The following is a 121896-nucleotide window of genomic DNA, read 5'->3' as shown; positions in this document are numbered from 1 at the left end:
GCCCGCGTGCCTAGAGCCCATGCTCCACAACAAGAGAAGACACCGCAATGAGAAGTCCGTGAACCGCAACGAAGAGTAGCTCCCGCTCACCGCAACTAGAGAAAAACCCCCATGCAGCAACGAAGACCCAACGCAGCCAAAAATAAATAAAAATAAAACAAATAAATTAAAAACAAGAAAAAAAACCTCATTGAACAGAAGCCTATTCTCTTAGGTCGGCTTCTTCCAGAAGTAGAATCTGAGTCAAGGGTTCAGGTGCAAGAGATTTATTAAGGAAACGCTCCCAGGAGACACCAGTGAGTGGGAGAAGGACAGGGAAAGGAAGGAGCCAGGCAAGAGTAAGATTTCATGCAAAGCCCCAGCCTTGGCCTGATCAGGAGGAGAGCTCTGGAACTTGAATCATGCCTCAGAGCATGTCCTTCCTGGAGACAAGGAAGCTGGACTTTCAGACTCCCAAACCAGTTGGTCACCAGCCTTAGGTCAAAGGGTGGTGTAGGAGATGGGGTGGCCATGGAGGCAATAAAACCCCCAGACACTGCTGGCTCTCCATTTGGGCCGAACTGGCTCCAGGACCAGATCACAGATGCCAGCCTTTGCCTGCAAAGCACTTAGCTGGGGGCTGGGCACACAGAGCTGGCAAGAGACCTGAGGGGTTCTGGGTGATGCACCAACAGTATCAGCCACAGGGCTACCCCCCATATGCTTGCTCTCACCACCAGGCAACACTTATGGGTCTTTCATCAAGTTCTGCTGCAAGAGGAAATGAATAATTTCTTTTGAAAGTCCTGGGGTCAGCTTTTCATCCTCCAGAGACGCACTTCCTTCTCTGGTTGGGTAAAAGTGGGCGTCCCTGGAATGTTTCTGTAAGATGGAGCAGCCGTCCCGGTTGAAGATGACCCGCGCCATTTGAAAACTGCGGAGGGTGTACTTTTGGTTCTCCTTTCCCTTCAGTTCATTGATTTTCTGAGACAGGCACTGGTAGACAGATGTGGAGAGTGAATTTCCAGAGGCTGGCTGTGGATGGCCAAATACTTCATAGAATCTATCCAGAGATTTCCGAAGTCCAGCCTCCTCTGCCTTGGTCTCTGGTGGGCCCTTCACAGAAGGGTCAAGCCAGGAGTTCTCAGAGGTCCAGGAATCATTTTGTTCAGTATTTAGGTTACTAGTGTCTGCAAGACAAAACACATTCCAATACTCAAACACATATTTTAAAATATCAGAAAGCAAGGCAAGAGCAGATGATGTTTCTTTTCAATTTAACACACTCACTATTCCTGGGTAACTGGCAATGGACAGAATCAGCTGATTTCAGAATCTGTTCCCACTATCCTGGGATTATGCCTCTTGTTTGCTCAAAGCAAGATACTTGCATGTATCAGGGGTTCTTAACCTGGGAGTCCTTATATAGAAATTCAGGGTGGCTGTGAACTAGTATGGGGGAAAAAAAATCTTATCATTTTCATTAACCTCTACCTGAAATTAGGAATTTCTGTCCATGATGAATGTAGGCAACAAACTTATTAGCAGCAGTACCTGTGACCCTGTTACCAACAGATCACAGTTATTTTCATTTCATATTAGAGCTTGTTGAAGATGTTTTAAAATACCATTTATGCTTATCATTATGCTATGGAACTGTGTCCCTCCAAAATTCATATGTTGAAGGCCTAATCCTTAATGTGACTATAATTGGATATGGGGCTTTTAGGAGGTTATTAAGGTTAAATGAGGTCATAAGGGTATGGCCCTAATCAGATAGGACTGAAGACCTTATAAGAAGAAGAAGAGACCCCTCTCTCTCCCTATTGCCTCCCACCCGCCTCCGGATGTGCAAAAACCAAGGAAAGGCCGTGTGAGCATGTGAGGACACAATGAAAAAGTGATCTTCTGTAAGCCAGAAAGAGAGTCCTAACCACAACCTGACCATGGTGGCACCCTGATCTCAGACTTTCAGCCTCTGGAACTGTGAGAAAATACATTTCTGTTGTGTGAGCCACCCAGTTTACAGTACTTTGTTAGGGCAGCCCGAGCAGCCTAAGACACACTACTCTGAAATCACCATAGTTAATAGTTCTGACACTAGATCTTATTATGTAAGTCTTAATAAAAAAGCATTACATATTCTTTACAATATCATATCTTTGTTCTTTAAATATTTTAATAACTACATTTCAATATATTTTCCTTAGTAATCCTATATGTTTTACTTCATGCATTTAAAAACATTATTCTGAGAAGGGGTCAAGAGGCTTCACCAGATGCCAAAGGGATCCATGGCACAAACACAGCAGTGACTCCAATGTGGACGATTCTGGGCATTTATGCAGTTCAGACATTTTCTTTTCTACCCCCTACAATAATCCTATAGACTCTTTACCTCTAAATTAAAATTACCACCTTTGCGCTTTTTAAAGGAGGGGTAACAAACTAAGTGATTTAATAATAGACAAGAAGAAACCGGAACTGAAGACAAACCCTAGTTCCTGTAACTTTCTGTAACAGAAAGGTAACTTTCTGTACCTCTCTGGGCACCCTAATTCTTAACATAGGAATCTCTTAGGTCTTTTGAAACAGAATGTTCCTATCGATATGTTCTAGAAAAGACTTCATACAAAAAATTAATTTGCAAGTTGCAGAATTCCTTATACAACTACCAGGTTTATCCTTTAAAATTTCATACTTTAAATCAAAATATATTTTCCTTTTTTCACTCTGATATAAGCTTTATTAAATTACTAACTTTAATTTCACACACACCCTACCCTTGTTAATTCAACAAGTAGTTATAATAAAAAATATTTGTACTTGCTAATGATGAAGAATGTTGAATGATGCAGTGGGTGAAGTTTTAGAAAAGGAGGCAGGATTTGGGGTTTTGACTCTAGTTTTACTACCAGGTAGATAAGACACCTTTCTGAGCTTCGGCTTTCTCATCTACAAAACAAGAGTTTTACTAAACCACCTCTCGCCTAGAACTTCTACGGTAATACAGGGAATGGAGAAGTATAATCCAAAGCATTAGAGTATCCAAAAAGAATGTGGACACACGTTTTGTGAGACACACGCAGGGCCACACGTGGACAAGCATTCATTGACTCAACACACATTTACAGAAAGGTGATGATATAAATGTAACTCATTACAAGTTGCTACAAGATAAACAGAGGATGCTGAAGACCATGTTCTTCACCTGAGATAGTTAGACCTTAACTAGGAAGAGGAGACATACTTCTAGCATCAAACAACTGGAAAATACTCACAGGATATACATAAATACACAAAGATGTGATGACATTGACTGGGGACAGTGTGGATGCAAAGACAAATGCAGTGTAAGGGAAGGATCAGCACGTAGCAGAACTAGTGAGGGGTGCCTCTTTGGAGAAGGCTACGTGCAGTCTTATTAGGAAGGGACCAGAATCAGAGACTGTGGAAACAGGAGGAGGGTTAATGAACAAGGCCATGTGGCAAGAAGAAGCAGAAACTAAACTACTCCATGGCTGGTTGTCATTATCCCCCTCTACCAGCTGGCTGTAATTTCAGCAGCCTGAGACCCAGCCTGGAGGCAGAAGGAGAGAGAATTCACAGAGTGGCCAGACAGGCTCCTGGGACAGACAACAGCGACCGTGCTTTTTAAAGAATTCAGTGGCAGGGATGGTGCTTCCATTATACTGGATTTCAGCAAGCTTAGTTTATGTCCCAGGCCCCTCAAGCCTAAAAAATAAAATAAAATTTTTAAAAAAGGAAAAGAAATTTCCTTTGCTGCTGCTATGCCAAAAGCTTCTGCCTAGTTCTGCCTAAGTTCCTCCCAACAAGCCCATTGCTGAACTGCAGCCTCCTGGATGGGCAGAGGGTGAGGGAGGCAGAGGCTGGCCTCTTTCCAGTCCTTGTGTCAGAGAAACTGCAGGAGAGGACTTCCTGGCCACCTCACTTGGAATGCTAAGCACACTTTCCAATGGCAACTTTCTTATCCACATAGGTCAATAGGTTCTACAACGTGGAAGGTGATGTGGATAGACAGAGTGGAAAGCTGGGGATCATCTAAAGCAGAGTGACTTGTAACACAGTCTCCAAAGTCAAGCAGACCCAAGTTCAAATCCCTGCTCTGCCAAATTCAAGTTGTGCAACACTAAGTTACTTAACATCTCTGAGACTCAGTCTCCTGATGTGCAAAATGGAGACACTACCAGTTATCAGCTCATGATTCTCATGTTGTGAGAATTAACTAAGATAATATATGCAAAGCACTTAGCCCACCTTGAAGAATGGCTGATTCTAGGCTGGTGATAGGAAAGTACAAGATGAGCCTGGAACATCTCACCGTTCTCTAATGCTCGAAGAATGATGGGGGCACAGCAAGGGGGAGCTGAGGCCGGCTCAAAAGGGATCCCCTGGGATTAGATGATGCTAATTTCAAATCTGGAACAACTTGAGCATCAAAATAATGAGCGTTAACAGATTATTAACCCATTTATTAAAACAGAAAACCATGAATCCATAAAATAATTGAAAGTTTGAAGAGGAATGGGATACTTACAGCCTCAGAGTACCTCCCCATAAGATACTTATTAGTTACAAAGGGAAAAAGAATAACTTTAACTATAGTGGAGAAGCGTGGCAAATATCACCATCCACAAGTGATGTAAATGAGCACCATCAGTAACGGGACAAATCAAAATCATGTGCCACCTGACCAGGTATAACGGGAAGACCCAGCATCACTTCTCGGATAGTCCTGCCAAAGGTACATCACCTGAACCAATTATGAGGAAGCGGCAGACAAAACCAAATCAAGAGACATTCTACGAAATGAATGGCCTGTACTCTTCAGAAGTGCCAAGTTCATGAAAACCAAGGAAAGGCTAAGCAGTTGTTCCAGACTGAAGGAGACTACAGAGACAGGACGACTAAATGCAGCACATGATTTCCTCTGGCTCCTTTTGCTCTACAGAACATTCTTGGGCCCCGTGAATGGGGTCTGGGGATGAGATGGTAGTAATGTGTCACTGTTAATTTCCTGATTTTGATGGTTTCATTGGGCTTTGTAGGAGAATGTTCTAGTTTGTAGGAAAATCAGGGATGGTGGGCAACAGGTTGGTGGCTTACTCTCAAATAATTCATGAAAAAAAATGTTACTTGTACTTGCAAATTTTCTGAGTTTGAGACTGTTTCAAGAAAAAAATTAAAACAAACCTCTGGAGGAATAATTGTTAAAATTTCTTTGGGTGGCCTACTTTAAAATTAAAACAAACAAAACAGCCTTAGTCCAGGGCTTGGCAAGGCAAATGTACTCGCCTAACGAATGTACTGCCATTAGAGAGGCGAGGGGAAAGGGGAAGGGGAAGGGTCCCACCATGGCAGCATGAGGTGTTCCTTCCCACCTTCCTCCCCACAGATGATCTGGTCCTGGGGGGTAAGGCAGGAAGCCAGAGGCTGAGAAGTGTCAATGAGAAGAGTGGGAGAGAGAAGGAGAGCTCAGCAGTGACACCCCAAGTAGCAGGGCATGTACTTATTAAGTAACTGGTTAATAACTTTGATATGCAAATTTAAAAATTTTTCATCTGTGTCTCACTGTTATATTTCATTTAATTTTTGAAATTCAGTATCCACGAAAGAACCTAAAAAACTAGTCTGTCTCCTCTATTTTACATGCAAATGTCAAGCAGACAGCAGCTCATCTTCAAAGAAACCCTCCTTCCCCTTTCCAGAAGAGTAATGACAATATGCATTGAGTTATTTACTACATCAGTTCTTTTGAACACTGCCTCCAGTTCATTTCAGACTTTGATTTCCTTTTAAAATTTGCTTTACTTCCAACTACAAAGCCATCTCTCTAATCATGTGGCTGTTATGGCCTTTTGGGTATATTAAATGTTTGGGTAAATTATTTAAATTTAAAACATTTAATTTAAATTTAAACCTTTAATATGTTTGGGTAAATTTAATCTAAAAATTCATAAGAGTTATTGTACGCTGTTCAGTTGCTAGGGAATGCACTGCCATTCATGCATGCTGCACAAAGCAGGTGTCAGCACTCACTCAGCATTTACTGTGCTCCCATTGGGTGTGAAGCACGGTCCTGGTGGAGTAAATCCAACCAAGAATGAGGCTCTAAGGCATCTAGGCTGTCTTCCTCACTCCATCCTGGGAGGAAGGCAACCAAATCATTTTTAAATGTTTTTATTCTAACATAAAGTAATCCATTTCTTGATTTGTTCTCTAAGACATGAACTTTTCTGTCAGCTCTATCCTGTTGCTGTTGCAGTTGAGGGGTTTTGTTTTGCTTTGATTTTTATTTATGTGTAAAGAAAACTGCTGCAATGATTTCACAGATGGGAGACAGGCAGAGAGATACAGGGGTTTAAAAAGTTGCACAGCTAGTTAGTAGTGAGGCTCACACTTGACATTGGGATCCTGACGTTTCATTTCTCAGATAGTTTAAGGACCAGTTTTGGCTTTCAAACAACTCCTTATTTTTACATTGGCTCATACTATTTCTTAGCTATTTGTACCCACCATTCCCTTGACCCATCTCCAAAAAAGGCAAATGTTTCATTAAAGAATTCCTAATTAACATTTATAGTACAAATAAAAAACATTTTATCATAAAAAATTATTTAAATTTAAATTTACCCAAACATATTAAATGTTTCTTCACCAGTATACAAAGCCAATCACTTCTTTTCCTGATGCACCTACACATGGACAGAAGATGGATCTCTGATAACTTGGTCAGTTCCTGCTCAGTGGAGCGTCCTCACAGCTATATTCAAACCCCACTTTATTCTACCTGTTGTTAGAGCTCAGACCTGTAGGGCTCTCAGCTGGGGACTCTACTCTAGGGACAGACTGGGGACGTTTTTGTGTCAGTGATTGCAAAGTGCTACTTGCATTTAGTGAGTGGGAACAAGGATGTAAACATCCTACAATGCACAGAACAGTCCCATATATCAAAGAATCATCCTTCCCCTAAATGCCAGTAGTGCCCTCCACCCCCAGAGAGCAACACTGGCTCAAAGGATTCTGGAAGGAGTGGGAAGTGAATGCTGAATCCCACTGAATTGTAACAGATTGATTTGCCTTGAGCTCCCCGAGGCACCTTTGCTACTGATCCCTGTACAGTGAATGCCTTTCTTGCTGGCACCTATTTGCACCATGCTTTCCTTCCCTCTCAGACCTTGAGATGGCTTTTTTTTTTTTTTTCCTCAGTAAGGGCCCCAGTCCTAATGATTTTGGCATTATATAAATTGGGTGGGGGCTTCTCTGGTGGCGCAGTGGTTGAGAATCTGCCTGCTAATGCAGGGGACACGGGTTCGAGCCCTGGTCTGGGAAGATCCCACATGACGCGGAGCAACTAGGCTCGTGAGCCACAACTACTGAGCCTGCGCGTCTGGAGCCTGTGCTCCGCAACAGGAGAGGCCACGATACTGAGAGGCCCGCGCACCGCGATGAAGAGTGGCCCCCGCTTGCCGCAACTAGAGAAAGCCCTCACAGAAACGAAGACCCAACACAGCCAAAAATAAATAAATTAAAAAAAAATTGGGTGGAATTTCCCTTTTTATTTCAATATGCTTTCCATCATGAATAGATTTCTTTAGGATTTGCAAGAAGAGAGAAGGATGGGGCTTGACGCCACAATGCTCTTGCATGCATTGCTTCCAGGTCATCTATCCACCAGAACATCCGTTTGTTAAATTTTCTTTTGACCAAAGAGAGAAGAGATAACTTATAGATATTTGAGATTCTTCTAAACCTAAAACTATTTTTATATCTTGAGGAGTTATAGAGGTTATGTGAGTTTAGTAATCCGAGACAGTCAATTAGCATGGAACATTTGAAATTAATGGCTGCGTTCTGAGATTAATGCCATTGGCCGTCAGAAACCCGGATATTTAATGGCGGTTTCTTCCAGTGACTCTTCCACGGCTATTTCTGCGGCTGATAAGTGCACAGCGGGGTTTGACCTCTGCGGCACATTTTAGCTTCCATCCTTAACAGGTTCCCTTTAAATGGGCTTGACGTTTAACTCTGCCTCCTCCAGGCAGCAGCATCAATAGCCGCCCACTGTGCCTATTTGTCCAGAGTTTCTTTTACCAGCAACTGCTAATTGGGAGGAACTGTGGCTTCAAGGCTGTACAGAGCTGAAAGAAATCTACTCTAAGACAATAAAAATATGGCGAATTATCAGGATTCAAGGAAAGAAGGAACATGTGGTTTGTATGGTCTTCTATGTTGCTTGGAGGGGAAGCTGCCCCTTTCTCAGGGCACTGCATGGCACACTCCTAAGGGTGACCCTGCTGCCTTGGTTTGTCTGTTGGAGGCTCTAAGAAAAAGTCACGGGCATGAGAACAAGGTGAATGGGAGGAGGGCACACTTTGGATGCACTGACTCATCTTCTTCATGACAGCAGTCAGAGGCCTCCCAAGGTCTCTACATGGGTGAGCTACCAATTTTAGTATATTAGGGTTTGTGGTCCAAGGATGTGGGGCACCACTCTGCTAGGCTGCATCTTCCTGCTCCAGATCTCACCTACCTTTCCTTCATATCCTCTCCTATGCCTCTCATTCCTGCCTCCCCACTCCATACTTTGTGGAGGAATAGAGGACTGAGCAGGATCACTGGATGGACAAGAGTAAGTCCTACCTCCAGCCCCACAGGCCGCAGGGTGCTGATACCTCTGCATCCTGGCTTCTTTCCTGATCCTGGAACGCATCAAGAATGTTCCCTCTTCAAAACCTTTGCACTTGCTGTTCCTCCCTGTGGAACATGATTTTTCCACATATCTGCACAGTTGGTTTCCTCACAACCTTCAGTTCTCTGCTCAGATGTTACCTTCTCAGTGAGGCCTTCTGTATTAGTCAGGATGGGCTAGGGTATGCTACTTAACAAGCAAGCCCCAAATCTCATAAAACAACAAAGGATTGTTTCTTACTACTTGCACTCTGTGTCATACTACAAGTGGATCTGTATCATCCTTGCCCTTTCCCTGAAACCCAGGCCACTGGGGCAGCCACTACCTCAACATTGCTTAGTGACTATAGCAGAGGGAAAAGAGCACGGTGGAGCAGACAGTCACCGGGAGAGCTCTGTCACTTCTGTTCACATATCATTGCCAATGTTAAGTTGTATGGCCAAACTTGATTTCAAAAGAATGAGGAAGAAAAATTCTCCTGTAGGGAGAGGCAGAGATTACTGGTGAACAATAATTCAGTCTGCCATACTTTCCTTGAGCACACTATTTAAAATTACATTTCCTTCACTCCCTAGACCCTGGCTGTCCCTATCTCCCTTGTCTGCCTTATACTTTCCATATAAACCTAATAGTACCTAATAATATATGATTTGTTTGTTTATTGTCAACCTTCTCCTACTCAAGGTTTTTTGTCTCTCTTGTTACCTGGTGTATCCCCAGGGCCAGCACATGGTAGATACATTTAAAAAATTTTGATGTTTTGTTTTATTTGATGAGTTTTACTTTCAAATGCACATGTAAATGTGTGTATTAGTAGGGTGACCACTATTCACTAGCGTGACTGGGGTGTTTGCCCAGGAAATCCCCAGTTTGTGCCTATTGTCTCAATTAATTATTAATAGCACCCTTTTTCACTCTCAAAAGGGCCTTGGATTACACAATCCACTATGTGAATACATGAATCATGATAAATTACATATATAAGCTGACGCTGGAGGAGGGGGCAGATATATCTTGGTCAACAGTGAGACGTTACACCACACACACCTGGGGCGGGGCAGGGGGGTTGAATTTGATGCCAGAAATAATCCCAGTCTGTGGTATAAATAATGTACCTACAGACTTTTTTTTTTTTGCTAAACCTTCTGTGGATTTGTTCTACTATACTCCAAGACCATCCTCTTTTCCTTTCCCCTCTTTTTCATACCTGGTATTTCTCCTACCCTCTTGCTGTCCAAGAACCTTTTTATTACTGCCCTGCAAGTGAAGGGCCTCAGTTTACTCTACCCCATCAGCAACTTGCTTAGATTCCTCTTTCTGGTTTCATCTGACTGTCCCCCTCCCCTTAAGGTATAACACCAGCACTGTTACTTACTTCCTATCTTATTAATAACGTAAAATTAATGACAAGAAAAATCAACCAGCTTAAGCCTCCTTTTGCCTGATGGTTTATACATTTTAGAATTTGCAGCTGTTCCTTTAAAGGACAAAAACCACATACAAGGGAGCCCAAGGAGGTGTGGACATCAAGATATTTAATCCCAGTTAACACCTCAAAGGATGGATGGTCTGGTCAGGTGCTTTTGAAACCACAGTCTAGGTCTGTACTTACTTACATCTGAAAGTAAAAACTGGATGAATCACCCATGCTGTCACCTTTCATCCTAAGGACGAACAGATGCAATGGGCAGAGGACACAGACCTCTAAAAGGCAACTGCTGAGAAATAAAATGAATGCTGGAAAAATACAAAAATATGTGTGATAGGTGAACAGCCCTAAAAGTAGGTGCCCAGGGCAATTAATAAGGTCAATCTCTACTGTCTGATTCATAAGCTATCTTACTTTTACCTTGGCATTTTATGTTTTTTTCTAAAGAAATTAAAATGTTCTGAAAATTACAGGGAACTATAATATCTAAGTTCACACCACTCCAGATTGACAATTAACATATGTCATATTTGCTTCAAGTCTTTTTTCCTATTGAAGAAGAATTAAATAATTCAATTAAAGTTGACATAGAAAGAAATTCCTACATAGAAATTGATTCCTTCCAGCCCATTTTTATAGCTTACATATATATGTATCCATAAGCAAGACAGTGTTGCTTTATGTGTGATGATCTTTTTAATGTTATTTTCAATATACAAAGTTTTGCTTTTTTTTCACCCAACCTTATGATTTTTTACTTCTAGCCATTATTGATATATATATATGTGAATGTAGGGACAGGCTGCATTAGTTTTCATCCATTCTCTTGCTGAAGGACATGTAGGTTGTACCTAATTTCTCACTATCACAAACAAGGCCTAAGTGAGCCCTTGTGCACTTGTGAGGCTTTCTCTGTAAATACATACAGGAGTGGAATTGCTGAGTTGAAGGAAACATGTGTTTTCAATTTCACTAGATCCTGACAGATCACTCTCCAAAGTGGTTGCAGCATTTACAGTCCCACCAGCACTGTCTAGATTTTCCTGTTTCTCCACAGCTTTGCCAAACCCTGATATTGTCAGACATTTCAAGCGGTATCTCATTATTGGGTTCACATTTCTCTGATTACTCGCATGGCTGAGCTGCTCTTCATATACTTATTGGCCACTTGAGTTTCCTTACTGTGAACTGCCTGTTCATATTCTTTACCATTTTTCTTTCTGTTTTTTTGTCTCTTTTCTATATTCTTTTTAATGGCATAGAAAATGAATTATAAAGAAAACAATATCTTTGTCTGACTTTTCTCCAATTAATCTCATGACTAGTTTTTTTCCAGTCTGAAGGGGATTAAAAAAAAAAAATGTGAGGATGAAAAACAGACTTCATGAGAAGCCTCAAGTTCTGTTCTTGTTTTAATGGCAAACTTTCTCAAGCAAAACAACTCTCTTGGTGTCAGCTTATCACTACCAAAAAGTGATATTATGTTTCTACTCGATTTAATAAAAAAGTCATACACCAAGCCTGATCCAGGCACAGGGATCACATCCAGCTTACTGAGTCTCATTTTGCAGACAAGAAAATTAAGATAGGACCAAGTCTCCAGAGTCACTTAATGCAGAGATTCGCAACTAGAACACAAAAAAAGGCTAATCTGCTCATTAATTTTCTTAATTAAAATCATTTTCATGTAACTATCATTTGCCATAATGAGGATCGCTGATGGTTTTACATGTTGGTGATGATGGGCCAGGCAAGGGGTTCAAGAGCCTCCCGAGATGATTCATAATTGACGTTTAGAGACCACAGGCTTAGATCCTAGAAATGCATAACAATTCTCTTCTTTACTATGAGACTGAGGATTAGCCTGAGGCTTGATTTAAAACAGCTTGGTTTTGTATTTTGTTAAGTAGTAACCAAGTTAATGGGACAGAGAACCTGACCCTTTCACAGCTGGAAAAGCCATGGGGAGTTACCTTGTTCAACTCTCTCACTTTCTGGACCAGAACTGTTTAACTAGAGTTGGAACAAGAACTGTGGTCCCCACAGACATAGAGAATAGACTTGTTGCCAAAGGGAAGGGCAGGTGGGGGAGGGATAAGCTGGGAGTTTGGGGTTAGCAGATGAAAACTATTATGTATAGAATGGGTAACGACAAGGTCTTACTGTATAGCACAGAGAACTATATTTAATGTCCTGAGATAAACCATAATGGAAAAAATATTTTAAAAATGTATATATATATGTAAAACTGAATCACTTTGCTGTACAACAGAAATTAACATTGTAAATCAATTTTTTTCAATTAAAAAAATTGTTAAAAAAAAAGAACTGTGATCAATTGATTGTTAAAAAAAAGAACTGTGATCCATTGACCCCATCCATGTTCTGGGCACGAGGAGCCCTGAGAAGGGATGACCAGGAGAGGCCATCAGACAAGGGACCTAAGCTCCTTCAGGAGCCATTGCGAATTAGGAGCTTCACAGTAACATTTAAAGCCCTTGTTTTAAAGTGTTTTTCCCCCAAGTGGTTTTTAAAATCTCATTTACATGGGATGTTTCAGCAGATTTGTTTCAAATCCTGGCCTAGATAGTAAGGAACAATTGTGAGCAGAAAAAGCAAATGAGTTGGATTTAGGTTGCTATGGCAACATTACCATTTTTGAATACGGCTGTTTACTTCAGCAGAGTTGATTTAAACGTGAGCCGCTAATTAAGATGATGCTTGAAACTTTAACCTTAACCTTCACTGTAAGAAAAAAGTAAGCACTTTAAAAATGATGCTTGAAGTGTTGCTGGAGACATATTTAGCAAGAAGATCATTCCCCTTTGCTGGAGAAGCAGAAACCCAATCCGTTTTCCTTGAAGAAGAATGAGGGCCTACTCACAATCTGTCCAAATCCACAAGTCAGTATTTCCTAGTTTTAAGATTTAAAGAGGAACAGAACAGAATTCCTGTCAAAACTGAGCCAGTTCCAGTGTTGACACCAGCAGTAAGACTTTCTGAGAGTGACAGACAAGGAAAGTCTGATATTTCTCTACACATAGCAATATTTTTGTTAGACACATATTTGTGTAAACAGATTTCACTCCACATCAAATCAAAGTTAAGTACATCTATGAAGTGACAGACTGAATTGGAAACAAATACACCAGAATGTAAATATATAGCTGAGTGTTCCCCCTTCAAAGTAATCGCCCTGGGGAGTCGGGGGCAAGCTCTTATTTTAAAAATGCTGATGTTGCTGAGAACATTTTGGAGCCTCTTAGAAAGTGTCTTCACTTGCTGTGGAAACTTTTTTGTTTTAACATCTTTATTGGAGTATAATTGCTTTACAATGGTGTGTTAGTTTCTGCTTTATAACAAAGTGAATCAGCTATACATATACATATATCCACATATCTCCTTGCGTCTCCCTCCCACCCTCCCTATCCCACACCTCTAGGTGGTCACAAAGCACCGAGCTGATCTCCCTGTGCTATGTGGCTGCTTCCCACTAGCTATCTATTTTACATTTGGTAGTGTATATAAGTCAATGCCACTCTCTCACTTCGTCCCAGCTTACCCTTCCCCCTCCCCTTGTCCTCAAGTCCATCCTCTATGTCTGCGTCTTTATTCCTGTCCTGCCCCTAGGTTCTTCAGAACCATTTTTTTAGATTCCATATATATGTGTTAGCATACATATATGTGTTTTTCTCTTTCTGACTTACTTCACTCTGTATGACAGACTCTAGGTCCAGCCACCTCTCTACAAATAACTCAATTTCCTTTCTTTTTATGGCCGAGTAATATTCCACTGTATATATGTGCCACATCTTCTTTATCCATTCATCTGTTGATGGACACTTAGGTTGCTTCCATGTCCTGGCTATTGTAAATAGAGCTGCAATGAACATTGTGGTACATGACTCTTTGAATTATGGTTTTCTCAGGGTATATGCCCAGTACTGGGATTGCTGGGTCGTATGATAGTTCTATTTTTAGTTTCTTAAGGAACCTCCATACTGTTCTCCATAGTGGCTGTATCAATTTACATTCCCACCAGCAGTGCAAGAGAGTTCCCTTTTCTCCACACCCTCTCCAGCATTTATTGTTTGTAGATTTTTTGATGATGGCCATTCTGACTGGTGTGAGGTGATACCTCATTGTAGTTTTGATTTGCATTTCTCTAATGATTAGTGATGTTGAGCATCCTTCCATGTGTTTGTTGGCAATCTGTATATCTTCTTTGGAGAAATGTCTATTTAGGTCTTCTGCCCATTTTTGGATTGGGTGGTTTGTTTTTTTGATACTGAGCTGCAAGAGCTGCTTGTAAATTTTCGCAATTAATCCTTTGTCAGTTGCTTCATTTGCAAATATTTTCTCCCATTCTGAGGGTTGTCTTTTCGTCTTGTTTATGGTTTCCTTTGCTGTGCAAAAGCTTTTAAGTTTCATTAGGACCCATTTGTTTATTTTTGTTTTTATTTCCATTTCTCTAGGAGGTGGGTCAAAAAGGATCTTGCTGTGATGTATGCCACAGAGTGTTCTGCCTATGTTTTCCTCTAAGAGTTTTATAGTGTCTGGCCTTATATTTAGGTCTTTAATCCATTTTGAGTTTATTTTTGTGTATGGTGTTAGGGAGTGTTCTAATTTCATTCTTTTACATGTAGCTGTCCAGTTTTCCCAGCACCACTTATTGAAGAAGCTGTCTTTTCTCCATTGTATATTCTTGCCTCCTTTATGAAAAATAAGGTGACCATATGTGTGTGGGTTTATCTCTGGGCTTTCTATCCTGTTCCATTGATCTATTTTTCTGTTTTTGTGCCAGTACCATACTGTCTTGATTACTGTAGTTTTGTAGTATAGTCTGAAGTCAGGGAGCCTGATTCCTCCAGCTCCGTTTTTCTTTCTCAAGATTGCTTTCGCCTTTTAGGGTCTTTTGTGTTTCCATACAAATTGTGAAATTTTTTGTTCTAGTTCTGTGAAAAATGCCAGTGGTAGTTTGATAGGGATTGCATTAAATCTGTAGATTGCTTTGCGTAGTATAGTCATTTTCACAATATTGATTCTTCCAATCCAAGAACATGGTATATCTCTCCATCTGTTGGTATCATCTTTAATTTCTTTCATCAGTGTTTTATAGTTTTTTGCATACAGGTCTTTTGTCTCCTTAGGTAGGTTTATTCCTAGGTATTTTATTCTTTTTGTTGCAGTGGTAAATGGGGTTGTTTCCTTAATTTCTCTTTCAGATTTTTCATCATTAGTATATAGGAATGCAAGAGATTTCTGTGCATTAATTTTGTATCTTGCTACTTTACCAAATTCATTGATTAGCTCTAGTAGTTTTCTGGTAGCATCTTTAGGATTCTCTATGTATAGTATCATGTCATCTGCAAACAGTGACAGCTTTACTTCTTCTTTTCCAATTTGGTTTCCTTTTATTTCTTTTTCTTCTCTGATTGCTGTGGCTAAAACTTCCAAAACTATGGTGAATAATAATGGTGAGAGTGATCAACCTTGTCTTGTTCCTGATCTTAGTGGAAATGGTTTCACTTTTGTACCATTGAGAATGATGTTGGCTGTGGGTTTGTCATATATGTTCTTTATTATGTTGAGGTAAGTAAGTTCCCTCTATGCCTACTTTCTGGAGGGTTTTTATTATAAATCGGTGTTGAATTTTGTCAAAAGCTTTTTCTGCATCTACTGAGATGAGATTAGCTAATCCAACAGCACATTAAAAGGATCATACACCATGATCAAGTGGGGTTTATCCCAGGAATGCAAGGATTCTTCAGTATACGCAAATCAATCAATGTGATAAACCATATTAACAAATTGAAGGAAACTTCTTTTGGATGTCCTCACTGGTGGCAAATCTCCATACACAGAGGACAGAATTACCCTTTTGGAAAATGTCAAGAGGCATTAGGAGTGAAATCTGATAAATAATGTAGGTGATCCTGCAGGGTAACAGGGCATGGGTTAAAAAGCAAGGTTTATCTCCAAAAGGAAATTGCTTTTCTTATGTTTCGCATGCTGGTTCTGAAAGTAGTTCTCACAAAGGAATTCCAAAGTCAGTTCTATGCAATAGCAAGCAGCATGGTTTCAATGTACATATATGTTCAAATTTGCTACCTTAAAGGACAGGCTAATGTGGATTTAAGTTCTGGCTATTGTAAAAAAGCTCATAGTCATAGATTAGAAATCTGAATATTTTTGTCCTGACAGATAAGATGTTGGCGAGTGTGGACTTTGTATTTAGAAGACTTGAGTTTAGTCCTACCATGGCCACTTACTGCCTATGTGACCATGGGCAAGTTACTTAACATCTCTGAATCTCCATGTCCTCATCTGTAAAATGGGAATAATAGCTCTGCCTCATAGGATTGTTGTAAGAATTAAATGATTTATTAGTATAAAACCTAGCATGTAGTAAGTACTCAACAAATATAAGCTACTTTATAATTATCACAGTGACAAGAGTAGTACCAGAAGCAGAGTTGTTACATGTAGGTATTAAGCTATTTGCCATTTAGCATATAGGACTTTTTTTTTTTTTGGCCACGCCATGCGGCATGTGGGATCTTAGTTCCCTGACCAGGGATTGAACCTGAGTCCCCTACATTGGAAGCACGAAGTCTTAACCACTGGACTGCCAGGGAAGTCCCAGCATCCAGGATTTTAAAAAGTGAATTGTAAATGCTCCTGTAGGTCTTCTCTGCAGTGATAAATTAACATTATAAGCAAAGTCTAGATGAACAAGCATTCATTCCTGACTGGAAGGAACATCACTTTTACTTACTGCTCCATCCTGGTGTCAGAGTTAGTGGGATGAATCATAGTGAACATTGCCCATCTCACAGCAGTAGGACTATGATTACAGAGAGGTCCCAAGTGCATGCTCTGCAAAGCAAACACAATCCCACTGTGGGTGGAAACAGCAGGTGCCTCAGCGTGTGGGCATGTCAAACATAGAAGCCCAGGCTGGTGGAGCCCTCATCTGTCCCCGCAAGGAGCACCAGCACCAGAGTGTGGGTGGGACTGAAATGACTCAACCTCCAGGGAGTCTGTGGGGGTGGTGGTTTTGGAAGTAGATGGAGATCAAGTGAAGAACTTCAGGGAAAGTTTAGGTTAATAAATACATATGAAAGAGAAACAGGTTACATTAAAAATAAAAAAAAGATTGAGAAACTAGGAAGAAAAGATTTGGGTTCACAGAATGACTGCTGGCTGAGTCAGAATTGTAGTGCTGAGTTAAATTTTAAAAGGCAAGATGAGACTGGGAAATACAATGAGAACAGTTACAGGAGATAATTCTTAATTTCCTTCTCTCTTCTCCCTTCTCTCACTAACAGCTGAATCTGAAGTAAGGCAAAGCTTTGAGCCTTCTCTTCTGTAACAAATAACTTCAGAGAACACAGAAAACTCAGTGGAAGTGGGAAAAAAGCCATAAACAAAATTTTTAAATAGCATAATATACAACTTATGCAGAAAAGGCCTATAAACAGCAGAGAAATGAAAGCTAAGGCTGACTAAATGACAGTAAATATGGGCTGTGAGGGGTTTAGGATGTATTTGTGTTGAAAATGTTTCTAACATGGAAACAGGAGCTAGAAGGGCTAGAAGGGCTAGAAGTGGGTGCAAATATGGAATTTTGAATTTCCACCTTTACAAGGATATGACAAATCCTCCCTGTGACCAAATATCTAAAAACGCTGGTTAAGATATTTTTTAAAAATCTCTTACGTGCATGACTAAGCTGGAGTGAAGTAAAGAAAGTCCTTAGAGACCAAAAGGAAAACAGGAGTGGGTGTTCCAAGAGGTAAGTGAATCCTGAGCTGGTGCCTAAACCTAGCATATCAGCTTTAATGGCCACACAGCATTCAGGACACAAAGTCTAGGTCATGGCCAGATGGGGTGCTTGAAAGGAAGCTCACTGCACAAGGCCGAGAGCCCTGTAGCTCCACCCTCAGAGAAAAGATGGACTAGAAAGAAATGTGCCTTGGAAAGGGTTGTAGGAACTTCCCTGGTGGTCCAGTGGGTAAGACTCCGAGCTTCCACTGCAGGGGGCATGTGTTCAATCCTTGGTTGGGGAACTAGGATCCCACATGACATGTGGCGAGGCTAAAAATATTTTTAAAAAATAAAAAAATAAAAATAAAGAAAAGGGTTGCACTAAAAACACTTGTCTGTCTTGGCTTTGCTCTGAGTGGAGAGGAAAAAAAGAACCATCTCTCCAGAAATATAACCATGAGCCAGACCTCACATATATTTGTGGTCTGAGTTGAGACTATTCTGTGGTCTAAAATCCTCTATGCTAGTATTTATTTTAATATGGTTCCAGATTGATGTGCTCTCATATGTTTAGAGAAAGCAAATGCAAACCCTTTTTAGAAGATTGTACTCTCACTCCAAACCTCAAAAGAAACCCTACACACAAAGTTCCATGGAAATGAGTTTACAGTAAAAACAATACTCACAAAATACCTATTTAAACAAGGCAGCTTTGTTGAGAGGGAGTAAAGAAAAAGAACCAGCACTAGAATGAGACTCACAGAAACAGATTATTGGACTTAACAGAATATAAAATAAATATGCTTTTGTTAAAGAAATAAAATAGGGATTCGGAAGTTTGACTAAAGAACAAGAGACTACAAAAAATAAACAGGTAAATTAGAAAAAGAGACAAAAAAGCTTAGAAAAATGTAAAATTATAATAATAGGTATTTATACCTCAGTAGATAGGTAAAACAGAAGATTAGACACTGCTGGACAGAGAATTAGAAAATGGAAATCAGATTTGAAGATTTACTCAGAATTTACCACAGAGAGACAGAGATGGAGAAAACAAAACAAAACAAAATTGAGATGTGTAAGTCAAAGTGAGATGTTCTAACATGCATCTAATGGGAATTTCAGAAAAAGATAATAGAGAGAATGTAGGAAAGGCAATGACAATGAGTTAATGAGTGAGAATTTCTTAGAACTGATAAAAGCATGAATTCTCAAATTTAGCAATCACAGTGTTTTGCAAGCAGGATAAATAAAAAGAATTCTGTGGCTAGGTACAAGATAAAACTATAGATTATCAAAGGCAAAAATAAAAATCCTAAAACCAGCCATAAAGAAGACAGATTACCTATAAATGAATGATAATTAAGTTGACTGTTGATGTCTCAATAGCAGCAATGCAAGCAAGAAGGCAGTGGAATAATATCTTCAAAGTTCTAAGAGAAAATAACTGCCAACCCAGGGCCACTCAGGAAATGATGAGGAAATTAAGATATTTAACTGGCCATTTAACAAAATCATAAATGTCATAGCCAGACTGCCCTCATATCCAAAGCTCATTCTCTAAGAGTGCTTAAAATGGACAATATTCATACCACCTAAGTCAATTTATGGAGATTTTATCTTACGGCAGAGGAATGAGCTACATAGAATTTTCATGTTTTCTATTCCTTTTGGTGATTCACTAATATAGTTCAGCTATCCTTGAAACGGTATTCCAATGCTAGACTTTGATCCCAAATCACAGGTGATCACCTTAAAAGTGTAGCTTATTCTACATTTTGTTTCCCAAAAGTTTCATTCTGTAATGAATTAATTATGCAAAATCATTCAACTTCAAAGTTGTTCTAGTTGGTTTTATTAAAAATGTAGATGCTTTTAATGTTTTGCAGATGTCATTTTCTCTCTGTAATCAACTGTTTCCATATGTATTTCAAAAATTACTAACTTGATCTTCCTAAGTCAGCTCATGCTGCTACTCTAGTGCCCTCAGTATTGCAGTACTAATTGTGCAGCCATTGGCTTCCAGATCAAGTACTCTTTTGGGAAAAAAAGGAAAATAATTATTTTTACTCTCGCATGATATTCACTCTCTTTGAAGAGATCACATGAAAGAAGAAATATAACTTAATTTTAAGAAAGCAAACTTTCTTTTAGCCAATGAACTATGTCAATCATAAGAAGATAAACAGAATCAGAGGTTATGACTCACAAAGTTATTAGCAGTAACATTTACTGCCTTATTGATTTTTTGTTACCTAAGATCATTCTTAAATTCATTTCATTTCACATATAAATGAAACAGTTTTCTTGCATAAACCTAGAAAGGGGTACAAATTTGTAGGGGACTATGAAGAAGGAAAAAGAGGAAAATGACCTAGTTATACTGGTCATTCCAGATAACTAAATTTCTTTGACCTCTGAGTGGCAAAACCTCAAATGCATTTGAAACTTCAGCTCTTTTAAAAGGAGCCCCCCAAACCCCATGCACACAATAAATCTTTCATGCATATTTCTGTTTTCCTATACACTGACCTAGGTAGTATATAATTGGGTATACACATATGTAAGAATCCACCAAGCTGTAACACATAAGACTTGTGTACTTTATAAGAATTGTATCTCAATTAAAAAAATATCTACACACACACACACACACACACACACATACACACACACACACACTCCCTGTCTTCAATAAGTCTTGAATGTGGCATAGACGTTAAGTTTTTTTTTTTTAAAGATTCCCAGATGATTCTAATGTTCATCTAATGTTCAGTTAGGTTCAGCTGCCCGAAGACAGCTGGAACATGTCTTGATTAGAATAGCCATTCAGCAAATATTTGTTTCAATAAATGTATGAATGAGTGAATGATGAACCAACAAACTAATAAATATCTATGTTATTCACGGTTGTAGGTATACCATTGATTGAGGCCAGAAAAAACCCTAAGAATGTCCAAAAAAAAGGCATGCCACATGTTTTAAGCACTTTAAATGCCTTATCTTTCCTCACAACAACTCTGTGAGGGAAGTTTACTGTTCCTAATCTTTAGTTGCAGCCAACATAAATCACTTTGGCTACCTTAAGCAGAAAGAGAGGTATTAAGAAGTATAACATAATTCATATCATTGTTAGGAAAGCTGCAGAGACAGACTCTAAGCTAAACTTTTAGGAGTTACTCCTCAAATCACTAAGCAGAACTGGACAGCCAAAGGGGCTGCTGGAACCTAAAGAACCAGGAAGCTGCTGCTACAGATGCTGCTCCAAACTCAGCTTCTGCTACAATTTGGAAGCTTCTCAATCAGGAAGCTGCCTGTCAAGTCAGGAAGCTATTACTATGGTTGCCAGTTTCAGAATCATGCTGCCTCTGCCATTATCCACACCAGCTAGAAATGAAGGTCCCAGCCCCATCTCTCTTCCCACATCATCTAAGCCTGAATTCAGAGGTTTATGGGAATGCATTTGATTAGCAGATCTAACTCACATCCAGAACACTAGCTGCAACAGGTTCTAGAAATGAAAACTGCCATCCTCTGTAAGACAAGAAATGATGCTAGGAGGAGGCAGGAATGGGCATTAAGTTGGCTAATTAATAGACTCACAGATAATGAAACTGAGGCACAGAGATTAAGAAACTTGGTCAAAGACACATAGCTAGTAAGTGGCAGGGCCAGGATTCAAACTCAGGAAGTGGCCCCAAAGACTAATAAGGCATTGGAGAAAATGATAATAATTCAGTGCACAGGCAGGCTCATGGGTGTGAGGTTTCCAGTCCTGACATACAAACTTTTTTGCTTATAAAGAGCAACTTCTAATTTACTATACTTATTAATCCTGACATCACCTCTAGAATTTTAAGTCTGGTAGTTTCTCATCTTCAAAATTCAAAAATATATCATTAATTTATTTGACCATTTTAATTTTGGTCTAGAAAGTGTTCTTAAGTGTTTCAGGGTGGGGAGAGGGTGGGGAAGAAAGCCGAAAAAGGTTATGGCACCAACTAGTGATGGAAGACATCCATACTCAGGCTTCAATAACCACCTCCAACTCCAGCTCCTCATATTACTTCCATGGTACAAATTAAAAGAACATTTAAAAGTATCTTGACGTTATTTAGGACTTTCTAATGGAACATCTTATTGATTCTACTTTCATCAAAAATTTTGAGAAACTATATTGCATGCAGTAGAATGATGGTTGTTTAGCTTCTGCTTGGAAAGTTGACCATTATACAGCTCTTATGGACTGGAAACCTTGAGACTAAAGCCTGTGGTGTATTCTCTGTTATCTGGAACTGTATTGCCACACATCCTTAGCACAGTTCCATCTGTCAGTCTGCCTATCTCTCTCTCTCTCCATCTATTCACCCACCCATCCATCTCTCTATGAGAATGACCCAGATAGCAGAATAAAAACATTAAACTGTATCCAAAACAAATATATCAATAAGTACAGACTAAGGCTGAGAGGAGTGAGAAGGGTCATTTCCAAATCATAGGATGGAAATGTTGAAAGTTCCCCACAGAGGAGAATGTGTCAGCTACTTTTTAAAGACTATAATTTGGAACAGAGACCCTTTTGGGGTGGGGGAAAGAGGAAATGCTTCATCTGACATGACAAGTTATAAATCACAAAACTGTCAGTTTGGGAAGGGTAAATATTTGCTGAAGATTAAGTACATGGCAAAGGTACATCATTAAATCTAAAGTGATTAAAAAGCTCAGTTTGTTATCACATACCTCTACTCCATCTTTAATGAGCACACAGCCTCAATAACCATGAGCCATAGTCTAATCTATCTCCACGGTGCAGAAGGAAATGATAAATGTTTTCAGCATGACTTCCAACAAAGTGAGTCTGAATTAATTATTCCGTGTGCAAGTGCAAATGGATTTGGTTAAACAAATGAGCCTACCCGCCAAAGACATCAGCCAGACACTGGACTGAATTCATATTAATCAAACGTACATCAGACTGAATCAGTGACATGCACAGAAGTAGGGCTGCTCAACACTTATATTTTATTGATAATTCCTAACCAATTTTTATGTTTATAGAAGTAATATGTGCTCAGAGCTTTTAAAAGTCAGATGAGGCTAAAAGTCTGACAATGAGCAACAATACTTTGGAACATCTCTGGTGGCGCAGTGGTTAAGAATCCACCTGCCAATGCAGGGGACACAGGTTTGATCCCTGCTCCGGGAAGATCCCACATGCCGCGGAGCAGCTAGGCTTGTGCGCCACAACTACTGAGCCTGTGCTCTAGAGCCCACAGCCACAGCTACTGAGCCCATGTGCTGCAACTACTGAAGCCCGTGTGCCTAGAGCCCTTGCTCCGCAACAAGAGAAGCCACTGCGATGAGAAGCCCGTGCACTGCAACAAAGAGTAGCCCCTGCTCGCCGCAACTTGAGAAAGCCCGCACGCAGCAACAAAGACCCAACGCAGCTAAAAATAAATAAATAAATAAATAAACTTAAAAAAAAAAACCAATACTTCCCTGCCTCCTCCATCCTCCTCCCCATTCCTCAGAGTCTACATTCCAACTTGCTGTTCCTCCTGGTTTTTAAAATCTTTTTATGTCTAATGACCATGATCCTGTATGATAACTTATCAGTCTTAGACACTATATGTTGATATCATTAGGCCTCATCACATACACTTACACATGCCCCTGTGCATAGAGACTTACCTTCCCCTGTTCTCTAAATACAATTATGTCACATTTTTAAATTAAATCAACATTCAGTGTTTAAGTTATTACAACTATATAAAGTTGATCACTGCTTTATTGTACGATATTATTGTTTCTGTGCTTAATAGTTATTTCTCTTTTGCATTTGCTTGCTTTGCTTTGTAGCTATCCCTAACTCTACCTACACCCCCCAAGAGCCTCTCAGTGTAACGTCCACATGTCCACCTGGCAGAACAGGCTTTCAGTTCCCCAGCCTCCTGAGCACTTGCCTCTGCAGCTCTCCACCCTCCAGCTCCAGGCCTGCTCCACGGCTGTTGACCCGGGTCTCCCCTTTGTTGCTCTCCTAAATTTTTTGTATTATTTCTATGATGATTTCCTCTGCCCCACTTTTTGTTTTGTTTTTTGCAGATTTCTTCTGCTCCATCATTGTCTCTGTTTCTTTTGAGTTCTTTATTTCATATTAGTCTTGGTTTCTACATTTTACAACAGAGGATTTCCACAAATACCTGGTGATCTTTGGCTATGAGTTCATAATTTAAGGGTGAGGTATTAAAACGCTAATTGGAAGCTCTTTCCCTGGGTAGGGCTTATAGACTGGTGGACTTCATATAGGGTGACTGATTTTCATTCAGGTTTTCCAGAGATGGATCCTCTCATCTCCGCAATGGCCAGGGAGTGATGCATGAGGATCCTGTTTTAGACAGAAAGGTCCAGACAGTCCTCTTTGAGGAGATGGCATTTAACTGGGAAGCCCTAAATGCAACGAGGGAGGAAGCAATGTGAATATCTGGGGCAGATGGGTTTCAGCAGAGGAAACGGCAAATGCAGAGTCCCTGAGATAGAAACAGGTTTAGCAAGGATGAGGACCAGCCAGGAGGGCCTTGTGGCTAGAGCAGAGGAAGCAACGGGGAGACAGAAGGAACGATGTGCATTTATAATTTATGGAAACAATTTTCACATAGACCTTGTCAGAGACATTAAAAAGCCTAATATCAAAATATTTAGTGACAGTTTATAAAAAGGAATCTGAATCATTTTTATGGTACTTGACATCAGACAAAAAAGATCACGATGACTTGCCTTTGTTTGGTTAATCAGGCAAGCTTACAGTTATGTGAAATTATTTATCCTTGTTCAACCTTGTGAAGATTGTGAAAAATGAAAAATCTATACCTCATAAACACTCACACCAGAGACTCTGAATAAGATATAAATCTGTCCACACATCTTAGCTAAATCAAAGGAAGCAGCTCATGTTGAGAAAAATCGAAAGCTTAAAAAAAAAAACCCAACCAGTTGCCAAGGCAATAAGAAAAAAAATTAGACAGAAAATATATTTTCCATCTCAAACACTATCACATTAGAAAGCTGAGTATCTTCTGGCCCTGCTTTCAAAGTTTTATTTAACCTTTATTCAGTCATTCCCGGAGACGGTGGAAGAATTGAGAATCCACAGAACCCAGGCCTCTGTCAAAGCTGGGGGGTGGGCAACACACTAGTAAAACGCTGAAGGGGAGGGGAATAAACCCTCTGGTTCACAGGCTAAGGCATAAGAACTACCTTCTTTACTTGAAATTATTCTGCTACTTTTCCTGTATGACACGATTTTGCAGAGAACTTCCACTTATGAGCTAGACACCAAATGGTTATTGAGAGACTGGAAGGTCAAATAATGTGCTGGAGGATTTCCAGATCCTTCCCCTTGAACTTGTACAATTTCAAAGGGTGACTCAGAGCTGACATTAAACACCATCTGTGCTCCTCAACCAGCCACCCCGCTAAAAGTCCTGCCGCCCGCAGGCTGCCAAACACGGTCTCGACTCTCCCCTTGCCAGCTTTCTCCACCTGGAGGCTCCAGTGCTTCTTGGGGTCCCTGTGCCCCCTCCTCTATGAAGCCCCCGCAGGTCTCCAGGCAGAGCTGGCCGGCCCGCCCCACGTCCGGCAGGGTCTAGTGTACGGCACCCAGTGGCTCTTCCACATCCTGCTGAAGGCCTGTGCGTAGCTGTTTTCTTAGATCTGATTGTGGCTTCCTCGAGACAGGGACCCTGTCCTAGCTACAGTGAGACACTGGGCCCAACACAAGCCTGGCGAAAGTGGTTTTAGCGAATGAGACAGAATGAATTAATATACTGCTCTAGATTTTAATGCTAAAGAACAATCTCAAAACACCATCAACAAGTAGAGGGAAGAATCTGGAAAACTGGTGGAGGGTAGAGGGAGGCAACTGTGTCTGGCCCCAGCTCAGGCCCTGGCCAGCCGTGTGACTACTGAACCTCTCTCATTTTCCAAACTGAGTCTGCAGAACGCCGCCTGTGTCCTGAGAGATGGTAGCAGGTGTTCCATGAAAAAGGGGCTCGATTTTCCAATAAGTTCCAGATGGTGGGGTCAAAAGCATAAGTCAGGTCTTTTTACCGTAGGCCTTTGTGCAATAGTGTCTCACCTGGAGGAGGATGGAAGGAAGCGGAGCAGGCCAAACCCCTGAAAACACTGACTCTCATTTTCATTATTGTTGCTCTTCTCATCCATCTACACTCTGTAGATTTTTTTTTCCATAATGACTATAGATTATCTTTAATTTAAAAAAAAAAAGCTATTTTACTAAAAGAATTAGTCAAATTAGAATGTAACCTAGTTGGATGAGCTTGGTTTTTTTTTCCCTGTGTTATCATAGAAATGATCCTTTTTCTAAAGTTACACACTATTAGTTTCGCTATCAAAAAAATTTTTTTTAACTTTGGAAAGTTATATTTGAAGAAAAGCACTCACAGGATAGGAGAACCTCTCACCCTGGGTACGGGAAGCCTCCACCATAAACCTTCCTCCTGGCAGGCAGTTCTGTTCCGGCCTCCAGAAGGCTTGGGCTTAGAGGGTAGCTCCCGATCTGCTTTCCCCAAAACTGGCACTGCCTTCCTGACAATGAGGGCATAAATACCACATCTATGAACACACGCTTAAGTAGATATCTGCATTCCAAGGGTCACAAAGATGAAGGGAATCAAATGTAAACACACGTGAAGTTTTGTCTCCTCAATGCCAAGGACAGCAGGCACATCTTAGATGAATGGGTTCTAGGCAAGAGAATTATAGGACCACTCAGGTAACTGAACATAGGCCAAGGGTTAGACAAAATGGAAATGATAAAGATGCAAATCCAAACTTTAGCCTCTTTCTCTTTTCTATAACTATTTCTACAGCTAGCTTTTCTATAACTATTCTGTGTGTGTGTGTGTGTGTGTGTGTATTTCTCTCTCTCTCTGTCTCTCTCTCACACACACACACACACACACACACACACACACACACACACACACACAGCACAGGGCCCGCATTAGATGGACTCTGTTCAGGACAATCATTTATAATAACATGGGGAAGCAGAGGCCTACAGATAATGCAGATGTCACAAGGCCCCCAACCAGAGCTGAGCTGAACAAACAATGTTCCCATTAAGGTATTTTAAAGATCAAGAGAAACAGTTTGTCAGTGTTACAGGGGTGATTTTTCTTCTTACCGATGAATAATCTCATTTAAATGAGTATCATTTAAATCCTTTAAGAGTCTAAAGAGAAACTAGGGACAAAACTCAGAGGAATCTGGAGCAAAAAACTGAAGAAAGGAAGAGGAGAAGCAGAGGAGCCTATTTTAGGACTATTTTAAGAGGAAAAAGCAAAAGTACAACACTGTAAGGTGTGTGCACCCAGGGGCACGACAGATGGGGAGCTCCGGGTGTGACAGGAGGACAGACCTGTCAGCCACATAGCACTGCTGCAGGAAGGCAATGACCACCTTGTTCCAGAAATGTAAAGAACAGCACAGCCTTGGACAGCTGCCCAGAAACCTCCACCTGGAGAAGCAGATCTTCTGTAAGATTCTTGAGCAGAGACCTAGGATTAATGGGATGTTAAGGTCTAAAAGATGTTAAACTCTAAGAGATCTAAAAGATCTCATCCTGCTTTCAGGATGAGACTGAGAACAATACTATTAGTAAACAGAATGGTTCTATGCTGGAAGAATTCTAAGTCTTCTCAGTGATTTGGAGTATAATATACCCACCAGCCATGCTAATCCCAAAAATGTAAGCAGTGGATAAGAGAAGCTTCAGTTAAATATCATGAAATTCTATTCTACGGCATAGCGCTCCATCTAAGTTCCCCCTTCACACAGGGAGAGTAAAGAAAACCAAGGCAGGAACACATGCAGTTTCCACTCTACCCAAGAATCCTTCAAAAATGTGCAGAAGTCTCTCCTAGGCTCACTTCCATTACTCTTACGAAATGAAAAAAAGAAAAAAATAGGGGGAGAGGAGGACAGGGAGCATGAAAGCAATGCATTATAAGAAAAGAAAAAGAAAATATAGCAAAATTGTAAGAGTTTCTCTCTGAGTGGAAGGATTATGGGTGTTTATCTTTTTCTTCTTGTGCTTTTTTATATTTTCCAATCTTCTACGGTAAACATGTAAACAAGAAAATGTTTAAAGAGAGAGAGAGATCAAAGGGATTAGAGAAATCAAATTGAGACAACTCAAAGGAAGCCACACAACTATTGCCACTTAAAAGCAAATGCTTGCTTTGTCTCAGGCAGTGTCTCTGTTCATCTTCCTGTTTCTTCAAGGACAACAGTCATTTGTCAAATATTTATTAAATGTGCACCAAACGCCTGACCCTGGATGGAGAAATGAAAGGTGGGGCTGTTGTCCTCAACAAACTTGCCGTCAAGAAAGACTCAAAAGAAATAAAACACCAAGAGCACTATAAAATGCTAAACCATGTTCTTTTGATGACAGCTATACTCAGAGCTTCTAGAAAGCAGAGTCAGAGGTGCCATAAAGAGTTCACTGAACCGGGACCCCAGACCTGGCTCCTAAAGGAAATGGGGATTTGGATAAACTCCCATGGTTCTCCACAAAATGATCAAGGCTAGGTTGAAGTGTCTCTGCTTTCTCTTGGTAGTTAATTAATATGGTTCTGTTTAAAGACAATGCAGGGCTTGTGTGCCCTTGAACCTTTTGTCAAAGTGTCACTGTAAACTTCTACCATTTCTAATGAGTTGGCATGAAAATTATAGCAATGTTATATTTTCAAATTGATATACTTTTAACTTTTTATAAATTATACGTATATAAAAGTGCCTAAATCATAGCTCTATTGATCTTCACAAACTGAACACACCTGGTATAACCAGCACCCAGATCAAGAAACAGAACAGCACCAGAACCCCAGGAGCCTTTCTTGTACCCCCTTCCAGTTACTACCCTCCCAAGTGTTACTCTCATTCTGACTTCTAACACGTAGGTTGCTTTGTCTTTTTTATACTGTATATAAATGGAATTACACAGTAGATACATTTGATATTTGCCTTCTTTCACTCAACCTTCTGTTTGTGAGACTCATCCATGTTGTTGTAGAGAGTAGCAGCTAGTTCATCTTCAATGATATATGTGTTCCATTGTATGAATACATGACCATTTAGTTATCCATTCTACTGAAGATGGGCATGTGGGTGGTTTCCACTTAGGGATGTTATAGTTGGTGCTGCTATGACTATTTCAGTGCATGCCTTTCCATGAACATATGGGTGCATTAACTGCTGGGATACAGGGTACATAAATGTTCAGTTTTTAGAAATCCTGCAAGTAGGTGTCATAGCTTATCTGAGAATTAAGGGCCCATCTCTGCTTTTTCCTGTTCCTGGCTCTAATGATGGAGTCCTATATCAGGCCTGGTCCAAATCTGATCTTTCACTGAAGATGGGGAGTCCCCAAACCATTCTATTTTCATCTACCTTAAAAATATTGTCTTCATAGACATTGCCTATGCTTATTTTTTCCTAAAGAAAAGGCTGTTAACTAAGAAGGGCAGAAGAAATTACATTGTTATTAAAGGCAAATTATAAAGGACAAGCTGTCTAGTAAAACACAACTTATAATTACAATTATCTTCAAAATAAATCAAATTATCTGTATAAACCCAATGACTCACTGGTAAAATAATGAAAAATATGACAGTGTTGAGCTTTTAATTGCTTCTATTGCAAAACCCCCAAACCCAAACTTCGGTTATCAGGCAGTAAAGAGGCAATTGGTTTGTAACAGATGTGTCAGTAAAAACCTGTTACAATGTGGCCCCAGAGTTAATAGTTCCCAAATTTATGAAGTCCATCTGTCCAATTTTTTCAGGTTTTCACTTTAGACAATCCTACTTAGATAGTCCCTCCAAACTAATTGCTTTTTGTTTTGTTTTGCTTTTGCTTGGGGTCTTTTTTTAAAAATATTTTCAGTATATAAGCTTCATATGAGCCCTGTTATCTCAAACTCCAAGTTTAATTTCTTTTCCAGAACATTTTTTTCATAATATTAAACCTCAGAAAAACAGCAGATGACAAGATTATTGAGCAATGGTAGGGCTGAAACAAATTAAGGCTTTCAGGCTGTGTTGCTACTTCTGTTTGCAAAAAGTAATCTTTTTCAGGTTATCAAACATCACTTGTGACCTTTAAAAAGAACTCCCTGAAGTCATTCATTCATAATAAAATCTGGTTAGACTATTACAATAGTGAATAATGTAAAATGATGCCAATTTTCAATTATAAGACCTGATAATGCTTATTACACATCTTCAATATTACTGAATAGGTTTGAAACGATCCAAATAACAATCAAATACATTTTGCTTGGCACCATCAGATGAAGAAACTACAAATAAACACAATAAGGAAAGAGAAATGAGAAATAGAATAATTTCAGGGAAAAAAATTCCCCCAGTAGCATATCCCCTATGGAGATGGAAGGAAAAAAGAACTTGCTCTTGGTACAAGATCTACTCCCATTCAGGTAGAAAGGGTGGTTACTCTACTGATGGGAGAGTGGGGTCATAAAGAAATGACCCCTTAAAGCAGTAAGGAATAACTTGAAGGGCATGAAAAGGAACTTCATGGGCCCTTCCATGGCACCTAGAATCCCTACTCTGCTGGCTTCCTAAGGTTATAACATGCCACAGACCAATATGTTTATTCATTCAACAAATATTTGTGAAGGATCAATTATGTACCATACACTGTTCTACAGTCTGGAGATTCTGTGATGAACAACACAGCTATGGTCCCTGCCCTCATGGAGCTAAAGATCTAGAAGAGGAGGTAAGACAAGAAATAGATAACTCCACAGATAAATTCAAGTAAGTGACATATAGGGTGCCCCAGACAGCAACTAAATACTGGATATTGTAGGGAGAGGGGGTCGGGGGTGACTTAGTTACATACGACATGTGATACAGTTAACCAAGTGTTAAATATGCTGAATCCATTATTCATAACTAACACCATCTGTAGCCAGGTAAGTGATATCAATATTTACTGCATCTTTCCATTAGTTATTTCAATATAACTATTTTTGGGGGGCACTTATTTTTATTTTAACCACAAATAAATGCAGAGTTGAGTATGGTGTGGTCTCTCTTCAAAGAGTGGATGATCAAGTCTACAGAGGAAGCAGCCCCACAAATAACCCTCCAGACCACAACATGAAATGCACTGTAATGAAGCTGTGAGGGAATCTAACTGAAGGCAGGGGAAGACTGCAGAGAACAAGGGTATCCCTGTGAAAATGTAGCACTTCTCCAGGCCTAGAAGGAGGGAAGGGAACTCTTGGGAAAGGGAATGGGCATGAAAAACCTTAAAGTGGTACACAGGTCATGGCATGCTTGATGGGTAGCCTGCAGACTGGCTGAGCGGCAGGGGAGGGGACCAGAGTGGTGGATTCCAGGGCAGAGACAGGAGGGCTTATGGGTGGAGAGATGAGTGTGGGCCAGACTACAAGGGGCCATGACTCAAGGCCGAGTGGGGGCTGCAGAGCAGCGGTACCACAGGGCACTATGCAGACATTTTCCACCCACCCTCTTACCTAGATCCACTCTTTACCTGGCTCCACCTTGCTCTGCCCTGGGAGGCTGACCACATGGACTGCACAGATGGGCACCCCTGCCCTCTCTCTTGGGGTTGAGAACCAAAGAAAGGCCTGGCAGGAGATGCAAGGAGGGAGAAGGGTAAGGTGGGACTACTTCCCTGGCTCTCTTCCTGGGTGTTTGCCATGGGCTGACTGCATTCCTCCTCCAAGCTCACAACTCCCGTCAGGCAGCCCACTCACCACGGCTCCTGGGAGCACGCTCTCTCAGGCCCCGGCCATGCTTCCCCTTGTGGTTTTCTCACTCCTACTCACAGCTTTGTACATAATCTCTTTATTAAGCTTCCCTCAAATTACCTGGTTGGACTGTGTTATCTGTTCCCCACCAAGACCTGAACTGATGCAGTCATGCAGCAAGGAAATCGGGAGGTGGCTGAGGAAGGCATTAGAGGCAAATGCAGAGAGGGAGATGCCTGTGGGAGAAGGAGGGGACTGGGGGATGGAAGGTCATGATGACAGAGAAGAGTGGGTCATCGGGGAGGTGGAATGCCAGACTAGCCACAGACTACAGCACTTATGTGAAAACTGCCGTGTGCCAGGCACCATGCCACAGGCTCTAACAAAACTCACTTAACTCTTACAGCTTCCTAATGAGGCATCCCATTGAACAGATGAGGAAACTGAGGCACAGAGAGCCTGAGTGACTTGATTAAGGTCCCAAGCTAGTAAGTGGTGAAGCTCAGATTTAAACCCAGGGAAGTCTAGTACCAGAGTCATGTCCTGAAACCTCTGTGCTAGCCTGACCGCTCTGGCTGGGCAGAGAAGGGCCCTTCAGAATTCAAGATCTTGGAGGAGGCAAGGCAATGGTGACAACAACTCTGGGGAAAGCCATCTGTGTAGATTGCTGAAGTAAGGCTACTTGAAGAAAACCTTGCTACCCTGTACAAACTCTGCCTCAGTGACAATGTAGAATCTTGTGCAGAAATCTAAAAAAAAAAAAAAAAAAGACTATGTCCAAATAAATTACAGTCAGTTGGGAATTCCCTGGTTAGAATCTTGGGTTTTCATTACTGAGGTCCCAGGTTCAATCCCTGGCTGGGGAACTGAGATCCTGCAAGCTGCGAGGTGTGGCCAATAACAGAAACATAAAACCCTACGGATTTACCATAAAACCACAATTATTTTATGTTCCTAAGAAACCTCACACTATCAAAACACATATCACATAAATAGTTATTTCAATATGGGAAAAGGAGGATGGTGGTTAGAGCTGGCAAGACTAGATAATTTTTCCTGTAGAAACTTCGACAATAAAGAGTTTAATTATATTTTGTTACCATCTAAAAAGAATAAATGACTTGATCACAGACCAACAGAGAACCAAAAGCAAAACCTGAACAGCACAGAAAAATAACCTGCATCCAAGTTCACAACCAGCGAAGACAAAGAAAAGCTGGCCTTGGGCCACTCACCTAGTGCGGCCGTGTGCCCTGTGCTCCACGGGCAGCCGCTTCCTTCCTCCAGCCCATGGGAGCCTGTGAGGGCGCTCACATCACAACCCCTACTGGTCCAGAAAATGCAAAACATGCTTCCAACACACTCAGATGCATAATACCCAGTTTGCAGAATGAACTTACACCGTAAGGAAAATATTGGTCAAAAATATTGGTCAATAATTGGTCAAAAATTGGTGGGGTCTCCTGCAGCAGATAAAGTCATGAAATCAACAGGGCTCTGTGACGTGTAATTACAGCAGGGCATGTCCGTGACTTCTTTTAAACGGCATCTCACCATCTCAACTCACTACCTGAACTCAAATAACTTCCACAGCAACAACTTTCCTTTCCTTAAGGAGAAAGAGAGGAAGGGAAAATGCTCCCTAGCCAGACTCGTATATTTTTCATTTGCCCGGTGCATGGCGAGGTTGTAAGGAGGAATGCAACAACGAGCTCTTAGAATGTCGCGGGGGGTGGGGGTGTTGCAGTCGCACGGTGGGTGTCTGACGATAGCTGATGATAGCTGCTGACTGTGCTGAAGGGTCTCTGCCTTATTCTGTTCTTCCTGAACATCCTCAGGCGGGGTCCCAGGCACAGGAAAGACGGGGGGTGGGGGGGGCTGCAGAGAACGGTCCGTTTCTGCGGTTGTTCCCTCGACATCAGGGCAGGTTGCCATGACTGTGTGTACACTTAACTTCTTTATGCAAGAGGGGGCAGCTGGTAGATGACATTTGTTAATCAGTACTGTTCCATACACTCATATTAAAAGGAGCCAAGAAAACCTACGCTACTGTGAATATTTATCCTTTCAGGTTCAAACTGCTAATTTGTTTTAAAGGAGGACACCCTCTCTTTGCCGTATAACAGGAGACAGTCAATAAAGGACTTTGAAAGGGATATGGTTTAGCTGAGTGTATTGCCAATTTTAAAAATCTCCTGTTTTCTTGATGTCTCAACACCCCTGAGCAGAGGCTGTGAGCACCCGCCAGGAGACCAGATGCGCAGCGTGATGAGGCTGGTCCCTTCTTGCCCTTCCCTGACTGTGACTGAGTGACATTCAAACACACCAGTAAAAATCCCTTCACACCTTTTGCTTGTGTGGGGATCGTGCCTGAACCTGGGTGCTCACTATCTCTCAGCTCCTGACCCTCTTGCTGAGTCGGTTCCTCCAGTGCTCCTCCCACGAGGCCCACTGCCTAGCCTGCGTGCCTCCCTCCTCTAGGACCTGTGAGTATAATAAACCCTCTCACTGCGGCTGTGCTGACAGCATCCTTAAGGACCCCACGAGGGGCACTGGCTCCCCGTTTACAACACACTAAGCAATCTGGTGGTTCTGAAAAGGAAGCTAAGGCCTCTGATGACCGTGGCAGTTGGGAAGACACAAACTTCAATCCACATTGCAGAAAACTGGAGATTTCATCATTAAATTCTTCCATGGGAACATATTTCCCTTAAAAATGCCAGTTTGGAAAAGAGAAATTTTTTTAGGCTGGATATGGTCAATTTATATACAAATGTATATAATTTTAACTAATTCTATTTCTTATGTTTCTGATCTATTTTAAAACATTGAATCCAGATTTCTTTTAATATGATTTATCCAATGACTGGTAATATTTCTCTCCCTGTTACCATTTGCTTTCATCTCGCTCAATTCCCTAAGCCCCCTCCTTTTTCCAAGAAGGAGAGGTTCATTTCACTCAAACCATGATCATGGGTAAAATTCATAGTCAAAATTCTAGTCCACTTTAAACTATGTTTGATAGCTACCATAAAGAGTAGCACCTCTAGTCCTCTTGACTAAAGGGTAAAAGTAGACAGTAGATAGCTGTAGGCTTTAGATCCTTGTGCAAGATCGTAACTTGAGCTGAATCTTGTAGACTCTACATTGCTACTGCTTCATTTGGGAAATAACACTTTAGATCAAGGCAAAATGTAGATACACATGTTAATATTTCATCCCAGATCTCTACTGCAGTGTTTAAATGATAGTTCTTCAATTATGGTGGAAGAGGAATATTAATTAATTCATTCATTGTTTAACACAAATTTCTTGAGCAGCTGTTATGTGTCAGGCATTATTCTAAATGTTGAGGCTACAGCAGTGAATAAGAGAAACAAACTGCTTGCTCTCATGGAGCTTATGTTCCCACTGGTAAAACAGACAATAAACAAGCAAATAGAGACTTTAACTAGAGACAGTGATAAATCCCATGATGAAGATAAAGGGAAGGGAATAGAGAATGATGCAGATGGGGAAGCCAGGTTGGATGGGGTAGGCCAACAAGGCTTCTGGGGAGTCACATTTGAGCAGAGATCTGAAGGAAGTGAGGGAACAAACAATGTTCCAGTGGAAGAACATTCCAGGCTAAAGGACCTGCAAGTGCAAAACCCCAGAGGTGGGAATGAGCTTGTGTGTGGCTGGTGAGAAGTGGGTAAGGAGGAGGGGGCATAGCCAGGTAGGGAGCGGCCAGATCACGTGGGGCCCAGAGACCAATGGAAGAGATTTGGATTGTGTCCTAAGTACACTGGAGGGGTTTAAGCAGGAGAGTGAAGTGGCAGAACTGAAAGTTTACAAAAAGGTTGCTCTGGCTGCTGCTGGTGAGTGGGTCAAAGAGGGCAAGAATGTGACAGGAGACCAGTTAGGAGGCTACTACAGAGTTAGTGCAAAATGGCAGCTTGGGCTTGGGTGGAGTGATGGAGGTGGTGAGACACTGCCATACCTGGAACACATCTTGGAGACAGAGCCTGTGGGACTAATTTGTGCTGGACACAGAGGACAGGTTTGGGGCCTGAAGAACTGGGTGAAGAGAAGAAAATTAGGAGAGAGGCTGAGTTGTTTGTTTGAGGGGGATCAAGAGTTCTATTTGAACTTAAGTTTGAGGTGCTTATTAGATGGCCATCTAGAGCAACTGAGTAGGTAGCTGAATGTACGTGTCTGGGGCTCAGGGAGAGCTGGCACCATAGAAGTTAAAAGAGATCACCGAGGGACTGAGGCAGAGGGTGAAGGGAAGAGGCCTGAGGTCTGAGCCTGAGATGCTCCAGGGGTTGGAAATCAGTTAGAAGAGCCAGAACCCAACAAAACAAGCTGAGAAAGAGCAGCCAATGAGGAGGAAGGAGAAGCAAGAGGAAGGGGTGTCCCAGAAGCCAAGTGAAGAACAGGTGTCCAGGAAGGGGGTGACCAGCTGCATCAACTGTGCTGTTTGGTTAAACACGATGAGGACTGAGAACTGACCATGGGATTTGGGAGACAAAAGGCACCACAAGTCCACAATAATAGCAGGGGTGCAGTGTGTGGAGGTAGGGGAGGGGAGGACTGGTGGGGAGGGGAGGCAAAAGCCCGACTGAGTGGGTTGGAGAGAAATTAGGAAGAATGAAGAGAGTGTGTCAGACAAGCTAGACTCCTCTTTCACAGCGCTTTGCTATAAAAAGGAACAGAGAAATGGGGGCAGTAGCCGAAGAGCAATACGGGGTGAAGGGAGGATTTCTTTTTCTCAAGATGAGAGATTTTATGCTGGAAAGAATGAGCCAGTCAAGAGGGGAAAATCAATAACGCAGGAGAGAGGAGATAATTGGAGGTGTGATGTCCGTGACCAGGAGAGAGGAGCGGGAATTGCATACGAGTGGAGGGAACGGCCTTAAACAGGAGCACAGACTTAGTTACTGTAACAGACAGGGGCATCTGGGGACAGAGGCAGGTGGTAGGAGATGAGAGTGTTCTTTTTCTGCTGTTTGAATTTTCTCAGTAAAATGAGAAGCAAGAAGCAAGGTTTATGGCTCATAGGGTGATCCTTAATAGAGGCCGAAATGACCCTGCTTCCTCTAGACCCGGGCAACAAGCAGCCGATGGTCCGATGGGGACGCCAAAGGCCACTGGGCAGCCCAGTTACCCACGTGAGAACTGCCAACTGCCAAACCCAATTCTTTTTCTTTGTTTCTTTTTCTTTCTCTCTGTCTCTTTTTTTTTTTTTTGTGATTGATTCCCATTGCGGAGTTTACTCATGTTGTAAACTGAGCTACAATTTAGTTTTAGCAAAATAATACAGTGTATAACATTTAAATTAATGCTGTTAATTTTTTAGTTTTGTCATTTATTGCTTTGGTTTTTTAATTGTATTAAGCACAATAAGCCTAAGGGGCTTTTTTTTTTTTAAATTTTTTATCTTAAGCATTCTTACCACACACACACACAACTTTAACTCTATGAGGTACTGAATGTGTTAATTATTTTGATCTTGGTAATCATTTCACAGTGTATAAGTATATCAAAGCATCACACTGTAAACTTTAAATATATACAATTATATTATTGTCACTTATTCCTCAATAAAGCTGTAAAAAAAATGTTGAGCCCATTTCTAAGAAGAGGAAACAGTTGGGAGAACCTGACTTAGCAGCCAGGAGAGGGCAAAAGAAGGCAAATCTCTGAGGAATAAAAACCAGCAGGGAAAAACTACTAATCCTTCAGCAACACTTAAAAAATTAAAAATCTTTGATCCATTTACTTTCAATTTCCCTAGTGAACCTTTCCTACTCAGTGAGAAAAATACTCATGTTCCAATAGGGAAAACAGGCTAAGGACATTTACAAAGAATTCATAGGTAAAAAACATGAATGGCCAATCCATACGAAAAAATTACTGCATTTCACCCATAGAGGCAGAAAGTAGAATGGTGGTTGCCAGGGGTGGGGGTGAGGGAAATAGAGAGTTAGTGTTTAAAGGGTACAGAGTTTCAGATTGGGAAGAAGAAAAAGCTCTGGATTTGGATGGTACATAAAAAAAATTCTGGATTTGGGTGGTATAAAAAGTCCTGGATGGTACAATGTACTTATTGCCACTAAACTACACATTTTAAAAAATGGTTAATATGGTAAATTTTATGTTATATGTTATATACCACAAATAAAAAAATTTTGCATTTAACTGGTAAAGAAATGCAAATTAAAACAACGAGATGGGGGCTCCCTTGGTGGCACAGTGGTTAAGAATCCACCTGCTAATTCAGGGGACACGGGTTTGAGCCCTGGTTCGGGAAGATCCCACATGCCGCGGAGCAACTAAGCCCATGTGCCACAACTACTGAGCCTGCACTCTAGAGCCCGTGATCCACAACTACGGAGCCCGCATGCCACAACTACTGAAGCCCACGTGCCTAGAGCCTGCGCTCTGCAACAAGAGAAGCCACTGCAATGAGAAGCCCGCGCACTGCAATGAAGAGTAGCCCCCACTCTCCACAACTAGAGAAAGCCTGCGCAGCAACGAAGACCCAATGCAGCCAAAAAAAACAACAAAACAAAACAACAAGATGACAGTTTGTACCCATACTCTATCCTCAGTGAGGTCACCAGGTGGGTAAGACCCTTGTGGAAGAGGTGGATGTCACCCAGGACGCAGGGAGACCAGCCCCCTCCCAGCCTGCTGGGTGGAGGATAAGCAGTGTCACTTTCCCAGAGGGCTATGGGACTCAAATGCTTTGACACTGTAATTTGGCTGTCAAGAGTCTATTCTAAAGAAAGCATCAGTAGCCAGGCTCAGAATATCTAACTAAGTGCATATGTATGCATCCACTCTATGCTGGAAGGCCAGGAGGGCACCACCAATGGACGACAACTTGGAGGAGTGTCTGGAAGACACAAAGCACAATGGGCAAGATAGACCATAAAACTCAAAGGTGCTGGACACACACACCCCACCCAGCTGAAAGAAAATGGCATGCAAAAAGTGAGTTTTCTAGCAGAAATCTGAAATGATCCTGTAGTCAGAAGCAGGAGGAGCTGGAAGGAGAAAGTGTGGGGAAGGGAGGAGGAGGAGGTCTGTCTGGATATTATTTAAAGGGATCAGTAGAGTTGAGCCAGGTCTCCCCCATCACACACCATAAACATGTTCCTTCTCAGAGCTGCCAGCTCTGGTGTGTGTCAGCAGGATGCAACACGAAACGCATGGGACACTGATGTGCACAGTGGCATTATTTGTAAGAGTAAAAATATTAATAATAGCTGGCAAAAATGGTTAATAAATTATGGCATATCTATATAACGCAATATTTTTCAGCAATTAAAAATGATATTTTTGAATTTAGATGATATCAGAAAAGGCTCACGGTATAATGTCTAAAGAAAACAGACAATTGGCAAAAATTGAATCAGGTCTGTGGAATAATCCACAGTGGAGCTCTGTATAAATGTTGATTTTTCTGATTTTGATAATTGTACTGTAGCTGTATAGGAGAATGTCCCATTTTAGGAAATACACACTGTACTAAAGTATTTATGAGTGAAGGAGCATTAGGTCTACACTTACTCTCAAATGATTAAGAGAAAAAATAATATAATTCTCAAATGAATAAGAGAATGATGAAGCAAATGTGGTAGAATATTCTCAATGGGAGAATATGAATGCAGGGTATAATTTTTTAGAAAAGCAAATAACCCAATTTAAAATAAAGAGCCAGTGATATGGACAGATAATTCACAGGAGAATAAATTAAAATGTCTAAGAAAATTATATAGGATAATGCTCAAACCTTACTAGTAATCAGAGAAATGCCAATTAGAACAATGAGTTCTTGTTTTTCACCCATATCAGTAAGGATGTGGGAAAACAGTCACTCTCAGACATTTTTGGTACAGGTTTTTGGAGTGTTAGCAGTACTTATGTAACAAATTTGGAAATGTGCATGCCCTTTGATGCAGTAATTCCACCTTCTACGCACCTGTTCTACAGAATGAAAAAAAGCAGCATGCAAAATTATACGTAGAGAATGACCCTTATTTGGTTTAAAAAAAAATAAAGAGCTACAAGTAAATCACAAAAATGGTAACAGTGATTAAGGATTATCTCCAGGTTTTAAAAAGGAGATGGTTTTCTTCTCAGCATTGCTTTTAAAAAATGTATAAAATACTCAAACAAGCAGGAAACATACAAAACCGAAAACAGCAAGCCTCCATGAACCCAGCAACCATAGTTAAGTGATGTTAACAGTTAACGAGAAAATAAGTCATTAGATATATTTGAAGACCATCCCAACTTCTTTCCATCCTTTTCATCCTAGAGTTTCTTCTTTCTAAGCTTTCTTCTTTAAGCTTGTTTGTATTTTACAATGTTAACCTATTACCATTATAACAAACATGAACCTCTTGAAAAGCAGCGTTGAATGGAAACAAGCAAATCATTTGCACACTGCTCAGAATGCCTGGGGGACCTCGGTAATTCCCTCTATTTGTTATTGGAGAAACTGGGGTACTGTCAGGTACCTCCACTTGCATGCCATAAGATTGGCTAGTTACAGGTCTCTGAGTGGAAACAAAATGCCATTTAGAAACCAGTAGATTTCACATCTGAATGCCCAGGTAACTCTTCAGTGGATCAGTACCTGGTGAAACAGCAGTTGCAACATGACAGAGCCGGAAGGAAGGCCTGTGCTGATCACCTTTCTTTCTAGTCCAACCACTTTGTTACTGTTGAAGAATTTAAATTCTAGAGCAAGCATGTGACTTGCTCAAGACCGGACCGGGAACTCATATAGGGGAGAATAAAGGAAGGGCTCTACCAGCAGCCTGGTACTGGATTTCTCTTTCCTTTTTTGGAAAATGAGGGCTAAAAGGCGCCATAGCTTTGAGAAGGTGTTCCCAGGATGTTCCACTGAAAATAGGTTCCCTCCAGATTTCCCACACCTTGAGCCTGGTCAGTGCCCCCTTCAGTGGACACAAGAGAAGGGGCTTTTCCCTTGTACTGGGTCCCTGGTCTTGTTCAGGTTGAGATTGTTCATCCAAATCCAAAAGTCTGCTTGGTGATCAATCTGTGCCTCTCAAGGATCAGCTCTTTGGCCTTACTGTATGATAAGAAACTATATAATTGGCCTCATTGTTGGGATTTAAGAACACACACATGAACACACACATTCACAGCCTCACAGCTCTGGATTTTCACTTTATATCTCTCAAGAAGATGAACAACAGAAGCAGTAAATATCAATTCACCTGACCCAACATGATGGACTTTTATTTATTTATTTTTTTTTTATTTTTTTTGAAATCCCCATTTTAAAAAAATTTTATTTATTTATTTATTTATTTATTTATGGCTGTGTTGGGTCTTTGTTTCTGTGTGAGGGCTTTCTCTAGTTGCGGCAAGTGGGGGCCACTCTTCATCACGGTGCGCAGGCCTCTCACTATCGCGGCCTCTCTTGTTGCAGAGCACAGGCTCCAGATGCGCAGGCTCAGTAGTTGTGGCTTATGGGCCTAGCCGCTCCACGGCATGTGGGATCTTCCCAGACCAGGGCTCGAACCCGTGTCCCCTGCGTTGGCAGGCAGACTCTCAACCACTGCACCACCAGGGAAGCCCATGATGGACTTTTAAATGAAATTTTGCCTGACCAATAGCCCACGTGGTTGCCAAGACTCCAAGATGACCCCTAATGATCCCCATCTCCTGGTATTCACACTCTTGAGTAGCCTCCTTCCATGCTGTAGTGGGGTAGGCCTGTGTGACCCATAGAACATGGTAGAATGATGGTCTGTTGCTTCCAAGATTAGATTATAAAAGGCACTGTGGCTTCTGTTTTGAGCACCCTCCACCTCTCTCTCTCTTTCTCTCAACTCACTTGGGGAGAAGTCACCTGCTATGTCTTGAGGACACTCAGCAGCCCTGTGGAGGGGCCTGGAGAACTGAAAACTCCAGCCAGGAGTGACATGAGTGAATCTTCTTGGAAGCAGATCCTCCAGCTCCAGTCAAGGCTTTGGCTTGACTGCAACCTCATGAGAGACTTAGAGCCAGAAGCCCCCAGCTAAGCCACTCCCAGATTTTTGACCCCCAGAAACTGTGAGGTAATGAATGTTTGTTGTTTTAAGCTGCTGAATTTGGGGGTAATTTGTTATCACTCCCAATAGGTAACTGAGCTCACTGTCCCTCAATACCCAGTATGCTACAACAAAGTTTTTACCAAACTATATTTTAGAGGTTAAGAAATGTTGGTCACAGACTTCCACATGATTTTTTAAAAATTTAATTTAATTTATTTTTTATACAGCAGGTTCTTATTAGTTATCTATTTTATATAAATTTATTTATTTATTTTTATTTGTTTATTTTTGTCTGCACTGGGTCTCCGTTGCTGCACGTGGGCTTTCTCTAGTTGTGGCGAGCAGGGGCTACTCTTCGTTGCAGTGCGCAGGCTTCTCATTGCGGTGGCTTCTCTTGCTGCGGAGCACGGGCTCTAGGCACGTGGGCTTCAGTAGTTGTGGCGCACGGGCTTAGTTGCTCAGTGGCATGTGGGATCTTCCCAGACCAGGGCTCGAACCGTGTGCCCTGAATTGGCAGGCGGATTCTTAACCACTGAGCCACCCGGGAAGTCCCCATAATTTCTTATTTTCTCAGTTGATTAAACTCTGATAATAAAAGATGTTTCAAAGGACTACAGATTGTTGCCATAACCCAATACCTGAGCAAACTGTGCCTTTCAAAGTAGGACTGGGAAACTCTCTCATAAAGGTTTTCAGGGTGCTGCCTCCCAGCAGGCTCCCCCTGAGCAGGCTGCTGAAATCCTCCATGTGCCTCTCAGATGGCTCTGGATCTGGGACAATACATCAGGCTCTTAGGTATGGTCTGGCTGGCTTTGTCATCCCTGGTCTCTTTCTCCAGGACACTGTAAATCAAAGGCCCAGGCTAAAGCTTATCCATCAAACCCAGAGATGAAAAGAAGACAAGACGAAAGGAGACATAAATAAAACCTTTCCCCTGTGAGACAGCATGACAGCAGGCTAAGTGATCATTTAATATCAGCCTGAAGTAACATTTTCCTTTCTTTATTTTATGAACTTTACTTGGACTTCCACAGCCATTCTTTTTTAAACCTACCCGTGACAAACAACTCTGAGTTTGCTGATAAATATATCACTGTGGGAAAATGTCTTCTAATCTGGACATTTCAGAAATGGGTTGCTTGGGTTCTCTATCACTAAAGGGTGAATTTAAATTCTAAGACAGCAGAGACTGTATCTAGTTCACACTTTCTCCCCAGGAGCTAGCACAGTACATTTATTCACCAACTATGAATTTACTTTCCATCTTTGAAGGCCTATCAGTCAAAGGGTATCTGCTGAGGTACAGCATGGTGGAAGGAGCTGTAAGGGCCATGAAACTTAACATGGCATAGATCTGAGGCACTGAAAAATACTATCAGGTCCCCATGTGTGTCCACTGGAATTCAGTAGTTCTTTAGGCATAAACACAAACGTGTGACTTTCTTAGCAAATTACCTGCTGTTTAAATAGTCTATAGAGTTGCTATGGTGCCTGAAATCAATAAATATTCACTGAGTACTTATTATATGTAATGAAGGCAAAGCAGTTACAAAGGTGAGAATTACAGTTAATAAGCAAAGTTTGAGACTGAAAATAATGGATAAAGGTAAGAGTATAGATGATTTTTTTCCTTCTAATGTTCTGTATTTTCAAAGTGTCCTAAAATTAGCATGTATTGTTTTTAAAAATCAGAAGAAAATGAATGGTATTCCTGAAGGGGTGGAATCAGGTGAAAGGGGGAAAAATATTAGGCAAGTCCACAAAAATAAGTCAGGGAAAGGCGACCTCTGCTGGTGAACCATTATGATGAAGAGCACGAGCTTCGGAGTCTACAGGTCTGGGTTCAAATCTCAGCATTGCTGTAATATTAGCTTTGTCTGTGGGGAGGTAATTTTGCCCTTCTGAGCCTCAGTTTCCTGATCTATAATAGTGTCTTCTTTAGGTAGAGAATGAAGATTAAATGAGATAATACACTGAAGGATCTCAGCTCAGTAAATGGTGGCTATTATTTCTATATTATTATGGGTGACAGTGAGTGATACCTGATACAGCTCTTGGTGTTACTATAGCAACCCCAAATTTCTCTCCTCATACACAGCTGTAGAGCTCTCCCCTACCCCATTCTTCTACCACCTTTCTTTTTTACTGTTTTCTCTTCTCTTTTCTCCACTGCTTTTGTCTCTGCCAGTTGGAACCAGTAACACTCACTGGGGTGCTTAGGTCTGCAGGCGGGATGTAGTTTAGTGAGGCAGGGCCAGATACTGTGATCCACAGTTCCTGCCATCCTGCCAACTCAGTATGTGATCTCAAACCTCTTAATCACTCTTGGCAACTCTGTCATCTAACTTATAAAATGGGGACAAGATCTCTGCCTTTACTTACTACAGAAGAATAGTAGAAAAAAAATCTAAGTAAATAACCTCCGGCAATGACAGACTAACTGGTACCAGACTTACACTTCTGCTGTAAACAACTAGAAAACAGGACAAAATGTATGGAACAACTGTTTTCAAATACTGGACATGGGTAGTATAGGACTTTGACCCCTGAGAAAAGGGAAACAAAACAAGATGTGCCTACGACTGCCCCAGCTTCCTGCCTGGAGGCACTTTCTGGACCACAGTGCAGGGAGTGGGATCCAAGCAGAGCACAGCAGTCTCCACAGTGAGGAGACAGAGATTTGAGCTTAAGATACCTGGAATTTGTGAGGCTAAGTCCTAGAGAGAAGGGAGCTACACAGAGAAAGAGCTCCAGAGACTGGAACAAGGATTCTTTTTGAGTCTTCCACTGAACACTAAGCTGTGCACATTTATGGTGAAACGCCATAAAGCCAGGCAAAGCCAGGGAGGGAAGCTGAGCTGAACAACTCCAAGAACTTGCACAGGGCTGGGAGACATCCATGTTCTGACAGCCACAGTGGAGAGACCTTGCTGAACATCCAGGGTATTCAGTAGAGACCCAGAAAGGCCACACCTTTGTAGTAAGCTAAACTAAGTACAGAGTAAAGGCTACTCCAAATCTCTCTAATGAACTTAAAAACAAGCCTGAAACCATCAAGTTGATTAGCAAGTGACTTAACTGCCTGCCAAAACAAACTTCAGTACTTTTTAAAGACAGCAAAATCCAGACACTTAACAATGTAATATCATGAAGTCCAACCATCAAGTAAAACTTGATGGAGAAGAAGCAGTAATAGGTATTTTGAAAAAACTTGGCTCATTTCTAGATATAAAGTCCAAAACAACCATCAGTCCTTTTTGTTTGTTTCTTTTTGCTTTGTACTTTGAGGAAATAGTGCTGTAAACATATGACTATTTCTCTAATTGTTATTTTCTGATATTTGCATTTTCTCCTCTTCCATAGAAAAGTATAGAAGAGGCTCTTTATCACAGAATTAACTTTACAAACAAAAGAAAAATGTACTAATTTACTCCACTAAAACTAAAATTCTTCCAGCCTCTATGCACATGTCACCTGTCAGAGGCCTTTCCTGGCTATGGTGTTTAAATTGCACCCCCATCTCCTATGCTGCATGCCGTTTCTTCATAGCACCAGCTGATACAGTATTTATTTATTTGTTTTGTTGTGTATTTACCCCTTCTGTACCCCCTCCAAACAGGACCCTGGTAACTAGAATAAAAGCTCCTTGAAGGCAGGGTTTTTATCTATTTTGCTCACTATGTATGCCCAGTGCCAAGCACAGGGCCTGGCACATAGTAGATGCACAATAAACATTTCTTGAATGGATAAATGAACAACATCCACTGCATTTTAAAGAATCCAGTCATCAGGGGTTCAGGTAAACAACCGATTACAATATGGAGAAAACAGAAAAGAACTCAGCATGTTGGTGAGGCATTAACACCTGGTGAGAGAGATAGATACACATGGAAAAATTACTTCTCATTAACCTAATGATTTGCTCTAGAAAGCAGAGAGACATTTTAACTGAGCTTGAATCTTGGTATAATCTACTAAAAATATGATCCACAAACTTTACAGAAATATCTCCACCAGAGAAAATTTAATCAACAGAAAAGAATAGCCAGCCACCCATTCACTTGTTCAAAGATATCAGAATTTTTAAAAATGGAAAGAAGGACTCAAATTTCATGCATCATAATCTCTAAGAAATAGTTTTTAATAGTATTTATTACCATTTTCCAGTTGCCTATTAAGTACCAGGACACAGTAAGCAGTGCTTTATATGCTCTGTACATCAAAGTGTCCTGAGTGCTGGCCTATAAACTCATGCTGGGCCATGATGAAATTCTCACCAGTCCACAGCCAAGTGAGAAAACTAGTGACTAGAGAAGGCTGATCATTATTTTGGGATTAGGTTCTTCTTCCATTTTGGATATTAAAATATCCTTTCTTTCACAGAATGATGGGGGATTTGTGGAGTGACTGGTATAGGCTGTTTTTAAGATCTTTCATTGGCAAAATAAAAAGTTGGGCCAATCTCTGTTGGGCCTCAAAAAAAGGAGGAGGAGGAGAGAGAGGAGGAGAACCCAAACTGTATCCAATCACTGCCAAATGTCTCCAGGGGGCAAAATCACCCCTGGTTGAGAATCACTGGTATGGGGTGAAAACTTGAGTTATCTACACAAGTGAGGGAGGATGGATGCATTGTTATAAGACATAGAATAATAGTAATTAGAAGAAAATTTGTCCCGGCCTGTAGCTGGAGCTGCCAAGGGCCATTCTTGGTGGCAGAGCGGCAGTCCCTTCAGAAGCAAGCTGGAGTGTGGCACTGGGGACCCACCTCACATGAGACACACAGCTTTCCCAACACGGACGCCACTAATCAGACACCTGACCGAAGGGATGTGCCCACAAAGGGAAAAGGGGATTTAAGTGTGAACGCAGAACAAATAAATCTAATTCTAAGGATCTGTTTAAGGAGAGCATATCTGTTCCCCAGCCCCCATAAATTATTTATTTATTTTTATTTTATTTTTTTAATATCTTATTGGAGTATAATTGCTTTACAATGTTGTGTTAGTTTCTGCTGTACAACAAAGTGAATCAGCTATATGTATACATATATCCCCATATCCCCTCCCTCTTGAGCCTCCCTCCCACCCTCCATATCCCACCCCTCTAGGTCATCACAAAGCATTGAGCTGATCTCCCTGTGCTATGCAGCAGCTTCCCACTAGCCATCCATTTTACATTTGGTACTGTATATATGTCAATGCTACTCTCTCACTTCGTCCCATGTTACCCTTCCCCCCTGTGTCCTCAAGTTCATTCTCTACATCTGCGTCTTTATTCCTGCCCTGCCACTAGGTTCATCAGTACTACTTTTTTTTATATTCCATGTATGTGCATTAGCATACAGTATTTGTTTTTCTCTTTTTGACTTACTTCACTCTGTATGACAGTCTCTAGGTCCATCCACGTCTCTGCAAATTGCACAATTTCGTTCCTTTTTATGGCTGAGTAATAATTGCATTATTTATATATGTACCACATCTTCTTTATCCATTCATCTGTTGATGGACATTTAGGTTGCTTCCATGTCCTGGCTATTGTAAATAGTGCTGCAATGAACATTGTGGTACATGTATCTTTTTGAATTATGGTTTTCTCTGGGTATATACCCAGTAGTGGGATTGCTGGGTCATATGGTAATTCTATTTTAGATTTTTTTTGTTTTTTTATTTTATTTTATTATTTATTTATTTATTTTTGGCTGCGTTGGGTCTTTGTTGCTGCACACGGTCTTTCTCTAGTTGTGGCGAGCTGGGGCTACTCTTCACTGTGGTACGTGTGCTTCTCATTGTGGTGGCTTCTCTTTGTTGCGGAGCACGGGCTCTAGGTGCGCGGGCTCAGTAGTTGTGGTGCACGGGCTTAGTTGCTCCGCAGCATGTGGGATCTTCCCGGATCAGGGATCGAACCCGTGTCCCCTGCTTTGGCAGGAGGATTGTTAACCACTGTGCCAACAGGGAAGTCCTTATTTTTAGTTTTTTAAGGAAGCTCCATACTGTTCTCCATAATGGCTGTATCAATTTACATTTCCACCAACAGTCCAGGAGGGTTTCCTTTTCTCCACACCCTCTCCAGCATTTATTGTTTCTAGATTTTTTTTTTTAAATTATTAGCACCTTTTAAAATTATTATTTATTTATTTGGCTGTGTTGGGTCTTCGTTTCTGTGCGAGGGCTTCCTCTAGCTGCGGCAAGCAGGGGCCACTCCTCATCACGGTGCACGGGGCTCTCACTATCGTGGCCTCTCTTGCTGCAGAGCACAGGCTCCAGACGCGCAGGCTCAGTAGTTGTGGCTCACAGGCCTAGTTGCTCCACGGCATGTGGGATCCTCCCAGACCAGGGCTCGAACCCGTGTCCTCTGCATTAGCAGGCAGATTCTCAACCACTGCACCACCAGGGAAGCCCTTGTTTCTAGATTTTTGATGATGGCCATTCTGACTGGTGTGAGGTGATGCCTCATTGTGGTTTTGATTTGTATTTCTCTAATGATTAGTGATGTTGAGCATCTTTTCATGTGTTCATTGGAAATCTGTATATCTACTTTGGAGAGGTGTCTATTTAGGTCATCTGCCCATTTTTGGATTGGGTTGTTTGTTTTTTTGATATTGAGCTGCATAAGCTGCTTGTATATTTTGACGATTAATCCTTTATCAGTTGCTTCATTTGCAAATATTTTCTCCCAATCTGAGGGTTGTCTTTTTGTCTTGTTTATGGTTTACTTTGCTGTGCAAAAGCTTTTAAGTTTCATTAGGTCCCATTTGTTTATTTTTGATTTTATTTCCATTACTCTAGGAACTGGGTCAAAAAGGATCTTGCTGGGACTTCCCTGGTTGCACAGTGGTTAAGAATCCACCGGCCAATGCAGGGGACATGTGATCCAGCCCTGGTCCAGGAAGATCCCTCATGCTGCAGAGCAACTAAGCCTGTGTGCCACAACTACTGAGCCTGTGCTCTAGAGCCCATGAGCCACAACTACTGAGCCTGCATGCCCCAACTACTGAAGCCCATGTGCCTAGAGTCCGTGCTCTGCAACAAGAGAAGTCACCACAATGAGAAGCCCGCACACTGCAACGAAGAGTAGCCTCTGCTCACTGCAACTAGAGAAAGCCCGCATGCAGCAACGAAGACCCAACACAGCCAAAAATAAATAAATAAATAAATTAATTAATTAATTAACTTTAAAAAAAAAAAGGATCTTGCTGTGATTTATGTCATAGAGTGTTCTGCTATGTTTTCCTCTAACAGTTTTATAGTGTTCGGCCTTACATTTAGGTCTTTAATCCATTTTGAGTTTATTTTTGTGTATGGTGTTAGGGAGTGTTCTAATTTCATTCTTTTACATGTAGCTGTCCAGTTTTCCCAGCACCATTTATTGAAGAGGCTGTCTTTTCTCCATTGTGCATTCTTGCCTCCTTTGTGAAAGATAAGGTGACCATATGTGCGTGGGTTTATCTCTGGGCTTTCTATCCTGTTCCACTGATCTATATTTCTGTTTTTGTGCCAGTACCATACTGTCTTGATTAATGTAGTTTTGTAGTATAGTCTGAAGTCAGGGAGCCTGATTCCTCCAGCTCCGTTTTTCTTTCTCAAGAATGTTTTGGCTATTCGGGGTCTTTTGTGTTTCCATACAAACTGAAATTTTTTGTTCTAGTTCTGTGAAAAATGCCATTAGTAATTTGATAGGGATTGCACTGAATCTGTAGATTGCCTTGGATAGTATAGTCATTTTCACAATGTTGATTCTTCAAGTCCAAGAACAGGGTATATCTTTCCACCTGTTTGTATTGTCTTTGACTTCTTTCATTAGTGTCTTATAGTTTTCTTCATACAGGTCTTTTGCCTCCTTAGGTGGGGTTTATTCCTAGGTATCTTATTTTTGTTGTTGCAATAGTAAACAGGAGTGTTTCCTTAATTTCTCTTTCTGAATTTTCATTTTTAGTGTATAGGAATGCAAGAGATTTCTGTGCGTTAATTTTGTATCCTGCTACTTTACCAAATTCATTGATCAGCTCTGGTAGTTCTCTGGTGGCATCTTTAGGATTTTCTATGTATAGTATTATGTCATCTGCAAAGAGTGACAGTTTTACTTCTTCTTTTCCAATTTGGATTCCTTTTATTTCTTTTCCTTTTCTGATTGCTGTGGCTAAAACTTCCAAAACTATGTTGAATAATAGTGGTGAGAGTGGACAACCTTGTCTTGTTCCTGATCTTAGAGGAAATGGTTTCAGTTTATCACCACTGAGAATGACATTGGCTGTGGGTTTGTCATATATGGCCTTTATTATGTTGAGGTAGGTTCCCTCTATGCCCACTTTCTGGAGACTTTTTATCATAAATGGGTGTTGAATTTTGTCAAAAGGTTTTTCTGCATCTATTGAGATGATCATACGGTTTTTATCCTACAATCTGTTAATATGGTGTATCACATTGATTGATTTGTGTATATTGAAGAATCCTTGCATTCCTGGGATAAACCTCACTTGATCATGGTGTATGATCCTTTTCATGTGCTGTTAGATTCTGTTTGCTAGTATTTTGTTGAGGATTTTTGCATCTATGTTCATCAGCGATATTGGCCTGTAATTTTCTTTTTTCGTGACATCTTTGTTTGGTTTTGGTATCAGGGTGATGGTGGCCTTGTAGAATGAGTTTGGGAGTGTTCCTCCCTCTGCTATATTTTGGAAGAGTTTGAGAAGGATAGGTGTTAGCTCTTCTCTGAATGTTTGATAGAATTCACCTGTGAAGCCATATGGCTCTGGGCTTTTGTTTGTTGGAAGATTTTTTTTTTTTTTTTTTTTTAAATTTATCTATTTATTTATTTTTGGCTGCGTTGGGTTTTTTTTTTTGTTTCTGTGCGAGGGCTTTCTCTAGTTGCGGCAAGCGGGGGTCACTCCTCATCACGATGCGCGGGCCCCTCACCATCGCGGCCTCTCCTGTTGCGGAGCACAGGCTCCAGACGCGCAGGCTCAGCAGTTGTGGCTCACGGGCCCAGTCGCTCCGCGGCACGTGGGATCCTCCCAGACCAGGGCTCGAACCCGTGTCCCCTGCATTGGCAGGCAGATTCTCAGCCACTGCGCCACCAGGGAAGCCTGTTGGAAGATTTTTAATCACAGTTTCAATTTCAGTGCTTGTAATTGGTCTGTTCATATTTTCTATTTCTTCCTGGTCCAATCTTGGAAGGTTGTACTTTTCTAAGAATTTGTCCATTTCTTCCAGGTTGTCCATTTTATTGGCATATAGTTGCTTGTAGGAGTCTCTCATGATCCTTTGTATTTCTGCGGTGTCAGTTGTTACTTCAAGGAGAGCATATCTGTTAATGCTATCAAGATTTACTCTAAACAGTAGTTAGTATTCATTTCATGAAATTAAAATGGGTTGCCCATTTTTGTGCAAACATGTACATTCAGCTCCTTTCTACTATTTAGTTGTACATCTAGTTCTTTAGTGACTTTTTAAAAAGCTGTCACTTTAATCACTTATGAACACAGTTTTAGAAAGAAGAATCCACCTCAACACTTCTCACCTCCTCTTATGAAAAATTCTTTTATAGTTCCACCTCTGGAAGAACATTCTAATGATGCATGTGCCACAGGTCTGTATCTGCCACTATGGAAACTCATTTTAAAATGCCACCCCCTTAAATTCCTTCATGGCATATTAATTTGATGTTCTAAAACAAATACTTTACCATGAATTAACTCCTAGCAAATAGTAAGATCAACCTAACTAACCTGACTTCTATAGCCCTTCCGCCATCTGTAAATGTGTTTCTTATACATTCTTAAAGGGATCTTTTGTTAGTCATTAGGCTTTATTATAAATATTCTCCACTAAAATCTACTAAATCACTAATATTTAAAATAAAGCAATATAGTTCTCAAGATATGATTCTATTAATGAGAGTATTCATTCACCAAATGCATTGGGTAAGATGTTATGAGGAAACCCACTACCAGATTGTGAGAGTTAAAAAGTGGGGATGACCTAAACATCCAACAACAGACATCACATCAGATAAAGTATGGTCCAACCATACAGTGGAATACTATGCAGCCACCCAAAATATGAGATTTACATGTACTAAAATGGCAAGATGCCTTAATATAGCATTAAGTGAATAGAGTAAGATACAAAATGGTATGTATAGTAAAATCGTATTTGCATTTCTAAAAAACAGATATATGAGCTGTTTGTGTTATGTGTAATATATGTGGTGTATGTGTATGTGTGTATATGTATGTATGTGTAAGTATAACTATATGTATGTATATGCTTATAATTGCATAGAAAATATCTGGAAAGATGCACAGAAGTTATTTATGATGATCTCTAGGGAGAAGTACTGAAGAGACACGAGACTTTTATATTTCATTTCATACCCTTCTGTGTTATTTATTTAAATAAATTTTTTAAAAGGATGACTAATGTCTTCATCACTAATATCATTACAATCATACATATACCGAAGTGGGGACCTCCTTCCAAAAACGTAGCAGCAAGTCTGCAACAAGAAAGATATGTTTTGGATTTTCTCTACAGCTCATTGCCTGAAATCACTAATGGCTTCCAGGGAGCACAGATCCTGAAGCCTGACAAAGAAAGGCTATATCTTTAAAAAGGAAGTCTCCAGGGCACTGCTTTTCCAGTAGTGTTCGCATAATTCTAGGGTTATCTGGCTTGCCAAATTGGGAACATTCCACAGAAATAGGACTCTAACTTATGAAACTGCTTTGAATAATGCAGTATCCTACATATTATTTTCAGAAATATTTTCAGAAGTCAGGAGTTTACACTGTATTTCTGGATTTTAATTTTTTTAATACCAAAATGATATCATTGTCCCAATTTTGAATCACAATTCAAGCAGAATCAAATGTGGCCAAGAGCTGCCCTTGGCCCAGCATAGGAAAGGGACCCAAGACAGAGAGCACAGCCCTGCAGGGCTGCAGCTGAAAGCAGTGGGCACTGTCCCAGCATGTGGCTGCTAGCCAGCTGACTTCTAAGCTAGTGTGCTCATGAACACAATGAGGATTCAAGGCAGAAAATTACAGGTGATGGTTACAGGACAACTCACTTGCTCTCAGGTACTAAAAGCAAGTCTTGCAGTGAAAGACACAATTTGTGGCATTCTAGTGGAGAAGATGGTGACAGAGGGCTGGCAACCATCACTGCCACTCTACACCCTCTCTCACCCCAAGTTACTCAGTTTACATCCCCTGGGTGCACAGAAACAAAAACAGGGGATACAAATAAGGAATGTTGGTACCTTAACTGATCAGCACAGCATAGGCAGGCAAGATGGCTAGGAAAGTCAATTTTCCCATCACTCTGAAGAGACATAGTGATGCTGAATCTCTCTGTCCATGGCTAGAAGCAGATGCCAGCGACCTCAGCAGATCCAGGGACAAGACTGTGGGCCTCTGTTCCACTTCTATCAAGATTATTGTTTGATTTCTTTTAGCCCTAAACCCAATTCCTTCAGAACTTGGGAAGTAGTTTATCAAAACTCAGGCCTGACTGGTAAGAGCAGAAATGGGCACAAGGTATTTATTGCAGATAATACGTTTTCTCACAATAATATAGGAAAATGATCAGTGCTCTTAACCATCACAAGAGATGGATATATGATAGAAGAAAAAGAGACAAGCAAGTGTCTTAATTTTCAACAGGGAGGAAGAAGGTATAATCCAGAAATCTATACATTATGGACCATTGAGCCTGATGCTTAAACAAGAGTTAAAAGTATGGAGGTGAGGACTGTCATTTGTGACACCTGTTGCGTGTCCAACCCCATTGGTTAGGTGTTATTAGCCCCATAAAACAGATGAAAAAACTGAGGCTCAGAGAAGTTCTTAACATGCCTAAGGACACCCAGTAAAAAATGATAAAGCCCTTTAAACCCCAAAAGCTGTACTTTCTCCCCATTCAACAGAGAAAAGGAGGTCGCCAGGCCCAGCCATGTGTCCTACAACATTAGGCTCACCTCTGTCTGATCACAAATTTAGCAGACAGTTCAAATATTTACATTCTTACTTTGTTGCCTGCCCCAAAGTACCTTTTTCCTGTCTAAAGAAACTGAAAAATGTACCACTTGTAGAAAGGTCTAATTTCTTTATTTCAAGAAACTAAAAGGGTGATGGGAAACTGATCAATAAAGGACAGTGAGCCGGGGAAACACAGTCATGTTACTGCAGCTTCATGACTGTGAGACCAAGAGCTGAGAGTCAGGTACAGCTTTCCTAGGTCTGGCAAGACAAGATTATCTTCTGGGAGGGAAAGGGGGCATTTGGGGACAGTGTTGTAAGATTTTTGTTTTTCCCTCAGCTGATCACCATGGGATGCTGCCAGGGTTCCTGCTGCCTGGACTCCACAAGATTTCCCGGGCTGGGCAAAGGCCTTATTCACCACCAGCACATAACTCTCTTTTCAGTAAATAAACTGCCAAAGAGACTGAATATGTGGCATCTCTTGGGTTGTTTGTTGTTTTTCCCCTTGCCTTCAAACACTTCAAGCTTACCAAGTCAATAGGAAACATCTCATGCAAAGCTGAACAAGATCCCGCTTCTAAACATAAATCCCTGTTAGATGCACCAGCACATGTATCCACATATCCATGCCAGTGGCAAAATGTCAAGTGCACTGGTCTACAGGGTTAGGTAGGTGACAGACACTTTCATCTAGGGCAATGTCTGCGATGGAATTCCTGTTAGGCCATCACGGAAATGTTCTTGTACACTCCCAGATTGTTTCCAAGACAGTGAAAGATTTTACAGGATGTGGCAGACCCTGAACAAACAAAACTAGCCTGCAGGGACCTTAAAGTCACGTAGAAAACACACAAGAGACTGAGTGGAAGACAGATTATTCTTTTCGGGAACTATACTGATGTTTTGCATTAATTTTAATGATCAAGTCATAGGAACAGGCAACTTCCTCTTTTGATTGAGGAGGAAGGAGACAGCCTCCCAACCCCCAGTTAGCAAGCCCACCAACACCTCCTCTTGTCATTGTTGTTTTATTCCTTTAAATGTTAAATCAAGGCCTAGGCTTCTGGTGGGGGTTCCCCCAAAACCACATGCTACATTTGAGGCCCCCTTTTTCCCTCCGTGGGGAAAGTTTTCGTTTTTTCTATCAGATTCTTTTCTTTTTTCTTTTTTTTTCTGGCTGCGCTGCGCGGCTTGCAGGATCTTAGTTCCCCGACCAGAGATTGAACCTGGACCCAGCAGTGAAAGCACCGAGTCCTAACCACTGAACCGCCAGGGAATTCCCCAGATTCTTTCGTTTTAAAAACCATTTTAAAAAAATTGAAGTATAGTTGATGTATAATGTTGTGTTAGCTTCAGGTGTACAGCAAGATGATTCATATATATATATACACACATCTATCTATATATATATACACGTCTATATCTATATGTTCTTTTTCAGATTCTTTTCCATGATAGGTTATTATAAGACATTGAATATAGTTCCCTGTGCTATACAGTAGGTCCTTGTTGTTTATCTATTTTATACATAGCAATGTGTATATGTTAATCCCGAACTCCTAATTTATCTCCCCCTTTGTCTCCGTTATCCCCTTTGGTAATCATAAGTTTGTTTTCAATGACTGTGAGTCTATTTGTTTTGTAAATAAGTTCATTTGTATCATTTTTTTAGATTCCACATAGAAGTGATATCATATAAGATTTGTCTTTCTTTGTCTTACTTCACTTAATATGATAATCTCTAGGTCCATCCATGTTTCTGTAAATGGCATTATTTCATTCTTTTTTATGGCTGAGTAATATTCCTTTGTGTATATGTACCACATCTTCTTTATCCATCTATCAGATTTTTGAAGGAATCTTCAGTCAAACAAGGTGAAGAACAAATGTCCTCATGACTCTCTGGTCTTCAAGAATGTTATGCTGAAATTCAGCCCCTCTTGAGTTACAAGTATTGTGGGCTTATTGAGCATATGCTGAGGGTGAGAATAAGCCCAGGACAGTGAAAAGGGAAGGCCAGGGCTGGTGATCAAGCCAGATGGGAGCCAGAGCAAAAAGTCACCCATTTCCCTTTATCCTGGCCCTGGCCCAGGAGTGTGTGTGACAGAGAACTTGATGGTGTAAGCCTCGGAGGAAACCTCGAGAAGCACTGCTGCTTGAGGGAACCACTTGGGCAATATTGTGTATGGTGGTCACTGACAAAGCTCTGGAGTGAGACTGCCTAGTTCTACCATAGCTTTGGTTAAATAACCTAGCTGGGCCTCAGTTTTCTCAACTCTAAAATGGGGATGAGGGAGTTCCCTGGTGGTCCAGTGGTTAGGACTCTGTGCTTCCACTGCAAGGGACACGGGTTTGATCCCTGGTTGGGGAACTAAGATCTCACATGCCACACAGCCAAAAAAAAAGAAATCTCTAAAATGGGGATGAAAACAGTATCTCTCCCCTTGCTTATTGAAGGATTACCTGGGATAGGGCCAAGGAAACAATAAATGTCAGCTATTGTGATGACTATTTATAAGTGACTTTATACTCCCTTTGTAATCATTCTTTTGTGTGACCTTTGCAGTGAGCACTTCCTGAGGGTGAGAGATGTATTATAATCTCTATGTTAATTCTTCTTTTTAAGAACTTCCAGCCACATGTCTTAAAAGTATATTCTAAAAAAAAAAAGTATATTCTTAGCTCTGCTACTTAACTATTTCAGAACTTCTATCTTCAAAGGACCAAAGAAAGTTTATCTCATCCATGTTTTTCTAATATTTTATCTTCTGTAGATATCACATGAAGTCTACAATGATTTGAACATTTCTAAACTAACAGACAAAATGGCAAAGTGGATTTTCCAACCTCTGCCATTGATAACACTCACTGGCTAAAAATGTCTCATATGTGTGATGCTTTGAACTTCTTTCAGTGCTTTCATAACTACTCTTTATTTTATTTATGTGGTTCTTTACTTACTTATACCCCTACCTTTTCCCATCGAGGACTGAAGGTGGCTTTAAGGACACACAAAATCACAAGATGGCATAAAATAAAGACAGAGCCAAGGAAGAAAAACAAAGAAGAAAGAACACCAAAATCCCTGGGAATTGGGGAGAAAAAGGCCTTGTTCCTATTTCACAGAGAAGGAAACCAGGGCACAGAACCACTAAATGACTTTTGAAGCTGTGTGGGTTAAAAGCTAGAAATATCTGAGACTAAGACAGTGTTAAAAATGATAACCTGGGACTCTGGCGTATTGGGAAATTAATTCAAAACAAAACAAACTAATGTCAAAGAGACACCATCCAGGTCAGCGGAGCTCCAGGGAGAAGTCCTGGGAGCTAGATGTGGATGGAGCTTGGAGGGGAGGTGGTGTAGACAGCCATGATCATAATCGTAGGTACTAACAAAGTGCTGGGCACCATTCTAAGAACTTTCTAAGCATCACCTCATTTAATACCACAGTGAGTTATGACATATATACTAGTATTATTCAGATTTTGTAAATGAGGAAAATGAGGCCCAGAAAGATGAAGTAACTTGCCCAAAGTCATGGAGTGAGTACGTGGCAGATTTGGACCCAGGCAGTCCGACCAGAGCCCACTCCCAACCTCCAGTGTCTCCAGAGACCCAATTCAAACAGAGGTCACCAACAGGAAGGCTGGGCCTGGAGGACCAGGGACATCCTTTCTCAAAGCTGAGAGGGTGAGAAGAACAGGCATGGTGGGTGGGTCAAGAAAGTTGCAAGGAAAAATGAGGACTCAGCTAGAAAAAAAGGGAACTCAGGATCTAAAGCCCCAGGCTTCAGTGTCCTTTATTTGGATCCTGCCAGCTTGCTGGGCAGGAGAAATTCCTTAAAGTGACCTCACAAGGGGTCAAGACACTGACTTGTTTCCAAAACCAAATTTATCTCTGAGACAACAGGATGATGATGATGATGATAAATAATAACAACAATGCTTGCTTTTTTCCTATGGTAAGTTTAGAGCCATCATTCAATCAATTAGTATTTATTGAGCACATACTATCTACCAGGCACTGTACTAGGCACACTGACTTTGAACACAGGACTTTAAAGAAGGAGACTTTTTGTCATTTCCATAGCACATTAAATATTTTTTAAACATTAAAAAATTTCTAGGGACTTCCCTGGTGGTCCAGTGGTTAAGACTCTGCCCTTCCAACGCAGGGGGCTTGGGTTCGATCCCTGGTCTGGGAACTAAGATCCCACATGCCACATGGTACGGCCAAAAAAAAAAAAAGAAATCTAAATTTTAAAATAGAACACCCCTACTTCTCCCAGCTCTAGGGTATTGGTGGCTATCAATCTCCCAGGCTATTCCTATTACAGGACTCTAAAAAATTGCTCTATTTTTGGTACAGGTTCCCTCCTCCTCCCAGTGTCTTTAGGAGCCATTCCACCTCCGCAGTTCCTCCCTGTGCATACTCTGAGCTGTGGTTTCTTCCTTCCGTTAGATCCCCTCTACCTTGGCCTTTTAGGGATCAGTAAAGCTATATGCCAAATATGTCTAATTCTCCCCTCTCCAGGCCACTGACAGGATTGCACTTCCTGGCTTCTTTGTGGAAATGGGGCCACATCATTAGTTTTGGGCAATGAGCTGTGAGTAGAATTCCTGATGCTTGTCACTTCCAGGAGGGATCATTTAACTGCCAATGAGAGGCTCTCTGGAGTTCTTTTTTTTCCCTCTACATGACAATGGCAGCATGTGAGATGGTGGCTAGGTCTTGGGGTGACGAGCCATCCTAACTGCCCAAAATGAACGTGCAACATGAGTAACAAACTATAGAGTTTAAAATCACTTAGATTTGGGGATTGTTTGTTATCACAGCATAACTGACTGACTGACAAAGCCTTTCAGTGAGGCTCAAAGTTTCTGGTCCATAGTTTCTGATCACCCTTTATTTTCCAAGAAAGAGACAGAGATACATAGAGTCATATATAGATATGGTCACAGAAATAATTTTTTCTTATTATTTCTTAGATTTTGAAGTGGGAGGAAGAGGGTAGAACATGTGGAAACCCTACCAGCCATCTCGATCCAATCTCTGTATATAAATGATTTCAATACAAAAGTAAATAGAAGGGCTTCCCTGGTGGCACAGTGGTTAAGAATCCGCCTGCCAATGCAGGGGACACGGGTTTGAGCCCTGGTCCGGGAAGCTCCCACATGCCGTGGAGCAACTAAGCCCGTGTGCCACAACTACTGAGCCTGTGCCCTAGAGCCCACGAGCCACAACTACTGAAGCCCGAGTGCCTAGAGCCTGTGCTCCGCAACAAGAGAAGCCACAGCAATCAGAAGCCTGTGCACCGCAACGAAGAGTAGCCCCCGCTCGCTGCAACTAGAGAAAAGCCCGTGCGCAGCAACTATGACCCAATGCAGCCAAAAATAAATAAATAAAATAAATAAATTTTTAAAGAAAAGTAAATAGAAGTTGCAGCCTTAAGATCCCTTAGATAAATCTCACAATTTGAATCTGGAAATATACAGATAAAAGATTTTTTTAATCTATAAAATGAAAGGCACAATAGATGTCTTGGAGTATAAAAAGAAATGTGCTCTGTATGAATTTACAAGACAGCATGGGAAGAATCTTTGCTCTAGCTCAGGGTTTCTCAACCTCTGAACTATTGACATTTGGGGCTGGAAAATTCTCTGTTGTGGGGGAAGGGCCGTCCTGTGCACTGCAGGATATTTAGCATCACCTCTGGCCTCTACCCACTAGATTCCAGTGACACTGCCCCCAACCCATTTTGACAACCAAAAATGCCTTTAGGCATCGCCAAATATTCCCTGAGGGACAAAGTCACCTTCAGTTGAGAACTTCTGCACTAGCTATGGTCACAAATAGACTTAAACCTTCTCCTACAGACTGGATAACAATTTTCTTTCATAAAAGATTAGATAGTACCATGTTTATGTACTGACACAACCGGACCCAAAACAAATCAGTCCAGGTTCTGATGTTTAGGCCAATAATGTCTCACCACCTTTTCCAGAATTACTTCTGGGACACGAACCTTGAGCCTGTGAGTGTCCTTTTAAAAGACTTAGACTCAAGGCAAATTTAAAGGAAAGTGAGGTTTACTATGTTGTAAGATGGCCAGTTATCAACTCCTTCCCCACTCTGTATGCCATTCCCGAATCAAGAGTGGAGTCGATTCCTTCCCCTCCTTGAGTTTGAGCTGCTGTGACTGCTTTGACCAGTAGATACAACAGAAGTGAGCCAAATTCTTGAGAGGACTGGGAGTTTCTGATTTTCTTCTCTTGGAATGCTCACTCTTGGGATTTTCCCTGTAGGAACTCAGCCACCATGTTGTGAGAAGCCCGGGCCACCTGGGCATGGAAAGGCCACATGCAGGTGCTGCAGCTGACAGCCTACTTGAGCTTCCAGCTGATGGCCATCATCAGCTGTCAGTGATATGGATGAGCAATCTTGAATATTCCAGACCATTCAAGCTCCAGGTGACTGCAGCCTCAGCCAACATTACTTGGAGCATAAGAACCATCCACCTGGGACTTCCCTGGTGGTCCAGTGGTAAAGAATCCGCCTTACAATGCAGGGGACGCGGGTTCGATCCCTGGTCAGGGAAGTAAGATCTCACATGCTGCGGGGCAACTAAGCCCACGCGCCACAACTACAGAGCCCATGTGCCCTAGAGCCTGCACGCCACAACTAGAGAGAAGCCCGCATGCTGCAATGAAAAGCCTATGCACCGCAACGAAAGATCCTGCATGCCTCAACAAAGATCCTGCGTGCCACAACTAAGACCCGACCCAGCCAAAAAAAAAAAAAATAAATGATAAATAAATCTTTTTTAAAAAAGAAAAGAACCATCTATCTGAATCAAGTCAACCCACAAAATTGTGAGAGATAATAAAATGGTGTTTCAAACCACTAAGTTTGGGAGGAGCTGGGCAGCAACATAACCAAAACATGACCTCAGATCCAACTGTTGTTAGTGACAGAGACCAGACGGGTCACATATACATATGAGACAGGCATAATGTTCAAGGAGTGGCCCAGGAAATAGTGAGTGGAGAAGCCTGTGACAATGGCAGGGTCTAGGATTGCATGGCCAGGAGTGTGAAATTCCCGACTATCTCAGAGATGTCAGTGAAATCAAGTGATTGAATGTGAATGAGTGGCAAAGTAGAAGGTGACCTGCTAAACAAATGTAGACATGTCTTCGAATACTATTCCCTGGAATGTACAATTTTACATGACCATCATCATGGCAGATATTATTAATAGTGTGTCTAGCATGAGTGAACACTGTACTGGGTACTTTACATACATTATCCTTAATCCTTGAAACAGTCTAGGAAGATAAGCATACTTGTCTCTTCCTCCACACTCCTCCTTCCCTACCACCCTTCCTGCTTCCTTCTTTTATCAAGAGGGTAGTTTAAAAATTTTTTAAATCGCATCATATACTGTTAGATGAAAGAAAGCTTCCTGTCACTACTTTGAGCAAAACACAGAATCCAGAGCTCTGTTTTTGTTTTTCTTCCCAGGTCTTAATATGCTGAAAGACACTCGATAATCCTTTTTAGGTTCTGGGCTAGTTGCAAACAACTTCAACTTCTCATGCTTGTTGAAGGTTAATATTTGAAAAGTTATATGTAAGTTTGTAGTCTAATACTGGGAGATACCAAGTATCTTTCAACTCACATCCCATGTTCTAACTCACCCTGCAATTGTTTACTGAGTGCCTACCACATGGGTACACATCATGTCACCTCCTCACTAGATGAAATCTAGAGACAGATCACAAGTAGGAAGATTCTATTTGGAAGGACTTAAACAGCTTCAGGTAGTGGAAAGGGTTGTGGCCACAATCTAGCAGTAGGAAAGACATTTACTTTCTACCATTCTGTAAAGCTCTTGGATATTCAACACAAGACACAGTATTCAAAACAGAGCATGCACTTATTCAGTGCTTACTGGATGAATAAAAAGCATTAAATAGACAGTAACGTGAATGTGTGGAAATAATGTAAGACAACTGAGTCCACTGTATAGAATAAGTATGATTATCTGATATTATTAGTTCATACTGACCCCACAAAATTCACTTGAATGTATAAAAAAATTCTCATTTATAGCATTATATAGCCAATTCCAAATTTGTTTTTCCCAATTTCTGAATCCTGCCAATTTCTATATTTTTTCAGGCTGCTATTATCTTGGGGTAGTTGCAAGGAGTTATCACATAATCCACATCCATGAGCTCCAAGTTTGAGAGACAGCACATTTTGATCACCCATTCTTTGAAGGAAGAAATCATGATTAGCCATGGACTTGGCCACAAAGATCAATAATCTTCTCATCTTCACAAAGTAACTCAAATTCAAATTTAGGAAATTAGCTGAGAGTTTATAGGCAGAGGTAAAGCAGTAGGAAACTCTAGGGTATCTGAGATGTACCATAAAAGGAAAAACTCAGCTGGGACCACTTTAAATCATAACTGAGCAATTACCGATTCCTTATTATGACTATTTCTCTCTATATTTTTATTAATAATATATTAAAAATAACTATAGCCAACTGGGCAATTTAAAAAAAATAATTTAAAACTCTACAGGTAATTTTGAGAACACTCACAATAAGAAAACTGAGGTCTAGTAATAAAGTTATAAAAATGTTTCCTCTAAGATTTGATTAAATTTGGTATTACTGCTCTTCTGCCATAAATGTAAAATAAGATGCTAATTTCTAACCCCTGAGTAATATTTTTTAGTGTCACCAGAATGTAATAGATTCAACAGCTAATCTTTTCATAGAGGATTCTGACATGGGAAAATAAGAAGATAACTGCTCTTTTCTTTTTTTAAATTTATTTATTTATTTTATTTTTGGCTGCATTGGGTCTTCGTTGCTGTGCGCAGGCCTTCTCTAGTTGCGGCGAGCAGGGGCTACTCTTGGTTGCAGTGTGTGGGCTTCTCATTATGGTGGCTTCTCTTTTTGCACAGCACAGGCTCTAGGCACGTGGGCTTCAGTAGTTGGGGCACACGGGCTCAGTAGTTGTGGCTCGCGGGCTCTAGAGTGCAGGCTCAGTAGTTGTGGCACACGGACTTAGCTGCTCCGTGGCACGTGGGATCTTCCCGGACCAGGGCTCGAACCCGTGTCTCCTGCATTGGCAGGCGGATTCTTAACCACTGCTCCACCAGGGAAGTCCCAACTACTCTTTTTTTGAATGAATTTGTTCATTTTATTTGTTCTGTGTAGCCTTGAAACTCACATTGCCTGATTTTGTCCCCTCTTATTTTAAGTTTTATTTAAGATTTTGCATATCTTATTTTCCCAACTAGACCATCAACTCCTTGTGTACAGGAATCATGTATTCTGAGTATTTTATATCACCCTCAATCTATAGCATGGAGCTTGACATAAAGACAACAATCTAAAAAACTGTTTCATTTGACTAGTTAGACCTGTAAAAAACATGCCATGTAATACATTCTCACAGACCCAGCTATGCTTAAAGCCACCTCAAATTAATTGAGAGCCTTCATCATAAGATTATTTGTAAAGACTACTTAGGAGCATCTGCAAATACTAATCAAAGCACTTTGCAAATGAGAAGGCATCTGTTGACAAACACAACATTTGAAATGAAGAGTTTATATGAGAATAGGATTAGATGATTTGCCTAAAAATATATCCAAAGTTAGTGGGCTTCCTTGGTGGCGCAGTGGTTAAGAATCCGCCTGCCATGCAAGGGACACAGGTTCGAGCCCTGGTCTGGGAAGACCCCACATGCCGCGGAGCAACTAAACCCGTACGCCACAGCTACTGAGCCTGCGCTCTAGAGCCCATGCTCTGCAACAAGAGAAGCCACCGCAATAAAAAGTGCGTGCACCGCAACGAAGAGTAGCCCTCGCTCACCGCAGCTAGAGAAAGCCCACGCAGCAACAAAGACCCAACGCAGCCGAAAATAAAAATGAATAAATTAAAAAAAATATATATATATATATCCAAAGTTAGTAGAAAACATATATATTAATAGCAAATGCTAGGAAGTAATTCTACAGATACTTTGGGTCAGTGTTAATAACGTCTCTGTAAGGGCTCTGTCCAGTACAAATCCCTTTTTTTTTGCCCAGTACTGAGCAACATAAAGGAGGACAAGGCTTGGTCTCCTCCTGAAAGGAATTCAGTAACGAAGACATGGGAGTCCAGAAACATCCCGAGTGGCGGTGCTAGTTCTAACAGCAGCAGCTGTAATGGCTGCCACTCAGTGTGCTAAGCTCCAGGTGCCTCACTCAATTCTCCCGACAACCTAGGAAACAGGCATTCTCAATCTACCAATGAGGAAACTGAGCAAAGCAAAGTACAGCAACTTGCCCAAGGTCAGAAAGCTAGTAGGTATAGAATCAAGGTCAAACCCAAACTACTCTGGCTCTCAAACCAAAAATAAAGAATACAATTTTTTTTTTAAGTCAGGACACCATTTAAAACCAGAGGGAAAAGGATACAAGTAAATAAATAGCATTAAGACAACTGGTTCCCATTTGGAATAATAAAGCTATCACCTTGTCCCACACCTTTCACCAAAATAAAGATTTCAAAGTACAAAAAAAACTAAACCTTAAAAATTCCAGGAGGGACTTCCCTGGAGGTCCAGTGGTTAAGACTCCACGCTTCCACTGCAGGGGGCACAGGTTCGATCCCTGGTCGAGGAACTAAGATCCTGCGTGCCATGTAGCACAGTCAAATAATAATAATAATAATACCAGGAGGTATCTATTTATATAATCTTGGGAGTGAGAATGATTTTCTAAATATTACACCAAAGTAGAAGCACTGATTGATAAAACTACATAAGAACCTAAAATCTCTCACATCAATAAAACAATGTATTTATTTGTAATTATCAGAACTTGGAGATGAACTAATGGCCATTAATAAGGAGATAGTTAAAATATTATAGGATATTTGCACTCCAGAATACTATGCAGATATTAAAAGGACTGAAGTATTAATATTTAATAATGGCCGTTATAGAATGTGGTATTTTAAAAGACAAGTTGTAGAACAATATGTTTTTGTTAGAGATATTTTGGGTAAAAATTGTGCATAAACAACTGTACTAAAATACATAATTCACATGCACAGATTTACCCACACTGAGACATATTTATGGGTACACTACCAAAAACCAAATACACGCAACACTACTGGTTACCACTAGGACGTAGAAAGGGGAGAGTGAGAATAGAGAATGTCCCATTTCTACTTCCTTTTGGTCTTCAGTATTTTAATTTTTTTAAAAAAAGTACATATTACTTTGGTCACTTTAAAGAAAACAAACTTTAATCAATACATACAATTAATAATCAATACATTAAAATTAAAAGGCAAAACTGGAAAAAAATAACTGCATTCCCGATGTATAGAGAACTTTCACAAATTAGTAAGAAAAGATGAAAATTCTAATAGAAAACAGGCGATTCATAGAAGAAAAAACAAGTCCAAGAAAACAGTCAGAGAAAAGCAAATTAAAACAAGAAATCATTTTTTGCCTATAATAGAATTATCAAAGTATATTAAAATTATAATACTAGTGTTGATAAAAGTCTTGAAAAAAGTGATTTTTTTGGCCCCCAAAGCACTGTATATAAGTGGTATCAAACTCCATGTATCCTTCTGCAACTTGCTTTTTTTGCTCACCATTAATGATTTATATAAGTTGACACTTTGTGGGTAATAATGATACAGGTAGCTCTTGTTCATTCGTCTTAACTGCTACATCATATTCTGTTATACATTTACCTTAATTTGTTTACCCATTCTCCTCTGGTGGACATTACTTTGTGTCCATTTTTTCCTTCTGTTTTAAACAATGTTGCAATAAATATTGCTATAAATGTAGGAGCACAGGCGCTAAGATTTCTCTCTTGGATATTTACTGAGAAGAGTAAACTGAATAGGTGGGGCAAAGACTATGAGCATCTTCACTTTGCTCTCCAAGGGCTTATACCAACTGACTCTACCAATCATAGAGGAATTTCATTCCTCTACATCTCCATCAACAGCTGTATTGTCAGATTTTAACTTCTGCTTAGGTGGTAAATGTAAAATGGTATCTCATTGTTGTTTTATTTTGCAATTTCCTTGATTACTAGTGAGGCTGATTTATATGTTTGTTGGTCATTTGGGGTTTTTTTCTTCTGTGAATTGCCTCTTCATTTTTTTTTTTTTTTTTTGAAAAAAGTGATTTTTATCCCTTTCGTTCTGGAGAACAAACAAGCAATGCGTATTAAAAAATTTATTGTATTACAGCAATTTTTCTTATAGGAACATAGCTTGAAGAACAATTTAAGGTATATACAAGGGTTTAACCATAAGGATGTTGAACACAGCCCTTTATAATAGTAGAACATTAGAAATGGTGAAAATGATCAAAGATAGGCAACTGTTTATTTGTATAATGATTTTAAAAGTTGTTTCAGAGAAATATAAGGCACAACAAGGAAAAGGTGATCTGACAAGCATTTTAAAAGAAAAAGGACCAGTATTTCTTGAGATGTCCAACAGATTTTTTCACAAGAAGTTTTATTGAAAAGCCTGAGAAATAATGCAGATAGATCCTGTGAACTTCTACCCACTTTCTCCTAATGTATTGTACTTCAAACTGTATATTGACATTGATAAATCCCACCATCTTATTTATATTTCTCAGTTTTACTTAAAATCATTTATGTGTATCTATACGATTTTATCACATGTGTAGATTCACACATCCACAATCACCATCAAGATACAGAATATTTCCCTCACCACAAGGATCCCTCATGTTGCCCTTTATAACCAGGCCCACATCCTTCTGCCCACCCCAATCCCTGGTGTCCACTAATCTGTTCTGAAATTTCTAAAAATACTGTCATTTCAAAAATATTATATAAATGGAATACAGTATGTAGCCTCTGGGAATTAGCTGTTTTTTCCCATGCAGCTTAATTCCCTGGAGATTCACCCAAGCTATTGTGTGTATGGCTAGTTCATTCCTCTTTACTGCAGAGCAGTGTTTCATGGTATAAATGCACCACAATTTAACAATTCTCCTATTGAAGGATAACTGGGCAGTTCAAGTTTTTAGCTATTATGAATAAACCTGCTATGAACATTCATGTACAGGTTTTTGCACAAATCTAAGTTTTCAATTCTCTCAGATTAAATGTCCAAGAGTGCAATTACTGGATCATGTGGTAATTGCATGTTTAGTTTTATATAAGAACCTGCCAAACCATTTTCCAGAGTGGCTGAACCATTTTACATTCCCACCAGCAATGTATGAATGATCCAGTTTCTCTACCTCCTCACCAGCATTTGGTGCTGTCATTATTTTTTATCTTAGCATTCTGATAGGTATCATTATGGTTTTAGTTTGTATTTCCCTGTGGCTAATGATGTTGAACATATTTTCACATGCTTATTTGCCATCTGGATATCCCCTTCAGAGAAATGTCTCTTTGTGTCTTTTGCCCATTTTCTAATTGGATTATTTTTTTCTGTTGAGTTTTGAGAGGTTTCTACATACTCTAGAGATACTGGTCCTTTGTCTGATATCAGATTTGCAAATACTTCTCCCAGTGTGTATCTTATCTTTTCATCCTCATCACGTGGGCTTTCAGAGAGCAAAAGTTTTTAATTTTGATGAGGTTCAATTCATCAGTTTTTTGGCTGTTGTGTTTTTCATTCTACCATTTACATTTGCTCTTTTTCTAATTCTTTGCTGAGATTTTCTATTTTTCATTTATTTCCAGAGAATTTGTAATTGATTGTCAAGCATTTTTATGTTGGTTGCTTTAAAACCCTTGTCATTTCATTCCAAATCAGTGTGATTCATCTCACTGTTGGTGTCTGTGACTGCTTCTTCATTCAAGTTGTGACTTTTCAGCTCTTGGTTTGACAGGTGATTTGGGGTTGTATCCTGAACATTTGTCCACTATGTTTAGAGACTATTCTTTTTAGAGAATCTTGGTCCTATTTAAATCCTTCATTTTAGCAGGCAGCCATTCTCTTTAGGTTCAGCACTCAGGTTCTGGCCTGCTTTCATGGGCTGCAGTCTAATTTTCAGAGACTCTGCTGTTCATTGTGGTTTGGCTGGTGCTGCTGAGGCCCCCACAGGTCCCTGCTGGTATTGTCTGAGGGCCTGGCCTGGCCTATAGGTGTTCCTTGGCAGGGGGAGATCTCAGGCCCCTGGGCAGGCTTCCCAGGCAGGGCTGCTTGTTGAGGTGGGGTTCCCCTTTACAGTGCCGCCCTCTTTGCTGCTCCCCAGCTGCCCGAGTGAATGTGGGTAAAGGAGGGGAGTCTCAGGCCCATGAAGATAAAGGGACTTCCCAGGCTGGGTCACTTGCAGTGCTGGCAGAATCCCCCTGTTTGTGCCTCCTGGATGCCTAGGTCTGGCTTAGTAGGGGAGGGGCATCTCGGGCCCAGTGGAGGAGAGCGCTTCCCCTGGTCACTTATTGCTACGGGTCTCCTATAGGCTCCCCCTTGCTGGGTGGTGGGTTCTCCTGATGATGCTGGATAGACAACCAGTCAATCATGGGGCGAGAGGAGCCTATGTGACCCCTTCTTGTTGCTAGATGTAGGTCAGGGTACACTGATCCTGGTCACCTTCTCTATGCTGTTCCTTCAGTCCTGGGGCCCCCAAACCAATTCATCTTCTTCTTACCACTGCAAATGTTCTACTTTGGATGCCACTTGCGTTTCCAGGACTATAGTTGTACTTAGCAGAGAAAAGCAGGGAGAAATAGGTCTACACTATTTTGTCAGATTACAAAAGATTTTTAAAATCTCTTACCTTTTAATGTTCCTATAATTTCATCAAATAAGGCATATTTAAATCCTTTGATCTTATCTTTTCAGAAGAAAACATAACATTTACTTGGCAAATGTGCAAAGAAAAAATCAGATAGCATTTTTTATATCTGTATTCTACCCTGTAATTAATCAAGCAAGATATGTGAACAGGTGTCCTCAAATTATATAACAACATGTGCAGTAACTAGGCCTAATTAATAAGTTAGCTTCTCAGACTTTGAGTAAAATAATCTCTAACAACTTTAAGTTTTAAGATGAAAAAAACTCTGCAAAGAATGAATTACAAAGGCTTAACACATATGGTACATTTAAATCCTTTTTCTCTGTAAGGCTCAGGAACATGAAAAAAGTGGCCACAAGAGGGCAGCAGACTCAAACTCTGCCCCATAGCAAGAGCCTGCCAAGCACGTGTCCAGGCTCCAGACCCAGAGTAGCTGCTTAAGTATTACTGGCTAAAACCACGGGATATTATTTTAACCCATTCTCCCCTTACACTTTACTTCTAAAATGCCATTGGTCCATGGATAACATCCTCATCTTTTTATCTATACTGTGCTTAACATGCCCCAATATTTTCCAAAAAGTTCTTTGTAAAAGAAAATTCTGGACATAACTATTACTGAATACATTGTAAAGAAATGAAGTTAAACCTCTTTCCTTGTTTGTTTTTAGAATTTATTTTAATTTTCCACTCATTTGTATTATTTTGTAAGCAGGAAAAAACTCACAATACTATAAAATATAAGAATACAGTTTTCTTAAGAAAATAGCTTTAAAAGACAGTCTTTAGGGGTATCCTTGAAACTGTAATCTCATGTACTACAATTAGATTTTTTGCTGAAAAAAAAATGAAGGAAACAACATACTTTCTTCATGATGAGGAAATGTAGTGATAATTCTCTACTCTCAGTAGCATTATAGCTCCTCACATATATTCATTTCTCAGCTGTTTTCTTGACTTTTAAAAAAAATTTTTATTTATTTGGTTGTGTTGGGTCTTCGTTGCTGCATGCGGGCTTTCTCTAGTTGCACTGAGTGGGGGCTACTCTTCGTTGCAGTGTGTGGGCTTCTCATTGCAGTGGTTTCTCTTGTTGCGGAACTCAGGCTTTAGGCACGTGGGCTTCAATAGTTGTGGCATGCGGGCTCAGTAGTTGTGGTGCATGGGCTTAGTTGCTCCGCAGCATGTGGGATCGTCCCGGGCCAGGGATCCAACCCGTGTCCCCTGCATTGGCAGGCGGATTCTTAACCACTGCGCCACCAGGGAAGTCCTTCAAAGAAAAAAGCTGGGGGCTTTAGAGAGAGACCAGCCTGGGCTAGTCTGAACACTTTTCATATGAGAGTTGAGCAAATCTGCAGGACCTATGTGAGAGTACACGTTATTTTTTTTTAATTTATTTGTTATTTATTTATTTTTGGCTGTGTTGGATCTTCGTTGCTGCGCGTGGGCTTTCTCTAGCTGCGGCGAGCAGGGGCTACTCTTCGTTGCGGTGCGCGGGCTTCTCATTGCGGTGGCTTCTCTTGTTGCGGAGCATGGACTCCAGGTGCGCGGGCTTCAGTAGCTGTGGCTCACGGGGTCAGTTGTTGTGGCTCGCGGGCTCTAGAGCACAGGCTCAGTAGTTGTGGTGCATGGGCTTAGTTGCTCCGTGGCATATGGGATCTTCCCAGACCAGGGCTCAAACCCGTGTCCCCTGCATTGGCAGGCGGGTTCTTAACCACTACGCCACCAGGGAAGTCCCGTACGTGCTATTTAACTTAGAATCTTTTTTGTCCTATAGTACACATAAGCTCAATCACAGCTTAAATTTGATGGTAAAGTTATAAACTGGTGAACAAGGTACCATGATACTTGATATCTATTTTAAAATCTTGTCAAATTTCACTTAAGTGTGTTGTTCATTTATTCAACCGCCCTCCGCTGAGCACCTATGTGACAGGCACTGTACCCTTATTCCTTACAGGCCAGGGTTCAGGTCTGGACACTGGCTGCAACAGGCGCTGCTCTTAGACCAGGCAGAGAGCAAAACAAGAACCCACACAGGGAAGCACCAGGATCCCAGGAATGAATTAAAAAACACTTATCCTTGCAAGTTATGTGCCAGTAAGATGGGTTTTTGTAACTTTGAGCATGTTAGCAAAACCTAGCTCCATCAAAAACTCCAGGGAGCTGGCGGGTTGGGAAACAGCAGCCACTCAGCAAACAAAGAGCATGATTTACAGCTTCAAAGGGCAAAGAGCCAAGAACAAGAAGAGTTCCGGGTCCAGATGAGAAAATCTTTCTGGACAGAAAGAGTTATCAAGAGTTCCATCCATTCCAGCAAAGTTAAAAAACCATGACTTTATTTTCTTCCTTCAGTTTTAACATAAGAAGTTGGAACCTGCCTGGTGTGAGAAATTTATCTGAAAAGGCAATGCCTTCTTTCCAATAGGTCTACAGGTAGGTAGAGCTTCTTCAGTGATGGGAAGATGAGAGGCTGAAAGGGGAGCTCAGTGGGCAGCGGACACAATGCTGGTCAATGAACCAGAGTCCTGGTGGCCCGAGACGGTGCTGAGACTGGTGTGAAGATATTCACAGTTAGCAGAAAGAGGCTCGCTCTTTCTTTCTGAATAGAGGACTTTCCAGAAGAGGTAACTGCAAATATTTAAGACAATATTTATTACTTAGTACTTACTCATACCTTGATGTTTGCATTTCTTTAAAGTTCTGCCTTGAAGTCAATGTAACCCAGATTTGAGTCTCAGTTTTCCACAGTTTGTGGAGTAAAATATTAATATGTTACATATTAGCCTTTCTATGGCTCCATTTCCTCATGGGTAACATGGAGATCATAACATTATTTACTTCTTGGGGTGGTTGTGATAATCAGAAGGAACAATGCATGTAAAACGCATAGCACAGTGCCTGGAATGCAAGTGTACAATAAATGATAAACTACTGATCTTCCTGTCTCCCCTTAATTTTTTTTTTTTTTGGCTGTGCTGTGCGGCTTGCGGGATCTTAGTTCCCTGACCAGGGATCGAACTAGGGCCCCGGCAGTGAAAGCACCAAGTCCTAACCACTGGACTGCCAAGGAATTCCGTCTCCCCTTAATTGTATATGATCTTCTTTGTCCTACCAATATAAGACAATGAATGCGATTAGTGATGGTGTATGTTTGACTGTTTCCACCGAGTTGTTTCCTCATATTGTACGAAGACACAGCTGAGTGACGAGTCAGGAATGAATGTTCACTTGGAGAAGCCCCAGAAGAGAGCTATATGGTCAGGCCACGGGGCCACCACTGTACGCCTGGACTGAAGAGTAAATGCCTGTTGGTGCAGCTCTCGACAGGAACACAGCCTGTCTTTTAAAACTGTAACTTCAGGCAGAGTGCACAGAAGTAAACAAGCCTCTTCTCCCACAGCAAGTGTCCTTGACACTCAAAACTAAGGATGATGAGAGATGGCACAGATCACAAATAGCATTCCTGAGCCTTAAAAATAATTCTACTCGGGCTTCCCTGGTGGCACGGTGGTTAAGAATCCGCCTGCCGGGGCTTCCCTGGTGGCGCAGTGGTTGAGAATCTGCCTGCCAATGCAGGGGACGCGGGTTCGAGCCCTGGTCTGGGAGGATCCCGCGTGTCGCGGAGCGACTGGGCCCGTGAGCCACAATTACTGAGCCTGCGCGTCTGGAGCCTGTGCTCCCCAGCAAGAGAGGCTGTGACAGTAAGAGGCCCGCGCACCGCAATGAAGAGTGGCCCCTGCTTGCCACAACTAGAGAAAGCCCTGGCACAGAAACGAAGACCCAACACAGCCATAAATAAATAAATTAATTAATTAAAAAAAAAAAAAAAAGAAAACGTAGTATAGATTTAAAAAAAAAAAAAAAAAGAATCCGCCTGCCAATGCAGGGGACAAGGGTTTGATCCCTGGTCCGGGAAGATCCCACATGTCACAGAGCAAATAAGCCCGTGTGCCACAACTACTGAGCCTGTACTCTAGAACCCATGAGCCACAACTACTGAAGCCAGTGAGTCACAACTACTGAAGCCGGCGTGCCTAGAGCCCACGCTCCGCAACAAGAGAAGCCACCACAATGAGAAGCCCGCGCACAGCAACAAAGACCCAATGCAGCCAAAAATAAATAAATGAATAAATAAATTTATTAAAAAAAAATTCTACTCAAACTGTTATCACCTCTACTATTTAACATTGTCTACAATTTAGCAGGCTAAAATACATAACTATATGTATGTATGTATATATATATATATATATATTTTTTTTTTTAAAGGGATAGAAAAGTCACAGTTAGAAGTAGTCTGTAAAGAGGGTCTCCAAGGAAATAGGAGTTGCCAGGTCACTATGTGACTTTGGGTGACCTTCTTCAATATCCTGGTGTTCAACTTCCCCTTGTAGAAAATGAGGCAACTAGGAGAACTTGGTGGTTTTCAAACCTTTTTTTGGGGCCTGACATCCTTTCTTCCAATGAATGATTATCTGGAAGCCCACAGTGCACATAAGCTAATACGGATGAGCAAGAGTGGAGAGTCCAGGGCTCACTACTGTCTCCCAGTCCTGACCTGTAGCTCTCAAAGAGCTGCCTGGAGCACAGTTTGGGCACACTGGCCCAGAAGCTGTACCATTCTCTAACTCTGTGGGCCTTAATCATGTACACTTAGGGTTTACCCTTCACTCCTTGGGCCACACAATTAGGACACATTGCTGCCTTCCAACAGTGGCAAGAAAAGAGTTCAAAACCCGTTTAGAACCTGAAAATTAAGCCTAGTTGGCTGAATCTGCATAACTCAATCCAGGAAGTGGTAACAAAATGCAGAGATGCATTGCCATGAAGAATACTCAAACTTCCCAAATAAAACCCATCAACTTGATATGTGATAGGAAGTTTCAGATTTTGTTCTATGATTTCTCAGAGAATTGGCTCATCAGTCTCCTTCTTTCCCTTCCTGACTGTATCTTAGGTCCAGTTTAGAGGAGGCTGTGTCATTAGCTACTAGGTTGGGTACTATTTAATGCAGCTATAAAGAAAATGTCTTTAACATTATTTCCATGTCTGAAATATACCCTGAATCCTGTTTAAAATGACACCACCACATCCAAAATTCTACAGTTATTATGTAAATTCTATTCTGAGATTTTGAACTTAGGAGCTTATAATTTCTTATGGAAATAAAATTTTCAAGAATTACAAATGGATACCACATGAATAGCAGAAAGGAAAAAGACATACTTATCTACTCTTAAAAAATAAATTCCTTAGATGAAATGCCTAAATACACAGGTTATAAAATGGCCTTTGAAGATTGGGATGTTGACAGATTCCAAAAGAAGAATAAGGAGCATCAAACCACCATTTACTTTAAACTTATAGCCACTTGTCAGCAGGGCCTTTAATCATCAAAGACACTGTGTTTAATATTCAACTTGCTGTATACACTCAACCAATTTCCCCAACAACTGCTCTTAGAAGTTCAAGTTGGAGGAAAGGGCTGAGGTTTCCCACCTCCACGCTGCAATGTCAAAGCAACTGCAGAGGAATGCTGTGTCCTGCATTAGAATACATCTTGGGTGCTCTCCAGGACAAAGGTTTGCGAGGGCTCTAATGAGACAGGCCACGTGAGCTACCCAGAGTTTATCAAGCTAGAATGGTACACACAGGACTGCACCTCCAGGAAGCCTTTGTGACCTTGAGTTTGAGAGGTTTCTCCAAGACTATTTGCCATTTCACTCCGCACTTTCATTCTGTTTACTATATGCTTTCTTCGAGCCCAGTAATGGAAGAGAAAGGAAATATGTATCTAAGAGGCAGGGAGTTCAAGTTCATCAACAAAAATGTACTCGGGACTAATTGGCAGGTTGAATTCATCAGTCTCTGGAGTGGACTGGAGCTAACCAGGGAGGGGAGAGCACACTTCAATGAGGGAAACAATGCAGCTGAGGCACCAGGGCCTGACTCAGAATAGAAACAGGCCCGACTGGAACGGCAGGCCTGTGTTAATGAGTACTTAGACACCAGCAGGGGCTTGTATTCAGCTGGTGTGCACCTGCACAGCCTTGCCAGTTGTTAAAATATTGCAATACTGTTGAATTGGTTGTTAAATATTTTGAACAAATACCCCAGACATCAGATTACACAGTCCTGAAAATGCGGCACAGGAGTCTTGAGAGGAGTTGGCAGGAAAGTGAAGTGGACCAGGACATCTCAAGGGGATTTAAATAGAGGACGTGAAGACAACTGTGTTTCGGGAGGACCTTCTTGGCTCTTCTGCCTGATCTCCACAGGAAGCGCAAAGGGCGGGGGTTTCACAATCCTGTGCTTGGCCAAGGTGACAAGTTGTTGTTTGCTCCCCAGCAATTCATAGGAAGTGGCTAATCGGTCACTTCAGGACAGATGAGCTCTGTTTATTTAGACAGAGCCCGGCCTCACCTGCCTTTGGTACCCAGACAGAAACGACCAAGGCTTTGAGGTTTTTCTGACTAATACTCTCAGGTTCTTATCAACCCGCGCACTTCTTGGAAAGCACTCTCAAGCCTCACGTCCTTTGCCACGAATCTCCTCCCCCGGGGCACAGGCAGTGAGGTGGCAGCTGGCACAGCAGATAAGGGCAGAGGAGTATCTGTTTCGCTCCCGGCATCTGAGCAGGAGCAGTTGGGGTGGAGGTCACGGCCGGAGAATGAGGAAGAGTCTTGCGTGAGGTGAAGAGGGAGGAGGGAGAGCAGGGCCTCCTTCCAGAAGCTGGGTCAGTGACAGGCCCACAACAAAGGCAGCTGCATGGTGACACGGGGAATCTGTACAAAAGGAGCCAAGTGCAGTGAGTCCCAGGTTGGATGCGCCCAATGCTGGGCGACCCTGGTGACTGTAACCGGAAACTTTTGACCATTCACCAACCCCTCCAAGAGCAATTTCCTAACAACACACAGCAGCAAAAAGCAAACCAAGAATGAAGTTGGCTTGGGAAGTGGATGTGTTGGGAAGCTGAGACGGGATGGCCACCATCAGGACACCTGCAGAAACCAACGTGCAGATAGGCCCGGTCTCTGACAAACTAGGGATCCAGAGTTATTGGACTAGATTAAAACATGGGCCAAAGTCTCCAGAGGGCTGGTGAGGGAGACAGCCTGTAACCACAGGCACCTAAGAACATGCAGTGAGGGGAGGAAAGCGACTCAATTTACAAGTAGAAAGTGAACCCTCAGGCTCCTGGACAGTCTGAGAAACAGGTGGTGGAAGATGGTCAGCACAGAGCCCATCGGCTGGGCACTCAGGGCAGTGACTCCCCTAGAGGTTAAGGCTGTCCATCTCAAGTTCATGGCTTGGTAACGGCCAGATTAACAGTGACAACCTAAGTTTACTTTGTAGAAAATCTCACCAAAGGCAGATTTGGAATGTTTACAACAAAATAAACAGCTTTCCATGTAAGCATCTCCTACTGATGTCAGAATGAAGTCCTTTTGTGGTGGATAAACCTGAGCCCAGTTATTTCCATTTAGCATAAACTCTCAGATGCAGGCTGTTAAATAAACAGATGGCTGCCTCCCATTTGACCCCAGCATAATCCTTGCTCCCATCATGGCTCAAAGATACCATTTCCACTTAGTTCGCAGGAACCTCTGGGTGATCTGGTCTGTTTTTAAAACGGTCACGAGTATTGTCAGTAATAAATGGCATAACCTACAAAAGTACTACAGAGTGGCCAAGTGTACAGCCAAAGAAAATTTTTGAAAATATTTAAGTCTGAATAAAATAGTATCAAAACCTAATATTCCTCCCTAAAATTACCCCCTCCCAAAATGAGCTGTTTGCTCTATCAAGCTAACAGACTTGCCTACATTTATTTCCAGCAGCTCCTTGTCCCAAGGGTATCAGCCCCTTGGTTATTTTCCAGGTTAGAAAAAAGCAAGCTTGTCTCAAAGTATGACTTAAAATGCTGCCTTTGGATTCACCCCGGCTCTGCCATTTAATTAGTGACACTGGGCAAGTTTCCTAACTTCTCTAAGCCTTATGTCCTCATGTATAAAACAGGGCTAATTTCCATTTCTCAGGTTTGTGGTAAAAATGGAAAGTGGCAAAGGTTTGTGAAACACTAAACGTGGAGCCCAGCAGCACAGAACCTGATGGGCAGCAAGTCCTCCACAAACAGAAGCAATCATTGCTCACCCATTCTAAGACATTCCAGAACGCTGTTGTGCAGAGAGAAATGCCCAGGCACAGAACCTTCCTTGGGGGACTGTGTGCAGCCCAGCGGGAGTGCTGGGAGTGCTGCAGAGGGTCAGGCACAGCCACGGGCAAAAGGCGGGAGATGGTTCCACTGGGAAAGCTCAAGCTCTGGGGTGGGGAGGGGAGGGGAGTGTGAGAAGGTGTGGGGGTGGGAAACCTAAACAGGATGCTTTTCAATGACAGCAGACAGGCAAATCCCCAAATCTCTCTCCTACCTGCCTTGATTCCAGAAATTGAACCTCTCTTTTAGGTTAAGGCTCAGTACTCTTAAGAACTGGGACTCCAAGAGCACAGAGGCGGGTGACTCACCTGTGTGTGTGTGTTTGCCTTGACAGAAGCGACAGAGTTTAAGCCACTGCACAAGAGTCTATAACTTACTTTACACACGTTATTTTTTTTTTAATATTTACTTATTTATTTGGCGGCGCTGGGTCTTAGCTGTGGCATGCGGGATTTTTGTCACCGCGTGTGGGATCTTTGTTGCCGCATGAGGGATCGTTTCTTTAGTTGCAGCACATGGGATCTTTAGTTGCAGCATGCGAACTCTTAGCTGTGGCATGTGGGATATAGTTCCCTGACCAGGGATCAAACCCGGGCCCTCTACATTGGGAGCGTGGAGTCAGCCACTGGACCACCAGGGAAGTCCCACTTTGCACATGTTAAATGGCTGACAGTTCTGCCGTGTCTCCATCAGTTACACATTTTGACTTTTCTTTTGGGAGGCAGAGGAAATGTGACAATCTCCTCCTCCAACACTGACCATGCTATGGGGCTAAATTCAGGCTTTGAAACCGAGGAGGACCCTGTGGGGCTCCCGGGCATGGAGACTTTTCTGTCCCCCATTTCTTGTAAGCAAGACTCCAGCCTCCATAACCTTCCCTGAGTTCCAAAGGGCAGACTCGAACTGTTGCTAATCAAGGGAGGAGCAGCCAAGAAACCACCTGAGGCAAGATTAAAGGGACCAGAGAAGTTCATCAAGATTAAGAGACCCTGCACACACCCTCATCTTGTCAGCAACCCCACCCCTGAACTATTGCTATAAACTCATCAAATCCTCCCAGGTGGGGACACATAGTTTTTCAAGACAGGAGCCTGCTGTGTCCCCCTTTGCTCAGCAAAGCAATAAAGCTATCCTTTTCTACTTCACCCAAAACTCTGTCTCCAAGATTCAATTCAGCACTGGTGTACAGAGAGGCTGAACTTTCAGCATCAGCTTCACCTAATTCAGTGCTGCCTATGACTCCCAACCCTTATACTGGAACCTTCCAAAGTTATCCATAAACAGCCTTAAGCTATATATGTGCATGGGGAGTGGGGAGGGGAATGGAGACATTTTATGTTGTGATCAGCTTCAGCCCTAAATAAATGTGGGCCTGTCTCGTAATGAAATAATAAGTTAGCATTTACTCATCCATTCTTTCTTTTTAATTTTTGTTTTGTTGTTGTTGTTGTTTTTATTTTTACTCATCCATTCTTCATACAGTACCTGCTATCCTGGAATTTATGTTCTAGTTGGGGGAGACAAACAAATAAAGTAACAATAAAATACATAGGGTGCCCAATGACACTAGTGCTGTGGAAAAGAATAAAGCCAGGGAAGGACATGATGAGGGAGCATCAGCAGGAGAGAGGCAAGGCTGGGCCTCTCTGAAGGGTGAACATGTGAGGCAGCAGCCCAGCCCGGTGTGGGAAGGGTGGGTGATGGTACAAGGTGAGGTCAGAGAGGCCAGGCCCAGGGCCCCAGGGACATGGGGCCAGGTTAAGTCCTGGTAAGTTTGGCTTCAGCTCTGAGTCAGACAAGAAGCCACAAAAGACTAACATAATATGATTTACACTTTAAAAGCATCCTCTGGTCTCTGTGTTAAGAAGAAGCTGTAGGAGGGAGGAATCAAGACGGCAAAATAGGAGGATGCGGAATTCACCCTTCCTCACAAGTACATCAAGAATACATCTACAGGTGTGGCCCTGTTCCCTTGGAGAGCTGAAGGGGTCTGGAGGTCCTGTGACGGTGTTCTGGGCTGGAGATCTAAACAATCTAAACATTAAACAGTACAGATGCTTCAAATCCCTGGGAATTTCAGAATGACTGACACTTCTGAAGCTATTCCAAATTCTGAAGAGATGTTTGCCAGTAGATTCACAGAAGATGACAAAGAGTACCAGGAATACCTGAAATGCCCTTCTGAGTCCCCTCCAATTGTTGAGGAATGGAATGGCAGAGCTGGTGGGAACCAAAGAAATAGAGGTTGCAAGATAACAGACAGTTTAGAGGTAGGGATAGCAGAGAGGGGTGGCCAAGTGACAATCGATCCAATCAGTGGCATGGACGATCCTGGGGTAACAATTACCCACAGCACAGACAAGAACCTTACTACCCCCATCAGTATGGACACTGTGGTCATAACCAACGGCCTCCCTATGGCTACTACTGATAGAAATGTCAGCAGCTTTTAGTAAAACCATTTACTCTGTTAACATGACAAAAGTTTATGTTGTATTTTCTTTTTTTTTTAAAAAGTCTTCTAAACTTATTTAATTAATTTATTAATTTGTTTATTTTTCGGCTGTGTTGGGTCTTCGTTTCTGTGCGAGGGCTTTCTCTAGTTGTGGCAAGCAGGGGCCACTCTTCATTGCGGTGCGCGGGCCTCTCACTATCGCGGCCTCTCTTGTTGCGGAGCACAGGCTCCAGACACGCAGGCTCAGTAGTTGTGGCTCACAGGCCTAGTTGCTCCGCGGCATGTGGGATCTTCCCAGACCAGGGCTCAAACCCGTGTCCCCTGCATTAGCAGGCAGATTCTCAACCACTGTGCCACCAGGGAAGCCCATATATTGTATTTTCTGTTGGTCATAGTTTTACATCTGATTGTAGAGAGTGGATAGATTTTTTGGAACTTGAGACTTTTTTTTAAATTAGATCTTACTGGAGAGATACGATGGCTGCTGGAAATATCAATAAATACTCCCCTAAAAAAGAAAAAAAAGATTACATCTACAAATGGAACAATTCTCACAGAGCACCTGCTGAACACTAGCGGAAGACCTCGGACACCTAAAAATGCAATTAAAAATCCCCACACAACTGGGTAGGATGAAAGAAAGAAAAAACAAAAGAAAAGAAACGAGAAGGGACAGCATCCCTTGCGGGGAAATGAAGGTGGGGAGAGGTTCCTGCACTCAGATAAGCCCATTCATGGTGGGAAAATCAGTTGGGGCAGAAAGGGACCTTTGGGGGATTGGAGGTGAACACAGCAACCGGTCTGTGGAAGGCAGGACAAAGTAAGAACTGCACGCATGGACCGTGCCACAGCCCTGCGCACCCCAGCCTGAGTCAGGTGTCTCCTGGTGTGGAGGGGGCTGGGTGCTGGAAACTGGGGTTTGGAGAGTGGACCCGGGGGGGACAGCGATTGGCTGTGAAGAGATAGCCTGCAGGGACAGGAGTAAGGAGCTCCACAACAGGGAAGGATTTTGGAAGAAACCCAGGCTGCTATAGAAGCAAGGTATCATTGTTGAGTGGCACACAAGGAGTGGAGCCACCATTGCAACTCCCTTCCCCCCCCCCCCGCTGGCCCCTGCCTCCACGGGCACTGGGAGGGACTCCCACCAGAGCAAGCGTGTCCCAGTCTGTTGCAACTTCCTGCCAGTCTCTGTCACCACAGACACTTCACACGACCCAGTTGTGGCTGCCTTATCCCTCCACAGCCTGAGTGAATAAGTTCCCCAGTCAGCCTGGGTGCCTCAATCACCGTTGCTTTCGCCACCTCTCTCCTGGGCGGGGAAAAGACACCTAACGGTAGCCCACATGCAGAGGTGGGACCAAAACCAAAGCTGAGCCCCAGGGGCTGTGCTACTAAGGAAGAGGAATGGAATTCTCTCTGTGCAGCTGCACAAGCTGTGGATTAAATCCCTGTGATCTGCTTGGTAAACCCTGCATCTGAGGAATATCTGAATGGACATGTGCTCCCACAACTGAGACCAGTCTAGCTTTAGCAGCTGTGGACTCTGGGGGCAAGTACACGTGGGAGATAGGCCAGGTCAGAGTCTGAGCTGCCCCCACAGGGCCCACAGCTGGTCCAGAGACCTACCTAGAGGTATTGGAGGGCCTCCTGGGGAGGCAGGGGTTGGCTGTGGCTCACTGTGGGGTCAAGGACACTGAGGGTGGAGGCCTCAGGAAAATATCATTATTAAGATTGTTTTTCGGGCTTCCCTGGTGGCACAGCGGTTGAGAATCTGCCTGCCAATGCAGGGGACACGGGTTCGAGCCCTGGTCTGGGAAGATCCCACATGCCACGGAGCAACTGGGCCCGTGAGTCACAACTACTGAGCCTGCGTGTCTGGAGCCTGTGCTCCGCAACAACAGAGGCCGCGATAGTGAGAGGCCCGCGCACCGCGATGAAGAGTGGCCCCCACTCGCTGCAACTAGAGAAAGCCCTCACACAGAAACAAAGACCCAACACAGCCAAAAATGAATAAATAAATAAATGTATAAGATTGTTTTTCTATTTTTTAATTAATTTTTATTGGGGTATAGTTGCTTTACAACGTTGTCTTAATTTCTACTGTACAGCAAAAAAGTATGGAACGCTTCATGAATTTGCGTGTCATCCTTGCGCAGGGGCCATGCTAATATTCTCTGTATCATTCCAATTTTAGTATATGTGCTACCAAAGCAAGAACTCTTTTTTGGTTTGTTTCATTTTGTTCTGTTGTTGTTTTCTGTCTTAATTTTATTTAATTTTTAAATATATTTTTTACTTTTCTATTTTTACTTTATTGTGGTTTTGTGGGTTTTTTCTTGTTTTTCTTTTTGTTCTTTTTTTTAATCGTCTTTGTGTGCTTGTTTTATGTTATCTTTGCTTTTTTTAGTTTGCTTTCTGTTTTTGTTTTGTTTTGTTGTTTTTGTTAGTTTTTTATTGTTTGTTTTTGGGTTCTTTGGTTGTTCTCTTCGGTTTTTTTGTTTGTTTGTATTTTCTTTTTTTCTGTTTGTCTGTTTGGTTTTGCTTTTATCACTTGTCTTGGGTTTTGCTTGTCTGCTTGTTTTCTTTTCTTCTTTTTTTTGGCTGCGCAGCTTGTGGGGTCTCAGTTCCCCAGCCAGGTGTTGGGATAAGAGTGCCAAGTCCAGGACACTGGACCACCAGAAAACTCCCAGACCCAGAGAATATTAGTCAGCGTGAGCTCTCCTGGAGGTCTCCATCTTGACACTAAGACCTGGCTTCACCAAACTGCCTGCAGGTTCCAGTGCTGGGTGCCTCACACCAAACAACCAGCAAGACAGGAACACAGCCCCACCCATTAGCAGACAGGCTGCCTAAAAGTTGTACTAAGCTCACAGACACACCAAAACACACTACCTGACACAGCCCAGCCCATCAGAGGGAAAAGACTCAGTTCCAATCAACAGAGTGCCAGCACCAGTCCCTCCTACCAGGAAGCTGACACAAGTGCCTGGACCAACCTCACCCACCAGGGGGCAGATGCTAGAAGCAAGAGGAACTACGACCCTGAAGCCTGTGGAAAGGAGACCAGGAACACAGTAAGTTACACAAAATGAGACAACAGAGAAATATGCTGTAGATGAAGGAGCAAGGTAAAAATCCATAAGACCAAATGAATGAAGAGGAAATAGGCAGTCTACTTGAAAAAGAATTCAGAGTAATGATAATAAAGATGATACAAAATCTTGGAAATAGAATGGAGGCACAGATCGAGAAGATACAAGAAATGTTTAACAAGGACCTAGAAGAACTTTCAAAGAACAAACAGTGATAAACAATAAAATAACTGAAATGAAAAATACACAGAAGATAGAATAAGTGAGCTGGAAGATAAAATGGTGGAAATAACTGCTGAGGAGCAAAATAAAGAAAAAAGAATGAAAAGAAATGAGGACAGTCTCAGAGACCTCTGGGACAACATTAAGTGCACCAACATTCGAATTATAGGGGTCCCAGAAGATGAAGAGAAAGAGAAAGGGTCTGAGAAAATATTTAAAGAGATTATAGTCAAAAACTTCCCTAACATGAGAAAGGAAATAGCCACCCAAGTCCAGGTAGCACAGGGAGTCCCATACAGGATAAAGCCAAGGAGAAACATGCCGAGACACATATTAAATACACAAAAAAATGTTACATACAAAGAAAAAATATTAAAAGCAGCAAGGGAAAAGCAACATATAACATACAAGGGAATCCTCAGAAGGTTAACAGATGATCTTTCAGCAGAAATGCTGCAGGCCAGAAGGGAGTGGCAAGATTTATTTAAAGTGATGAAAGGGAAAAACCTACGACTAATATTACTCTACCCAGCAAGTATCTCATTCAGATTTGACAGAGAAATCAAAAGCTTTACAGACAAGCAAAAGATAAAAGAATAAAGCACCACCAAACCAGCTTTACAACAAAAGCTAAAGGAACTTCTCCAGGCAGGAAACACAAGAGAAGGAAAAGACCTACAAAAACAAACCCAAAACAATTAAGAATATGATAATAGGAAAATACATATCAATAATTACCTTAAATGTAAATGGATTAAGTGCTCCAAGCAAAAGACACAGACTGGCTGAATGGATAAAAAACAAGGCCCATATATATGCTGTCTACAAGAGACCCACTTCAAAACTAGGGACACATACAGACTGAAACTGAGGGGATGGAAAAAGATATTCCATGCAAATGGAAATCAAAAGAAAGCTGGAGTAGCAATACTCATATCAGACAAAATAGACTTTAAAATAAAGAATGTTACAAGAGACAAGGAAGGACACTACATAATGATCAAGGGATCAATCCAAGAAGAAGATATAACAATTGTAAATATTTATGCACCCAACAGAGGAGCACCTCAATACATAAGGTAAATACTAACAGCCATAAAAGGGGAAATCGACAGTAACACAATAGTAGTGGGGGACTTTAACATTCCACTTATACCAATGGACAGATCATCCAGACAGAAAATTAGTAAGGAAACACAAGCCTTAAATGACACATTAGACCAGATAGACTTCATTGATATTTATAGGACATTCCAACTGAAAGCAGCAGAATACATTCTGTTCTCAAGTGCACATGGAACATTCTCCAGGGTAGATCACATCTTGGGTCACAAATCAAGCCTTCGTAAATTTAAGAAAATTGAAATCATATCAAGCATCTTTTCTGACCACAACACTATGAGATTAGAAATCTATTACAGGAAAAAAAACTGTAAAAAACATAAACACATGGAAGCTAAACAATACATTACTAAATAACCAAGAGATCAGTGAAGAAATCAAAGAGGAAATCAAAAAATACCTAGAGACAAATGATAATGAAAACACGATGATCCAAAACCTATGGGATGCAGCAAAAGGAGTTCTAAGAGGGAAGTTTATAGCAATTCAATCTCACCTCAAGAAATAAGAAAAATCTCAAATAAACAATGTAACCCTACACCTAAAGCAACTAGAGAAAGAAGAACAAAGAAAACCCAAAGTCAGTAGAAGGAAAGAAATCATAAAGATCAGAGCAGAAATAGAAACAAAGTAAACAATAGCAAAGATCAATAAAACTAAAAGTTGGTTCTTTGAGAAGATAAACAGATGATAAACCTTTAGCCAGACTCATCAAGAAAAAGAGGGAGAGGACTCAAATCAATAAAATTAGAAATGAAAAAGGAGAAGTTACAACTGACACTGCAAAAATACAAATCATCATAAGAGACTACCACAAGCAGGTATATGCCAAAAAAATGGACAACCTGGAAGAAATGGACAAATTCTTAGAAAGGTACAACCTTCCAAGACTGAACCAGGAAGAAATAGAAAATATGAACAGACCAATGACAAGTAATGAAATTGAAACCGTGACTAAAAACCTTCCTGCAAACGGGACTTCCCTGGTGGTGCAGTGGTTAAGAATCAGCGCTCCCAATGAAGGGGGCCTGGGTTCAATCCCTGGTCAGGGAACTAGGTCCCAGATGCATGCCGCAACTAAGAGTTTGCATGCCTCAACTAAAAAAGATCCAGCATGCTGCAACTAAGGAGCCCACGTGCCACAACTAAGGAGCCAGCAAGCCACAACTAAGACCCAAGCAATCAATAAATAAAATAAAATAAATATTTAAAAAAATCTTCCAGCAACCAAAAGTCCAGGACCAGATGGCATCACAGGTGAATTCTGTCAAACATTTAGAGGAGAGCTAACACCTATCCTTCTCAAACTCTTCCAAAAAATTGCAGAGGGAGAAATTCTCCTAAGCTCATTCTACGAGGCCACTATCACCCTGATATCAAAACCAGACAAAGAAGTCACAAAAAAAGAAAATTAGAGGCCAATATCACTGATGAACATAGACGCAAAAATACTCAACAAAATACTAGCAAACAGAATCCAACAACACATTAAAAGGATCATACACCATGATCAAGTGGGGTTTACCCCAGGAATGCAAGGATTCTTCAATATATGCAAATCAATCAATGTGATATGCCATATTAACAAACTGAAGGATAAAAACCAGAGGATCATCTCAATAGATGCAGAAAAAGCTTTTGACAAAATTCAACACCCATTTATGATTAAAAACTCTCCAGAAAGTGGGCATAGAGGGAAACTACCTAAACATAATAAAGACCATATATGACAAACCCACAGCAAACATCATTCTCAATGGTGAAAAACTGAAAGCATCTCCTCTAAGATCAGGAACAAGACAAGGATGTCCACTCTTGCTACTTTTATTCAACATAGTTTTGGAATTCCTAGTCATGGTAATCAGAGAAGAAAACGAAATAAAAGGAATCCAAATTGGAAAAGAAGAAGTAAAACTGTCACTGTTTGCAGATGACATGATACTACAGATAATCATAAAGATGCTACCAGAAAACTACTAGAGCTAACCAGTGAATCTGGTAAAGTTGCAGGATACAAAATTAATGCACAGAAATCTCTTGCATTCTTATACACTAACAATGAATGATTAGAAAGAGGAATTAAGGAAACAATCCCATTAACCATTGCAACAAAAAGAATAGAATACCTAGGAATAAACCTACCTAAGGAGATAAAAGACCTGTACTCAGAAAACTGTAAGGCACTGATGAAATCAATCAAAGATGACACAAACAGATGGAGATATACCATGTCCTTGGATTGGAAGAATCAATATTGCTAAAATGACTATACTACCCAAAGCAATCTACAGATTCAATGCAATCCCTATCAAATTACCAGTGGCATTTTTTACAGAACTAAAACAAAAAAATCTTAAAATCTGTATGGTGACACAAAAGACCCTGAACAGCCAAAGCAATCTTGAGGGAAAAAAATGGAGCTGGAGGAATCAGACTCCCTGACTTCAGACTATACTACAAAGCTACAGTAATCAAGACAATATGGTACTGGCTCAAAAACAGAAATATAGGTCAATGGAACAGGATAGAAAGCCCAGAGATAAACCCACACACCTGTGGTCAACTAATCTATGACAAAGGAGGCGAGGATATACAATGGAGAAAAGACAGTCTCTTCAATAAGTGGTGCTGGGAAAACTGGACAGCTACATATAAAAGAATGAAATTAGAACACTCCCTAATACCACACACAAAAATAAACTCAAAATGGATTAGAGACCTAAATGTAAGACCGGACACTATAAAACTCTTAGAAAGAGTTTTATAGGAAGAACACTCTTTGACATAAATCACAGCAAGATCTTTTTCAGTCCACCTCCTAGAGTAATGGAAATAAAAACAAAAATAAACAAATGGGATCAATGAAACTTAAAAGCTTTTGCACAGCAAAGTAAACCACAAATAAGATGAAAAGACAGCCCTCAGAATGGGAGAAATTATTTGCAAACTAAGCAACTGACAAGGGATTAATCTGCAAAATATACAAACAGCTCATGCAGCTCAATATCAAAAAAACAAACAACCCAATCAAAAAATGGGCAGAAGACCTAAATAGACATTTCTCCAAAGAAGACATACAGATGGCCAACAAACACATGAAAAGATGCTTAACATCACTCACTAATTATTAGAGAAATGGAAATCAAAATTACAGTAAAGTATCACCTCACACCAGTCAGAATGGCCACCATCAAAAAATCTACAAACAATAAATGCTGGAGAGGATGTGGAGAAAAGGGAATCCTCCTACACTGTTGGTGGGAATGTAAATTGGTACAGCCACTATGGAGAACAGTATGGAGGTTCCTCAAAAAACTAAAAATAGAACTACCATATGACCCAGCAATCCCACTCCTGGGCATATATCTGGAGAAAATTATAATTCAAAGAGATACACATGCACCCCAATGTTCATTGCAGCACTATTTACAATAGCCAGGACTTGGAAGCAACCTAAATGTCCATCAATAGAAGAATGGATAAAGAAGATGTGGTACATATATATAATGCAATATTACTCAGCCGTAAAAAGGAACGAAATTGTGCAACTTGCAGAAACGTGGATGGACCTAGAGACTGTTATACAGAGTGAAGTTAGTCAGAAAGAGAAAAACAAGTATCGTATAATATTGCTTATATGTGGAATCTAGAAAAATTATACAGATGAACTTATTTGCAAAGCAGAAATAGAGACAGAGACATAGAGAATGGACGTATGGTTACCAAGGACGAAAGAGGGGAGTGGAATGAACTGGGAGATTGGGATTGACATAGATACACTACTATGTATAAAGTAGATACCTAATAAGAACCGAGTGTATAGCACAGGTAACTCTACTCAATGCTCTGTGGTGACCTAAAGAGGGGATATATGTATACGTATAGCTGATTCACTTTGCTGTACAGCAGAAACTAACACAACATTGTAAAGCAACTATACTCCAATAAAAATTAATTTAAAAAAAGGAAGAAATGCAATTTTTTTGAATATTCATATTTAGTTGACTGGGTGTACCTAGTTAACCATTATTATTCAATTATTTAATTATTTGTTTGTTTATTTATTTTGGCTGCATTGGGTCTTTGTTGCCGCGCACAGGCTTTCTCTAGCTGCGGCGAGCAAGGGCTGCTCTTCCTTGTGGTGCACGGTCTTCTCACTGCAGTGGCTTCTCTTATTGCAGAGCACGGGCTCTAGGTGCACGGGCTTCAGTAGTTGCAGCACGCAGGCCCTAGAGCGTGCAGGCTTCAGTAATTGCAGCACATGGGCTCAGTAGTTGTGGTTTGCAGGCTCTAGAGTGCAGGCTCAGTAGTTGTGGCTCACGGGCTTAGTTGCTTCGTGGCATGTCAGATCTTCCTGGACCAGGGATCGAACCTGTGTCCCCTGCATTGGCAGGCGGATTCTTAACCACTGCGCCACCAGGGAAGTCCCTGTTCAATGTTTAATTTAGTGACAATTTACTGTAATTATAGATGTCACTATACACAAAGCTTATTTTTATTATGAATTATTTCTTTAGTTTTGGTTAACAGAACTGGAATTCCTGCATGAAAAGTAAAATATTTCTAAGCCCATGTATATGTATTTCCATATACTTTCTATATGAATATGTGAAAGCACAATTTATGAATGAAGTTTCTCTGCTTTTATATATTCCATTAAAGATAGTAATAGAAATAAATAAAATTTTAAAAAAAGAAGAAGAAACTGTAGGAGGATAAAGAGCAAATGTGAGAAAAGCTAGTTATGAGATTAAAAATAATCCGGAAGACAGATGTTACTGGCAGGGACCAGGGTGGTGGCAGAAGGAGAGCTGACAGGATTTGCTGATGGACTGGATATGAGATTAAAGAGAAAGAAAGAAGTTGAGGATGACTCCCAGGTTTCTGCCTAAGTGAACAGAAGGATGGAAGCATTTTTTTGAGATGAGAAAGCCTCAAAGAACAGGTGTGTCTATGCATATATGAGAGGGTAGAGGAATCAGGAATTTGGTTCAGGATATGTCAAATTTAGGAAGTCTAATAGAAATCTAAGTGATGATGTGAAATACATAGATAGTATAAATGTCAAGCCAGAGATCCAAACTAGAGAGAGAAATCTGGGACTGAGCGGGGTACTGAGAGCATTTAAGGCCCCGAGACTGGATAAGATCACTCAGGGAAGGGTGTGATGACAGAGAGGAGAGCTGAGGACTCAGCCCTGGGCTCTCCAACACTAAGGGGCTGGAGAGGAAGGAATCAGGCAAAGAAGACTGAGAACAAATAAGACAGAAAAGTAAGAAAAAAACCATAAGATGCTGCTTCCCAGAAAGCCCACTGAAGAAAGAATTCAAGAAGGAAAAAAGTCAATGCTGCTGACAGATCAAGAAGGAGGACGCTTGAGAAGTGACCACTGGATTTAACAATGTGGAGGTCATGACCTTGACAAGAGCTATTTCCATGGAGTGATGGAGATAGAAGCCAGGTTGGAGGGTTTTAGGAGGAACTGGGAGGAGATGAACTGGGGACAACAGGTGTAGATGACTCTTCTGAGGGTTTTCTGTAGAAGAGAACAGAGGAATGAGTCTGTAACTAGATGGGGATTTGGGGTCTAGGGTGGGCATTTTGTTAAGATGGGAGCTTTTAAAGCATGTTTGTATGATCATGAGAATGACCAGTAGAAGTGGGATCAACGATGCAGAAGATTACTAGAAGTGACAACCTTGAGTAGGTGAAAGCAGACAGGAAGAGAAGGACAGGCAGGGATGGGTCTCCCACGGAAACAGGAGGGAAGGAAGCTGATGGATGTGAAGTGTGAGTGTGTGCTCATTCTCTTTTGAGTGCTTCTGTTTTCTTGATTAAACAGGAAACCAAGATTATCAGCTGAGAGAGAGGTTGAAGGAGGTAATGGGGGTTTGCAAAGAGAGAAGAAGATACTACACAGTCATCCAAGAGGGCAGGAGGATGAACATGCTAGGAAAATAGTGTGTGATGGATGGGCAGCAAGGAGGCTCCACTTGAGGTAGGAGGTCATGAATTTAATGGATCTTGTCATGAGGATGTGGAGAAAAGGGAACCCTCATACACTGTTGATGGGAATGTAAATTGGTGCAGCCACTGTGGAAAACAGTATGGAGTTTTCTCAGAAAACTAAAAGGAGAACTACCACGTGACTCAGAAATTCCACTCCTGCGTACCTATCTGAAAAAAACAAAATCACTAATTAAAAAAGATACGTGCACCCCAATATTCATAGCAGCATTACTTACAATTACTAAGATATGGAAGCAACCTAAGTGTCCATCAACAGATGAATGGATAAAGAAGATGTGATATATGTATATATATACACACACACACACACACACGCACAATGGAATACTGCCCAGCCATAAACAAGAATGAAATTTTGCCATTTGCAACAACATGGAAGGACTTGGAGGGTATTATGCTAAGTTAAAGAAGTCAGACCACTTACATGTAGAATCTAAAAAATAAACTAGGGACTTCCCTGGTGGTCCAGTGGTTAAGAATCCGCCTTCCAATGCAGGGGACGCAGGTTCGATACCTGGACGGGGAACTAAGACGCCACAGGGCAACTAAGCCCGCGTGCCTCAACTACTGAGCTTGCGTGCCTTAACTAGAGAGCCTGCATACCACAAACTACAGAGCCCACGTGCTCTGGAGCCTGTGCGCCACAACTAGAGAGAAGCTCACGCACCGCAACTAGAGAGAAACCCACGGGCCGCAACTAGAGAGAAGCCCAAGCGCCGCAATGAAGAGCCCAAGCACTGCAACAAAGAGCCCAAGTGCTGCAACGAAAGATCCCACATGCCTCAACGAAGATCCCGTGTGCTGCAACTAAGACCTAACGCAGCCAAAAATTTTAAAAAATAAATAAATAAAATAAAATAAATTTTAAAAAATAGATAAACAAATAAAACAAACTAGTGAGTATAACAAAAAAGAAACAGACTCACAGATATAGAGAACAAACTAGTGGTTACCAGTGGGGAGAAGGAAGGGGGGAGGGGCAAGATGGCGTAGGGGATTAAGAGGTACAAACTATTATGTACAAAATAAATAAGCTACAAGGATATATTATACAACACAGGGAATATAGCCAATATTTTATAATAACTATGAATGGAGTATAACCTTTAAAAATTGTGAATCACTATGTTGTACACGTGTAACATATAATATTGCACATAAATTATAGCTCAATTAAAAAAAAAAAAAAAAAAAAATGGAGCCTGGTCAGCATGGTGGTGTGCTGAGGCGCCCAGGCACTGAACTCATGAAGAGCTGGATTTCCAAAGCCCACCACATGCCAGGCATTACACCTCATACACTTTGACCCTCATTATGGCTGCCCCATGACAAGGTAGGCATTACTATCTCCATTTTACAAATGAAGGAACCAAGATATGGAGGCCAAGTGACTTGCCCAAGGCCAAACCACAGAAAGAAGCAGAGCCAGAATTCAAACTAGACAGTCAAATGCAGCACCACCACTCCCCATGCCATGCAAAACGGCTGTCTCAGGATTTGAGTGCTCCTTCCCATGTTTAGACCTTTATAAGGGCTTCCAAAAGAATCTTTTTTCATGAAATATCTAGATTTTAAACAAATACTCCAATATAAATATTTCAATGGTCAACTCAATTCAAATTAATAACAGTTGCTTTCTTTGGGATGGAAAGTAATGTAGAGGCAGCAGGATGGGAAGGGGAAGAGGAAAGGTTAAATGAACTAAGATTCTGAGCCTAGAAAGAAAAAGGATAAGAAATGATCTAATTCTTGCTCTGGAACTAAATTAAACAGGAATCTGACTGATCCTGATTACTATGTCCAGAAAATCAGAACAGAATCATCAGGGAGTTTAAAAGTATTTTTTTTTTCATAGACTTCTTAAAGATAATGACAGGTACACACGCTACTTACTGCCAATGTTGAATTCATCTTCATTAAGGCCCACATTTTCTTAGTACCTGCGTGCTCTTTAAAAATATATATTTGGGTTTCTTAATATTAGGAACAACAACAATAATAATAGCACCAGAATACTGTAATAGCAATTGACTGAGCACCAATGTATGGCAAACACTATGATGTGTCCCTGCACTGTTCCCTGAGTTAAACCTACTCCATGAAGCAAGCATTTTGATCCCCATTTTGTAGATAGATGATTCTGGAACTCAGAGGGGTTAAGAAATATGACCTGAGTCACACAACCAGTAAGTGGCAAAGCTTTGAATATGTGGACCTACAGGCCTGGATTAGGCAATAAACAGGGAGGAGATGGGCTTTACAACCGGAGATGGTCACTAACTATGTCAGAGAATTATCATTAAACTTAAAAAACAGACTTTTCGGCAATTCGGTCAGGGAAACTTACAGAAAAGTTGTTACCTAAATCCAGAGTATACTTCATAAGAGGAACACTAAGGTCCCTATGACACACAACAGGCCCACATGGCTATTTTCTGAAGTTTTAAAAGAACAAAACAAAAAAACAATTCTACCCTCTCCCTATTGAACCAAGTGCTCCCTGCCTCTAAATGCATTTGGATGGAGATCAGAAAGGGACTCAGACAAAAAGGCCTCCAGGAAACAGCTCCTTGTCCTGGTTCCACCAGGGAGGCTGTCCTTTGAAGTCTCTCCCAACAGTTTTGCTTAGATAAGATGTTTTTCTCCCCGAGACAATGAATGATTCCTCAGAGATCTGCCTTTGGAAGACAGAGAAACAAACTATCACATATAGGTACATGTCAGGATTTTTTTGTTTGTTCAATGTTAGTTTGTTTTAAACTGTGCTTCTTACCTGGATCCATATCAGAAGAGCAAGGAATAGAAAGGGCTTCCTCAGAACTAAAAGCCTCACTGTTGGCCTCCTGGCTGGGTCTCTGCAACACGTAATCCCTTACATCATAAGCTGATGGCAGGTCCAAAGCATTGCTCTCCTCTGATTGGCTTCCTGGAGTGGCTTCCTGAGTTGCCATAGTCCTGCCATGGAAAACATAAAACAATTCAATAAAGAAGGCATTGTGTAAGAGGAGCCTCCATTACAGCCACGGCTTAAAGCACCTTAAAGACCAAACAACAGTAGAACCAAAATAATTTACTTTCCTGTTATTAACAGTCTTCCTTGTCTTCGCTTTATTTTCCTGTTATTAATGGTCTTCCTTGTCTTTGCTTTAGACCCAGTATTTGTTTACCATGTTTCTTCATCATGAGAAACAAATAACTCTCGGCACAGAAAGAAACCATGAATCATTTCAGCTGGAAAGTGAACTGCATGTCTGATAAGGATGAAATACTGTGCAGCACTATAATCCAAGGACTACACAAATATTTAATGAGATGGGAAACTGTCCATGATATAGTAAATGGAAAAAGATTTAAAAACTATAGGTAGGGTTTGATCCAGATTTTATAAAATATCGTGTGTAGGATGTGTGTGTATGAAATATACAGACCTATAGCTAGAAAAAAAAGTCTGGAAGGGTATATCCCAAATTAATTCCAGTGATAATTAACTCAGTGGTTTAATTTCTGGGTAGTGAAATTACAGGTGATTTGCATCTTCTTCTGTGGCCTTCAGACAACTGTTAACATGCCAGGCCCCAGGGATGCAAAGATGAATGTGATAGACATTTCCTTTGAGTTGCTCAGGTTGGGATGATCCAAACACAGAGACAGACAGTGCTAACACCATGATAAGATGAAGAGGTGCCCAGAGAGGGGCAGTAGGCTTTCTGGAGGAGGCTGTCCCCAAGTGTGGGGCAGGCCATGGCCAGGGGACAGTATGAACCCCAGAGGAACCAGCTTGGGCAACCACAAGTGGCAAGAGGTGTTGAGAGTTTTGGACATTTCTTGTTAAAAATTAGGTGTCCCTTACCCCTCCTGGTTGATGTCTACTTGTCGGCTGGAGGGCTCTTTGCAGTACATCCAGCCCTGCCCACCTCTCTGTAAAATAATTATGGGCCTGGGGAGATCCTGGACCCTCTGTTACTCTCTGCCTCTTAAGTTGTCATCAGTAAATCTTACTATGGTCAACACCACACCCTGTGACTACCACAGGCCACCATGTACCATGCAGAGGAGACACATGGTCAGATCTGCAGATTTGGCAGCTGGACAGCAGGCAATCTCAGGAGCGACAGGAATTCAGACAACTGTTGTGGTCCCAGTGAGAGAGGAAGAGCATGTGAATGAGGGCAGGGCACTAGCAGCCAAGAGCAGGGGACAGACTAACAAGATATTTAGGAACAGAAATAAGTCGAACTTAATAACTGAATGGATAAAAGGGCTAAAGAGGAACCAGAAGTCAACAAAGAGCGGTAGCTTCAGTGACAGGGTTGTGTTATCAACTGAGTGAGAGCAGACAGAAGGATAGGTTTGGGAGGAGGCAGTATTCCAAATTATGGGATATTATCCAGCTGTTAAAATGATAGTCAGAACTTGAAAGATCTATGTCTGAATGACAGAAGCAATTTCAGAATAACATGAACAGTATAATAATATGAGTAGTTAACATTTATTAAGTGCTTTTTGGTTGCCAGGCGTTGTGCTAAGAGCTTCATCTGCAACAGCCCTATGAAGCAGGTAATCTTATTATTACCCTCATTTACAGTCAGATAGTCAGCCCCAAACACAGGAGAAGTAGAGTAACTAGCCCAAGGAAACCCGTCTAGAAAGTACCAACCTAGGATAAACCCAACTCCAGAGCCTCCCGACTGCAGCCCAAACTGCCACCTGATCAAGCAAAGATAGGAGGTATAAAAACAAATCAACAGAGAGACCTGGCGAGACCCTTCTCATTTGAGGACACCCAGTCACATGCTGTTGTGGACATTCGCCCAGGCAGACAGTGAGACAAGACATTAGCTGATTGCTTCTGGAAGGAGTGAGGTGATCAAGATTCCCAAAGAAGCAAGAACATCCTGTCTTTGCACATTGCTATATTAGCCAACCAAGCCCGAAGTTTCAGCAAACACCTCTGCTGCAGGCATCTGTGGCTCCTCCTTCTGCCCTCATCTTACCAAACATTGCTCTGGAGGTTTCTGGAAGGGAACAAACAGGTTAATGAATGACAGCCACATATCCTGCTTGCCTACAAAGGTGCCTTGAAATCAGCCAGCAACAGAAGTCGTTATTAATGACATGGAACAAAAGGAATCCTTTTTGAAAACAAATAGCACCTTGATGTGATATCTATCTTTTCTTTTATAATCACTTATATTAAATGTCAAATACATCCCAAACTGGTTATTTGAACAAAAAAAGAAAAAACAATCTACTGAAAGGCAGAATCCTGTTTATTACAAAATAAGTACCTGTGCATGTAAAACATTATTTGGGACTCAATGAATTTGTACAGGAGAAATCAAATAATAGGGACAGGTGAGACCCTTCTAATGATCTGAAACTACCTAGGCTGGCCAAGTAGAATGCAATGATTATCCTTTGCCCCAAAACTTTTGATATGTGGTTCAATTTCCTTCTCCAGAAGTGCTTATTTTCTTCTCTTAAAGGTGCTTTAATTACACAATCTAAATATTATTTTCCAATACTTGGGAGTATAGGATGCCTTGTGACTGCAGGCACAAGAAGTTTCTCAGTACATAAATACCTGCTTACCAAGAGAAAGCAGCCATTGCTCTACAGATTCTTACAAATCTACAAAAACAACTCAGTCAGGGTCCATGTATAAGAAGCAGTTTAATTTCATTTACTTTTTTCTTTTTCTTTTTTTTGGCCACACCATGTGGCTTGCGGGATCTTAGTTCCCCAACCAGGGACTGAACCCAGGCCATGGCAGTGAAGTGCCAAGTCCTAACCACTGGACTGCCAGGGAACCACGTACTTTTTTTTTTTTTTTCCAATTAAGGCTCTTTCCTCCCAATATTTTACATGAAAAATTTCAAACAAAGGATAGTGGAAAGAATTTAATACAGTGACCATCCATATAGCTACTGCCTAGATTTCTTTATTCTTACTCAATTTACTTAAACACCAAAACAAAACCAAAAACAGTTCACCCATTTCTTCCACCACTCTCCCCCCGCCACTTCTGACAACCACCAATCTGCTCTCTGTATCTACAAGCTTAATATAAAGTATTTGTATTTCTCTGACTCATTTCACTTATAATGCTCTCAGGGCCATTCATGTTGTTGCAAATAGCAAGATTTCATTTTTTTAATGGCTGAATAATATTACATTGTACATATATATCACATCTTCCTTATTCACTCATCCATCAACGGAACCTTAGGTTGTTTTTGTATCTTGGCTATTATAAATAATGCTGCAATGAACATGGGGGTGCATATATCTTTTCTAATTAGTGTTCTTGTTTTCTTTGGATAAATACTCAAAATTGGAATTCCTGGATCATATGGTAGTTCTATTTTTAACTTTTTGAGGAACCTCCACACTTTTCTATAGTGGCACCAATTTACATTGCCATGAGGTTTCCATTTTCTCTATATCTATGCCAACACTTGTTATTTCTAGTCTCTATTTATTTATTTATTTATTGGCCACACTCTGCGGCCTGTGGGATCCTAGTTCCCTGACCAGGGATCGAACCTGCGCCGCTGCATTGGAAGCGCAGAGTCTTAACCACTGGACCACCAGTCTTTTTGATATTAGCCGTTCTGACAGGTGTGAGGTGATATCTCATTGTGGTTCTGATTTGCATTTCCCTGATGATTAATGATGTAGAGCATCTTTTCATGTACCTGTTGGCCATCCATATTTCTTCTTGGGAAAAAATGTCTATTCATATCTTCTACCCATTTTTTAATTGGAATGGTTGTTTTTTTGCTATTGAGTTGTATGGGTTCTTTATATATTTTAGATATTAGCCCCTTATCAGATATATGATTTGCAAATACTTTCTCCCATTCAGTAGGTTGCCTTTTCATTTGTTGATGGTTTCCTTTGCTGTGCAAAAGATTTTTAGTTTAATATAGTCCCACCTGTTTATTTTTGCTTTTGTCGCTTTTGGTTTTGGTGTCAGATTCAAAAAATCATCATCAAGACCTATGTCGAAGGGACTTCCCTGGTGGCACAGTGGTTAAGAATCCACCTGCCAATACAGGGGACACGGGTTCGAGCCCTGGTCCGGGAAGATCCCACATGCCGCAGAGCAACTAAGCCCTGTGTGCCACAACTACTGAGCCTGCGCTCTAGAGCCTGCGAGCCACAACTACTGAAGCCCCTGTGCCTAGAACCCGTGCTCCGCAACAAGAGAAGCCACCACAATGAGAAGCTGGCGCACCACAACGAAGAGTAGCCCCCACTCACCCCAACTAGAGAAAGCCCGCAAGAAGCAACGAAGACCCAACGCAGCCAAAAATAAATAAATAAATAATTAAAAAAAAAAAAAAAAGACCTATGTCAAGGACTTTATCACCTCTATTTTCTTCTAGGATTTTTACAGTTTTAGGTCTCAAACTCAAGTATTTAATCTATTTTGAGTTAATTTTTGTGTATGGTGGTCCAATTTCATTCCTTTGCATGTGCTGTCAATTTTCCTAGCACTATTTATTGAAGAGACTGTCCTTTCCCCATTGGACATTCTTGTCTCCTTTCTCATAAATTAATTGATATATGCATAGGTTTATTTCTGAGCTCTCTATCCTGTTCCACTGATTTATGTGTCTGTTTTTATGCCAATACCAAACTGTTTTAATTATTATAGCTTTGTAATATAGTTTGAAATAAGGGCGCATGACGCCTGCAGCTTTGTTCTTTCTCAAGATTGCTGTGGCTATTCGGAATCTTTCATAGTTCCAAAATTTTTGTATTTTTTTTGTTTGTTTTATTACTGTGAAAAATGTCATTGGGATTTTGATAGGTATTGCATTGAATCTGTATATTGTTTGGGGTAGCATGGACATTGTAATATTAATTCTTCCAATCCATGAGCACAGAATATCTTTCCATTTATTTGTGTCTTCTTCAATTTCTTTCATTAATGTCTTGTAGTTTTCACTGTACAGGTCTTTCACCTTCTTGGTTAAATTTATTCCTAGGTAAAAACAAAAAACTTTTAAAAAGAAAAAGAAAAAACTTATTCCTAGGTATTTTATTATTTTTGATGCAGTTGTAAATGGGACTGTATTCTTAATTTCTCTGATAGTTCATTATGCAACCAACTTTTGTGTGTTGATTTTGTATCTTGCAACTTTGCTGAATTTGTTTATTAGTTCTAACAGTTTGTTGATGGAGTCTTTAGGGTTTTCCATATATAATATCATGTCATCTGCAAACAGTGACAGTTTTACTTCTTCCTTTCCAATAGAGATGCCTTTTACTTCTTTTTCTTGCCTAACTGTTCTGGCTAGAACTTCCAGTACTATGTTAAATAGAAGTGGCAAAAGTGGCATCACTGCCTTGTTCCTAATCTTAGCTGTGGGCTTGTCACATATGGCCTTTTCCTAGATTTCATAATTAACATTTTACTATGATTTTCTTTATCAGATAACCAGCTATCCAACTCTCTATTCATCCATCAATTCACTTATTTTTATACATATTTCCATTTAAAAATTGATATAATGAAAGCTTCTGAGGGGATGTGTATGATATAATCAATCTGCATCTTCAAAGGTTCACTCTGTCAGCTGAGTGAAACACAAATGAGAGGAGCGTAAACGTGAAGCAAGGAACACAGCTAAGAAGCTCTGCAAAAATGTCCAGAGATGTGCAGGGGCTCTGGAGTTGGAGAGACTGCTCTCACTTTTTAGCTGTCACCTTGGGCAAGTCACTTAACCTCAATTTCCTCATCTATAAAAATGGCTTGATTACTATGCTTACCTCATAGGGTTGTCATAAGGATTATATAAAATTAATGCATGTAAGATACTTAGTACAGTCTCTGTGCTCATGATGGCTAGCTCAAATAAGTAAAATAGTAATAATTAAAAAACAAATCACAGGCTCCTCTCTTCCCAGCCAACCACCAGCCCATTTGCCCCTCTACTTCCCATCCTATAGCCATCTTGCTTCTTTCATTCTTTTCCAGTAGATTCTATGGTTCACAGTCTTGTTAATACCCTGAACTTCCCTGCCCTGCCCATTCTGTCTTTTCATCACACTCCTTTGGCAAAATCCAGCCTAGACGACCTCAACTATCTCCCTATTTTCTGTGTGCTAGACGTGAGAGTCATCAAACAGGTCAGGGCAGACTGGCTCACTCTAAGTGTCTGAGCACCCACCTGGAATGGGCTATCTGGCTAAATGAATCCTGAGATGTTTATCTCATAACTTCCTCTCAACCCCCTCCTTGACTCTTTCATATTTTCTCCACTTTTCTTCAACTCAGACCCTCTCCATCACTCACACACCTTCCTCCTCTTTTCAGCATATCATCTCACTTCCTAATTGACAAGGGAAACTGAAGCCAGCAGAGAGGAAATTCTTCAGCTCTATCAACATAACAAAGGCTCCCACGTCTGCACACTGCTTTACCTCTCCGTAAAACAGGGAGCTGTCCCTTGTGTGGCAAAGGCCAACCACTCCACCTGGGCTTTAGATTCCACTCTCTGGACCTTTCCAGAAGCCTTCGGAGACGATAATCCCTTCTCTGGCTTCTGTTCCACTGGACCTTCACTTACGCTTTTCAACAGGCCCAAATCACTCCCATTTTCAATCAAACCTGTGTGTAAAAGAATATCCTTATTCTTTGGAAATACCACTCAAATATTTAGTGTTAGGGAGACATGATGTCTGCAGTGTGTGTATGTGTGTGTATATATATATATATATATATATATATATATATATATATATATATGAGAGAGAGAATGATAAAGTAAATGGGGCAAGTATAGACAATTGATGAATTTGGAAAATGTTATTTGGGAGTTCCTTGTACTAGTCTTGCAAATTTTTGAAGGTATAAAATTATATCAATATGAAAACTGTCAAGAAAGAAAAGCAAAAAGAAAACCTTTGACACCTGCCTGCCTCACAGCCAATCTCCTCTCACTTCCACAGACTTCTCAAGAGTCTAGAATTGGCTCATTTTCTCATCCCTACCACCTCAGTCACTCCACCATAACTACTAGAAATTCCTTCTTCTGACATTCTTTCTTTATTTTTCAGGAAGCCATTCACCCAGCTGACCTCCCATCTCTGCCTGTTCCTTCCTGCCTGCTCTGTGGCTCATCTTCCATCTCCAATTGGACTTCCTCAAGGATTATTCCAAGGCTTTCTCCTCTTCTTTTCTCCTCTGAAACATTAATTACCACCCAGAAACTTCTAGCCTAGTTCCCCCAACCTCTGACCCCACTGCTTTCTTTCCATCAGGTTTTCCAATAAGCCTTGCTTCTTCCCGCTGCACCTGTCCTTCCCTCTCGTGGATAACTATTCTAAAAAATGGAAGAGGGAACACTTCCCAGTTTACTCAATGAGCCCACTGTTATCCTCACACCAAAACTAGACAGAGACATCACAAGAAAACTAGACCAGTATTATGAATACAGACACAAAAATCCTTGACCAAATACTAGCAAAATGAACCGAGCAACATATAAAAAGGATTACACTCCCTGACCAAGCAGAACTTATCCCAGAAATGCAAAGTTGCTTTAACATCTGAAAATCAATCAATGTAATACACTATATTAGGATAAGGGACAGAAACCACAACAGATACACACACACACACACAATCATCTGACAAAGTCAAATACCCATTCATGATCAAAACACTCAACAAACTCGGAATAGAAGGGAACTTCCTCAATCTGATAAAGGGCATTTTTGAAAAACCCATAGCTAGCATCGTACTTCATGGTGAAAGACTGAATGCTTTCCCCTTAAGCTCAGGAACAATTTAATATTAACTGCTCTCATCAATTCTATACAACATTGTACTGGAGCTAAAACCTTTAGCTGTACAATCAGGCAAGAAAATGAAATAAAAGGCTTCCAAATTGGAAAGAGAGAGGTAAAACTATTTCTGTTAGAAGACATGATCTTGTGTATAGAAAGTCCCAATGAATCCACTTAAAAAAAAGCTACTAGAATAATTAAAGTTAAACAAGGTTGCAGGATACAAGATCAATACAGAAAAAATCATTTGTATTTATATACACTAGCAATAAACAACCTAAAAATGAAATTAAGAATATAATTTTGGACTTCCTTCGTGGCACAGTGGTTAAGAATCTGCCTGCCAATGCAGGGAACATGGGGTTCAAGCCCTGGTCTGGAAGATCCCACATGCCGCGGAGTAACTAAGTCCATGCACCACAACTACCGAGCTTTCGCTCTAGAGCCCGCAAGCCACAATTACAGAGCTCATGTGCCGCAACTACTGAAGCCCACGTGCCTAGAGCCCATGCTCCGCAACAAGAGAAGGTACCGCAGTGAGAAGCCCGTGCACAGCAACAAAGAGTAGCCCTCGCTCGCTGCAACTAGAGAAAGCCCACGTGCAGCAATGAAGACCCAACACAGCCAAAAATAAATAAAATAAATAAATTTTTTAAAAAAGAATGTAATTTCATTTACAACAGCATCAAAAAGAATAAAATACTTAGGTACACATAATGAAAAATATGTAAGTCATGTACACTGAGAACTATTTTAAAATGTTGAAAGAAACTAAAGCTCTAAATGAATGGAAAGACATCCTATGTTCATGGAATTGAACACTTACTATTTTAAAATGGCAATATTGCCCAAATTGATGTACGGATCAATACGGTTCTTACAAAATCTCAGTTGTTTTTTTTTTAAATTTGCAGACATTGACAAAACTGTTTAAAAGTACATATGGAAATGCAAGGGGCCCATAAAGCCAAACCAATCTTGAAAACAAAGAACACAAATTTGGAGTACTCATACTTTCTGATTTCAAAACCAATTACAAGCTGCAGTAATCAAGACTGTGTAGTATTGGAATAAAAACAGTCAGTGGAATAAAATTGAGAGTCCAGAAGTAAAATCTTACAGTTATCAACTGAAGTTCCCCAGGATGCCAAGACAATTCCGCAGGGCAAGGATAGTCTTTTCAACGCTAAGACAGCTGGATATCCACATACAAAAAGGTAAAATGGCTCAAGTACTTTGGAAAACAGTTTAGCAGTTCCTCAAATGGTTAGAGTTACACTTGGATCAGGCGATCCCACTCGTAGGTATATGTGCTCAAGAGAAATAAAAACATGTGTCCACACAAACTGTACACAGATGTTCACAGCAGCTTTATTCATAAGAGCCAAAAAGTGGAAACAATCCAAATGTCCATCAACTGATGAATGGATGAACAAAATGTGGTGTATGAATACAAGGAATATTTTTCTGCAATAAAGGAATTAAGTTCCGATACATGCTACAACAAGAACAAACTTTTAAAACATTATACTTAGTGAAAGAAGCTAGTCAAGAAAGACCACATACTATATGCTGCTATTTATATCAAATATGGAAACTGACAAATCTATAGAGACAAAAAAGTAGACTAGCAATTGCCTAGGACTGGGAGGCCATAGTGAATACAGAGTGACTGCTAATGGGTACAAGGTTTTTCTTCGAGATGATGAAAATATTCTAAAATTAGATTGTGGTGATGGATGCACAATTCTGGGGATATATGAAAAACCACTGAATTTTACACTTTAAATGGGAAATTTTTATAATATGTCAATTATGTCTCAAGAAAGTTGTTTTTTAAAAAAGAAGAACCTAAGCTCATTTATACACACTGCACGCAAATTCTGGGGCTTCCCCAAGGCGTTCGCTGCAGAGGCCGCCCGTGGTGGGGGAGGAGGGGTTTGGAAGCAGGCCAGGGAAAGCAGCCGTAACTTCCCAATTAGGAGAGAACGGCCTGATGCCTTGCGGAGACCCCCTCCCTTCCCCCAATCCGATCCACTCGTGAGTCCGCAGAGAAAACTGGCCCATAAAAGTCGCCAGGCCCCGATTACACTCACCGCCCCGCAACAGCAGCCGCCTCAAACCGGAAGCGGTGGCTCCATGTTTGTTACCGGAAAAGCAGAGTTTGAAAGGAAGTCGCAGGAACCATCTTTGCTGAGGTCAGGAAAGAACAAGGGAAGGCAGTTACGGCCATCTTGACTGAGGGCATTGGCCCCGCCAACAATGCTTTCCGCAAATGGCTGGTTTGGGCAATTTCTAGAGGTTTATTGATAAATGTGCTTGGTGGACACTAAAGGGAACAGGAGAAATATTTTAAACGTTTAACAACTTGAACGTCTACATTTTAAAAAACATAAAAAGTAGAGTGAAATTAACAAAGAGAATGTTAATATTTCAACATGTTGCATTCAGGTAGCTGTACACAACTGCCAGAACTGCAGGACCACGCGAAAGAGATGAGGGTTATTGTTCCATTTCATCATCTTCTTGAAAACGTCCTGTACACTCATAGCCTCCTATAGATGCCTACATGGGGATAGAACCCCATAAATCAGGAGTCCTACACTAGCTGAGGTTTGGCCAACTACCTGCCAGATACTTTGAGCTTATGGCAAGTAAGCTGACTGATGTAGTGACCTTTTGAAGGCAAAAATTTTTTTAAATAAATTTATTTATTTTTGGCTGCTTTGGGTCTTCGTTGCTGTACGTGGTCTTTCTCTAGTAAGTTGCAGTGAGTGGGGGCTACTCTTTGTTGCGGTGTGCAGGCTTCTCTCTACGGTGGCTTCTCTTGTTGTGGAGCACGGGCTTTAGGAGTGCGGGCTTCAGTAGTTGTGGCGCACGGGCTTTGTTGCTCCACGGCATGTGGGCTCTTCCTGGACCAGGGCCTGTGTCCCCTGCATTGGCAGATGGATTCTTAACCACTGTGCCACCAGGGAAATCTCTGAAGGCAAACTTAAAGATATAATTAGAGTAAAACTAATTGTGAACTTTCCTTCATATTTAGACAAACCTAACAAGGCGACTGTAAATTTCACTTTTGCTTCCAGCTTTGTGCTTTGATAATCAGTGTATAATTTTTTTTTTAATATTTACTTATTTATTTATTTGCTGTGCAGGGTCTTAGTTGCAGCATGTGGGATCTAGTTCCCCGACCAGGGATCAAACCCAGGTCCCCTGCATTGGGAGTGCAGAGTCTTAGCCACTGGACCACCAGGGAAGTCCCAATCAGTGTATAATTTTGATTTCACTTTTTTCCATGTGTATCTCACAAAAACCACTCTTCCAAAGTAGCATGATAGCTTGTGATTAGAGAAAGCCTGGAATGACATTAAGTTACTTTCCTTTCCGTTTTAGGAATGACAAACTCAAATATAATTGAATGAAATTAATTATCTGATTATGCAACCATTAAAACTGACTTTAAAAATAACAACTTGTTGGGGAACTAAGATCCCACATTCTGTGAGGTGAGGCCCCCAAAAAAAATTACGACTTGCTACAGGACTTCCCTGGTTGTCCAGTGGTTAAGACTCCATGCTCCCAATGTAGGGAGCCCAGGTTCGATCCCTGGTCAGGGAACTAGAACCCGCATGCCGCAACTAAAGGATCCCGCATGCTTCAATGAAGATCCCGTGGCTCACCAAAATAAATAAATTTAAATAAATAAATAAATAAATATATATATAAAACAAAAGAAAATCCTGGATCATGCATTGCATTCTCAGTTTTCATGTCTCTTTAGTCTCCTTTAACCTCCGTTTCTGTCTTTGTATTCTTGACGTTGACGTTTTTGAAGAGTACAGGTCAGTTATGTTGTAGAATGTCTCTCAGTGTCAGTTTGTCTGATGCTACCACCTGGTTCTCAATGGCATTGAACATTGCTGATCACTCCCTCCCTCTGGAAAGCCCTTGTCCCTGAGTTCCCCTGATACCACCTTCTTCCAATGTTTCTCTTTCACCTCTCAATCATCTAAATCACCTTCACAAACTCTTTCTCTTCAACGTGGACTTCTCTCCGTGTTCTTGAATCATCTTCTCTTTTCCCTCCCATGCAGATGATTCCTAAACCTCTAAGCCAGTCTCCTCCTGAGATTCAAGTTAACATATCCTCCAGTGCCTTTATCCCAACCTCCGCCACCTCCCAATCAACCTGCTCCTGTTTGTTGCCTGAAAACTGGGTTCTCCTCTTGGTGGGTGTGGAGCCAAAAGACACAACCCAGCCAAAAATTGTAAGAAAGAAGTGTTTGTTATTTGCAGCAAGTAAGAAAAACATCAGGATCTTTCCCAAAGCAGTGTCTCCCCGAACAGCATAATTGGGGAATTTTAAAGCTAAGCGTACATGCATATTCATGGAGGGGTCTGAGCAGAGGAGAATTAGCATAGAATTGGGGCAAAGGTTGACAGAGTCCAAGCTTTCATTGATTGAAGTCATGAAGGTCAGTAAATGTCAATATCTTCATCCCTTAAGTTCCAATTGATCTGGTGGTTGAGTGCTGGTGGGAGTAGAGGTTAAATTCGGCAAAACAACTCAAGAAATTGCTTCAGGCTAATTTTTACCATTGAAACAGAACTGGGAGTCTTTACAACAGATTTATTATCTTTGTTATTGTTACTTCTCTTGCCTGATAATAGTCATTTGTTCCTGCATTCTTTTGTTCCCTTAAGATCATTAATTACTGAAACTCATTCAAGGGCAAACATTGTGCCCAGGCTTAGATCACAAAATTGGCTTAGGCCAAAAATGGCTTCTCTTATGTCAAGAAAGCCATGCCTGGTTCTCTGCGGAACCCCTACCCTATATGCTTACACTCCCCTCCCACCCCAAATCTCCTGTCTCAGTGAGTCAGACCGTTTAGTTGCCAAAGACAGAAACTTTTTCTCTTCCTTTGTCAGCATGTCCCATATCCATCAGTAATCAAAGCATCTTACAGATTCTTTCTGTTAAAGATCTACTGACTAGATCTTAATTCTCTCCATCCTCACTGCAACCTTCTGAGTACAGCTCACCATTGTTCACCACCTAGATGACAAAAGCTTTCCATCTCCCCCTGAAGCCAGAGTTCTCTTTCTCTTCTTTTTTTTTCTTTTTTGGTCCCACTGCTCAGTGCTGAGCCCTAACCACTGGACCACAAGGGAACTCCCCAGAGTTCTCTTTTTTAAAGGGGGAGTAATCATACCATTCTCTTGCCCTCAGGCTGAAACTCAAACGTCTTTTTTTTTTTTCAATTATTTTTTATTTTTTAAAATATTTTTTTGGGGGGCCACACTGTGTTGCTTGTGGGATCTTAGTTCCCTAACTAGGGATTGAATGCAGGCCTCCTGCAATGGAAGGGTGGAGTCCTAACCACTGGACGACCAGGAAATTCCCTGAAACTCTTAACCAGGCTTAGAGGACCCCTACTCCTTATCTCCCATTACTGTCCCCCAACCTTACACCTATGCACCATTTTCTTTTCCTTAAATACTCCACACTTGCTCTCTCTCACCTCTGAGCTTCTTACCCATACAATTTCCTCCCTAGGAACAATCTCCTCTCCTCTTCTGTCTCTCCCATGCTTCTGATCTCAGCTTTAGGGAATTCTTCCAGGAAACCTTCTCTGACTTGTCAAATATGAGTTAGTTGTCCCTCCCAGGAAAGCTCACACTCCTCCTGATTATCCTAAACTCCTTTGCCTTTTTGGTTTCCCCCACTAGACTGTAAGTGCCTTGAGGGCAAGTACCATGTCTATTTCATACTTGTAGTCTAGAGCCCCGCCTAATGACTCACATGTAAGTACTCAAGAAATTTGTGTTATATGCCGGAATAAATAAATCTCTTCCCAGGTCTCCTCCATTCCTCACCCCACCCCACCCCACTCAACCCTTACATCCTCCAAGAAGTGTAAAAAACATGACTTCTTCCTGACCTGTTATCAGTGAAACAACCCTTGGACCCTTTTGCCACTGTCACTCTTTCCCTGAAAAACAAGTTTGTTTGCTTATAAACTAATTCTCATTTATTCTCCTGTGGCCTTTCTGTGATAAGGTTTATCTTTCTGATGGGAGCAATTTCCTGGAGCAATTTCTGAAGACTGGAGTGACTTTCTTTGCCATATAGCATGCCTCAGACCATCCTTTTTGGTAATACCACTTTCACTTGGTCAGTGCACAAGAAATGAAAACTAATTGAAGTCATCATCAGAACAAAATAGTTAATAATTGGGACCTTTAATCTGCAGAGATGGCAAAACAGTTTATTGCATTCCAAAGGGCCAAAAGGGAATGCTGTTTTGCCATTGATTGTATAATGACTGTATAAATTGAGTTATGTCACAGTTTTATGAAACTCTTATATTTCATAGTTGATTTTTCTGCCATTAGCTAAGCAAGCTACTTTAGCCAAATCTATTTCAGCAGAAAGAAGTCATTTTAGGTGAAAGACCAAAATAGCTCTTTCAAAGTAGAATAATGTTGTTTGCAATGACCTTATCTCTCTTTGTCATTCTGAACCTTGATCTAATTGCTCTTCTATCTGGGGATTTACCTTTAAGAAAGAAGAAAGGAAAACTTCCTTCAAGGGTTAGGTAACTGATGAATTTCAAGGCATCTTATTGTTTTTCAGTCATGCAATATTATAAAGCCATAACTAAGCAATAAGTTGATAATAAAGGAAAGAATATCAGATAGATATTCCCTGACCAGACTGGAAGATCCATAAGGGTGGAAGTGTGGGTTTTATTTACCAGTGAATACCCAGCACTGGACAGTGTCTCACTCATTACAATGAACATAAGCTTGGACCTTAAGATCTAAAAATCAGTGCTAGCACAATACTAGGCAAATAGTAAAGACTTTAAAAATACTGCTTGTTGAGTATTCCATGATACTGGTGAAAAACATCTATTCCTATCACCTCGACCCTATGAGGACTTAACAAATAACATACGATTTCATGATGATGGGGACAGATAAGTCTGACCAACAGCCCAGAGCCACCATAGACTGTCTAAACTCAACCGTGGAGCAACAGGTGCCTGAATGTGCTGTCAGGAGACTGAGCTTCAATCCTAGCTCTCTTACTAACCAATTCTATAAGTGTAGCCATTTAACCTCTGTGAGCCTTAATTTTCCCATCTCTAAATCCTTTCCAGGACTATTTAAAAAAAAAAAAAAAACTGTTTGATGGAGTAATTGACTGGCTGATGGCCAACAATTCTAAATTCATTTTTCTCCCAAATTAATGATTTGAGCAATGCCAGTGTCTCCCTTGATGTAACAGGAAGAGGAGAACGACCAAATCTCTAGAAACTCTTATCAACGGAGAAGGCACTGGCTTAAATCTGCATAACAACCTTTCCCTTCTTTACCGTGCTTTTCCTGTCACCGCCCATAACTGACTGGCCCCACCCTCAACATCCTCTCTTGTCTTTAGCTGAGGGTAGTCTTTAAGGTGAGAGTTTGGGCCATTTTGGTGAGTTACTCAGTTTTCCTGGGTCTCTCCCATGTACACATGTTATTAAACTTGTATTTAGTTTTCTCCTGTTATTCTGTCTCATGTCAGTTTAATTCTAGACCAGCCAGAAGAACCTAGAAGGATAGAGGAAAATGTCTTCCTCCCCTACAGAGGCTTATTATCCCTTAGGGTTTCTGTGGGCCAGTTTTCTGGCAGTGGCATGGTTAGATGCAGTCGTGTCCATACTGGCCTCTTCACAGAGCTATAAGAGCGTGCTCACAGCAAGGTGCCTGGATTCCTCGAAGCAATGGTAGCAAACTTTTTCTGTAAAGGACTAGATAGTAAATATTTTAAACCTTGTGGGCCACCTCCAGGTTCTGTCATAAATTCTTCTTTTTTTAACTATATTTTAAGAATATAAAAACCAATCTTAGCTCACAGTTTATACAAAAACATTCTGCAGGCTGGATTTTGTCCATAAACCCTAATTTGCTGGTCCCTGCCCTAGAGTATGCAATCCAAGAGACCAAGATAAAGCTGCTGCTTCTTTAAAGGCCTAGACTGTGAAGTCACACACTGTCCCTTCCGCTGTATTGTGTTGTCACTTATGGCCTGATTCATTGTGGGAGGGGAACTACATGAGGGTTTGAAGACTGCTGAAGGCAAGGATCATCTGAGGCCACCCTGGAGGCTGACCCACACGGTGTGTTTAAACATGTCTAAGAAGCATACATTTGATTGTCTCCAAATGATATTTTTATTATCTTTGACAATGACCTTCTGAAATAAGGAGAGACCATGCAGAGAATTGTGCTTACCATAAAATATAAAATAATCTGCTCCTAATTGCTTGGCATTCTTCTAAATTATTCCCTGAAAAGGTTTAGAAAATAGCAAAGAATATAAATAACTAGATAGTGAGTGGAGACTATGATTTCCTTTTTCTTTTTTAAAAAACTTTTTGGCCACGCCGAATGGCATGTGAGATCTTAGTTCCCTGACCAGGGATCAAATCCGCACCCCCTGCTGTGAAAGTGCGGAGTCTTAACCACTGGCCCGCCAAGGAAGTCCCAAGACTATGATTTTCTATTTTCAAAAACCCCACAACTCCTAACAAAATTGTTTTGAAATAGTAGACATTAATAAATGTTTGTTGAATTAAAAAATACATATTTCTTTCCACAAAATAGCCCTTCTTTTTTTAATTCCACCCAATTATTTGGTACTCTGTAAGTCAAATATAAAGATTATTTAATTATCTATTTTTCAGCCAGTTGTACTGACTTTATATAGATACAATATGATTTTTTTCTGAGGAAAAAAAGAAAAATGTAGGGAAAAGCATGTTTTAAAAAAAGTAGAAATACCTCACTGTCAAAGATACAGCAATCACTCATTTTTTTTTTCTTTTTAAATATCCACTTGTTGGGACTTCCCTGGTGGTCCAGTGGTTAAGACTCTGGGGACTTCCCTGGTGGCATAGTGGTTAAGAATCCACCTGCCAATGCAGGGGACACAGATTTGATCCTTGGTCCGGGAAGATCCCACATGCTTCGGAGCAACTAAGCCCATGTGTCACAATGACTGAGTCTGCGCTCTAGAGCCTGTGTGCCACAACTACTGAAGTCCACACGCCTAGAGCCCGTGCTCTGCAACAAGAGAAGCCACTGCGATAAGAAGCCTGCGCACCACAACAAAGAGTAGCTGCATCTAGAGAAAACATGCGCACAGCAACGAAGACCCAACGCAGCCATAAATAAATAAATAAATAAATATTTAAAAAATACAAAAATAAAGACTCTGTGCTTCCACTGCAAGGGGCCCAGTTTCAGGGAACTAATATCCCACAAGCCACGCAGGGCGGCCAAAAAAAAAAAATTAAATATCCACTTGTCTTTTTGACATATATTTTTGAGTGATATTCTCAACAATAAGTCTCAATGCCCAGATGTGAGCAAGTATGCAGTGGACTTGGTGGACCTTGCAAATAACTACTGGCTTTGGCAGTCACTTTTGAGTCTCCAATTATTTCGCTTGTCATTATCTTTGACAATGACCTTCTGAAATAAGGAGATAAGGTAAAACCACTTTCTTACACACCATGATGGTTAAATCACAGGTTCAAACATCAGGCACCATATTACCGACCTTCTCCTTCCTCCCAACACCATGACCTAGAGGAAGCCCATGGGGTGCAATTCAGAGACCTGTGCAGATTGTGAAGTGTCCTCAGGCCTGCATTTCTCATCCTTACCTGAAGATAGCATTCCCCATGACACCTAAAAGCATTTCAGTCATTTGCCCTCTTCCAGTAAAAAGTAAAATACACTCACATTAATGGATCACAAAATTTAATGTTGAAACTGTTGTCAACCCAGGTACATGTGCCCGATGCACAGTGGGGCCAAACAAACTGAAACTTCAGAGTTCAGAGCAGAGAGAGGTTTACTGCAAGGGCCAAGCAAGGAGTATGGGCTGCTTGTGCTGAAAAGACCTGAACTACCCAGTGGTTTTGGGGGAAGAGTTTTTAAAGACAAAATTTGGGGTGAGGGCTATAGGCGTGTGACTTTCTTCTGATTGGTTGGTGGTGAGGTAACAGGGTGGTGTTCCAGAACTCTTGTTCTGGGCTTGAAGTTACCATCCTCCACCTGGGTGGGGGCCTTAGTTCCTGTCGAACTTAGAGATTGTATCAGATTGTTCTGTATATCCACGGAGGAGGAACTAGGACTCTGCTTTATTGATGCACTATTGTACGCCCTAACTAGTCACTATTTGAATCTGCACTTTGGAACTCAGGGAAGATCTAGGAAGCTGAGGCCTTTTTTTTTTTACAAATAAGGAATGGGGAACACAGAAAGGCTTTTGTACCTGTGATGCAGAGCAGGGCCCTGTGGGGCTCCTGGGCACAAAGTCTTTCTGTGTCCTCCATTTCTTTGATTACAGGAAATAGCCTTCATTCAGCCTCCATGACCTTCCCTGAGTTCCAAGGGGCAGATTCAAGCAGTTGTTAATTAGGGAAGGGAGGATGTGAGACAAGGGAGAAACAATAGTGCAGCCTTAGGGCAAGGTCCTTGGTCCCCATCAAAGGATACACACAACAATATCTTTGAGCTGTTTTGCAGATACTGAAACTCCCTCCAGGTGGGAGAAGTTAACGATTAACAATGGTATGCTGCCCACAAGCATGTAGACCCCAGACAAGTTGGAACCTGAAGGTTGATGACGCTGACTCCTACTTACCTCACCACCAACCCATCAGAAGAATGTCCACGACCTGATCACGCCCTCTTTGGACCATTACTGTAAAACTTCTGACTATCCTCTCCAAGTGGGGACACATAGTTTCCAAGGCAGGAGCCCGCTGTGTCCCCCTTTGCCTGGCAAAGTAATAAAGCTATCCTTTTCTACCTCACTCAAAACTTGGTCTCCAAGATGCGATTCGGCACCAGTGTACAGGGAGGCTGAGCTTTTGGCATCACCTGGGGGAACCTTGCAGAGCCCTGCTTGGTTTCAAAACTGAGTCCCCCTAAAACTGAATTCCATTACCAAGTTTATGATTAAGCTCTCTATCCGAAAGTTTATTCCCTTTCTTTTCCCCTCTGACCTCAGTCCTGTGCTAACTGAACACTAATCAAGCAGAGTCAGATGACTAAAATTGCTGTTGTCAATAACATCGTTAATGTACTAAAATAGCTATTATAGACACCACCATTAACGTACAAACTCAGGTTGTTTCTCCAGGGCAAGATGAGCTCACAGACCCCCGAGCCATGGATGACCTGGCCTAAGAATCATAGACTGGAAACATGCTGACTCCCAAAACTGGAAACTGTCACAGAAACATCACAAAACAGTGATTAATCCCAGCCTTTTTGTTTTTCCCTTTAAAAAACCCCCTAAATCAAAGACCAAGATGGACTGGATCTGAGGCTTGTCTCCTACTCCCTTGCTTGGTGCCCTGCAATCAATGATGTACTTTCCTTCACCACAACCTCCTGTCAGTAGATTGGCTCTGCTGCGAGTCGGGCAAGCGGACCTGAGTTCAGTATGGTCCACTTTGTACGTTCCAAAAGTTCTCTTGAGTTGTGCAACTCTTTGTTTTCCAGTCCTGGGAAGTGTATTTCTAAACGCTAAACACTGAGAAGGTCTTCCTAAGCATTACAAACCCCATTAGGTGTAAGAAAAAGAGTGAGGATTCGACTACAGAGAAATGTGAAAGGCACCTAAACACATAATGGAGCCACAAACAAATCAGACTAGGAGCTAATAGCCATGTTATGTAAAGAGGTGGCTCCACAGGATCTGTTCTGGAAGGACGTCCGTGGTTAGTTGTTAGATGGGAGGAGAAAGTTCTAAGGCAGTTGCATGAATGTGCATAGAAAAATTGCAGTCAATATACACCGGTTATCTCTGGGAAGTATCTCTAGGAAGCAGAATAGGGTGGGGCTGAGTGAAGAGTGAATAATATCATTTTTTACTTTATAAACATCCATATTTTTTAGATTTTTTTTACAAGCACCAATTGGTAATCCAATACAACTATAATGTGTTAATAATAACTAAGTTTGGTAGAGAATTCTAGACTGTGCTTAGAGCATTAATGAAATGGATTTCCTCACTTAATCATTTATAACAATGCTGTGAGTAAGTTACTATTATTACACCCATTTTACATATGAGGAAACTGAGGCACAGAGAATGTAGGTAACTTGTGACAGAGCTCGCAAGTAGCTGGCTAAAAAGATGCAGCTTAAAATATATAAACTGCGAAGAATGCGATTGACTATCGTAAAAGGAACCAGAGTTACTATTCCCAGCTTTAGAGAATAATTTAAAAGCAAGTTTTAATTAAACAAAATTGAACTGGAGCACACTGGACTCAAAAGTATTTTTTAGAAACATTATTAAAATAGAGCAGATGCAGTCCTGTACTGGATATCTGTGACCCAAATCCTTTGTGTGTTTTAGAAACATCCCTGTGTGTGCCATAAATCCCCCACGTCAGAGTGCCTCGTTGCTAGTGTGGCCCGTTTAAAGGACAAGAGAGGGAAAATCACTAACAAAGCATAAATGAGAAGTGTGTAATTACAAAGCGTAAATGCTCCAAATCAGTTGATGTTGAAAATAAAAATTTAAAGACATCCGTTTCACTGGGTTTATTATTTTAAATTGGCTCCATCGTTTGTTGTGAGAGAGGCAGTGCTTGCTTATAATCTGCGGTGACCCTCCAGGATCAGCAGCCTCACAGTTCCTGTGGTTCCTGATGCTCCTGTTGTATAAAATGGAGATAATAAAACCCATCTTCTCCAAGGCCTTAGGACAATGTGGTAAACATATCCTCCTTTTGCTATCAAAGTGATTGTCATGGCTCCCTCCCTGCTCTCTGAAAAAAGAGAAACTCTTACCTACTGCCCCCTGATAATGTCCAGTTATAAATACCCATTATCAGTAAGTCCTTTGAGCAGACTGAAACCCATTAACCTCCAAAGAAGACAATGAGTCAGTTGTTCCTAAAGTTCCAAAGGGCAAAGCCAACCTCTCAGGAGGGTGAAATGGGAGGCTACCTATTAGGTCATTTGAACAGCACAAGGTAGAACATTCTGCCTCAGAGTATCTTTCATCACTTTGTATGTGAAGTTCCACCTTTAGAAATGCATTCCTGGGATTCCCTGGTGGCGTAGTGGTTGAGAGTCTGCCTACCGGTGCAGGGGACACGGGTTCGAGCCCTGGTCTGGGAGGACCCCACATGCTGCGGAGCAACTGGGCCCGTGAGCCACAATTGCTGAGCCTGCGCCGTCTGGAGCCTGTGCTCCGCAACAGGAGAGGCCGCGATACTGAGAGGCCCGTGCACCGCGATGAAGAGTGGCCCCCGCTTGCCACAACTAGAGAAAGTCCTTGCACAGAAACGAAGACCCAACACAGCCATAAATAAATAAATTTAAAAAAAAAAGTTTAAAAAAAAAAAGAAATGCATTCCTTTGAAACATGTGGAGCCCTCCTTAGAATGAAAATACTTTCCCATCAACTCTCCACACTGGCAGTCAGTTCGAAGTTGAATCATTGGGAATAATACCTAGAAGGCCCCTGGCCCTCGAGTCCGGAGGTGTGAGGGGCCTGCCCAGGAGACAGACATAGACCATCTCGCCTTGGGCCACCCTAGGATCCCAAGGGCTCTAGACCTTCCAGGTAAGCTTGTCCCTACATAAACAAGGACAGGCTGACAAGCTGCTTTCCAACCGCACGGAAACCTCCAGCTTTGGCTGGGTTCCCCTGAAGTCTCCTCCCTCCCCACCTGGGAACAGCAGTTTCCCAGCACAGAGCTGGACTCGGGCAGTGCATAGATGTAGACCTGAGCTTCCCAGGCAGGACACTTAGAGGCTTTTCCTTCCTTTGAACCCCAGAAGACTGTTTTTGTTTTGTTTTGTTTTTTCTTTTAAATTATATCGTTACTACAGATTTCCTAATCCTTTCCACAGAGAATGGGTCAATATTCTGCTCTGATTAAGGATCATTAGGTCCTCAACAAGCATGTCTTTTCCCCTCTACAAAAAGAACTCACTGCATCCACATTCTTTCTCTGGACATATAGCCTACCATCCCCTAAGCTCCAACACTGCCAAACTAAGGGCCATTCCCCCCAGCCCGGGTGGGAAGAGGTTTTCATAACAGAAAAACATTAATGCACGTTTAATCTATAGAGTGCATGGGGCTGGGGGATGGGCAAGGCGGGAACTAGCAAATTGCAGATGTTTATTTAGATGTTTACTGCCCCACAGTCAGTCATCCAGCCAGTTGAGAGGCAGACACACCCCGTGTACCCAGAGAATCATCTCAGAGATTAATAGCATTAGGAAGAATTAGGACTTTGAGCTCTGGACAAGGGTTTACTCAGCCAGCCATGTCACAAAAGTCAGTGAGAGCCTGCTCTGATTTAAAAGTGATAAGATAAACTTATTGTTAGTCTTCTTCTAACAGTTGTCCCTAACATTCCTACCAGAATCTTCTTTCTCTGCCTCTCTCTGTGGCTGATATTGCTCACCTGTTTTACCGGACAAATTTAATGAGTTGGACATAATATTTTTCATGTAAATTAACTGCTTCCTGCTGACTGGTACTTCTTTTCCTCCCTCCTTCTGGCTCTCCAGGAAAAAAGTTCTTTTTTTTTTTTTGGCCGTGGGATCTTAGTTCCCCGACCAGGGATCGAATCCGGCCCTGGCAGTGAAAGGGCTGAGTCCTAACCACTGGACCACCAGGGAATTCCAGAAAAAAAGTTCTCACAAAGATGGAGTTGAATTAGAAAGAACTTCTTTCCCCTGAGGAGACAATAGAAAGTCAAATAACTCAGTTTTCAAGGACTGCCAGGGAAAGTCACTCATGGAGTACAATGGCTCCTTTGTAAATTCACCCTCAACAACTGCACTCACCCAACAGGGTCTGGTCTTTCCTCACATTTCTCTGGTCAGTGCAGGCTCCTCCCCTTCATTTCAAATTTCTCTCCTCTCCCTCTCAGCTGCTAACTTGCTTCCTAATGCTATTAAACATCCAATACCATCAAGATCCGGACCACCTGCTCCTCTTTCCCTCCATTTAACACAGAAGTTGCTAACAGTCCTTTTTTGTCTTTCTTTGCCCTGTCCTCTCTCCCACAGTTTCACAGGACGTCGGTCACCCTAGTGATCTTCTCTCCCCGCTCCCTTTCTCTGGCCAATTGCTCCCTGTCAACTGATCCTTCACATCTACATCTATATATCCATTCCTTTACCTGTAATATACATAATATATATAATACATGTTGCAAATATTTTCTCCAAGTTTGTCATTAGTCTTTTGACTTTGTTTATAATGTTCTTTGTGTGTTTGCTCGCTTATTGTGTTTTTAGCCATGCAAAAGTTTCTTCTTTTTAAATAATTCTGTTTATCAATCTTTTCTTTTATTGCATCTAGATTTTGAGTTACAAATACCTTTTCCTGCCCTCAAAATATAACGGAATTCACACACGTTTTCTTCTAGAACTTATATACTTTCCTTTTTACATCCAGTCCATTTGGAATGTATTCTTGTATATGATATGAGATGTGGATCCAATTTTATAATTTCCACATGGCTATTTAGGCATCCCAATGCCATTTATTAAAAGATATTTTAATATTTTTATATTAAAAAGATTTGAGAGATTTGAGATGCCACTTTTATCGTATTCTAAATTTCCATGCGTATGAGTCTATTTATGGATTTTCTGTTTGCTCTGTCTATTCATGTCTGCCATAATAACAAAACAAAACAAAACCAACCATCCCTCATCCTTAATCCTTCCCTAGATTTTGCCTTAACTCTCCGTCCCCTTCATAAACTTTTCAAAAGAATTTTCCATACTCTGCTTCCATTTTCTTACCATTCACTCCTCAGTTCCCTCCAATCTGGCTTTCACCCTCATCATTCCATCAAAACATTTGAGCTTGAGTCATCGCTATAGGCAGTTTTCAGCCTCACCTTATTTGACATGGTTGAACACTCTTTCTTTGAAATGCTCTCCTGATTGGCTTTCAGGTCTCTACCAGCTCTTGGTTTTCTTCCTTCTTCCCCGGCCAGTCTGGCACAGTTTCCTCTGCAAGTTTGTGCTACCTTACCAGGCCATTCAGGATTGGTGAATTGAAAACTCACTTCTTACCCCTTTCTACAAATTCTCTCTAGGTGATCTCCTTCCTGCCCACAGCTCCAGTTCTTTTATTTATTTATTTATTTATTATATAGCAGGTTCTTATTAATTATCTATTTTATATATATTAGTGAATATATGTCAATCCCAATCTACCAATTCACCCCCCCACCCAGGTTTCCCACCTTGGTGTCCATACGTTTGTTCACTACATCTGTCTCTATTTCTGTCTTGCAAACTGGTTCATCTGTACTATTTTTCTAGATTCCACATATATACGTTAATATGCGATATTTGTTTTTCTCTTTCTGACTTACTTCACTCTGTATGACAGTCTCTAGATCCATCCACGCCTCTACAAATGACCAAATTTCATTCCTTTTTATGGCTGAGTAATAGTCCATTGAATATATGTACCACATCTTCTGTATCCATTCGTCTGTTGGTGGGCCTTTAGATTACTTCCATGACCTGGCTATTGTAAATAGAGCTGCAATGAACATTGGGGTGCATGTGTCTTTTTGAATTATGGTTTTCTCTGGGTATATGCCTAGTAGTGGGATTGCTGGGTCATATGGTAATTCTATTTTTAGTTTTTAAAGGAACCTCCATACTGTTCTCCATAGTGACTGTATCAATTTACATTCCTACCAACAGTGCAAGAGGGTTCCCTTTTCTCCACACCCTCTCCAGCATTTATTGTTTGTAGATTTTCTGATAATGCCCATTATAACAGGTGTGAGGAGATATCTCATTGTAGTTTTGATTTGCATTTCTCTAATAATTAGTGATGTTGAGCATCTTTTCATGTGTTTGCTGGCCAACTGTATGTCTTCTTTGGAGAAATGTCATTTAGGTCTTCTGCCCATTTTTGGATTGGGTTGTTTGTTATTTTAATATTGAGCTGCATGGGCTGTTAATATATTTTGGAGATTAATCCCTTGTCCATTTGCAAATATTTTCTCCCATTCTGAGGGTTGTCTTTTTGTCTTGTTTATGGTTTCCTTTGTTGTACAAAAGCTTTTAAGTTTCATTAGGTCCCATTTGTTTAGTTTTGTTTTTATTTTCATTACTCTAAGAGGTGGATTGAAAAAGATCTTGCTGTGATTTATGTCAAAGAGTGTTCTTCCTATGTTTTCCTCTAAGAGTTTTATAGTGTCCGGTCTTACATTGAGGTCTTTAATCCATTTTGAGTTTATTTTTGTGTATGGTGTTAGGGAGTGTTCTAATTTCATCCTTTTACATGTAGCTGTCCAGTTTTCCCAGCACCACTTATTGAAGAGACTGTCTTTTCTCCATTGTATATCCTCGCCTCCTTTGTCATAGATTAGTTGACCGTAGGTGCGTGGGTTTATCTCTGGGCTTTCTATCCTGTTCCATTGACCTATATTTCTGTTTTTGAGCCAGTACCATATTGTCTTGATTACTGTAGCTTTGTAGTATAGTTTGAAGTCAGGGAGTCTGATTCCTCCAGCTCCATTTTTTTCCCTCAAGACTACTTTTGCTATTCAGGGTCTCTTTGGTCTCCATACAAATGTTAAGATTTTTTGTTCTACTTCCGTAAAAAATGCCATTGGTATTTTGATAGGGATTGCATTGAATCTGTAGATTGCTTTGGGTAGTATAATCATTTTCACAATATTGATTCTTCCAATCCAAGATCATGGAATATCTCTCCATCTGTTTGTGCCATCTTTGATTTCTTTCATCAGTGCCTTAAAGTTTTCTGAGCATAGGTCTTTTATATCCTTAGGTAGGTTTATTCCTAGGTATTTTACTCTTTTTGTTGCAATGGTGAATGGATTTTTTCCTTAATTTCTCTTTCTGATCTTTCGTTGTTAGTGTATAGGAATACAGGAGATTTCTGTGCATTAACTTTGTATCCTGCAACTTTACCAAATTCATTGATTAGCTCCAGTAGTTTTCTGGTGGCATCTTTAGGATTCTCTATGTATAGTATCATGTCATCTGCAAACAGTGACAGTTTTACTTCTTCTTTTCCAATTTGTATTCCTTTTATTTCTTTTTCTTCTCTGATTGCTGTGGCAAGGACTTCCAAAACTATGTTGAATAATAGTGGCGAGGTGGACACCCTTGTCTTGTTCCTGATCTTAGAGGGAATGCTTTCAGTTTTTCACCATTGAGAATGATGTTTGCTGTGGGTTTGTCATATATGGCCTTTTTTATGTTAAGGTAGGTCCTCTCTATGCCCACTTTCTGAAGAGTTTTTATCATAAATGGGTGTTGAATTTTGTCAAAAGCTTTTTTTGCATCTATTGAGATGATCATATGGCTTTTCTTTTTCAATTTGTTAATATGGTGTATCACATTGATTGATTTGAGTATATTGAAGAATCCTTGCATCCCTGGGATAAATTCCACTTGATCATGGTGTATGATCTTTTTAATGTGTTGTTGGATTCTGTTTGCTAGTATTTTGTTGAGGATTTTTGCATCTATATTCTTCAGTGATATTGGTCTGTAATTTTGTTTTTTTGTAGTATCTTTGTCTGGTTTTGGTATCAGGGTAATGGTGGTCTCATAGAATGAGTTTGGGAGTGTTCCTTCTTCTGCAATTTTTTGGAAGAGTTTGAGAAGGATGGGCGTTAGCTCTTCTCTAAATGTTTGATAGAATTCACCTTTGAATCCATCTGGTCCTGGACTTTTGTTTGTTGGAAGATTTTTAACCACAGTTTCAATTTCCTTACTTGTGATTGGTCTATTCACATTTTCTATTTCTTCCTGGCTCAGTGTTAGAAAGTTATACCTTTCTAAGACTTTGTCCATTTCTTCCAGGTTGTCCATTTTATTGGCATAGAGTTGCTTGTAGTAGTCTCTTATGATGCTTTGTATTTCTGCAGTGTCTGTTGTAAGTTCTCTTTTTTCATTTCCAATTTTATTGATTTGAGTCCTCTCCCTCTTTTTCTTGATGAGTCTGGCTAATGGTTTATCAATTTTATTTATCTTCTCAAAGAACCAGCTTTTAGTTTTATTGATCTTTGCTATTGTTTTCTTTGTTTCTATTTCATTTATTTCTGCTCTGATCTTTATGATTTCTTTCCTTCTACTAACTTTAGGTTTTGTTTGCTCTTCTTTCTCTAGTTCCTTTAGGTGCAAGGTTAGATTGTTTATTTGAGATTTTTCTTGTTTCTTGAGGTAGGATCATATTGCTATAAACTTCCCTCTTAGAACTGCTTTTGCTGCCTCCCATAGGTTTTGGATCATTGTGCCTTCATTATCATTTGTCTCTAGGTATTTTTTGATTTCCTCTTTGATTTCTTCAGTGATTTCTTGGTTATTTAGTAACTTATTGTTTAGCCTGCATGTGTTTGTGTTTTTTACCTTTTTTTCTCTGTAATTGATTTCTAATCTCATAGTGTTGTGGTCAGAAAAGATGCTTGGTATGATTTCAATTTTCTTAAATTTACCAAGGCTTGATTTGTGACCCAAAATATAATCTATCCTGGAAATGTTCCATGTGCACTAGAGAAAAAAGTGTAATCTGCTGTTTTTGGATGGAATGTCCTATAAATGTCAATTAAATCTACCTGGTCTATTGTGTCATTTAAAGCTTCTGTTTCCTTATTAATTTTCTCTCTGGATGATCTGTCCATTGGTGTAAGTGAGGTGTTAAAGTCCCCCACTGTTATTGTGTTACTGTGAATTTCCTCTTTTATAGCTGTTAGCAGTTGCCTTATGTATTGAGGTGCTCCTATGTTGGGTGCATATATATTTATAATTGTTATATCTTTTTCTTGGATTGATCCCTTGATCATAATGTAGTGTCCTTCCTTGTGTCTTGTAACATTCTTTACTTTAATGTCTATTTTATCTGATATGAGTATTGCTCCTCCAGCTTTCTTTTGATTTCCATTTGCATGGAATATCTTTTTCCATCCCCTCACTTTCGGTCTGTGTGTGTCCATAGGTCTGAAGTGTGTCTCTTGTAGACAGCATATATATGGGTGTTGTTTTTGTATCCATTCAGCGAGCCTGTGTCTTTTGCACCACCCTCTGACTCCCTTCCCCAACCCCTTCTGTGCTCTCCTGAACTAGAATCAATGCTCCCATCATATCCTCTCTGGGTACCATGTACCTCCCCTTGGAAATGTTATAATCAGATTTAGCATTTTATGTTTATATGGGAGATTTATGTTTAATATCTGTGAGGACAGGACCACATCAGTCATTTTTTTGTCAATTTATCCCAACATGTACCTCTGGGCCTGACACATGGTAAATAAATGAATGAACGTAAATAGACTCTAATTCTTTCAAACTCTTTAGTTTCTTTACTTTAAACTTTTAAAGTGGGAGTTCCTTGGTGGTCCAGTGGTTAGGACTCGTTGTTTTCACTAAGATCCTGCAAGCTGTGTGGTGCAGCCAAAAAAAACAAAGAAAAAACAAAAAAACAAAAACCCAACCAACCAAACAAACAAAAAAAACAAGAAACTTTTAAATAAATAAGATTTTGTTTTTCGAGATGTTTTTATGAAACATGGGATAGCAACCATGTGTGGAATTTGTTATTATGGCTAAGATATTGGGAATCAGGAGACTCAACTTCTAATTCCAGTCTTCTAAACTTTAGTGGTGAATTTAGAAAAAAATTTTAAATATTGCATACTTACACAAAGCATACAAAATATGGCTTCCTTGCTTCTCTTTTCATTATGTTAATTGATTTCATATTCCTCTCTCCCACTGGATTGTCAAATTCTTAATGGAATACCCCATGTTTTACTGATTTTTGTGTCTCCCTGGTGTCCACCACTAAAGAGCACATAGATGGTGCTATATCAATGTTGTATAATTTAATTAATAAAATGTAACATATGATGGCATGGTTATTAATAGCACTGTGAAAATAAGGCAGTGTTAAAAATAGTTGAGGAAGGATCAAGGGACTTTCCATTACAATTTAATGAGAAGTAAAATATAAGCAGAATTGCACCAAATATAATAAGCCATTAGTCAGAGATTTGAACAAGCAGAGCTGATGTCAGGTCAAACCATGGGTATCTGTTCAAAAAGAAATTAGAATAAGATTAAACAGGAGGTTGAGGACTACAGATGCATCTGGAATTGACAGAATATAAATGTAGGTGAGGCTTTTAAAGAGAGCAGTAAGTATGCACAGTTTAGTATTAGCTTCAGCTGTATATAACAGAAAATTTATTTAAACATAATAGAAGAGTTTTCTTCATGTAAATGAAGTCCAGAGGCAAGT

The 121896-nt window shown here is 40.9% G+C and overlaps 1 protein-coding gene, 1 non-coding gene and 1 pseudogene across 8 annotated transcripts; 1 reads left to right on the top strand and 2 right to left on the bottom strand.

Annotated features, from left to right (window-relative positions):
- Positions 1-261: 261 nt before the first annotated feature.
- SHLD1 (shieldin complex subunit 1) lies at positions 262-102691 on the bottom strand. 7 transcript variants are annotated; one of them, XM_061208479.1, is made up of 4 exons: positions 102635-102677; positions 94685-94750; positions 92509-92690; positions 262-1169 (listed from the first exon to the last, which is right to left on the bottom strand). In XM_061208479.1, exons 3-4 carry the CDS (start codon positions 92684-92686, stop codon positions 727-729), a joined length of 621 nt encoding a protein of 206 aa, XP_061064462.1. In that variant the 5' UTR covers positions 92687-92690; positions 94685-94750; positions 102635-102677; the 3' UTR covers positions 262-726. The 7 variants fall into 7 exon arrangements, 6 of the variants coding, with proteins under 6 accessions (XP_061064462.1, XP_061064463.1, XP_061064461.1 ...); XM_061208480.1 differs by having other exon boundaries at positions 94730-94750; positions 102635-102669; XR_009703205.1 differs by lacking the exons at positions 262-1169; positions 94685-94750; positions 102635-102677 and adding exons at positions 75362-75384; positions 91629-92413; positions 94490-94599.
- On the top strand, positions 78891-79289 carry LOC133103173 (RNA guanine-N7 methyltransferase-activating subunit-like protein; annotated as a pseudogene).
- On the bottom strand, positions 81381-81483 carry LOC133104590 (U6 spliceosomal RNA). The gene has a single exon (XR_009703651.1). It is a non-coding gene; the product is annotated as a U6 spliceosomal RNA (small nuclear RNA).
- Positions 102692-121896: the final 19205 nt, after the last annotated feature.

The sequence above is a fragment of the Eubalaena glacialis genome, chromosome 13 (assembly GCF_028564815.1).
Source record: "Eubalaena glacialis isolate mEubGla1 chromosome 13, mEubGla1.1.hap2.+ XY, whole genome shotgun sequence".
Classification (NCBI taxonomy): Eukaryota; Metazoa; Chordata; class Mammalia; order Artiodactyla; family Balaenidae; genus Eubalaena; species Eubalaena glacialis.
The sequence above is the reverse complement of the archived record's forward strand: the minus strand, read 5'-3'. Positions and strand labels throughout refer to the sequence as shown.

Bases quoted from the DNA above. Each gene is read 5' to 3' on its own strand.
- SHLD1 (XM_061208477.1), bottom strand. From the start codon at position 94,542: ATGTCCACAACAGCATGTGACTGGGTGTCCTCAAATGAGAAGGGTCTC. The intron at 92,691-94,489 runs GTCTCTCTGTTG...TTTCCATGGCAG, and splicing joins AATGAGAAGGGTCTCGCCAG to GACTATGGCAACTCAGGAAG. The intron at 1,170-92,508 runs GTAAGAAGCACA...TTTGTCTTGCAG, and splicing joins CTCTTCTGATATGGATCCAG to ACACTAGTAACCTAAATACT.